At 46.9% G+C, this 142999-nt stretch overlaps 1 protein-coding gene, 1 non-coding gene and 1 pseudogene across 6 annotated transcripts; 2 read left to right on the plus strand and 1 right to left on the minus strand.

Annotated features, from left to right (window-relative positions):
* The first annotated feature begins 581 nt into the window (after nt 1-581).
* DOP1B (DOP1 leucine zipper like protein B) lies at nt 582-111971 on the plus strand. 5 transcript variants are annotated; one of them, XM_058296210.2, is made up of 37 exons: nt 582-740; nt 6253-6424; nt 30991-31172; nt 31496-31666; nt 39443-39632; nt 41995-42093; nt 42438-42561; nt 43898-44007; nt 44253-44367; nt 47510-47630; nt 49534-49653; nt 52841-52943; nt 53576-53767; nt 56264-56948; nt 57768-58039; nt 63225-63377; nt 64026-64126; nt 67118-67308; nt 69920-71543; nt 72010-72121; nt 72639-72827; nt 74865-74987; nt 76284-76418; nt 79353-79408; nt 80971-81075; nt 81174-81240; nt 84817-84961; nt 90867-90949; nt 91160-91269; nt 91390-91536; nt 92580-92641; nt 93537-93665; nt 108515-108651; nt 108978-109033; nt 109251-109412; nt 110836-110965; nt 111481-111971. In XM_058296210.2, exons 2-37 carry the CDS (start codon nt 6287-6289, stop codon nt 111730-111732), a joined length of 6891 nt encoding a protein of 2296 aa, XP_058152193.1. In that variant the 5' UTR covers nt 582-740; nt 6253-6286; the 3' UTR covers nt 111733-111971. The 5 variants fall into 5 exon arrangements, 3 of the variants coding, with proteins under 3 accessions (XP_058152193.1, XP_058152194.1, XP_058152195.1); XR_009185635.2 differs by having other exon boundaries at nt 600-740; nt 108585-108651; XR_011648718.1 differs by having other exon boundaries at nt 600-740; nt 90870-90949; nt 108585-108651.
* A 1923-nt stretch (nt 111972-113894) lies between these two features.
* Nucleotides 113895-113969, minus strand: TRNAG-CCC (transfer RNA glycine (anticodon CCC)). Its single transcript has one exon. It is a non-coding gene; the product is annotated as a tRNA-Gly (tRNA).
* Nucleotides 113970-119827: 5858 nt separating this feature from the next.
* On the plus strand, nt 119828-120381 carry LOC101422554 (NADH dehydrogenase [ubiquinone] 1 beta subcomplex subunit 8, mitochondrial pseudogene; annotated as a pseudogene).
* Nucleotides 120382-142999: the final 22618 nt, after the last annotated feature.

The raw sequence follows: 142999 nt of genomic DNA on the forward strand, positions 1-142999 counted from the left end.
GAGGGCACCTTGACCAGGGTCTCCGAGGCTTCTACGACCCGAGCGAGCACGGAAGGGTTCGTTCCGCCTCTTCCCCAAGGCCCAGCGTGGGCTAGGTGCTTTCTTGGGCCCCAAGACCCTCCTTATCTGTAATCCCAAAGCCCCTCCAGGGCCGAAGCAAGGGTGTACCACGTGGGCAGGCTGATTCACTGACCGAAGTCCTCTTCCTTTCAATGGCGTCGGGTGCCCCAGGAAAGGGGCGGTCATCACCCACCCACCTGCGCCGGGCTTTCCGGGGAGCAGCACCCACTGCGAAAGGGTCTGCAAGTTGCTCTGAAAGCGACGCGCAAGGCCGGGAAGCAGGCGGACCGCTGCGCCCCGCGACCTGAGGCCCCGCCCCAGACCCCGCCCCAGGCCCCGCCCCAGGCCCGCCCCAGGCCCCGCACGCCCCCATCTCCGCCCAGCACACAGAGGCCCCGCCTTCCTGTCCCGCCCCGCAAGTCCAGGACTCGCCCTCGGCCCCTCCCCGTACGTCTCAAGGACCGCCTCCCTGGCCCGCCCCCAGGCGCAGGGCCCGCCTCCGCGCCCCGCCCCTCAGCCGAGGGTCCGCCCCCGGCCCCGCCCCGCCCCTGGAGCTGCGGTCGCCTGGACCGAGGCCGGGCCCGGCGCTCCTAGGCTGTGCGGGCTTCCCGCCGCAGCACCACCAGCTCCTCCGCGCCGCACGTGGGCGCGCCCGCCGGGAAGGGCCGCCGCCGCCGCGGGTAGGTCGGGCCTGGGGGCGGCCGGGGTCTCCTCTCCGCCGGCCCACGGCGGCGCGAGGTGTTCGCCCCCGAGCGGAGGTTCCGGGCGGCGCCGCGGGGCGGTTCCGGGAGCAGGTGGCTCCCCAGCCCGGGCCAGGCGCCAGGCGCCAGGCTGCGGTGCGGGGGCGGCCGGGGCGGCGGCCGAGACCCGGGGGGCGCTCGGCGCGCGCCTGGGGGCCTCCCGGGTGACCCCGGGTCGCCGCGGCCCGAGCCCCGGCGGAGGCTGTGCGGCCTCCGAGGTCCGGCAGGTGGAGGGCGGGCGCGTCCCGGCGGCCACGGAGCTGCGCCTTTGTGTGCGGGTGCGGGCCGGGTCGCGGAGGAGGGCTGGGGAGCGGGCCTCTCCAGCCCGGGCGCTTTCCTGCCATCAGTGGAAGACCCCGAGTCTCCCCGGCGGCCCGCAGAGGGACCCGAGCCGCAGTGCGCGCCTCCGCCCGCCTGGCCCCCGCGTCTGTCCCGGCCGCTGCCAGCGTGGATGGTCTTCTGGCGTTTTCCAGGTGCGGCTCCTACCGAGACCGTTACCCTCGGGTGTTTCCCTAGCCTCGGACCTGCTTCCCCGGGCTTGGGGAAAACCTTTGTCGGATTTTTTTTCTGTGAGGTGATGGAGGACCCCCGCCACTCCCAATCCCTCGCACACACGTACACACAAAAGTCTGCTATCATTTGGTGCCTTAAAAATCACCCCCCCCAACACACACACACAATTTATTACCACTCTGAAAAACCAAATTCAAAATAATGAGCCTGGAGTTGATGAAACCAATTGGTGAGGAGTGTTTATGTGCTGTAGACTAAGGCCATTATCTTTTAGCAAATGTTCTTGGTTGTGGGAGGGAGCCTATGTGTCATTTTCCACTCTGTCCTCGTTCTTTTTGTTTTTTTCTTTTTGTATCTAACTCAAATGGTCCTTCATGTAAAGCAAATTTACAATGGATTTCTTTCAGATCTGGCAGTTGATTTTTCACTTGAACTTGAATTTCTAAGAAAGTAAGAATGGATAAGAGGAGAAATTTTGTGCTGACATCTTCAATTCTAAGGTCGACACATCTAGTCGGATTCATGTTTTAGTATGTTGGCTCCTGTTTTTATCTCATTGTTAGTAGGCTGTTTAACTGAGCTCTTGTAAAGATAGCCGCGGTAGCTTGCAAGCTCATTGCCAAGAAAGCTATTAAAAGACTGAACTGTTGATTTTACCAGTAGTACAGTGTACCAGAGACCCTGTGGCACTTCGCTGACCTAAGCTGGAATTCTGGCTCCAGGAGCCACTCTGAGTGTGACTTGGGCAACTTTCTGAGCAGCCTGATTCCCAATATCCTCCTCTTGGGGTTGATAATACCCATGTCACAGGACTCCTGTGCAATAGCTGAGATGATGGATTTACCCAGCAACCCAGAAGGATCGCTCAGTAGCATATTAAATGCCTCCTATTGGGGGGAGGGAAGCACATTAAATGCCTCCTGTTGGGGGGAGGGAAGGAAAGAGGTGCTTTCTTGAATGTTTCCAAACTTTTCACCTGTGCCTTCGGTTATACCTTCATATTTTCTTTACATCACATTGAACTGCTCTAGATAACTTGCTCTTACCTGGCTGATACCTTTCCTTCCAGTGATCAGTGGGACCCCACACACACATCTTGCTCCTGGTGACCAGCCACCCTTACTTGCAGACTTTGAGGTCTCTGTCGTGGTTGGGCGTCCTCCTTCCTTTCCTTTCCTCTTGCCACCGTCGCCCCTACCCCACCTTATCACTGTGGGGGCCCCAATAAATGGAGATGACATTAGACTGTGAGCTCCTTGAAAGCAAGAGTGTCCTGTCATGTTTCTGTCCCCAGAAAGTAGGCGCTAAATGAGCTACAGACTAAGTGGGACAGTGGTTCAGAGATCGGGGATTTCAGACCTGTACATTTCCTGGAAAAAATAAAGTGGGTTGTTTGGCTTTTCCAGCTTTTACTCATGTCTTTACTTAGCAAGATAAACAGTGCTATCATCATTACCATCCTTTTCTTAAGGGAAATATTTCCACAAAGTATGTGGAATATTAACTCAGAAAAAGGAACAGGCCTGCCCTGGCAGCCTTTTTCCACAGAGGGGCACAGTGCGTGCATGTGCATGAGTCTGAGGGCTCCGGACAGGCCGACTGCAGTGAGGAGAGAGGTCAGGGGAGCCTGATGGGCCACGGCAGGAGTTTGGATTGCTTGGAGGGAAGAGCTTTAATCATGGGAATGATGTGCTTTAGTTTGTGTCTTTAGAGGATTTCTTGGAGCAGTGTGTGAAACTAGACTGGAGAGAGGCAAGAGTGCAAGAGAGTGCCCTTGGGAGGCCTCCGCACACTTGCAGGAGAAAAGTGGCTTGCTCAGAGAGGTGGCCATAGGGAGGGACAGCAGCCCGGCAACAGGTGGTTTGAAGGAAGAGCCAGTAGGACTTGGGTTGAGCATTGTGGGTAAAAAGAAGGAAGAAGCCAAGACGTCAAAGAAAGTCTCTAATGGATGGTGGGGGCATTTTCTGAGAGGGGAAGGCTGGAGAAGGAGTGTGTGAAAAGGACGGAATTGAGAGTTTAATTTTTAGAACAGCTTTATTGAGATATCTATAACTTAATATTTTAAAATTCACTCATTTGCATATAAAATTCAATGATATTTAGTAAATGTATAGAGCTGAGCAACTATTAATATCACCACCATGCAATCTTAGCACATTTTTGTCACCCCAGAAAGATTCCTTGTGCCCATTTGCAGTCACTCCCCTTTTTCACCTGTAACTCAGATAACCACTAACCTCTGAATCGATAGAGTTGCCTCTTCTGGATATTTCATATAAATGGCATCTTGTCATTATGTGGTCTTTGTGACTGCCTTCTTTCAGTAAGCATAATATTTTCAAGGTGACCCATGTCATAACCTATATCAAAACTTAGTTCCTTTTAATTGCCAATTAGTATTCCATCATATGGCTAGATCACCTTGTGTGTGTATACATTTTTGCAGAGGTGCACAGCATGAAAATTATTTCAGAAAAGGATGGTAATGAATGATAGCAATTCGTCTACTGTGCCAAGTAAAGGCATACAGTCCACACTTACAAATCTCGTTTCGGATACACCAAGTTTGCAGCCATGCCACAGCCAGGTCGGGGGGTCAAGTTGGTATATTCACGAATCTAGACCTTTGTGGGCATTCAAAATGTGTACGTCGTTAGCGCCAAGTTATTTTTTAAGTTACAGCAGCGATCACTGAGGATAAAGAGAGAAAGGCCAACCCTTAGCAGTTGGCAATCGATAGAGGAAGATGAGCCCATCATTGGGAAGCTGTGGCCAAGGCGCAGGTGGGAAACCAGCTCAGGCTGCAGGGTCAGGGGAGCATGTGGGCTGAGAGGGGCTGCTTTGAGCAGAAGTGGTCACTGGTGGGTTCTTCATGCCCAGAGAAGGTTGGAATGGGTCAGGAGTACCTGGAAAGGAAGGAGAAGTTTTCACGGGATTCTGATAACTTCGTCCTGCCTGTGAACCAAAGGTTCGGGGTTAGAGAGCATGTTTTTGTACTTAAATCCACCCTATTCATTCAACCAAAGGCATCTTGGTTAGAAAAGTTAACTGCAGTGGGCTTGGCTGTTCTTTAATCCTCCCATGTGTCTCAGCCTTTTAGCAGTACTAGTGATGTGGGCTATGGGTGGGAGGCTCTTTGTCTCTTCAGAGATAACCTAAGCTGTCTGACTTGTAGGTGTGAAATGGTAAGAGGCTGCAGTCTTCCCCTTGTTGACAATGCAATGACTCCAGTTCCAGGAAACAGTTTAACAATGCAAGGTCAATAAATTTTAAATATTTAGGGGAAATGCAAACAAAATATGCTAAAAGCTTATCTGGAATGTATAAAGTCCATGCTAAAAGCTTACCTAAGATGTGGAAGATATATATGCAAATTCTACAACACTAGTGAAATACTCGGTTTAGCCTTTCATGTTCATCAGAAGGATTGTGCTTGGCTGTAACAGAAATCCTCGTTGAACCGTGGCTTAAACACGTTAGTTGGTGTGCGAGGAAAATCTACGAAGGCCAGGGCCTTTGTAATGCAGCCAGGCCCCCAGCCCAGCCGTCCTCAGCACGTGGGGCTTTTGGCCGGGTGCATGTGACCTGGTGGTGGCCAGAGAGGGTGCTTCATCTCCAGCATCGAAGCTTTGTTCCAGGCAGAAAGAAGGAAAGGGGACAGGCCAAAGGCTCAGCCCACCTTCAAACAGCTTTCCTAGAATCCCCACCCACCAGTTCTGCCCCACATGTCACTGTCCAGAGCTCACATGGCCCAGCTGCTAGGGGGGCCGGGGATTGAACACCAATATTAGGATGGAAAAGGGGCGTGGAATTCTGAGTAGGTGTCTACCACACTTTATATTAGAACTTAATCAGAAAGCCTAAAGGAGGGGAGCAAATCAGAACCCCAAAGCATTATTGAGAAGAATGGGATTTGGTGACAGTTCAAGAGAACAATTGGGCATTTTTGTATCTTGTGGAGTAATTTTTTAGAGTTGTAACTGGTGTGAATAGGCCAAGGGGTTGAACTTAGAATTTTTAAAAGGTAAGAATAAAAAAAGCTCAAAATAAGTGTGCATGTGTGTTTAATAATGTATAAATGATGGATGTTTTTTAAAAGTCGAACCAGTACAGCATTTCATGTCATTCTTTTTTGTGTGTGACATTGATGATAAAAATAAAAGGCAAGGCAGTGGTGCTTGTCCTAGGAGATGAGATGGCCTCTGCCCTGTTTATAGTGGCTGCAGTGGTTCATGTATAATGGTTTAGCCATAGAAAAAATAAAAGATCCACCAAAGAATATACAAGGGCAAAGAATATTCAGGACTGATGATTGCTTGGACCCTGGTACAACACTTCCTTAGCGAGACCATGCTCCCTGGTTGACATGTAAAGCTGCAAGGGCAGCGCCTAGCCTGGCTGATGGGTGACGGAGCTTGGACCCTGAGCAGGCTGGTGGCAGATTTCTGACAACACCACCATCTTATGATTCATTCTTGCATCCTTATTTTTTTAAACCTTTTATTTTTTTTTCCACCTGATTTTCCAATCCTTTTTCCCAGTCGGACTGTAGAGGATTGACCTACTAAATAGACGGTTCAAGTTAAGAGCAAGAGAGAGACTTTTCCTCCTGTTTTATAAATGCCCTAAGATGGGAGGGGCATTCAGAATCAGCGGCTGCTAGCGACCAGCACAGCAGCCGTGTGGGTTTTTTGTCTATTAAGTGGAGCCCCAGGCTTTTGCTTCTTTCTGTCCTGTCCTCTTATATCCCTGAGAATCAACGAGGGCAGGAACTGTTGTTTATCTCTTATCTCCCAGCCTGCCTGGCCCAGAGGCCTGGCCAAATATTTGAATTGGATTGTCAGGTGTGTGGACCGTAGTTTCGTGGACACAGACTTGCCCCTTGGACAGCTCTGTCTCCTTGAAGGAGGAGTTCATTCATCCGTTTATATTTGGTTAGCTTTTAGATACCACCTCTGCTTGGAGAATGTAAGATGGATCCAGAGGAGCAGGAACTCTGGAATGATTACAGATACCGAAATTACTCTTCAGTGATTGAAAAGGCTTTAAGAAATTTCGAGTCCTCAAGTGAATGGGCGGATCTCATCTCTTCACTTGGCAAGCTCAACAAGGTACGTGGGGTGTTCCTTATTTAGATTACTTGAAGGTGGGGACCTAGTTGTCTTTTTATTATACAAATAATTCATGCTGATTACAGCAGTTAGAAAATACAAAAATACAGATAAGAGGAAGTACCCATAATTGCGTCACCCAGAATTTCCCTTTATTAACTTAACCTCCCTATGAACATTTGTCCTTCCAGCCTTTGTGTGTATGTGTGTGAGGGTAGAATTACAATGGAGTGGTTGGGACTTGTGCAGTCTTTTTCTCAACATTTTTTGTAGCTCCAGAAGAAAAAGTTGAAAATGGTCAAATCAGTGGTTTGAAGGTTCATTGTTCTTTTATGTATTGCCTGGGATTTTTACTCCTTTTCCTCCTTTGTTCTCCTTTTGGATCATTTTACTGCTGATGGGTAACTTCTAGAAAAGAATAAAGGACGAGATAAATATTGAAATCTGCCAGCAGTTGTGTGTGGATCTGTGTCTGTAGGCTCTGGATGAGCGACAGAGGGTTAAGTCTTGGAAGACTGAAACCCTGGTTGAACGTGACCTGGCCTTGTAATTCTTGACTCTGGCTACAGAGTTACCTGGCGATGGGGTTGCTATATTCTCCCTTCCTGCCTAGAAGGCAGATGCCACGATTCTGAAGAGCTCAGATGAGCGGTGTGCCATGTGGTCGACGATATCTGGGCTCAGGAGTGGCTGTGCCCGCGGCCACTGCCTGGCCTGGACTCCCAGCTGGGGTCCCTGGCTTCCAGGCACAGGTGCCGGGCGGGGTTGGGATGCCCAGCTTGTAGCTCTCGACTGCCCAGGTTGGGGGCACCAGGGAACGCTCATCAGCCTCGCTGAAGAGCCGGCATTTCTCCATTTGCCCTCACGGAGCAGGGATGAGTGACAGATACCAGCAGTGGAGCAAAGGGCAGCGTCGGGCAGCAGCCCTGCGGGGCCGCCGGAAGGCGCCCCTCGGCGCCAGCAGATGGGAGTCGGGCAGGTGTTCAGGCAGGGGCTGGGCAACGCCTTGGTCGGCCGCCAGGAGTGTGCGCAGCTGCAGGCCAGGGGCTGTCTGGGGCGCACATGTGCCTGCCTCTGCGGACTGCCTCGAAAGCAGGAAGTCAGAGCTGGGGGCTCCCTCTGGAATCCAGTGCTAACTGGGGGGCTCTCAAGCCGAAGAGAGAACTGACGTGCATGAAGCAGGTTACTTTTGTAGGAGAAAGGAGACGGGGTGGAGTGGGATGGAGGCATGTTTGAGTCCCTGGTGCTTCGCTGTTTTTGTACTTGGCCTTCGAGAGGATAGAAAGGGCATGCGTTTTTGAGCTAGTTAAATTTTAAACTTGATAGGGAAGATTCTCGAGCAGTGAAGTGTTTGGTCACTCAGGCTTTGTTTTTCATAAGTCGGAAAAACTCAGGCTTTGTTTTCCATAAGTCGGAAAAACTCTCTTCAGCCCTTTTAAGCTGGCTTTTAAAACGCAGTCTGTTAGTTGCGTTGAACGTCTCTCTGAAGAGCATTTGAAGCGCTGGCCGCCTGCTCATTCACCAGCACCACCAGTTGAGGCCCACGGCACTGCAGGTGGCAGGGGACAGCAAGAACAAAACCCACGGGACCCTGCCCACGTGGAGGGGGTCTGGGGGGAGACGGGCGGTGAAGAGAATGTGCGGGAGGGGACAGTGAGAAGTTCCCTGGAGGACAGTCAAGAGCGGGGAGAGGTGATGGTGAGTGTCGGGGGACGCGAGGCACATAGGAAGTGGGGTCGTGCAGCACGAAGGCGCTGTCTGACGGAGCACAGGGCCTCTGTCTGTCTGTTCATGGAGATGGTTTACAGCTGGGGCCTCCCGTGGTCGCCGAGTCAGTGGGGACACCTGGGGGGAGCCGACCAGAGCAGCGGTGTGGCCGGGCTTCCTCTAGCTCACCAGAGCCACTTCTGGGTGCTCCACTGGTGAAGGAATCAGCGATGGGGACGGCAAGGCAGGAGCGGGCAGGCCGGGTAGGGGGCTGTTGGCATCATCGGATGGGCCCCAGGAAGGGTAAGAAGTGGTGGAATTCTGAGTCCGTTTTCAAGGTGAAACTAATGGGATTTGCTCACAGAGATGAGAAAAAGGGATGTCAAGCATGACTCCCTATTTTTGGGACCTTGGAAACAGGGAGGATGAGCTGGGGAGAGGGTAGCGGAGGTGGTGCCACAGGGTGGCAGGAAGGCCAGGGGTCTCATTCGAGTGGTACATTCCCCCTGGGACACCCCTGGGCAGTTGGGTAAGAGTCTGGAGTTGCGCGTCCAGGCGGGAGCTGGACCTGGTGGCATTGCCAGTGAGAGATGGCCTTGAGACACCAGGGAGAGAGGGCCAAGGGCTGAGGCCTGGGGCTCCAGCCGTATAGGGGTCAAGAGAAGGTGGGAACTAGCGCAAGAATCCAGGAAGGGTGGCGGTGAGAACAGGGGAGCAGAGGGGTGGGGGTCCTGAGGTTGGGAGGAGGGTGTTTCAGGGAGGGCTTGTGCCAGCCTGTGCCGGTACAGCAGAGGGGCCAGAGAAGGGCCCTGGCTCAGCATGGCTGGGGTCCTGGGAGGGGGCGGATCCAAGCCGAGCGCCGACCTGGGCTGTTCTGAGCAGCGCCCTTCCTTGCCCAGGATGGAATTTGGAGAAAGACTAGCTCAGGGCGAATGTCACTGACTCCGTGGTGTACTCAAGAAGCTGTGTTTTGGACGACACATCCCTGGCTTGTCACTGTCCTTTTCTACAAGAGGAGTACGAATCGCTAAGGAAGAGTCTGCTGTGCGGATCCATCTGTCCCGGACTTTATGATATGAGATAAGAAACCTCGGGGACAGTGGTGGAGCTTGGGGTGCTTCCGAATGCCTGGGCGGAAACCCCAGGCAGCCGCCGCCACCTTAGGCTGCTCCGAAACCTCTCTGTGCGCTTGTTTTCCCCGTGGTTGAAAATGGAACAATAGTGCAGCCTCAGCCGTTCAATCCACACGTTTATTCTAGCTCACACGTGCATGCTGGCACAGTTTCGTGCATTTTATGTATACTAGCTGACTTCAGTCTCAAAGCACCCCAGGACAGGTGCCACTGTCATCCCTGGTTTTCAGACGAGGAAACCAAAACAAAAGAAGTTAATCCATAAACTCGGGCACAGGCAGTATTCTCCAGGAGCAACTCTACTGGCCCTGTCCGCCGTACCCCAGGAGCCCAGGAAGAGCCTGTATGTCATCGTAGCTGCTGGATACAGGTGTGGGGGATGGATGGACAGCGAATTAGCTGCTTCCCACATGGGTGTTTCAAAGGGCCGGACCCCAAGGACAGCCTATTGCTGGCACCATTTTTGTTTCTTACCATAATAATGGAGGAAACACAAGGATTGACCCCGCTAAGCATGAGCAAGGCCGGTAACAAAAGACCACTGTGATGAACAGCTTCCGAGCCCACGAAAGCACTGTCCCACGTCCTGGGAATTTGACTCGGGCACCCAAGTTTCACCAGCCCTTCAGGAGTTATACTGCTTTCCGCAAACACCAATCGGCTGATCCATCACCGGGTCCGGTTTTTCATGGGGACAAAAGATACCACGTGGTTCTTTCTTTTTCATTCTTTCCCTTTCAGCTCCCAGGAATGTATCAACATTTAGTGCCAGACACCTGTCCTTTTCTCCTAAAGATTTGCTCACTGATAGAAACCCTTCATGCAGTATTGGATTCGATAGAAGTTTAAAAAGACGACCTTTTGACACGGCTGTTACTCAATTCCTTGTAATCCCACCACCTTGAGGAATTTGCAGGGTCAGTCGGGCAAGGGCAACCCTTCATTCCCTGCCTCCTGTTCTCAACCACAGCTGACGCTCACAGAGAGCTTACCCAGCGCCGAGGACCTGGCCTGCATTATCGTGTCGCACTTACAGCATCTCTTGAGACCCGTCTCTGCCTGAGCAACTCATCCAAAGTCACAGCCAACAAGCGGAAGAGGGAAGGCTCAGACCAGGAGCTGCCTGGCTCCAAAGCTGAGCTCCTGTGCAGGGCTTCCAGCCTCGGTCGTGTCACTGTGTGTGCACACGCAAAGGGAGAGGGCCCAGGGGCTCCGTCTTCGTTACCTAATGACACACCTAGGTTGGCCATTTTTACAAGAGTCTCAGTTGATTAAGTTGTGGACAGATTTATTGGTGTCAGTTTTAAAATTTGCTCAATGTTTAGTGTCAGTTTTAGAACTTTTCTGTACTAGAGAGTGTTTTAGTTTCTGAGCCTAATCAAGCAAATACCAACAGAATGGTTCAGCTTAAACAATGGGAATTTATTAGCTTATGGTCTTGAGCCTAGAAGAATGTCCAAGTCAAGGTGTCATCCAGGCCAAGACCGGCACCCCGGGGCTGGCTGCTGGTGCCTTGGGCTCCTCATTAGGGCAGGCCGCCTGGCGGTGTCTCCTGGCCCTCCCTTCTCTTCCAGGCTCCATCAGTGTCAGCCTCCTGCTTCCTGTGGCTTTCTGTCTGTCTGTCTGAATTTCATTCTGCTTATACAGGACTCCAGCAGTAGGATTAAGACCCATCCTGACTGAGGTGCACCCACCTCCTTAACGAAAATAACCTCATCCAAAGGTCCTGCTTACGGTGTGTTCACACCCACAGGAAGGGATTAGATTTAAAAACGTGTTTTTCTGGGGTATATGCAACTTCAAACCACCACAGGGAAAATGCCATCTTTTATAGTTTTTAGGTATGTCAACGTGAATATGATATTTTTTTGCTTAATAGTTTATCAAACCATCATCTTTCATTGACTTTTTTTTTCAAAAGATATATTTTCATCAACAAGTACTTTTTGAGCCCTTTGGAACCCAACCACCTTTCCAAGCATGGTTTACAATTTTGATAATGGAAATGAAGGATGGTAGAAAAGAATAAACTCTATAGTCTTAAAAATCTATCACTAAAGCTTCTTTCTTTTTCTTTTTTTATTGCGGTAAAGTGCACAGAACATAAAGTTTACCATTAGTGACATTTAGCGCTTTCCCAGGGTTACCGACCATCACCAGTAGTTCAGGAACATTTCATCACCCAAAAGGAAAGCCCGTCCAGTGATACAGTCTCACCCCACCCCACCCCGTCTGCTCAGCCCTTGCCAACCACAAATCCGCTTTTTGTCTCATGGATTTACCTATTCTGGATATTTCATAGGAATGGAACCATGCAATATTTGTCCTTTTGTTCCTGGCTTCTTTTATTCTCAACACAGTGGCTTCAGGATTATCCACGTTGTTGCATGTATCAGAACTTGGCTCCTTTTTACGGCAGAACAATATTCCATTGTGTATGTATACCACATTTGTTTATTCATCAGTAACTTGGGTTACTTTCACCTTTTGGCTATTGTGAATTAAGGCCTCTTTTAAAAAACATCTTAATGGTCCTAAATGAAGCCCCTATTTTTGCTGCTTTTATCGATACCCTACTGTTTCACAAAACGGCCAGTTGTCTGGCCTCGGTGGTCACTGACAGAGAGCCAGGGAAACACGCGGTCTCGGGTGGTGGTACGTGGTTCAGCGTCCCCAGCGTGAAGCGGGGCTTTCCTGTGGTGTATTCCAGAATTGGTGTTGGGGTATGTGGGAGGCGCGTGGGCTGGGAGCTCAGAGACCTGGTAAACAATTCTGGGCTTTCACAAATCAGCCCCAAGACCTCCTCTATTTCTAAATCTCCCTGAGTCTAAGCAGGATCCTCATTTTTACCCACGCTCCTTTTTTTCTGTTAAATATTAGCAGTTTGGATAAAGCCTCTTTGGTTGGAGGTCTGACCACAAAGTAGACATTCTCTCCATACACTAACTTTTTTAAAAACTCTAATTCTGATGGTAGCCCACCTGGTCTTTGTCATGGGCCTTGTGGAAAAGTAGATAAAAGTAAGTGAAAAGGCCCGGCTTAATCTCTTCTTTCCCGCCCAGGAGCACAGCGGAGAGCTTCAATTCTCCTGGGTTGTAATATGCTGCTGTGCCCGGAACGTGCCACCACTCAGGGCGGACTTCCAGGAGATATTTGCCTCATGTATTTCACTAGCGCTGGACCATCTCCTTTGTTGGGAGGAGTCGTTGGGGGGTGGCTTTCGGGGGATTTCATCCCTCCAGGGATGAGTCTCCTCAGGATTTTCTAAGTGCTTTTCCTACACGCCTGCTTGCAGGGGCCCTCTCTGCCTTCCGCCCTCCCTCTCCTTCGACTGAGACTCGCCACCACTGCCCCAGTTTAAATCACCTCCTCTGATCCCTCCCTGGCCAGACCAATTGGCCGAATGACCTTAAGTAGGTCCAGGGACCTCTCTCCCTCAGTCTCCTAATTTATGAAATGCGACTCTCTGGCTGCCAGTTTTCACCTTGTCATCTGCCTTTTAGAGCCCTGTCTTTTAGAGCATGGTACCTTGGTTTGGGCCAGTTATAACAGTTGCCCCAAAATCTTTTGATGACATCGATGGCTGCAATCTTGAGGAAGGAAGTTGTCACACTGGCCAGACAGGGACCTAATTGCCTCCTGAGAAGAAACCAACTGAGAAGGATGGTGTTGGCAGTTACTGACTCTCTTCCGTTTTAAATATAGCAGATCCTGTACCTTTGCCATAGAGCAGCAAGAGCAGGAGCCATTTGTTGCTGGCAGCGTTCGCATTTTCCTTGGCAGCAGAATTTGGAAGATGCAGCTAATAGGTAGAACACCCATTCCCGGGTGGCATGGCAAAGGCTGCCGAACTCTCTGTCCCTGTTCTCTCTTTGTTCTTTGGGAAGGCGGTGTCTTGGCACCCAGATGACATCATTGCCTCATTGGCTCCCTCAGGTTTTCTGGAAGGTGCTTAGACGCACGGGCATCGCTGACTCAGGCGCATTAAAGCAGCTCCAGTGGCAGCTCCAGTGGGAGCCATTCGGTTACCACAAGGTCTGGACCTTTTGAAAAGAACATTTCTCCTGGTCGAAAGGAGTCCAATATATTTTTCATTAACTTATAACTGAGATGGTCTATTTTGAGTTTGGGTAAAAGAATAGTTTGCCTTATTTTCCTTCAGATTTGGACAGATGAATTTTTCCTCAAGTAATCTGAGGACAAAGCTTATCCAGCAGCATTGAGTTTATAATAAAAAGGAAAAAGCTTGCGATTCACTTCCATTTTATAACAAGTATGAAACTAGAAAGTTCACGTTGGGCTTCGGTAAAGGAAGGAAGTTAAACTTGGCTGTTTTTCAAAAAGGACAATTGTTTGCGTAGACACACTAGCATTCACGCTCCTAGGTGAGCCCAAAACAGCCATTCCCATTTATCTTTTCAAATAGTCTTTTCCTTTTTTAAAAAATAGCCTGTTGACCTACAATAAGCTGCACGTATTTAAAGTGCACAGTTTGATGAGTTTTGACAAATGTCTGCAACCATGGACTAGCACCACCATCAAGATAACAAACATATGTTCGTCAAGCCCAGAAGTTTCCTTGTGCCCTTTTGTAATGCCTCACTCCCTTCCCTCACTACACCCATCTCTGACAAAAACTCATCTACTTCCTATCACTGTACATTACTTTGCATTACCTAGACTTTCATTAATTAGAGTCATATACTGTGGACATTTGGCGGGGCCGGGGGGGGCGGAGTGTGGATCTGGCTTCTTTCACTAAGCAAATCTATTTTGAGAGTCATCGAGGTCGTGTGTACCGATAGTTTGTTCCTTTTTCACTGCTGAGTAGGATTCAGTATTGTCTGGGTCTCCCACTATTTTGTCTATTTCCCTGTTGATGAGTTTTTGTGTTGCTTCTGGTAGGTTTATGTCTGACCTTGGAAGAAACTGCCAAACTGTTTCCCAAAGTAGCCATGTCATTTTGCATTCCCACCAGCAGGTATGAGAATTCTAGTTCCTCCGTGTCTTCACCAACCCTGGGTGTGATCAGTCTTTTTAATTTCAGCAGCTTTAGTGGGAAGGTTAAGTAGTATTCTCTCATTGGGACTTTAATTTGCATATTCCATCTGACTAATGTTTAGAGAGTCAGCACACAATAGTTGTAAATTTGTTTGAACCCTGTAGAAACATGACCCCAAGATAACTATAAGAATCTTCACTTTTTTCTTACATACAATAACAAATAATTGGAAGTGGCCACCATCAACAGGGGAGTTTTGTCATAAGTCATGATAGAACAGTGCACTGGCAAATGCAGTCTTTAATATGACGTAGACTTATAGTTATTAATACAAAAAAATTCATGACAAAATAAAGGGGCAAAAAAGGCAAGAGGAATAGTTTATATGTGGCCCCCCCATCTCTGTGTGTGCGTGTATGTAAAGAGAAAACTAGGGAAGGGAAGATTGTATGAGTAGAAAATAGAAGCCCTTTATTATCGGACTAGTTTTTTCCTAGTTTTTCACAATTCTAAATAACACTGTAATGAACTTCTTTGTGGCAGAGGTGCCCTTGCTCTGTCAGTGGGCTTAGAGTTAAACCTTTTGACACAGGGGTCTGTATCTAGATTTTATTTTGTTCCACTCATCTGTCTGTGAGGGTTCCAGAGCCCCAGCCTTTTGACGACTGTCTTAGTGAGTTTATTTTTTTCCAGTGGATTTTTTTTTTTTTAGTTTTTCAGGTAGGCAGGCTGAATTTGTGTTTTCTCCCTGTGTTTTGCTACCATTTATTAGAATAGTATTTAATAATGGTGACACTGTCGTGTATCAGTGGTAGTGTAAGCTGCTATAACAAAAAAGATTCGAACATCAAGTGCCTCCAGTAAGAGTAGAGTTGATTTCTCAGTTCCAGGTGTGTGTCCTGACTGGTGTGCAGCTCTCTGCCCCCTGCTTTTTCCAGAGGCTCAGGCCAGGGGCTCTGCCTTCTTTACTAGTTATTCTGGTTATTGCTACTCCGTCCTACAAGAAGGGGGAGAGCACAGAAGAGCATCCATGGGGAGGTTTTGCGGCCCACACCTAAATAGCATTTTCTGTTTCCACTTACATCTTCAAGGGAAACTGAGAAAAATAACCCCTGGCTGGGCAGCCGTGACTCAGCCACAGCCGTTACTGCCAAAGGGGAGCATGACTGCGTGGCGGGTTCCAGTTGCTGCTGCCACATGGCACACATGATTTCAGTGGGAATGCTTTTCGTGTTTCACCATTATTTCAGCCCTGCAGCCACCAATGTGTTGCTTGTCTTGTTAAGGATCAGTTTACCCTTGATTTACTAACTCCAATAACTGTGTGTCTTCATTTAGCAAGAAACAAATGTTGAGCGATTGGAGCATTGCTTCTTTGCAAGCCCTATCCCTTTTGCCTGCATGCTTTTGGTGATTCCTGTACGTAAGTCAGAATTTTCTAGCACCTGAGCTACGGTTTGGAAGCAGATATATTGGAAGATGTGCTGATACGGATGTTGTGAAATGTCGACACCCCGAGCTTGGAGCACAGGGGCTCCTGCTCAGGTTTGCACGAGGTTGGAGCAGACATGGTGGTCGCCCACCCAGCAGCCGTTCACTCTCTTCTTTCGTGTCAAGAGAACCCCGGTTATGTCTAGGGCAGCCCCTACCCCCGACTCCCAGGCCCAGCGGTAGATGATACTGGTTTAGGACTCGATCCCGGTAATTCTGTTTCCCTTGGCACATGGACCAGCTCTGACCAATGAGACGTGGCGGGAAGGCTGCCGGCCAGCTTCCGGAAGGGGTTCCCTTTAATGCAGAGTGGCCCGAAAGGAACAAACACTTTGATTTCCTCTGCTCCTCCATGTAGCTGTGCGAGGCTTTAGTGCCTGAATCTGGGGCAGCCACCTGACACCAGGAGAGGCCGAGGATGGACGTCACCTCACCATGGGTAAATCAAAAACCCAAAAAAGCTTGAGTCCCCATAGGACTGGCATTAGCCAAAAGTGGGAATGTCCTTTAGACGCAGTCACTGGCCTCGGCACTGTCCACGCTCCGAGTCCTGGCAACCTCTTGCGCAGCCAAGGACATTGAGCAGCCCCCCTGGCCTCTGCCCATTCGATGTCAGGACACACCCCCTTCTCCAGATGTGAACAGACTCACATCCGCAGGCACTGCCCAGTGTCCCCGGGGCAGAATCGCCCTTGTTGAGAACCACCGCTCTAGAGCTGTGGTTTCGTGACGTAATTGTCATTTCATTTGGTCAGACGCTTTACTCTTGCCTTTTAACTGCACCTGCCACGCTGGCCCACCCTTAGGTGATCGGCGCTGTTCCCTCTGCCAGATGATGTCCTTGGTGGGTGCATCTGCTTGTCCGTCAAAGACGCAGTTGGCCTGTGCCCATCCGAGGGGCTGCTGGCCGGTATCAAGGCTCTGACAAGGTCATCGCAGAGGATTTTCTGGCTACCAAGTTTTCACTCAAAGTGCAGAATCTTCACTGTATTTCTGAGGGCTTCCAGCACCCCCTTCGTGCCCACCAGAGCACTCTGCCTCTTTGCTGAGCCTTCCTGGCCAGAGTTTTGTAGCTTTGGGCCCTCTGGAGACAAGGGCGCACCTCAGGGTGAATTCACCTGGGAAAGGCAGGCCTTGGCCAACTTCCTGTGTGTGCTGTTAGCCAGCCCCCTCCCCCGGCCACCGAGAGCTGGTTGCCCAACTGTTGCCCACTTCTGTGCAGACAACTTGCTCCAGGGATAGGGCAGCAAAGAGAAAGGGTAGACGAAAAACAGGAACCAGCTTCACAGGGGACTGCGAGGGCCATGCAGGGTTAGAGTCGTGCAGCGTTGGAGAGGTGAAGCCACAGAGAAGTGGAGTGGTGGAGAGGTGCAGCTGTGGAGAGGTACGTGGTGGAGAAGTGCAGCCATGGAGAGGTGCAGTGGTGCAGAGGTGCAGCTGTGGACAGGTGCAGCCATGGACAGGTACAGGGTGGAGAGGTGCAGTCATGGAGAAGTACAGCCATGGAGAGGTACAGTGATGGAGAGGTATAGCAGTGGACAGGTGCAGCAGTGCAGAGGTGCAGCCATGGACAGGTGCAGCAATGGAGAAGTGCAGCCATGGACAGGTACAGCAGTGGAGAGGTGCAGCCATGAAGAGGTACAGTGATGGAGAGGTGCAGCAGTGGACAGGTGCAGCCATGGACAGGTGCAGCGGTGGAGAAGTACAGCTGTGGACAGGTGCAGTGGTGGAGAGGTGCAGTCATGGAGAAGTGCAGCCATGGAGAGGTACAGTGATGGAGAGGTACAGCAGTGGACAGGTGCAGAGGTGCAGCCATGGACAGATGCAGCAGTGGAGAAGTACAGCCGTGCACAGGTGCAGCTGTGGACAGGTGTGTTCCTTACCTCCCAGCCTGAGGCCTTGAGTCACATTCCTTGGTCCTCCTGCTACACATGCCACCAGGTCTGAGTTCTGGCAGCCACAGTGTGTAGCCAGGTGTGTTCCAGCTGCAGAAAGACCTTGGGACTGTGGGGGCCGTAGCACCGGTGGGAGGATGTGCCCCAGGGTCTGAGGACCATTTGGAGACTGTCTTGAGGGAGCGTGGAGGATTGGCTCTACTGCCCGGGGGACCTAAGAGAACAGTTGCTCTCACGAAACACAGAACACACCAGTGCTCTTTGGGGAGTGATTTTTGAAGAATATCGAGTTCTACCACCAGAGCTTCAGGGACTGAGCCTGTTTGGAATCTGCAATGAAATTCTGTCCCCAGGGTGTACTTTCCTGCTAGTTCTGACTTGAACAAAATGCTTTTTATTTTCCATCTTTGTTTGTCAAATGTTTCATCTGTATGTAGATTAGAATTTTTTTTTTGAGGGGCTGGGGCCAGGGATTGAGCCGGGACCTCGTATGCATGAAGCCGGCACTCAGGCACTGAGCTACATGGGCTCCCCTGAGTTAGTTTTCTCGTTTGTTTGCTTGTTGTTGTTTTTAGGAGGCACTGGGAACCGAATTGGGACCTCCCATGTGGGAAGCAGGAACTAAACCACTTCAGCCTTATCAGCTCCCTAGAATTTTTTTTTTAAGTAGAAAAATAGCCTGTTTGCAGAGAGCTGTGTCATTTAGTATTTTTAATGGTGCCATTACTTTTATTAGATCTTCCAGTTTGGGATATAAATTCTTCGGTATTGCAGTAGTCTCTGCATTGTGTGTGTTTCAGAGTTTAGAGTATGTTCTGAAGAGTGTGTTTTCCCGCTTTATCTTTTCATGGGGTTTACTACAGAACTCATCTGCCTTGACATACACCCCCTGCCCCACTCCCATTTTTTTCGTCATTTCTGAGCCGATCAGCTCTTAGCTCTCCCACCCCCTAAATACAGTAGTGCCCTTTTTTAAAAAAAGATTTGTTTTCTTCCTCTCCTTCCCCTCCCCCCCACCCTGCTGTTTTTGCTGTCTGTATCCATTTGCTGTGTGATCTTCTGTATCTGTTTCTCTGTGGTCTTCTCTTCTCATTTTTTCTTCTCTAGGATTCACTGGGATTCGATCCTAGGGACCTCTGATGTGGAGAGCGGTTCCCTGTTAGCTGCGCCACCTCGGTTCCTGGTTTCTGCTGTGCTTTCCTTTGACTCTCCCCTTCGTCTCTCTTCTGTTGCGTCATCATCTTGCTGTGTGACTCACTTGCATGGGCACTGGCTCACCGTGTGGGCACTCTCACTGCGTGGGCGCTCAGCTCGCCATGCAGGCACCGGCTTGCCACACGGGCACGCTTTCTCTTCTTTTTCACCGGGAGGCCCCAGGGATCGAAGCCGGGTCCTCCCATATGGTAGGCGGAAGCCCTGTCCCTTGAGCCACATCCGCTTCCCAGCAGTGCCCTCTAGTGAGCCCTGATTTGGGCTCCTCGTCCATCATGTTTGGACCCTGGCCCTGCCAAGTTGGTGCCGTCCAGCACCGTTTACTGAGACCTGCCGTGGCGTCCCGGTTCTGCGCGGTCTCTCGGTCCGGGCCAGCCCGCCCCCTCCGCCTCGTCTGCAGTCTCCAGCTGGGTCGTGTCTTGTGAGCTCTGTGCCTCCGGCACGTTTCCTCTGGAACACTGCTGCGGATGTAGCAGCTGCCCACCACACACGTCAGTGGCTCCCGCCGGCGAGGCCTGGGGACCTCTGCTAGACCGCGTTCCGGGTGGTCAGAGCGCCGGGCTTTCCCCCCACACCTCCCTGAGCCCTCCCTTAGAGCCTGCTCGGCCTCTTCCCCAGGGTGCCTACGCCCGGCAGGGGCCGGCAGCTTGAGGGCAGGGGTGACCTGGGCGTGGGGGCCGGGGCATCTGCACACGTGAGTCCAAGGCCCTTTGCGTGGCCGGTGGGGCTGCAGGGCCGGGGACAAGCCCTCCCCGCACGCCGCGCTTCCGTCCGGAGCTCCGGAGAGCCTGAGAATTCTGTCCTGGTATGGAAGGCACGAGGGTAGAACGCACCGGTTCAGCTTTACGACTTTGGGGCCTCCTGGCGGGGCGGCCCAGCCCTGTAAGTGGGGGCAGGCCTGGCAGAGGGCTCTACCGCAGGGTGACCCCTGCTCGATGAAGGGGTGACTTTTTAATCAGGCTCTGGCTCTCCCCAGCTCAGGGATGAACTATCCCAGAGCAGGACTTGGGCCTGGCGTTCGTTCCTTCCTCACTGCTGTCTGTCCGTGGGGCCTGGGCCAGGGGCCGCAGTCCAGCGATCTTTCATTTAGTGACCGTGTGGAGACGGAAGCGCCTCTGTTTATGATGGCATCGCGCCAGCGTCCCTCCCCTGACTAAACAGAAGCTGACATCACTGGTTCCCGTGAAAGCCCAGCTCCCTGAAACGATGTACGAGGCCTCGATGAGGCGCCGTTCTCCGGCCTTGCTTCCCGCCCCACCCCAGCCCCCTGGTTTGCGTGGTGACCAAGTCACTTGCGTTTTAAGTGAGGGATGACTCTCCCTGCCATGGCTGTTTGGCACTTGAGCACACGGAGCTCCTGGCCAGTTTGCCATTGCCCAGTGTCTGCTTTCCCTGCCTGAGGGCACTGTTGGTGTCCCATGGCCAGCGTTTAAATAACCATTCAAATCTGTGCCTCTTAGACGTCTCACACACTGCATTGTTCTATATCCTCGTTTTTCTGGCATGAAGCAAACATCCTTCCATGGATGACCAGACCTCCAGAAGGAAGGCATGCCAGTACTTTATTCTATCTATCTATCTATCTATCTATCTATCTATCTATCTATCTATCTATCTATCTATCTATCTATCTATCTAATCTATCTATCTCCCCTTCCCCCCTCCCACCCCGGTTGTCTGTTCTCTGTGTCTATTTGCTGCGCGTCGTCTTTGTCCGCTTCTGTTGTTGTCGCGGCACAGGAATCTGTGTCTCTTTTTGTTGCGTCATCTTGTTGTGTCAGCTCTCCGTGTATGTGGCACCATTCCTGGGCAGGCTGCACTTTCTTTCGCGCTGGGCTGCTCTCCTTACGGGGCGCACTCCTTGCACGCAGGGCTCCCCTACGCGGGGGACACCCCTGCATGAGCATGCCAGTACTTTACCACCATCAGTGCAGCTCCTCGTTTTCCTGATGAGAGAGAAGCTTTTCAATTGGCCTATGTATCTTTGTAGGCGACCAGCAGTGTTAACGCTGCGGGAGCAGGTTTGGACTCATCTCTTCTAGGAACCTTTGATTTTTTTTTTTTAAACCTTTATTTTATTTTATTTTTTTAAGATTTATTTTATCTCTCTCCCCTTTTTCCCCGTCGCCTACTCTCTGCGTCCATTTGCTATGTGTTCTTCTGCATCCGCTTGTATTATCCAGTGGTACTGGGAAGCTGCGTCTCTTTTTTGTTGCGTCATCTTGCTGCATCAGCTCTCTGTGTGTGCAGCGCCACTCCTGGGCAGGCTGTGCTTTTTTCATGCGGGGCAGCTCTCCTTATGAGGCACACTTAGGCATGGGGCTCCCCTACGTGGGAGCGCCCCTGCGTGGCACGGCACTCTTTGCATGCGGCAGCTCTGCGCGTCGGCCAGCTCATCATATGGGTCAGGAGGCCCTGGGTATAGAACCCTGGACCCTCCATATGGTAGGTGGATGCTCTCAGTTGAGCTACATCAGCTTCCCTTAGGAACCTTTTAGAGAAGCAAAATTTTAAATATCTTTTACAAGCTAAATCAACCTCCCCTCCCCCTTATGGAACATAAAATCCCCATATTGTTTGATTACCCTCTGAGTTTTTATCATGTTTTCTGTGTAGAACCATTCTAAATCATACTAAGACTCCTGGAGAATATCGTACTGTCAGACTGTGGAATGCAGCATACAACAAAATGAAACATGGAAGGGTTCCTGCGTGTAGCAAAGTGAGACATTTCCTGGTCTCTATTAATGAAGCTGGGATATGGATCAGACTTTTTTCCAAACGTATTTTATACCTGTATTTCATTGTTTTGTTTTAATGTCAACCTACCGAACCTATGTATACAATGGTTAAAAGTATTGCAATTATATTTTAATTATAGTTCCAGGAATGCTTTTAAAATATTATAGTTCCTGAGTGAAATAAATAAGGAGGTTTAAGTTCCTGTTTAATCATTCTTTCTCCTTTCACTTTAAAAGTGATTTTTAAAACATGACCATTTTTTTCATTCCCAGTTCATCTGCTTCTCTGAGATGTTTATCCTATAGTTTATTCCGTTTATCTTTCTGAAAATATATATTGTTTAACTTAGAATTTTATATATATGTGTGTATGTGTGTGTGTGTGTGTGTGTATATAAAGCTTAAGAGCCAGATCTAAGGTTGTTGGTTTCCAGAAAAACCTAATGCAAACAATTAAACTGCCCTGGAAAGATTGATTGATTGGGTTTTTGTGTTTGTTTGTTTGTTTTTGAGGTACCGGAGCCAGGATAAGTGGGAATCCAGTGCTCAGCAACAGAGCCACATCTGCTCCCCTGAGTAGTTGTTTTCGTTTCTTTGTCTTTGCTTTTTTGGTGTTAGGAGGCACTGAGAACCGAACCCAGGACTCCTATGTAGGAAACAGGCTCTCAGCTGCTTGAGCCACATCCACTCCTCCACCGAGTTTTTCTCAGGGGGGGGAGGCGGGGGGGGTCGTATCTTGCCAAAAGCGGGCCACCCTCATAGAACCGTGGGCAGTCAAGGTCAGACGAAGGCAGCCCTCCCTGACCTGGCCGTGGCCCCAGTCCTGGAAGCTCCCAGGCTGCTGGGAGAGGGCGAGAAAGAGGGCGATTTGGGGAAAAGAGAGGAGGGGTTTCTGATTTGCCTCCACGGGCATGACCTGGGAAGACAACGTGAGTTGGCCTGGCGAGCTGGGAGCTTCCTCGTTGGCACCCAGAGCCCTCTCCTGGTATTTTCAGCCAGGCTTAGTCTGTCACGGTGCCAGCCACGTTGCCAGATGGGAGCTGGGTGTGCTGTTGGGCAAGGGGTGAAGACAGTCTTGTTGAACAGAACCAAGACCGCCAGGGCTTTGAAACAGCCGCTGACTTACTGGACGAGGGACCACGTGCTGAAGGGCAGTCAGGAGTTCCCAGGCCCAGGTGGGAGGAGGTGCCAGGTGGTCCGTATGCGACAGAAGGGCTGAAACGGCAGTCGGTTAGGGGGGAACAAGTGCGCGGATCTCCCCGGGTATTGTTCAAATGAGCCCATTGTTCACTGGTCACTTAGGTCCATGGAGGGTCTGGCAGGGAGGGACCCCTAGAGAGTAGGTGGCACTTCCAGCCTTTACTGGCTCGGCTACTGCGGACACAGATTTTGTGGGGTTTTTTGTTTGAAATACTTTCAAGCTTATAGGACAAAAAAATAATACAAACCCAATTCAGAAAACTTTCCCATACCCTAATCCCCCGATTCTGAGATCCACCCCTTTTAACATTGCCATGAACGCCTTCCACAGCAGGGCAGTTCCAGGACAGGAGGTCCCTCAGGCTACCACTAGACAGCTGGGGCCAGGGACATGCTCCCGGGGTGTGCAGGAGGGCTCCTTTGCTCCCTGTGGACCCAGGGTGAGAGGTCCACGCTGGGTGCACGGACAGGCTTGGCGCTGAGCTGGTAGGGGTGGAGGAGGGACCAGCCAGGGTGCCGGGCCCTCCTGCTGCTTTTAAGTAGCCTCCTCTTGACCTGGCGCTCACCCTGTTACTGAAGTCCTTTAACTGTTCTCTGAGCTTTGAGAAAGATGCTTCTGCCAGCTCCTGCTGGTTGTTCAAAGCTTCTATGGGAAGCGGACTTGGCCCAGTGGTTAGGGCGTCCGTCTACCACATGGGAGGTCCGTGGTTCAAACCCCGGGCCTCCTTGACCCGTGTGCAGCTGGCCCACGTGCAGCACTGATGCACGCAAGGAGTGCCCTGCCACGCAGGGGTGTCCCCCGCGTAGGGGAGCCCCACGCGCAAGGAGTGCGCCCTGTAAGGAGAGCTGCCCAGCGTGAAAGAAAGTGCAACCTGCCCAGGAATGGCGCCGCACACACGGAGAGCTGACACAACAAGATGACGCAACAAAAAGAAACACAGACTCCCGGTGTGGCTGATAAGGATAGAAGCGGTCACAGAAGAACGCACAGCGAATGGACACAGAGAGCAGACAACTGCCGGGGGGGTGGGATAAATAAAAAAATCTTTTTTTTTTTTTTTAAAAAAGCTGCTGTGAAGGGACTGAACCCTGAACTGTCTCACTCTGCAGGGTGTGGATCGGTATTTGGTTTTGAAATCTCTTAGCGTGGGCTGCTTTGTAGATTTTTTTTTTTTAACAAAAGCGGTGGCAAAATCCCCTGAGAGAGGATTCAGCACAGCCTCCTGGAGGTGGTTTCCTTGGAGCCTAAGAGCGGGGGCAGCAGCAGTGACCCCTAACTCACACCCAGGGCATTCGAGTTGGCAGCTCAGAAGGGAAGAGCTTCCGAAGCAAGGCCGTCGGCTGGAGGCAGCCGTGGCACCCGAACACTGCACTGAGCTCGGGGTCGCGGGCACCACAGGGAGGCAAGAAATCTCTAGATAATTCCCACTGCTGCAGAGTGAGAAAGCTCACGGCCTTCCCTCTTAAGTGACCATCCTTCCTGGCCTGCGTATGGGGAGGGAACGGGGGTCTTTGTACACAGGGTATTAAGCAGTGTAACAAATAGCGTCACCAGCGACCATCTCCCCAAAACTGCGGAGCTGTCCCCTTGTGGGTTGCATGAGCCCCAGCAAGACTAAAGGGCATCGTGGAGAGGCTCGTACGGGCAGAACCACCAGGTGTCCGCAACCCACACGGTGGCTTTTACTGCAAACGAGAGGTGACCGGTTCTTCTCCACTGGGTCCTGTCCCCAAAGCTTCTGTGCAGAGGGTGAGGGGTGATGGTGGGAGAGCCCTGTCTTCTTAACGGCATCGAGAGCTGCGTGATTATTTCCCGTCACACGCTACCAGCTGATTTTTGACATGCTACTTTAAGTACCGCTAACCCGGAACTGTTTTATTTTATTTATTTATTTATTTTTAAAGATTTATTTATTTATTTATTTAATTTCCCCCCCTCCCCTGGTTGTCTGTTCTTGGTGTCTATTTGCTGCGTCTTGTTTCTTTGTCTGCTTTTGTTTCTTTTGTCCGCTTCTGTTGTCGTCAGCGGCACAGGCAGTGTGGGCGGCGCCATTCCTGGGCAGGCTGCACTTTCTTTTTCACGCTGGGCGGCTTTCCTCACGGGTGCACTCCGTGCGCGTGGGGCTCCCCTACGCGGGGGACACCCCTGTGTAGCAGGGCACTCCTTGCGCGCATCAGCACTGCGCATGGCCAGCTCCACACGGGTCAAGGAGGCCCGGGGTTTGAACCGCGGACCTCCCATATGGTAGACGGACGCCCTAACCACTGGGCCAAAGTCCGTTTCCCGGGAACTGTTTTAAAATCAGATCTTCAGTCCCATTTCCTGCATGGATTCAGTCCACACTGCGGGGACAAGGAGCTCAAAGGCACTAACTGTGTAAGACTTTTATTTCCCTAAGTGCTTTGAATCCACTTGATGAAATCGTATTTTCACCCTGCAAATCAAATCTCCAGTCTCATGGCTCTGATTTTGCAAAGCGTTTTTTTAGAAATGTTAATTTAGTATCATTTAAGAAACAATAATTTCCCTTTCCTTTAATCTTAAATATTAATTACAAAGTATTTCGTTGTTTTCTTAAAAGGAAATTTCAGGTTCTTCAGCCCCACTTCTTGTCATGTGCACATTTCCTCCTTGACTTCAGTAATCACATGAAATTCTCCCCATATTTTAGGTCTGCAGTTGCTCTCAACTCCAAAACTGTAACTGTGTGAGGCTTTCCTTTCCAATACAATGTGTTTCTCTGTCTTTCTAATTGGTGAAGAGAGGGTCTTCTCTAGGGTCCTTGCTTGCATTTGTGACAATAAAGGACATTATTAGGAAGTGACTGGATTGAGTGGATTCTTTTAAAATGCAGTGCATTTTGTCTCCACCTTCAAAGCTTGTGCTTATTTTGAATTTGTTATTCTAAGTGCTAGCATTTATTGATTGCTGACCCTGTGCCAGGCACTATCCAAATTCTTTCTGTTGACATCTCATCTGAGCTTGTGACTTTAAGTAGTACCATTATCCCCATTCCTACAGATGAACCTGCAGCCCAGAAAACTTAAGAAATTGGCTCAAGTAGCAAATGGTGGAACCGGAATTCAAGGCTCTGCCCCCTAAGCTCATGTACTTAAAGCAGGCACTAGTTAGAGGCTCGGCTTGGAAGCCCTTGTTACGTGTAGGCAAGTGTGTTAACAGGCACAGTCACCGTGACACAGATGCTCATTTAGCCACCTTCATTCAAGAATGGAGGTGGTCCCCAGGGCTTCAGTGTCACAGCAGCTGAGGAAATGGTCCAGCATGTTCGGTCTGGCCCCGTCCTGAGCTTTGGGTCTGGTCGTCTTCGTCCCCTGTCTCAGTGGCTCTGTCCACCCCTGAACATGTCTGTCCAGGGTGAATGTACCACTGCAGCCACAGGCCCTCCTGCACCCCCAGGAGCTCCGTGTCACTGGCATGCACTTCAGCAGATAGTTTCCAGGATGTTTGGCATGGCTCAGGCCTCACATATTAAATTAGGGGAAAAGGTCAAATGTCATCTTCTTGACCTTTTTCCCAGTGTCTCAGTTCCCTTCCGGAGAAGCACCTTTGTTAAGTCTCTCTCTTTTTTCCTTCTTATTGAGGTGCTGGGGATTGAATCCTGGACCTGGTATGTGGGAAGCCAGCGTTCAACCACAGAGTCACCTCCACTCCCAGTCTCTTATAATTAATAAGAGTCTATAATTATGTAAGCAAATATAGATACTTTTCTTTTAATTTAAATCAGCTCATTGTACACGCTGCTTAGCATCTTACTTTTTTAGAACTACACACACACATACACACAGAATCCCCATAGAGTTGCTCCATTCTTTTTAATGGCCACATAGTATTCAGTTGCATGGAACAACCATGCATTATTAATTTATTAAAGTATTAGTCTGTTGTTAACAACCCTTAAAGTTGTTATTTTGTCGTAATAGCGTCTGTACATCCATTCTTTCATACATGTGGAGGCTCAATTCCTAGAAATAGAATTGCCGGGTCAAAAGGCAAGTGCGATTTTTATTTTGATAGTTATTGCCAAATTTTTTTCCACAGGAATTGTGACAGTTGGCTTCAAGCTTTTAGACACTTGCCAATCTGATAGATGAAAAATATGGTATTTTTAAGAGGTACCGGGGATTGAACCCAGGACCTTGTATGTGGGAAGCAGGTGCCCAGCCACTGAGCTTCAAAAGCTCCCTAATTTGTAGTTTTAACTTGCAGTTTTCTCATCAGGAAGGATGAGCATCTGTCTGCTCATTTTCCTAAGCACTGTCTTTATTTCCTTTGTTCTTGCTTCATTTTGAAAGGAGAAGTCTAAAGCTTGCCTAATTAGGTAAACAGGGTGACAGTCTTTGGTGTGTCTTTCCAGTGGACACAGGTTCCCTGACTCAGGCTCGCTTGATCATGTGGATGAAGCACATGGTCAGCATGTGATGAGCCAGTACATTCCACAAGGACTGGTCATAGCTTCACTTCTTGGTTATGTTCTTTTCCCTATGTCTTTTTCAAGTTGAAGTAAGTGGGTTAACATATTTAAATGAGGAAGAAGTAGCAGTCGGCTCCATTCCTTCGAAACAAATGCATATAGCTCCTTTTTTTTAAAAAAAAAGATTTATTTATTTAATTCCCCCCCCTCCCCAGTTGTCTGTTCTCTGTGTCTGTTTGCTGCATCTTGTTGTCTTGTTTCTTTGTCCGCTTCTGTTGTCGTCAGCGGCACGGGAAGTGTGGGCGGCGCCATCCTGGGCAGGCTGCACTTTCTTCGCGCTGGGCAGCTCTCCCTACGGGCGCACTCCTTGCGCGTGGGGCTCCCCTACGCGGGGGACACCCCTGCGCGGCACATCACTCCCTGCGCGCATCAGCACTGCGCGTGGGCCAGCTGCACACGGGTTAAGGAGGCCCGGGGTTTGAACCGCGGACCTCCCATGTGGTAGATGGACGCTCTAACCACTGGGCCAAGTCCGCTTCCCTATAGTTACTTGTAATGGTATTTATATGAGGCAAAATGTATCAGGATAGGGAAGGTTATGCCCTGGGAACAAACAATCCTCACATCTCAGGGGCTTTTACAGCGTGGTGTATTTCTGGCTCGCTGGGCCAGTGAGGGGTTTTTGCCCTCACTAGTTCCTCCGGGACCTGGGGTGGGAAGGCCTTCTTCTCAGCCTGTATTTCTCTGGTCTCAGAGGTGGAGAGATCCGAACCCACTGGGCCTTGAGTTGTCTTTTAAAAAGCCCATGCCTGGAAGTAACATACATCACTCCACTCATCTCATTGGCCAAGGTGAGTCATAGCTTGTTTGAACCTCAAGTTAGCCTCAGTTCACATGGGCAGAGAAATGGGTTTGTCCTCTGTGCACAGGCTGAGGGACTGGGACGTTTTGAACATCCCCGATGAGCTCCAAAGGTGGTAGAGTGCATGCCAAACAGCAGAAGTCTTCAACGCCTGGAGCAAACATGAGTGGACAGTGCCTTCAAAAGAGAAAACTGGGAGAAGCCGACTTGGCTCAATGGGTAGGGCGTCCGCCTACCACATGGGAGGTCTGTAGTTCAAACCCCGGGCCTCCGGACCCGTGTGGAGCTGGCCCATGCGCAGTGCCAACGTGCACAAGGAGTACCGTGCCACACAGGGGTGTCCCCCACGTAGGGGAGCCCCACACGCAATGAGTGCGCCCCGTAAGGAGAGCTGCCCAGCGTGAAAGAAAGTGCAGCCTGCCCAGGAATGGCACTGCACACATGGAGAGCTGACACAGCAAGATGATGCAACAAAAGAGACACAGATTCCCAGTGCTGCTGATAAGAACAGAAGTGGACACAGAAGAACCCACAGCAAATGGACACAGAGAGCAGACAACTGGGGCGGGGGGCTGAGGGGGAGAGGAGAGAAATCAATTTTAAAAAGAGAGAAAACTGGGTCTTCCAAAAGTAATTGTTCCAGGGGAAGAGAGCTTTCAGCTCTCCTGGTCTTGAATCCATGGGGAAAGGCCAGCCCACGTTAGTAACGAGCCAGTGGAGTCGTGGAAGCTGAGTGTGAAAGCCCTGCGGTGCCTTCAGGGGCGCCGGGATGTGATGATGCTGAGCCTGGGCTAAATTGCCATTCTTCCTGCTTTTGTGTAAGTTTGAAATTTTCTCTACTAAAACGTGCGTTCTGTGCACTTCCCACATTCTCTCTCTCCTGCTGCTGTCAGTTTGTTCTTCTCCTGCTACATTACTTGGTTTAATCACCTCCTCAATCCTTTTTATTTTTGGATGTAAGCACATTTTCCATATTGTTTTGTTGGCTTTCCCTTTGTTTTAAGGTATCTGACTCTTCACAGATAAAATGTTAGGTATTTCTTGACAACCTTCAGGTGTATCTGATTTTTTAAAAGACTTCGTTCTGTCAAGTTTGAGAGTTCATTTAGACCACAGGCTCTTCATGAAAGGGACCCATGGGGCCCTTCTCTTCCTTCCGTGTACCCTCCGTGTGCTGGAGGTGTGGCCGTGTTCTTGGTTTATGAAAATGAAGGTGACATGGCCCTCAGGCCGGATGGCCCGGACCCAGCGCATCCCCGGCGCCCATGGTGGTTTCCAGACCGTCTGTGTTCAGGTGTGTTCAGGTGCCATGTGTGAAAAGAGCGGGGGTGAGCGGGAGGCCCCCCTCAGGCCGCTCCCACCCGTGAGCAGCAGGCGAGGAGTAGAGCTGTGCGGTGCGCGAGCAGGCGTGCGTTCGTGTGGGCGTGGGGAGCTCGCTGTGGGGAACTTGCTCCCCCAAGAGAGGGGCTGCCTGAGCTGCGTCACACGGGAGGAAAAGCTAGCAAGGTGGGTAGGGAGGGTTTCCAGGTGGCGGGACAGGGGACATTGGTGGGAGCCCCAAGCCCATCCAGGAACCCTTCTGTGAGTCTGAAGCCGGGGTGTTAGGAGGTGAGGCGGGCAAAGCAGGCAGCGGTGGGACCCAGACGCCGCTGCATGCCCTTCAGGAGGCGTGGACTTGGCCCCGGAGGCTTTCAGTCAGTATTTGCAGAACAGATCAGCTGGGCTCTGCCATGTCAAGGCTCGGTATGACAAGACTGGTGGCTGGACGCAGCCTGGCCCTGCGCTCTGCTCGGGGTCCTGGGGTGCTCTACAGACAAGTCCCGGGGGCCACCGCAGGAGAACTGTGTCAGGGCAGCCTCCGCTCGGTCCCAGGGCCGTGGTGGTTCCCCCCGCACGTCACTGCCCGGCTGAGCTGCCTGAAGTCCCAGCCAGCAGGGCCCCGGCCCCTTGGGGGTGACCCCGCTCTGAAGCCAGGCTGGGAGAGAGCTGAGACCTGCAGAGCCTTTCCTCTCCCTGGGTTTCCCCTGACCTGGAGGCCACACGCACCAGGGTCTTCTTTAGGGGCGGAAGGTCGTGACCCCAACACGCCCGTTCTGGTTAGCCAGGGTGCAGGTGAGCAGCTTCCAGAGGTGGAGAGAGCACAGTCCACACTGCACACAGCCAACGTGTGGCCAAGAGGCTGACCTGAGCATGACACTGTTGCCTTGAGGGACAGTCTCCCTGGCACTCCACCTGTATGGGACCCTCCTGGGCACCAGGGCTCTAGAGCCTGCTTGAGGACCCTCCCCGGGGCCTCCCAGCACCAGGGCTCTAGAGACTGCTCGAGGACCCTCCCCGGGGCCTCCCGGCACCAGGGCTCTAGAGCCTGCTCGAGGACCCTCCCTGAGGCCTCCCAGCACCAGGGCTCTAGAGCCTGCTCAACGGACTCTCCAGGACCTCTAGGCATCTGGTCTGTAGAGCCTGCTTGAGGACATCCCTAGGGCCTCTGGGCACCAGGACTCTAGATTCTGCTAGAGGACTTCTCTGGGACCTCCGGGCCCCTGGCCTCCAGCTGGTGTGGGAGCCTCCTGGGCACCAGGGCTCTAGATCTGCTCAAGGACTTTCCTGGAGCCTCCTGGCACCAGGGCTCTAGATCCCGCTCAAGAACCTCCCCAGGGCCTCCAAGACCAGGGTTCTAGAGCACGCTCGAGGACTTTCCTGGAGCCTCCCAGCACCAGGGCTCTAGAGCCTGCTCAAGGACTTTCCCGGGGCCTCCAGGACCAGGGCGCTAGAGCCCGCTCGAGGACTCCCTGCACAGCCTGGCCTCCTCTTCCTCCCAGCCTTGTGCCGTTGGCATTGTCATAAGCCTCACCTGCCTCTTTCTTGGGCACTTTCCCCTCTTGTTTCACAGGCCCTGCAGAGTAACCTGAGGTACTCCTTGCTGCCTCGGCGGCTGACGATCAGCAAGAGGCTAGCCCAGTGTCTGCATCCCGCTCTGCCCAGCGGCGTGCACCTGAAGGCCCTGGAAACCTATGAGATCATCTTTAAAATCGTGGGGACCAAATGGCTGGCCAAGGATTTGTTTCTGTACAGGTATGATCACATCTCCACCTTTTATTATCCGAGCAATCCACAGGCCCTTTCACAAGATGAAAGATTACTGCAGGCAGAGCTGGTGGGTCCGGTGTATGCGGCGCATCCTTCCCAGCCTTCCTCTCAGCGTTCGCAGCAGGCGCGCGCCCTGCAGGCTGTCGGGCTGCCCGCTGTCGCCTCGCGGTGTGCTGGGTCCCCCTCACGGCAGGCACCGCTCATCACTGGCGGAAGGGCTGTGCTGGTTTCTGGAGTGCCCTCGGCCGGGTTGTCCTGGAAGCAGCAGGTCAGGGCTGCTCCCCACTGCCCTGGTCTTCTCTCCGCAGCTGTGGGCTCTTCCCGCTGCTGGCGAACGCGGCCATGTCGGTGCGGCCCGTGCTCCTGGGCCTGTACGAGAAGTACTTCCTGCCGCTGCAGAAGCTGCTGCTGCCCAGCCTCCAGGCATTCGTCATCGGCCTGCTGCCCGGCCTCGAGGAGGGCTCCGAGATCTACGACAGGTGGGGCCCGCCGCCCTGCCGGGCAGAGGGTGGGCGTCCCGTGTCCACATCGCGGCCTTCCGAGGCGCAGGAAGAGAAGTGCAGGGGCAGGGACACGGGGGCAGGGGAGGGCCCAGGCTTGGGGCCGAGGCTTCGTAGTCCCCTGGTGCCCTCCCCTTGGCAGGACGCACGTGTTCTCTGAGAGCCTCACCGCACCTCTTCTCCCCACGGGGCGCCCCAAGTCCAGGGAGATTAGCTCCTGTGTCCCGAGGACACAGCTCATCAGCAAGGGAGGCCCAGCTCAGGGTTCGGTCTCCCACGTCCTAGCCCCTTTCGGAGGTACCCCCAAGGGCACGTTTTGTGGAAGAACAGAGAGGAAGATGTGGACTCTCAGGACAGCTTGGGTGGAGGAAACGAACGCCTGCTCCGGGGCACCTGCAGGGCGCCACGGACGGGGCTGTGCGAGGCTTTCTGTGCACGGTGCGTGGCTCCTGTGCTCTGGGAATCAGCCCCACTTCCAGGGACATCAGGGGTAGGGGGTTTCAGGGTCACACGCCCAGCAAGCCGCCGAGCTGAGGCTCTGACCCACCTGTGCCGAGTCCCCAAGTCCTCGCTCTTCCCATCGCACCAGGCTGATTCTCAGTTAACAAAATAAACAAAAAGCAAAGCCAGGTTTCATTGTTGGGCAGAGCTGGAGAAGCTTTCTCAGTATGATGCTAGGCAGAAGTCTTGACAAATTCTAGCGGTACCTGGGAGAAGCCTATAAAGCTCCTATATACAAAAATACACACAAGCTTTTTTTTTTTGGTCACTGCTTAGGAATGGGAGAAAATGTATACCCTTTTAAACGGCTGACTATGCACAATATCCTGTGTTTCTGGAGAATTATAATGTAAGAACTCACTTCCAGTGTGTTAATGATTTTGAGAGATAGTACAATGACTATCCTCTGTTAATAGGACCCGTTGGTAAGAGCTGACGTGTGCCTGACGGGGTGCGTTTAGAGGCCCTTGTGCTTCCGTTTGGCTCCACGGCGCTCTGCTCCCCTCTGCCCACGCCCAGCGCCCGCTGCCCCGTGCCTGCCGGTCGTGTCTGCTGTGGCTGGTGGCATGCCGGGGTAGAACCGTATACCAAGAGGCCTGTGTGGAGCACCTCCATCGTGACCTGCAGGAACCCAAACCATCACCCTGGTTTGAAGGACGGGGCTGGTGAGCCAGGGTGATTTCATAAGCACCTCCTGGACCTTGAGAAACCTATCCAGAAATGTGTGCCAAGACCCTGTCAACTTTCACAACGATGAGAAGTGTTTTTCGTTTCCTAGTGGGGAACCCACCTTGACAGCTGCTTCCTTAGAGGCTGTTTTAGTTTCTCAGCTGCTAAAAGAGATACCTCACAAGGAATTGGCTGAACAATAGGAATTTTTTGACTCTCTGTCTCAAAGACTAGAAGGTTTGCTTGCTCCAGGAGGCAGTATCTTCTGGCTGGCTGGCAATCTTTGGGGCTCCTTGGCTTTTCTGATACATGGAAATGAACAAGATGCGTGCATTTCCTTTCTCTTCTGGGTTCCCTTCGCTTCCAGCTTCTGGCTGTTCCAGCGGCTTCTCTCTCTGTGACCAGTTTCCTTTCCTTATAGAGACTTCCCCATATTGGACAAAGGCCCACCCTTATTCAGTCTGGGCACATCTTAACTACCAACAGGTTGAAAGGTCCTATTGACAAATGGTTCACACCCCAGCACCAGGGGTGCCTTTTGTGGGAGACGTGATTCCATCCCCAGCAGAGGAGGAGTCTGTCTCATCATTTTTTTTTAACAAATCAATTTTATTGATACATATTAATAAAGCATATACTTCATTCAAATCAGTGATATTTGGTATAATCACATAGTTGTGCGTTCCTTCCTTTAATCATTATTAGAGCATTTTCATTATTTCAATAATAATAACAAGAGAACTCCTCACCTCACAATCTCTCTCTCCTTCCCATATTGTACGTAGCTGCTATTTCTGGCTAACCTGTCCGCAGTGTCCTTGTTGTCATTTTAACCTCAGTACTGTGCACTCAGTGAGGCTCAGGAAGCTTGTCTTGAGTTAAGGAATGCTCAAGGTCACACAGGGGTCATGTCCCTGTCCCTTGACTCCTAGCCCCGGGCTCTTTCTAGAACTTCTGCTACATTCATGTTTTGATAACAGATATGTGTGTGTGTGTCTGCGCCTGTATTTATAACTGGTTTCTATCATCTAACAGACGAGCACAGTTCCCATAAATTATTGTAATTTTTAAAAATCTGTTGGCATAATTCTCACTAGAAGTATGTAAATAGTTTCAGTATTTCTGTTTGTTGTCATGGTTGGCAAATGAGAGTTCACTGGAACAGTTGCTAATGTTGCCTAACACTCATCTGTTTTCCTTAACATTGTGATTTCTTGACATTGAACCAAGAGCTGAGTAAAGCCACATGAATCACTGGGTAGATTTAGCTGTGACAGAAAACTGAGGCCAGTGTCTGCAGCACCCGCAAATCATTAGTTATCAGCTTACCAAGCAGATAGTGTCAAAGGTTATGTGTCCTCCAAGGTGGTGTGCACATGCACAGAAACGGAGGTGGCTATACAAGATACTTTGTTGCTGTATCCAGATTGGTTTGATAACATTAGTACTGTTTTTTTCCATAAGTGCTCAGGAATTGAGTCAAACACCCCAGCAGATAATGTACTCCAATGGGAAAGTGTGTGTCTTCCCCCGGGACGCACTGCAGTTTGGTAACAATTGCAGAGCGGGGAGTTCGATCAGGGCTCACGGAAGCTGGGGTGACGCACGCAGCTTTATCAGGGCAGGCTGTTCCTGCTTAGGGCTTTTTAGGGAACCGTAAGGAATGGAAATTTTGGCCAGCATTAAGACTTTTATTCACCCTGGCCTCCTAACCCCCGAAGCCTGCATACTATCGCCTACTGGCCAGAAGCCCTTTTTTTAAAAGTGCCCGTGAAACAGGCTCTATAGCTCGATATTTCCGCATTAAGTAAGCACGATTGGAGAGGGGGAAACACTGAGCTCCTTTTCTAAGGAGATGGGAGAGAGGAGAATGTTTTAAAATGGTGTATAAGAAAGGAAAAATGACCCACTAGAGATTTCCATTTAAATCTGTGGTTCTCAGCCTGGAACAGGTTTGCCCCCAGGGAACACGTGGCCCTAGCTGGAGGCATTTTTGGTTGTCACAGCTGGGGGCAGGGTGCTCCTGGGCATGTAGTAGGTAGAGGCAGGGGTGCTGCTCCACATCCTGCAGAGCACAAGACGGTCCATAGCGGGGAATTTTCTAGCCACAAATACCATAGTGCTAAGGTTAAGAAGTCCTGATGTGAAGAATTAAAAGGTATTTTTATTGACATCGACTTTGGATGGTCCCGGCACAATGATGATGAGCTTTGCTAGCCTACACTGCTTTACGCCTCTTTGGAACTGTACTTGACCTGTGATTTCCTATGAGTAGCCCTATCGTCACTGCCCAGCTCGTTCACATGCTGAGACTGAAAGCTGCCAGGGCTCACGGAAGTTCCAGCTTTCCGTGCTTGTCTGTTTGGCAGGTTTTGGAGCCAAGGTTGTGCAATTCCTGAGGTTTAGCACACACGGCCCCGTGTCTCTCACTTGCTTTCAGTTGAGCAGCCGGGGAGAGTGTGGGTATTGTGTGAATGAGCTGATGTTTGCAGGACGCATGAGAGAGCAGCAGCCAGGGGGAAAGGGGAAGGGATGGAGCTGGTAGGTTTTTGTTGGATTTTGTGTTTTTTGGTTGTCAGTTGGTATTGAAACAGAAAAGTTTAGAGTTCTGGAGTTTAAACCGTGCGCACTAATCTTGGAATTTAACAACTGAGATATTAGGAATGATTCTTATTTAGTAGAAAGCTGTTGGTCCTAGCGTTAGCTATTTTGCTGTCTCATAGTGACAGCGTGATGTAACTGTTGTTTTCTCCATATGATGTCATCTAAGGTTTTAGTATCTTTTTTTTTTTTCTTTAGAATAAAATGATTTCCTTTAGTTCTTTGTCCATGTTTTCTTTTAGCTCTCTGAGCATATTTAGTATCTTTCTTTTTTTTTAAGTCTTGGTATGTCCCAGGTCTGGTGTTCCCATTGATGGTTTTAATTCCTTATCCTTTTCCTTTGCATGGACCATTTCTGGTTTCCTTGTATGTTTGGCGATCTTTTATGATACAGCCTGAACATTTTGATATTTTCGTGTCTTATCTATGAAATTTAGATAGCGAGATGTCTGTTCCTTAAGCGTGTATTCAGCTAGTGTCTTGGCAGAGCTTTCCGTGAATGCCAGGAGCTAAGAGAAAGAGGAAGGAAGGAGGGAGGGAAAGAAAGAAACACCTTTCCCAGTCTTGGCAGATTGGCCCGTGCCAGTGCTCTCCTTCAAACCCTAGCAATCCCAATAATGAGCTTAGAGAACAGCCCGAGGCAAAAGCACAGGGTCTGCTGCAGTCTTTTCCGGGCCTGCACATGGCCCTAGGACAGCCCCCGTTTGCACAGGTACGAATGATCCCATCCTCCCAGGAAACTGTTTCCTCATGTTCCTGGCCACTACCTGTATGTCCCAAGCAGTGCTTTGCCCCAGGCAGTTGCAATTTGACTGTCCTCCTGCAGCGTACCGTATAGGAGCGCTGTGAGCTGCCTCTGCACACGGGGCAAGTTCTGGGGCATGACCCGTGACGAGCGTCCCAGCTCCATCTTTCACGTCATCACCAGGCAGGTGACACAGGCATTCCCAGGATGCGCACGAGGGAGTCTCTGCTCCCTCCAGAGCGAGGAGGTTTTCCTACTGCGTCAAGCTGCCTTTTCCTTGATTTGTTGGTCACCCCATCACCACCACCCTTTGACTGTGTTCCAGAGCTTTGAGAATTACGTTTCTGCCAGTTTTGTTTGTTGCTTTAGGGCTTCTCTAGGGGGAACGGAGCCCTGGCCATCTCACTCTGCCATCCTGACTGGGGCAGAGCCTTGGAGTATCGTGAGACGTCAAGGGTAAAGCCACATCTCTAGTAAAGCAGCTCAGCCCCTGCGCTCTGCCTGCTGCAGACGGGCCACCCACGCAGTGGTGCCCAGGCCCGTGGACTGCGGCACCCCTCTCCATGGGGCACTCAGGTGCCAGCGCTCCAGGGAACACACTTGGAGCACATGTTGTGCTCATCCCAGAGGATTGCGATGGCCGCGAGTGCACCGCAGTACCTGAGGCGGGCTTTATCCATACACCAGCCCTGTCGTGAGAGGGGCCCTGGGAGAGAGAAGAGCACCCCAGGAGCTTCCTGAGCCCATTGACTGCTTTTTAGAGTCTGTGCCCAGCTCAGCACCCCAGTCTCCCTGCCCGGGGAAGGACGAGGAGCCTGGGGGACGCACCTGGGGCTCCACGGACTGTAACAAAACTGCAGAGTGGAGCCACTGCCTAAGCCAGGGCGCTGGCTGCCCTGTCCCCAGAGCTGGGCAGAGACGGGCCGTGTTGGCTTGCTCAGCCTTACTAGAAGGCTGGTCAGCACGGGCAGCCCCTGGAAGCGTTCTCCACACTGGGCCCGAGCGTTTGGCTCTTCCTCGCGCTGCTTCGTTTCTTTTTCTTCTAAAAAGATGATCCTGTGCATCACGGACTACCATCATCTCCTATTTAGAATAAAATTAAATCTTGCTGTAAGAAGGTAGATGTTTTTTGCATGAAATATTCTCCTACACACTGAACTGATGATTGAGAAATCAGCCAAAGAAGACAGGCCGAGGGAAGTGGATTTGGCTCAACGTATAGAGTATCCGTCTACCACATGGGAGGTCCACGGTTCAAACCCAGGACCTCCTGACCCGTGTGGAGCTGGCCCACACGCAGTGCTGATGTGTGCAAGGAGTGCCACGCAGGGGTGTCTCCCGTGTAGGGGCGCCCCACACACAAGGAGTGCGCCCCGTAAGGAGAGCCGCCCAGCGCAAAAAAGTGCAGCCTGCAGGAGTGGTGCCGCACACACAGAGAGCTGACACAACAAGGTGATGCAACAAAAAAGAAACACAGATTCCCAGTGCTGCTGATAAGAATGCAGGTGGACACAGAAGAACACACGGTGAATGGACACAGAAAGCAGACAAATGGGGTGGGGAGCGGGGAAGGGGAGAGAAATAAATTTAAAAAAAAAAACAAAAAACAGGCCGAGGTGTCACCCGGCAGCTCTTCCAGCTCCGTGTGTCATGCGTGCGTCTGGGCACTGGGGAGGCACCAGCGAGCAGGAGGGAGCTCTGGGCATGGCTGTGCAGCTTGTGCACTGACGTCCCCATCTCGCTCTCACAGCTTCTCTGAGATGGAGACTCTCTGCCCCAGGCTGAGTGCGGCTGCGCCCAGGATGGAGACCCACCCAGCTCCCGCAGCCTGCCAGCGTCGGACACGGGAACTCGGGCACAGGAGGGCTGACTCCAGAAAGCTGGGCTGAGGCCCACTTGACCCCTGCCTAGTCCTTTTGCAACTTCCTTTTTTTTTTTTTTGCTGTCGTTTTTGCAAACAGGAAACAATTGAGCGCTGGAATGCTCGCAGGTTTTGAGTCAGGTCATTCCCTCAGTGAGATCCCTCCGCGGGAATCTGCCTTCGCTGTCTCCCTGGCAGGTGCTGTCACCCAGCCGGCAGGCTTTGTTGGCGGTGCCCACGGAGACCGTTCTTCCGGTGGCCACAGGTCCACGCACCTGGCAGAGAAGGGCTGGCCCTCTGCTGGGGTCAGCGGGACACAGGCCCCGACCGCCTGCTGCTGATGCTGGACCTTGGTGGACCTAGCTCAGGATAAGATATGACGAGATGCCAGGCCCCAGCATGCGTGCCCACAGCGTGGAGGTGCTAGGGGAAGGTGGAAGAAAACACATTCCTGGCTCGTGGAACTCGCAGGGTGGTGGGAGGGGAGTAGGTTTTCTCCCCACTTTTTTTTTTAAGATTTATTTTACTTATTTCTCTTTCCCACCCACTCCCCAGTTGTCTGCTCTCTCTCCATTCGCTGTGTGTTCTTCTGTGTACACTTGCATTCTCGGTGGCACCCAGAATCCGTGTCTCTTTTTGGTTGCGTCATCTTGCTGCGTCAGCTCTCCATGTGCGCGGAGCCACTCCTGGGCGGGCTGCGCTTTTTTCACGTGTGGCGGCTCAGTGCAGGGCACACTCTTTGCGCGTGGGGCTCCCCTACGCGGGGACACCCCTGCGTGGCAGGGCACTCCTTGCGCGCATCAGCACTGCGCATGGGCCAGCTCCACACAGGTCGAGGAGGCCCGGGGTTTGAACCGCGAACCTCCCATATGGTAGGTGGACGCCCTATCCGTTGAGCCACGTCCACTTCCCCTACTGTTTCTAAACTCAGGTGTCACTTGGCTCAGGTAGGGGATATCTTTAGAAACAACTGAAGTTCTTTAATTTTTATTTTTTGACAAGCCTTTGGCTCCTTACGGTTTTTATGGTGTGACCCACCTTCTTGTCCACATTCAGACAACAGAGACTCCCTGGTGAGGCCAGAAGTGGGCTGGCTCTCCGCCTGGCAGGGACATAGCTGCACAGACCTTCCTGTTGGCACAGCAGCCACTCCCCTCCGTGACATTTGTTCTAGCAAGTCCAGTTTCATACAACAGCCGGCAGGTGGGCAGGGCAGCAGGGCGGGAGCTGGCAGCAGCTCTGAATGGGGAGGCAGGCGGTGTTCTCCCTGGCCGGGGAAGAATGAGCTGGAAACACGGGTCAGGCGCTCGTGGGGCAGTGTGCCGGCGGGTCGTGGCACGTGCCCCTAAATCCCTAAATCCTTGCGTCGCCCCAACAGGACGGACGCCTTGCTGCTGCGGCTGTCCCTGGTGGTCGGCCGGGAGGTGTTCTATGCTGCCCTGTGGGGGAGCGCGCTGGTGAGCCCCTCCGTCCGCCTCCCCGCCTCGCTCTTCGTCGTGGGCCACATCGCCAGGGACGCGCCCGGCAAGGAGCAGAAGTACATGCTGGGGACGGACCTCCAGCTCACGGTGGGTGCTCGGCTGCCCCGGAGAGGCGGTGGGGACCCCGGGAGCAGGTGCAAGACCCTGCGTGCGTCCCGAGGACTGAGCAAGACAGGAAGGGGCGTCACTTTGCGTGATGGGCTCGGATGGGTTTGGGTTTGGGTTTTCTAACCCCAGCACTGGAACTGAAATGGCCAAGTGTGCGCCCCACCCAGGCACGGCCCCTTCTAGACTCCGCGACTCTCCAGCGGTGCGGTTAGCTGTAAACACACTCGGAGAAGCCTCTTGGAGTAAGGATCCTGCCCGAGAGGGCCCCCACATTAGCCAGAAGCCTTTCTTTTTTTATCTTTTTTTTTTTTTAAAGATGCCTCACACAAAATCTTACGTTAAAAAATAGAAGTGGTTCCCATATACCCCCACCCCACCTCGCCCCGTTCCTCCCACAACAACAACCTCTTTCATCATTGTGGCATATTCATTGCATTTAGTGAATACTTAAAGCACTGCTGCATTGCATGGATTATAGTTTACATTGTAGTACACACTCTCCCCCAGTCCTTTCAGTGGGATATGGCAGATATATGATGTCCTGCATCTGTCCCTGTAATATTCAGGACAACTCCAAGTCCTGAAGATGCCCCCACATCACACCTCTTCTTCCCTCTCCCTGCCCTCAGCAACTCCCAATCACTGTCTCCACGTCAATGATACAATTTCTTCCATTGCTAGAGTCCCCATGATTCCATAGTACTGTACCAGTAAGTCCACTCTAGTCCATATTTTATTTCCACCTCTGTTTCTCCACTTCTGTCCACACGAGCAAGTGGCTGCCATCCTCTGCCCCTTCGGCTTCTCTCAAGCCTGGCAGGAAGGCACCCATCTCGAGACCTTTCCCGGGAAGCTCTCTTTCCTGGCAATGACATCCCTTCCCGTGACCTTAAAGAATGGAACTTCCCCAGACAGTTGTTTCTTCCCCACAACCTCCCGCCCATTTGAAATGGCTTCTCGTCTGTCGCCACCTAGTGACAAACCACCCACACATCAGCCAAGATGTAGAAAGTTGCATTCACTGGTGAGAACGTCCCGGTTTTGAGTTCCAGTCCTACAGCTTGGTCTAAATTACTTACCCCTCTGAGATGATTCCTCTTGGTAAAGAGGGGATCATCAGTCTGCCTCACGTGGCCTCTCTGAGGCATAAATGAAAATCCGTTTGATGGAAAGCACCTCCCACCAGGCGCGGGAGGTAGGAGCCCCTCGTGTTTCCAGTCCTGCCCTGTCAGTACCTCTTTTGTCTCTCTCTGTTCTCACCGCCCTGCTTCAGTCCTTATCTCTTGCTTCAGACCATAAATCTGTTTCGTAACTAGTTTCTCCACCATTCCACCCTCTATCCATCCAGTCCTTATCCATTGCAAAAAAAATAACTTTCCTAAAGCATAGCTTTGCCTCTCTCTCTCCTGTGCTTTAAAAATATCTGGCTCCCTGTTGACTAAAGATGAAAGGCCAAGCTTAAGAGGATTCTAACAGTTTGTTCCCCCTGAATCCTTTCCTCGCCCCTGCGGGCCCCCTGCGGGCCCCTGCACTCACACAGAATTGGCCACCAGGCCTGACTTCCCTTGCGTGTGATGCTGCCTCTTTGCTAGAGCCATCGCCTCCTCCTGCACTCACTGCTCCTTCCCACTTCTCCACCAGCCCAGCTGCTCCTCCCTGCTCATCCACGTTTCCCACAAAGCTGCACTCATTCTCCCCAATTGAGAGGTCTCTCCCTCCCCTCCTGATTTTTTATACCCTTTTATCCTAGGGTTTTTATCAGCTATTAGTCGTCTGTATCATACCTGTCTGCATTCAGAAAAGACACTCAAAATACATATTGAATTGATTGGAAATCCATCTGACTGAGCACCTTTGGAGCTGTAGCTTAACCTAAGGTTCCTATTGCAACCTCAGGACATTCCTTTTTTTCTCTCTCTTTTTTTTTTAAATGTTACATTAAAAACTATAAGAGGTCCCCATATACCCCCCACCTCCCTCACCCCACTCCTCCCACATCAACAATCTCTTCCATTGTGGTGAGGACATTGCTTTTTTTTTTTCCTCTCTCCCCCTTCCCCCCTCCCCCCCAGGGGACATTCCTTTTTGAGATCATAGAATTTGAGATCTTAGAGACTGACCTGGTCCAAACTCCCCCTCCAAGTGTCATGTGGAACAGGTGAGGTCTGTAGCTCCCTGGCATTTGGAGCTGAGACCCAAGAGTTCCACCTTATTCTTCTGTTCCAAATGCTTTAACCTGGATGATGTCAAGACTCCCAGGGAAAAATTACATACGCTTTTTGACTGTAGACAGTAGCCTGCCGATGATACTTAAATGCGAATGCAACTCTACCATTTACAGGTAAAGTCTTTATGTGCATCACTGTTGGACTCAAATGTTCTGGTGCAAAGAAACAATCTGGAAATCGTCCTGTTCTTCTTCCCATTTTACACCTGTCTGGTAAGTCTTCTGGGCTCTTCCTGGCAAGCCTCTGGCATTTGCTGCTTCCTGAGGATGCAGGGCAGGGGTGAGACCTCCCACGCAATCCCGTTGGGAACAGAGAGCCCGGCTTTTCCATGATCCCCATCGGCCTCTGGCCATTTAAAGGTCCTTGTCCATTTAGGTGAGGATGATGTTTGCATAGTGAGTAGTGTCCATGGACAGCATGGAAAGGACCCACTCCTTTTGAGAACTGCCTTTTTGAGATCAAGCTTTGTAGACTGGTACGGAAGGACAACATATCAAAACGCCAACCACCGACATTCCAATCCCACACAGTAAAGTTTTCTCTGCCCTTTTCTTAGGATTCCAATGAGAGGGCCATCCCCCTGCTCAGATCTGACATCGTCCATATTCTCTCGGCCGCCACCCAGACCCTGCTGAGAAGAGATATGTCTCTAAACAGAAGACTTTATGCCTGGCTGCTAGGTACGGAGCGGTGTGCAGAGTCAAAGGGAACGTGAAACCATTTTGCGTCGCTTCATAGAATGAGTTCCTCTCTTGTCGATAGATTTCCAAATCTCGAAGTGTGGGAAGATAATGTGCAGGCTAGATACAGCACCTGCCAGCTGGGTTCTCTGACACACTCCATAGTTGGGGTTGTTTTGCACTTATAAAAAAGAACAAGAGAAATAATGAGATTTTTAGAATGCCAGGTGAAATCCATTTGAAGACGCTGGAGCCCCATTCACACAGACGCCTGTGTGGGAGGAGTTTCTGGGGACAAGCGGGTGGGAGAAAACCCACCATCACGGGGAGCCTGTGCACATAGAGGGCAAGGAGCTGTGGACATGGGAATGTTTGTGCCGTGGGCATGGCCTGGGAATCGTGCGGGAAGCCCTGGGCTTGTGCATGTGAGCATGTGCTTTTGGGGACCCCCTGTAAGCTTGCAGGGAGGGTCGTGACTGCAGCTCGAAGGCTCCACAGAGAAGGGGTCCTGGATCGCAGGGCTGAAAGGGTAGCAAAGGGCACTTGAGGCATTTTCTCAGTTCCCATACTCACACACCTAAGAAAAGGTGGTTCCCAGCTTTTTAAACCCTCAATGCATAGGTGCCAGGAAGTCCTTGGAGCCCTCTCTTCCCTCCCTCCCCTACTTCCAGAAATCAGTATGTGAAGCTCACTTAGAATTTAAGAAGCATGTTGATAAGCTCCTTAAGCATCTTCATTAAATGCTGCTAAATGCATAGCTCCATCCTGTGGGACTGAACGTGATGTGTACAGAAAATATGCCGGACCTAGTTCAGTTCTGGGTCTGACTCACTTAGCTATGGCCCCAGGGGCCTGAGTTTCCTGCCTGTGCCTGTAGATGCTGTTCCTTGTGCCCGAGGATGCTGGTCCTTGTGCCTGAGGATGCCATTCCTTTCCCTCAGGACCTCACTGCCTTACCTGAAGCTCAGATGAAGGCTTTCCTCTATGAATGCCTTGATTTCACATGCTGGTGTGCACATCAACACTGGTTTTTAAAAATTACCCTCACTCAGCTATATGCTCATGATCATGTCAACTAAAAGACAGTTTGGGTGGACTCTTGGGACAAACTAAATTGGTGCCCATTGAGGTGGACTTCTGCTTATATACTCAGCACCCCATGGTGAGAATTCCTTTTGGTGAAGAAGGAAAACGTGCCTTGGTCTTTAGGATCCGATTTTGGCTTTCTTTTGGAGGAGTTATATTTTTTAAAAACCCAGAGCATGAGATTTTTGCAGTGTGATATATTTTAGAATTACGGCTCTTGCTGCAGATCACGGTGTTTGTTCTCTCATAGGTTCAGATATTAAAGGAAATACCATCATGTCGGACTCTGAAATCTCGAATTCTTACGAAGACCAGTCCTCTTATTTTTTTGAAAAATACTCCAAGGACCTTTTAGTCGAGGTAAAGGAGCATCCCTGGGAACCCACCCCCGCCAGGCTGCTCTGGATCACGATTCTCCAGCAGACCCCTTGCTAGACCTCCGCGCAGACGTGCGTGGTTCCTGGTGGAGCAGCGCCACGTGCCTGCTGCGTGCCGCGTGGCTGCTTTTTCTCTTTATCCCAGAGCATTTCCCCGCCAGAAGAGCAAGCTCTGAGGTCATGCTTCCCTGCCTCCTAATATCCTGACCCACGACTTTTTAAAAATAGGGCTTGATCGAAATACTGCACCAGGAGTTCTCAGACACGGACATAGAGGACCGCCATCACGCGTACCTGAAGCCCTTCCGCATCCTCATCAGTCTGCTCGACAAGCCCGAAATAGGTAAGGCCAGAAATGGGTCTGCCGGCGGCAGGGGAAGCGTCGCCCCCGTGCGCCAAATATGGGCCACCAGCTCTCAGAGCGCAGAGACACCGTGAGATGCACCTGACGCCTTCTTTTATGTATAATTTCATCTTTGGAATTTTCGAATCTTGAAGCACTTTAATCATGTCGTGTCATCCACTTTTTGTGGTTTTTTTTTTTAAAGATTTATTTATTTCTCCCCACCCCCCTCGTTGTTCGCATTTGCCGTGTCCGTTTGTTGTGTGCTGGTCTTCTCTTTCTAGGAGACACCAGGAACCGAACCTGGGACCTCCCGTGTGGGAGGTCCTAATCTCCTGAGCCACCTCTGCTCCCTGCTTTGTTGCATCTCTCATTGTGTGTCCTTGCTCTTTGTTGCCTCACCTTGTTGTCTCTTGGTTGCGTCATCTTGTTGCGCCAGCTTCCCTCGGCAGTTTGTCCCGCCAGCTCACTGTCTTGCTTGTCTTTTCCATGTGGTAGGCGGGACCTCAGCTGCCTGAGCCACATCTGCTTCCATGGTCCAATTATTCTGTCACAGGCCACTGAGAGGTTTTGATCCAATAATTTGAATCTTTTTGTTGGGGGAATTCTTTTGCACCTTCCGTGCATGCTGTTTGTGAACTTAGAGAGCACATGCTGTATGTTCTAAGAATGTTTCTTCAATCCTTGAATTTTTATTTTATTTTCAAGTAAGTCTTTTCACCTGGTGGCAGAAGGGGCTTGCCCAGGGTCATTTCTTTTGTGACGTTCTAGTTCGTGATGAATTCCAAATAGGGAAGTTGCCCTACCAGCAGTTTGTGTGCACGTTAAACATTGAGCACCTGCCCTGCCTGCCCAGCTTCCTGCTGCTTGGCTCCAAGGTGACCTGCCTGGGTTGGAACCAGGCTTGGGCAAGTTCCTTAACCTGTGTGTGCTGCAGTTGCCTTCTCTGTAAACAGGATGGCGGCATAGCACCTGCTCACGTGCCTGCCCTGAGGATTAAATGGTTAATGGATGTGCGATGCGTACAGCAATGTCTAGCAGATACAGAGCTCTACCAAAATGTTGGCTCTTTTCATGATTTCTGTTCCCCCAGTTACAGCCATACTTGCCACAACTAAAGTTCTTAGGTTTCTATACATGTTAGACCATATCAATTGTCTCTATATACAGGAATATTCTTTTTTTTTTAATCTTAAAAATTTTTTTACTTTATTTTGTACATATAATTGAAAATATAAACAATTGAAAAAGAAAACACAGTTGGGGGAATAAATAAAATCTTTTAAAAAGACAGTTGAATAAAAGCATCCATTTCTCAATTAAATGTACTGGATACATACAATTTTTTAAAATCATACAGTATGTTACGCAATATACTTGTTTCATAGTAATGCAATCGTATAGTATTTGTCCTTTTGCATGTGGCTTGTTTCACTCAACATAATGTCCTCCAGGTTCATCTATGTTGTCATGCTTTACAGTTTCGATTCTTACAGCTGCATAGTATTCCATCGGGTAAATAAAACACAGTTTGTTTATCCATTCATCAGTTGATGGACGCCTGAGTTGTTTCCAACTTTTATCAATTGTGAATAACAGCACTGTGAATATCAGTGTGCAGATCTCTGTTCGTGTCACTGCTCTCAGTTCTTCTGGGTATATACCTAGTAGTGGTATTGCAGGGTCACATGGCAAGTCTAATTCAACTTCTTTAGGAACTGCCAAACAGCCCTCCACAGTGGCTGTACCATTCTGCATTCCCAGCAACAGTGGATAAGCGTTCCTATCTCTCCACATCCTCTCCAACACTTGTAGTTCTCTATCTTTTTAATAGTGGCCATTTGGATAGGTGTGAAATGATATCTCATTATAGTTTTGATTTGCATCTCCCTAATCATTAGTGATGTTGAGCATTTCTTCATGTGTGTTTTGTTTTTTTTTTTGCCATTGTTATTTCTTCTTTGAACAAATGTCTGTTCAAGTCTTTTGTCCATTTTTTAATTGGGTCATTTGTCTTTTTATTGTTGAGTTGTATCCTAGATATTAAACCCTTATCAGATAAGTGATTTCCAAATATTTCCTCCCATTGAGTGGGCTGCCTGTTCACCCTTTTGACAAAGTCCTGTGAGGAGCTGAAGTGTTTAATTTTGAGGAGGTCCCATTTTCTCTATTTTTTCTTTTGTTGCATGTGCTTTGGGTTTACGGTAAAAGAAACCACCCCCTGCTACAAGGTCTTGAAGATGTTTCCCTACATTTTATTCTAGTAGTTTTATGGTCCTGGCTTTTATATTTAGATCTTTGATCCTTTTTGAGTTGGTTATATTATATAGGGAGTGAGATACGGGTCCTTTTTCATTCTTTTTGGCGGTAGATATCCAGTTGTCCCAGCACCATTTGGTGAAGAGACTGTTTTGTCCTCTTCACATTAACTTGGTAGGTTTGTGAAAACCTTGAGGGTTTATTTCTGGGTTCTTAATTCTCTTCCACTGATGGATATGTCTATTTATGCCAGTACCATGCTGTTTGACCACTGCAGCTTTGTAATACGTTTCAAGGTCAAGCAGTGAAATTCTCCCACATCACTCTTCTTTTTTGGAATGCTTTTGGCTATTCGGGTGCACTTCCCTTCCAAATGAATTTGGTAATTTCCTTTTCTAATTCTGTAAAGTAAGCTGTTGGGATTTTGACTGGTATTGCATTGAATCTATAAATCAGCTTGGGTAAGATTGGCATCTTCACGATATTTATTCTTCCACGAACATGGAATGTCTTTCCATTTGTTTGGGTATTTTAAAATTTCTTTTAGCATTTTTTTGTAGTTTTCTGCATATAGGTCCTGTACTTCTTTGGTTAAATTAGGTATTTGAGTCCTTTTGTTGCTATTGAAAATGGAATTTCCCCTCTGATTTCTTCCTCGGCTTGTTCAGTACTAATGTATAAAAACATTACTGATTTTTGCATGTCGATCCTACCACTTTGCTGAACTTATTTGCTCAAGTAGCTTTGTTGTGGATACTTCAGAATTTTCTAAGTACAGAATCATGTCATACCGGGATATTCTGTATGGTTTTTTGCGATTGTCAGTTTTCTATTTAAAAATGGATTCATTGTCTTTCTCTGACCATTTTCTCCTTAATTGCAGGGCCTCAGGTGGTTGGGGACCTGTTTCTCGAAGTGATCAGGGCCTTTTATTCTTACTGCAGAGATGCTCTTGGCTCTGATCTCAAACTTAGCTACACTCAGAGTGGAAATTCGCTGATAAGGTAAGGGTTTGGCCTCCTACTTCACACACAGAAGCTCTTCTCCCTCCCTCCTTCTACCATGATTTTTTTTTACTGTTATTTACTATAAATTGTGACATGCTAAAGAAAGTGAGCAGGTCAGAGAGCTTGTGAAGCTAATGAGCCAAAAAGTGCCAGTAAGTCAATCAGCTGCAGTGGCTCTCCTCTCCTGAGTTCCCTGAGGACTTTGAAAAGAGTTTGACGCAGTCCCTGAGATGTACAAACAGTATTTATTTGTCAAGTAAGATCAGTGTTCAACCAAAGCACCCAGTCTAGTCTACCCACGTGGTGAATTCCAGGGAGGCAGGAACAGGGAACAGCTGAAAGAACTTAAGTTTAGGAAACGGAGACCTTCTGCAATGCCAGGCCCTTTGGCCTGAAGGATTAAGTTACCTGTAAGCCCTAGTGTTTTGGTTTTTTGGGTTTTTTTTTTAAACCTCTTCTGTTTTTCTTTACCCTTGATAATTTCCTTTTACTTGAACCAACATTCAATATATTGAAAATGTAATCATTTCTGAGGCTTTTCGTGTTTCCAGAGTTCTTAGATTTACTGTGTTTTTCCTCCAAGAGTGCAACTAATTTATTGTTTTTCTGAATATGAAGTAACTATATCCTTACTGTAGAACATATTGATATCTGAAGGTATCGAGAAAAAGATAGCACTCATTATCCAACAGCCTCCAGAGAAAACCATAAAAATAATTTCCTTCCAGACTGTTTCCTATGCATATATAAATACATAGATGCCTGTCTTTTATTGTTAAAATGGAATTATACTAGCTATTTAGTTCCTGTTTTTTAAAGATTTATTTTTTATTTATTTCTTCTCCCCTTCCCCACCCACACCCCCCATTGTCTGCTCTCTCTGTCCATTCGCTGTGTGTTCTTCTGTGTCTGCTTGCACCTTTGGCGGCACTGGGAAATTGCGTCTCTTTTTTTGTTGCATCATCTTGTTGTTAGCTCTCCATTTGTACAGCACCATTCCTGGGCAAGCTGCACTTTCTTTCACGCTGGGCGGCTCTCCTTAAGGGTGCAGTCCTTGTGCGTGGGGCTCCCCTACGCGGGGGACACCCCTGCGTGGCAGGGCACTCCTTGCGCGCATCAGCACTGCGCATGGGCCAGCTCCACACGGGTCAAGGAGGCCCGGGGTTTGAACCGTGGAGAGGCCCGGGGTTTGAACTGTGGACCTCCCATGTGGTAGGCGGATGCCCTATCCATCGGGCCAAGTCTGTTTCCCATAAATGTGCATTGTTTTTTTAAATGTGATGTTGTGAGTCTCTCCACCCTCTTTTCCTCTGGAGAATAATGATTGTCTTAGAATTTATCATTTATTTAATAAATCCTTGTTGCCTGACCAATTTATTTTTTTTTAACCTGTCTCTTATTGATTGACTTTTATGTGGTTTTCACTTTTTCAATTTATTTAATGGCCTACAAAGTTAGCCTTATGTGTACATCTTCGTATGCCTGTGCAAGTATTTTTGTAAGATAAATTTCTAGAATAAATTTCCCAAATCATAGAAGATGCACATTGAAAATTTTAGCCAGATTTCCCCATTGAATGGTTGTGCCATGTTTTTCCACTGAAGGACTACCTAATTACCTATGATTGGAATAAAACCTATTTTCTAAGTTACATTCTTTTATCAATAGCTCTTAAGCTTATTTCTTAGAGAATACCTTAATACAGATATCGTCTAGGATGGCATTACACAAACCCTTTCCTACCTAAGAAGAGTAATATTTTTTTACCCTTATCAAGGTTTGCCAGCCGCTTTAGAAATGCTTTGTAAACAGCAAGTAGAGTGATAATTTTTCAGCCACAGTGTTCTCATCGTGCAGCCTTTTTCACAGGCATATTTATCCCCCACCCCTTCTCTTACAGTGCCATAAAAGAAAACAGAAATGCCTCTGAGATTGTGAAGACAGTAAACCTGCTGATCACTTCCCTCAGCACAGACTTTCTCTGGGATTACCTGACGAGGTGTTTTGAAGATTGCTTTAGGTAAGTGTGGCGTTGGGTAGACGGACTCTTCAGGGTAGATGAGAGGGTTTACCGCTGTTCCCTTGCTGCTTCCCGGGCCAGGTTATGTGGAACCGGCTGAAGCTGTGTGGTCTCTACTGAGTTTTAAAGTTGAGCTAAAACAGGTTTAGTAAAAATTTGCTTAAAATGATCAGATAAAAACATCGCCATCAAGAAGGTTCGCATCACCTTGGGCCATATGATCCTGAAACTGCTTTATTTATAAAAACCGACCTTTAGAAAATCCTCTGTCCATTTTCTTAGTGGCGCTAATTGGTTCACCTTTCTTCACGCAATTCTCTTAGAGGCCTGACCTGTTTAAAGAAGCCGAGTTTTGTGGCTCTGTGACTGGAGTGTTTCCGAAATCTTCAGTCTTCTTAAAATCCTGCCAAAATTAGTATGTGCTGGCCGGATTAAAGCGCAACTGTTTGAAGCCTTGTAATCCGCTTTACTGTCTCTTTTGAATGGTACCGCCTGCAAGTGACGGGTGGCAGCAGACTGTGGGGCACAGCGTGCCTTCATCAGCCCTCGCTCCCTTGTCACTTTCTCCGCACAGGGAAGACCGTAGACTCTCGAGCCCAGTTTTGTCCCGCGTGAGTCATGCTGTGAAACTGTTCTCATTCGTCTCCATTGCAACGCTCAGTGGGCCCAGCAGCCCTAACAGAAGCTGCTGGCCATCTGTGTTGGCTGAACACCGTCCTCTGGCCTCACAGCCTCACAGGCATACTCACGAATGCTTCAGGACAACCCCCATAAGTAGGCACTTCATTATCATGCTTTCGAGCCCAGAGACGTGATGTACCTTGTCTGCTATCACACAGCAAATTAGCAGCAGCCGAGTCTAGAACGCAGGCACGGCTGGCTCCAGCGTCTGACTTCTCAGCTGCTCTGCTGTTCTGCTTCCTCCAGCACTGGCCCAAGTAGGCTCTCAAACAGCTTCCCATGCATGTGGTATATCAGTTGTAATTGGATCCATGGGCTAACCTGGACCTGCTTGCTGAGGGACGAGTAATGAGATGTGCTTCCCCCCCAAAAATCAAATGTTCATAATGTAGAATTAAAAACAAAAAAAAAACAGAAAATGGTATCAGACACACAGGCACTCATTGCTGAAATTATGAACAACACTTTGCTAATTTCTTTAGAAATAATAAATTTTTTTTAAGGAATAAAATGTCACCCCTCAAATAGAGCCAAATGCTTGCCTTTCCAGCACTTTTTCTTCCCTTCCATCCCAGAGTTAATCACTATGCCAATATCAGCATCTGCCCTCCCTGTGTTGTTTTGTGCCTTTATAACGTGCTCCCGTAGATAATGTAGACTATCTTGTTGTGAAAGTTTGGCATAAGTGATATCAAATTGTATACAGTTTTTTTTCCCTTTATTAGAGAAGTTGTGGGTTTATAAACAAAGCATAAAATACTGGATTCCCATATACCACCCGCACCACCAGCATCCTGCGTTGGTGTGGCACATTTGTTAGAATTAATGATAGCACATTGTTAAAATTGTACAATTAATGAAAGTCCATGGTTTAATTTAGGGTTCACTATTTGTGTGTATAGTGTATAGTGAAGTTTGGTGGGTTTTTAAAAATGTTTATTGTTACTGTATATATACTCTAACATTTCCCTTTTAGTCATCGCCAGATATGTATTTCAGTGCTGTTAACTGCATTCACAATGTTGTGCTACCATCACCACCATTGGTTACCTAAACGTGTCCATCATTCCAAATAGGAACCTATACATTCTAAGCCTTCACTTGTCATTCCCTGTCCCCACCCCATCTCCTGGTCACCTTATTCTAGATTCTGACTCTGAATTTGCTTATTCTAATTTTTTAGAATCAGTGAGATCATACAATATTTGTCCTTTTGTGCCTGGCCTATAACAAAAGTTATATATAACTTTTGCGATTTGCTTTTTTGAAGGAGGGCTTAGCAGACCAGAGATTGATTTGCATTGCAACAATAGGTTTAATTCATTCATCTTAACTGTAATAGTTTATTGTGCAAATAAAACACAGTTTCCATTCTTTCCATTGTTGCAAATAGCGCTGTGACCATCTTGTGCCGTGCCTTTCTGCACATAAGCAGGCCAGGATGCGGTGCCTGCTGGTCTTCAAAGGCATTCCTCTCCTAAGTGACCTGGAAGAGAACTAAGTGCTCATTTACAGGGAAGAAAGGTAACCCAGGTCGGGTTGCACCATGGTAGCTACATGAATCCAAAGTTACTCTTCTGAGTTCCAATATATACTAACAATAGACTTGGTCAGTGGAGCTAGACTTCTCTACAGAAGCTGAAGAACTCTAAGCAACTCGAGTGTCGATGAGCTCGTGGGTGCTGGGGGTGGGAGCGTCGTCTCTGGTTGCGCCCACAGCAGGTTGCACGGCTGCTTGGCCTGCCGTGCGCTCCAGCCCGGGCTGGCTCACTGCAAACGTGCCTTTGGTTTGGGGCTCAGGACCCAGGGTTGCTCCCGTTGACGGAGCTCCACAACATGGGGATGGAATTCCGCAGGGTATGGGACCACCCTTGTCTGGTTTCTGAGGGCCGCGGTCACAGACTTGTCCAGCTGGTGGGCTTAAAGCACAGGAATTTATTGGCTCACAGCTCCGGAGACCAGAAGTCCAAAACGATGGTGTCGGCAGGGCCTGTTTTCTCAGAAGGCCGTGGTGCCCTGACGGTCGCTTGCCGGCCACCCGCAGCTCCGCCTGTCTCCAGCACATGGTCCTCTCTCTCCCCATCTTGTTTCCACCCACATTTCCCTGCTTACAAGGAGTCCAGTCTTACTGGACTAAGGCCCACCTTGATTGGTTTGGGTCCCCTTGACTACTAACAGCTTCAAAGATTCCGTTAACAAATGGCTTCACGTCCACAGGACGGGAGTTGGGACCCGAAATATGCCTTTGTGGGGGACCCTGTCCAGTGCACAGTGACCTCACCTGTAGCGTGACTTTCAAGTCAGAGCGGACCCATTTGGGAGACAAGCAGATTCAAGGGGCTTATGGCACTTTCTGTATTCAGTGGTTTTAGTCACCAAAGCTTTATTCTTTGTCTTTCATTGTGTTTGAAATCCAGCAAGTAACTCCACTGAAAAACATAAGCAATCCTTGGATTTCCTGTAGGAGAAAGACTTAATTTGCTTTTCTCTCCCGCGGCCGGCCCAGCGCAACGAAGCCGAGGTACGGCGTGGGACACGGCGCCAGCCCCGCGCCCACGGCCTCGGAGCTCTGCAGCCTGCTCGTATTCCTGCTGGACGTCATTCCCTTGGTGAGGCAGCCGGCCCCGAAGGGCCCGCTCAGTGCTTGCTGCTCTCTGTGTCCCTGGTACTATCGGAGGCCTGTTGTAAAAACTTCAGTTTACCAGAAAGTCGTTTCACGTAAATGTACAGCTCAGTTTTCATGTCGGTTTCAACACGGAAGACTAACAGGGTGTAATCCACTTTCACATCTTTCACATCTTATTTAAAACGGGTCACAGATCTCCAATCAGTTGTCAGGGGGCTGAGCCAAAGTTATGGCCACCAGATGATAAACTGGGTGCCATCCCCGTACTGCAGGTGCCCGGGAGCAAGAGTGACAACCCTGCCTAGGCACAAGTATGCAGTTAGCTCATTTCCTCAAAGGAACCTCATTTCCTTGAGGCAGAAATATATGTGGCAATTTTACTATTTCCTGTTAGAAAAGATAGAAGCCATTGACAGGAAAGGGAGAATGTTCCTTGATTTGTTTGAAATACAAGGAAATAGTATCTTGTTTTCTGATTTGGGAATTCACATGAAACCGACTTGTAGCCAGGGGGGAAAAAAAAGGAATTTTCTGATTTACCGTTTTGATGTGCTTTTTTCTCTCCTGACCCCGAAGTGAGAGCGTGTGAACCAAACCCGTGTTTTTATTCCACAGGAACTGTACTCGGAAGTGCAGACCCAGTACCTTCCGCAGGTGCTCAGCTGTATGCTGCAGTCGCTCGCTGGGGAAACAGAGTCTCTGAGTTTACCGGAGCTCACGCACGCCTTCAGGACGTGCTTCAAAGTGCTCAGCAAAGTGCAGATGCCGCCTTCCTACCTGGACGCGGACATGGCGGGCGAGATCTCAGTACGTGCTCCGAGGGCAGAGAGGGTTTTCTGAGGTCAAAGAAGGTTATGCCTCTGTGGGTGTAGGAAGCGGTTAAAATTGGCAAGGGCGCAAGGGCGGGGATGAAGATTAGATAATGTCCAGGGCATATCAAATGCACTTCTAAGACCCTCCAGCATTTCTGAAGTTGTCGGTGAAATTTCGCCGATTCCCAGACCCCACTTCTCTCCACAGGTATACCCACAGGTAGTGGCTGGCTGCGCCTGGGCTTCCAAACCCCCTTAGGTGTACACGTGCAATTTTGGTTGTTTAAAACAGGGTTGAGATTATACTCTATTCTCTGCCTTGGATTGATTTCCACGTAACCAATATTTGGAGACATGGGTCCCTATCAGTTAACATAGAGCTGCCTTATTCTTCTCTACCTTCTGCGTGATGGCCTGGGTGTAGATTTGCAGTGTCTTCAACTCTTCCCCTATTGATGTTGTTTACCTTATCCTCAATATCCCAGCATTACAAAGGGCGTTGCAGGCAGATGTATGCACCTTTCTGAAGGATAAATTCCTAGATAGAGGATGCAGTCAAAAAGCACACGTGCTTCTTTCAAACTTGAAGAGCTGCTGCCAGTTGGCCTCCAAAAAGCCTGTAGCAATGAGAGTCCCACTAACAGTTTGAGGCTTTGAATTACTTTTTATTTTCTATTTTGTGAAGGGATGTGAACATCGTGCCATTGATATGTTTGGTGCAATGGCGGACAGGTGTGTGAACGGACCAAAAAGCGAGGCGTTCGCGGGAAAGGGTAGTATATATTGGTTAGTGTTTGGAGCCCAGGGAGCTACCCAAGAAAACTTAAATCTCAAATTGCAGGCTTATAATGGGTTGTTATTTTGATTTAGAAATCAAGTTGTTTTTGTTTTTGTTTTTTAGATATTTTAACTGTCAGAGAAAGATATCTGGCGAGAATTTAAGATACGAAGTTTTAAGCGTTAGGTAGTTTATGAACAGACTAATATACTTCAAAAATCACACAGTATTTTCTTACTTTTCCCCAGAGAGTACAGTGGGATCAATACTTATCATCTAAGTAACAGCATAAGAAAAGAGAAAAAGGGCTGATTCATTGAAGGTTAAGGTGTCCTCACTGAAAAAGCCCGTATATATGTTTATGTGGTTTTTTTTATTTAAATTTGTACTTTTTTTAAAGATACCTAGATTACATAAATGTTACATAAAAAAATATTGTGTATTTTTAAAAATAATTTTTATTGAAGTGTATCACTCATACATGAACATGCATAAACAATTAGTGTATAGTAAAAGTTGTGAACTTACAAAACAAATATGCATATCATCATACAGGTCTCCCATACATCACCCCACCATCAACACCTTGCATGGTTGTGAAACATTTGTTACAAACTATGCAAAAGCATCATCAAAATCTTACTACGAACTATAGTCCCTATCTTAATATCTTTGGTGTGTTCTCCCCAACCCTATTATTTTTTAACGTATACATATATTTTTTATAATTATCTTTTTTCTTTAGGTTTATTTACCCCCCACTGCTCTGTGCTTATTGCTGTGTGTTCTTCTGTGTCTGCTTGTCTTCTCTTTGGGCAGCACTGGGAACCCATCCTGGGACCTTCTGGAGTGAGAGAGAGGCGCTCAATCTCTTACGCCACCTCAGCTCCCTGGTCTCCTGTGTCTCCCACTGTCTCTCCTCTGTGTCTCTTTTTGTTGCATCATCTTGCTGTGCCAGCTCTTCACGCGGGCCAGCACTCCATGTGAACCTGCCCTCTACATGGGCCAGTTCTCTGCGCAGGCACATTTCTCCCTCAGACCAGCTCGCTGCTTGGTCCAGCTTGCCTTCACCAGGAGGCCCCAGGAATCGAATCTTGGACCTCCCATATGGTAGATGGGAAGCCCAATTGCTTGAGCCACATCACTTCCCTAAAATGTATTTTTATTACAGAAGTTGTGAACTTATACAACAATCATGCACGTGTGCAGAATTCCCATACAACACCCCTTCACCAACACACCATACCATGGTGGAATATTTATTACAGATTATGAAGTAATATCATCAGCCCATTAACTCTAACCCGTAGTATACGTTTGGCACACTTTTTCCATGCCCCACCCATTATCAACACAGTACATCTTTGGCATAGATGCATGAATATTAAATTATTGCTCTTAACCACAGTCCATAGGTCACTCCAGTTGTGTTTTTTCCATGCTTCTCCACATTCCTCAAGAGGCAGCATCTCTAAAGAGCACTGTGGTTTGGCACCCTATGCTTTGAGGCACAGCACCCTGTAGCACCCTGTTCTCCCCGCTTATCCACATGCCTTCTTAAAGTTATCATGTACTTTGACTCAGGATCGTCTCACCTGGAGAGCTAGAAATTTGAAAAACAGGAACTGTACTTTCCTTGGGCTGCTCAGAATAGCGGATATTTAAATCCCTTGGTCTTAGGAGACACACATGACAGATTTTCATTTTTTGCAGAGTCCAGGCAAAGGCGAACCCGCTGAAATCATTTTAGGAACCGAGGCAGTGGTTCCGGGTGATGACGACCCCGCGTTTCCTCCCCTGAAATCAGAGGACAGCGGGATCGGGCTGAGCGCTTCGTCGCCGGAGCTCTGCGAGCACCTGCGGGTCCCTCGAGTGTCTCCGGGGAGAGATGACGTGTGGAAGAGGGGCGGGAGCATGCAGACGGCCTTCCGCTGCACCCAAGAGCTGATCGCAAACTTCGCCAGCAAGAACATTCTCGGGGCGCACCTCGCAGCGCCTGGAGAGCACAAGGCAGAAGAAGAGCCTGGAGGCCGGCGGGGCCAGGGGGAGGCCCAGGGCCCGGCGGGGGCAGACCCCGGCAGGAGGAACTCGTGGGAGCCCAGACCCATCACCGTGCCCCAGTTTAAGCAGATGCTGTCAGACTTGTTCACCGTCCGGGGGTCCCCGTTCAAGACGAAGCGCCCCGAGTCGCCCCTGCCCGTGCCCAGCAGCCCCTGCAGGAAGAAGGAGGAGGAGTGGGATGTCGCGCCGGTGGCCGTGGACCTGGGGAGCTCGAGGGAGGACTGCAGGGAGGCCTTCGCGGCCGCCTGCCACCTGCTGCTGGACTGCGCCACCTTCCCCGTGTACCTGTCGGAGGAGGAGACCGAGGAGCTCTGCGAGGCGCTCTTCCAGCTCCCTGGTGAGAGCGCAGCCCCACCCAGCTCTATCGGCCACATGGCACGACTGGCGGCGACAGCCGCGCTGGGCTCCGGCTTGCAACAAGCGCAGCACTCGCCACATTTGTTTAGTTGTGTGGGTTTTTCTTGTGTCTTCCACTAGATTGCACAATGGTGGAGGCTGGGCCTGTGCTTTTAAATCTTGAGTGCCCAATATAGCCTATTAAAATGGCTAGAACACACAGAAAAAAGGGGGAAAAATGGCTAGAACATACGGAAAAAAGGGAGGGGGGGATGGCTAGAACATACAGAAGAAAAAAAAAGGAAAAAACATAAACAGTGCTTAGTAATAGGCTGTAAGGAGACTATTTCGTGATACCTATTATTAAAGATTTGTGTAAGGCAGTGAGCCCTTTAAAGAAAAACAGGAAGGTAGAAAAACAAGGAAAGATAATTAAATTGCTGGGAACACAGGGCAAAAAATTATCCTTCTGTCCACATGACGTTAACTTTAACTTTGTCTCTTTGCTCAGTGACAGAACTTGGAAGGCTTGCATTTAGGGTTGATAGCCTCAGTATATTTTTAAACTCTTTTAAGCCCATAGTGTGTCCCCTACTCCAAAGAGAGCCTTCAAAATACATTTTGAACTCAACCCCAGCAAAAAATGGAACTTCTAAAAAATTTAAAAAATAAAAGCAAAACGAAACAAAAAGTTCTACATACCCTGAAAGCCCTAGACTAAGACGTGGGGAATTTGAGTATCCTGACGGGCACGGGGTGCTGCGGAGCCCGGCCGTGGGGGCGCCATCTCACGCGTCCTCTCTGGCCCGCTTCCTCTCAGGGGCTTGCGACCCCAGCTTCCCGTCGTGGCTGAAGTCCCTCATGACCATTTGCTGCTGCGTGACCGACTGCTACCTCCAGAACGTGGCCATCTCCACCCTGCTGGAAGTGATCAACCACTCACAGTCGCTGGCCCTGGTCATCGAGGACAAGATGAAACGCTACAAAAGCTCCGGGCACAACCCGTTTCTTGGCAAGCTGCAGATGGTCACTGTCCCCCCCATCGCTCCAGGGATACTGAAGGTCATGGCAGAGAAAACAGATTTCTATCAGGTACCTCCCACCAGGAGCGAGGCGGGTGGGACACTGATTTCACGTCCCCCGTGACGGTGGCGTGGGCGACTGGGATAAGGAACGTGGCGGCTCTGGTGGCAGCTGGAGAGGGCTGTCTGAGACCTGAGCCTGCCCCGCCTGTGTCGGTACCCCCGGCTGCTGGCACGATTTCTGGCCCTGCAGGGAATCCTCAAACTTTCATGTTCAGTTTTAGGCCGACTGGCCTTCACATGTGAGGATTTAAAAACTTACCTAAATAGATGGTGGAAAGAAAGCGTGCCCTGATTTGTAAGGGTAAAAGCTTTGAGGTTCTTTAGCCTTAAGGAAAGAAGCTAAGGGGTGACTTAGGACTCTGTCAAGTTTAAGAATAATGATTGAAGATGACGGGCAGGCCTTGTCCATGTTTCCTTGGGAACAAACTTAAAAAAGAAAAGTTTAAAGTTAAATATTGTAAGATTCAGTTGATTGCAAGGAGCCGACAGCTCCTCCAGCTAGTTCATGAAATAGTTAAAACTTTTTACGAAGATAGAGAAGCCCATGGCAGTAAAAGGGCAGCTGGGTCTTACGGGGTGCACACTGGGCTGCTGTTAGCCCCCAGAGCTGCTCTCCCTGCCTGGGCTCTTGCTCTGTCCGTCCTCTCTCTCCTCCCCAGGCTTCGCCCAAGTTTTGTTGGCCACTGTGGGCCTCAGGTCTGTGTTATGACCCTCAAACTTGGTTCCCATTCCCAGTGGCTCTTCCTCTCCTTATAATTCTGAACTAATCAGTCGAGCATATTAGCCTGTTGCTGAGGCCCCCCAGGTCGGTGCCTTCTGCTTGCCCAGCCCACCGCAGCCGTGAAGGGGGCTGGGGAGGTAGGAGGTCACGTGGGCCAGGCAGGCCCCGGCCCACTCGGCGGATCGTTGCCCTGCAGGTGGGTGGTGGGTGGCGTCCCGAAAATGTCTCAACTGAGGAACCCTTGAACATCTTCAGAGTGTGTGTGTGATTGAGATAGTGGGACCAAACCATCCTTTTAGGTCTGGACAGCCTCTCCTCTGAAAGACTTTCAAAACAGGTGGAGTCTTAACCTGTCTGGGATAAGCTCTTCTACGAGTTGTTTAACTGGGGCCGCCTTGCAGCTGCGTTTCTTTAAAAACAGCTTTATTAAGGTATTGCACATACCGTGTAATTTGCCCATTTGAAGTGCACCATGCCATGGTTTTTAGTACAGAGTTGTGCCACTTTATTGTTTCCTGTATGTCTCATCCTTTTTTGCTTCTCTTTTCCTCCTTTACTGTTTTCGTTTTCATTAGGTGAATATTTTGTAGGATAGTATTTTAAACCATTTAGCAATTTTTCACTGCATTTCTTAAGGTATTTTTTTTTCCAGTGGTTTCTTTAGCACTTACCATAGACATTTTAACTTATCAGAACCTACTTCAGATTTATGATAAATTAACTCCAGTGAGATCTAGAAACATCCCCCTTATTCTATTCCTTCTCCCTACTTTTGGTGTTACAGTTAAGCATATCACATCTACATATCATACAAATCTAACGATGCATAGTTTGCTTATTATTTCATGTGATTGTGTGTCTTTTAAAGAAGCTGAGAGACGGAAGGAGAGCAAGTATAGAGTTTGTTATAGAGTTTATCACATTAACCTTAATATTTACTTTTTTTTCATTTGTTCCTGTGAATTCAGGTTACCTCTGATGTCCTTAAACCAATACCACCTTGCTCCCACCTGCTTCCTTTATACTGTTATTATAAAATATATTACATATAATAAATTATATTACATGTTACAGACCCAGTAAAACAATTATACACATATTGCTTTGTATAATTGCATTGTAAATCAGTTAGGAAAAGCAGAAGATATAAGCCTTTATACTGTATTTTATAACTACACGATTACCTTTCCAGCGCTCTCTTTTTGTGTGGATTTGACTTACCGAGTGGAGTTAACTTGTAGTCTGAAGTTTTGTTAAATCCAGTATCTAGTCATTCTCACAGACATTTTCTGTTATCTCCTTTGTGTGTGTGTGTGTATGGATCAAACTTCTCTGTTTCTTTGCATGTCCTATAATTTTTGTTTTAAGCTGAACATTTCCGATGCTTGCCGATCCCCCTCCCCTGCCTTGGGATTGTGGATGTGGTTATTTGCTCATTTGTTTAATGACTTGGCTGGAATATTTTAGCAAAGCCTGTTTCCCCCACCTTGTGAGGCCTTTGGTATCCTTCTGGGAGGGTGCAGCCTTGTGGGTGCCCACAGGCCCCTGGGATGGCAGTACTTAAACGGGGCTCCCTTTGTCTGAGGCTTTCCCTGATCTTTCTCTAAACTCAACTAATTATCAGCTGATTGCCCCATTATTTCCAATAATGCCTTGGGTCAGAAATTATTCCATGGCGTAATCCAATTAAATTCAGACAGACCCCTTTGCAAAGGTAGTTTTTGAGGCCAGTCTTTGAGATTTGTTCTGGCCCAGGAGGTCTCTAGGCCAGGGAAAGATCTCTCTCTGGTAAACCAGCTGGCCTACAGTTTAGCTTGTGGCTCTCATTGAGATACCATCTCCCTTTGATTGCTTACCACCAAATCTCCATTGTTTTCAAGAGCCATTGTAGGCTTAGCCTTCCTCATGCTCTGTTCCAGATAAAATCAGTACCCTTGGGAAGGGCTACAGACGATGGTTCTTTTAGCCTGCCTCTCTCCCTGGACAAAATCTCTGAGCCACCACTCTGGAACTGGGGGTGGGAACAATAGCAAGCTTCTCGAATGATATTTCTGCAGGGCACTGGGTGGGGGGCAAAAGCCTCTGGTGTCTGGGCTTGCCTCTCGCACTGGGGAACGTTTCACCCCATAAACCAGGGCAAGGGGTACTGGGCCCCATATTCTTGGCTGCTGGAGCCTCCATCTAAAAGTGGGGGCAGGGTAGAGGAAGGGAGTTGTTGCTTCTTGGCTGCACTTGCCTGGAACTTAGCTGTGGCAATGTGGAACTGGGGGGTCGGAATGAGAAAGGCTGGCAGTCTGCCCCTTCCAGAGAGATACAGAAGCCTTGGAGTGGGAGCTAGGGGGGCGGGGCCGTCATCGTGGCCACACCCAGTGGAGTGGTGCTTCCATCACACTGAGTGGGCGGGCAGGGGGGAGGGCGGTTGGATAGGGAGCAGCCAGGCTCCCACTCTTCTTACTGAGAGTTAGTGGATTTAAAATTTTTTTTTTCTAATTTGAGAAGTTGTGAGTTAAAACAATCATGCATACCATACAGGATTTCCCGTACACCCTCCCACCGCCAGCACCTTACATTGGTGTGACACATTTGATACATATGATAGAATGTCGTCCTACTACTACCGCTTTCTGTAGTCCATAGCTTGTATTTGGTGTGTTTTTCCCACAGACCATCCTGTTATTAACACCATGTGTTAGCATTGTATATTTGTTATAGTTCATGAGAGAACTTGTTCTTATTTGTCCTGTTAACCACAGCCCATCATTCACCACGGGCTTCTTGAATCCATAGGATTTGAAACCAGGAATCACATCACTGGAAGCAGCAGTGATTGGGCAAGTCTTTCCTTGGTCCCATATAGACCAGGAATTTTGGCATATTTGCACTGCAGACACGGAGGAGAAAAGAAGAAAGAATTTAGTCCGCATAATGGGGGAAAGCTGTTAATAGAATAAAAACAAGAGCTTAAACACTTTCCTCTTGTTTTGGTATGCTCTTTCTGAAGCCTTGATCTTTATTTTGGCTCAGGTAGTAAACCCCTGAGTACCTTCCACAGTGCACTTTTATAAATGGTACAATTCTCAGGAGCCGGGCAGTGGCGGCCGCACCCGCCCATGCTGCAGATGCAGCAACGAGAGAAGATGAAGTGGCCTCCCCAATAGGCAGGAAGTGCTGCAGGTCCTCGGACTACAGTTACAAGGCTGTTTCCAGATTCCAACCTGGACCTTTAGCCTTTCTCTCATTCCTGTAGCTAGCTCAGGTACTAGATCCTACTGCCGAAAATGCAAAAAGAGAACAAAGTTGGCCCTCCCGAGAGTAGCCTAACCTTTGTCATCAGATGGTAATGGCAGATTTCAAAGCACCAAAGGAAATACCCAAAGCACAGGGACACAGTCAGGCAAAATCAGATGAGGGGGCAGACGTGGTGTGTTTTTTTGGTGTGTGATCAACACCAATGCTCAAACAACCCTCCCAAATTTTATTAAACCTTCCAGGAGTCTCTTAACACACAGACTCACCATAGAGACTGTTAAGTGAGGGGACTACTTCACTTAGAAAAAAGCTTCTGTATTATAAGTTTAATTGTAACTTGATAGTTGGAAATCACTTTCCCTTAGATTAAAAATATTAAAATTAGGTACTCGAGCCAGTTAATGTTTAATTTTGATATGGGCCAAGAAGACAGTTTTGGCATTAGAAAGAAATGGACCCAAAAAATGTGAATTTATTTTCTCTAAAATGTGCCTAAATATTAGTCAATGAGACTCTGCTCCTCCTGCCCCATGGAAGGATGCTGCACAGATCCCCCCGGAGGGACCAAGCCCGCCTAAGCCTTGTCCCTGCTGGGCCAGGGGCCCTGCCAATGGCCTTAGGAGGGGCAGCAGCAAGTTGCTGACCCCCAGAGGTTAAAGAGCAGAGATGGGAGCGGGGCGGGAGCAGGACTCAATGTCCTGCAGGTAGGCCGGGCAGCTGGCACAGCTCGGCTCCCAGAAAGGTAATGGATAGTTTGCACAAGGGAAGCCGCGTGCCCCCACTTCCTTGTCAGCGCTGCACAGCCACCAATTTCAGCAAAGCGGAGAGTTGTGAAGCACTGCGGTGTTTCACGCGAGGCTGGGAGACCCCCCTGAACCTCCTGGAGGCCGCCTCTCCGGAACCCCCAGTGCCGAGCACAGCGCGAGGCTTGGTAGGTGTTTGCTGAAAGAACGCTGAGCTCAGGGCGAGAGCCGCCGTGGTCTGAGCTGGTGAGAAACCGCCCTGTGCACCCTGTAAAGTTGCCCATTGCCTGTGTCACCCTGTGGGTTGCTTTGTTTCATTCGGGCTTGGTTTGGTTGCTTCTGGTCCTCCCTATCAAGGTTTCCCACATAACAGAGATCGGTAAAAGCCAGGACACCGGCACTGGGTCCGGCCTACTAGCAGGAGGGAAGTATCGGTCGCCTGTGTTCACGGCCTTGCACCTGCCTTCTCCGTGTCCCAGAGGGTGGCTCGCGTGCTGTGGAACCAGCTGAACAAGGAGACCCGGGAGCACCACATCACCTGCGTGGAATTGTTCTACCGGCTGCACTGCCTGGCCCCGACAGCCAGCATCTGCGAGGACATCATCTGCCACGCCCTCCTGGACCCCGACAAGGTGTGGCTCTGCGGCCGGGAACCTCCGTCCCACAGTGGCTCCAGCAGTCAGCCGGCCTGTCGCCTGCCGTGCCCAGAGCCGACTTGTGTGTTCTGGTGACATCCTTCTGGGGCTCAGTGGACATCGTGACAAGTGACCAGAGGGGCTAGAGAACTCCAGGAAGCTCAAGCCCGTAGTATTTTGGTCATTTTTAAGGCTCCCCAGGGAAATCTGCCCCATGTCCCATGATATTCCCAGGACCCACCACTGCTCACAGGCTTTCTGGCCATGGATGAGATAAGCAGCTGTAAAGAATTCATTGTCCCTTTCAACCCTGGCTCTCTTGAAAACACTTTGAACTTGCCCTTCCAAGGCAAGGTACCCAAGGATGCACCTGCTCTTTTGATTTACGTAGACCACAGGGCTCAGGCGTGTCCTTGGACACTGACCCCTCTTTCTTAGAGTAAGTGGGAAAAGAGCAGGTGCAGCGCCTCCTCGTCCTTCTAGCCCAGTCCCGTGGCAAGCACAAACCCAAGTCCAGCACCCCTACTGGGGCTGCCTTCCATACTGCTGAGCTCTCTTGTTTTATTTCATTGGGGTTTGTTGCGACTGAAAACAGCGTCCTCTTGGAGAGCCACGTTCCTCACTCCCGCTTATTCCCCAATCAAGGGCACAAGGCTGGAAGCTCTATTCCGATTCTCCGTAATCTGGCACCTGACGAGAGAGATCCAGGGCAGTCGAGTGACGTCGCACAGCCGCTCCTTCGACAGGTGAGGCGTCTCTCTCGTTTATCCGTGAAGCAAAAGGAAACCCTGCAGGTTCTTGACCTGTCTGCTCGACCGGGGCTGGGGAGATAGGGAATGTGTGACATCGGAAACATGACCCTGTTTTCTTGGTGCACAGCAAATGGTTACCACGACCCCCAAGTGAATTTAGGCCTAACCTGTGTGAATGCAAGCCTGGGATTTTAATTCTGTAGCAAAGGGGCTTTTGCAAAGTTCTCCCACTAGGGAGCCCCCATCGCACTGGTGTCACCCTGGGGGTAGGCGCTTGTCAAGACATCAGCTGTAGGTTCGTTCCATCCAGGCTTTTTTTTTTTTAACAAATCAATTTTATTGCTACATATTAATAAAGCATAAATCCATCCAAAATGTACAATCCATGGTATTCGGTGTAATCACATATTTGTGCATTCATCACTTCAGTCGTCCTTAGAGCACTTCCATTATTCTAATAATGATAATAATAATCAAACAAACAAAACTCACCAGCCCCTAAGCACTCTCTATGTTTCCCCTGCCTTACAGAGCTGCTGCTCTGTCCTTCTCGCCAGTATACTTACATTGTGTAAAATCAGTCTTACGTGTGCAATATCACCCATATTCATGTTTTACGTGAAGTTTTACTCTCTTATACAGTCCCATGTTACATTTTTTAACTTTCCTTTTAGTAACGTACATGACTTTAGAGTGTCCCTTTCACCCACTGTCATGTCCATACAATAGCACTGCTAGTTAGAAACACCATGATGTGCTTTAACCATTTCTATTCATTTCCAAAGATTTACAAACAGCATTTTTACTGATTCTGCACAGAATAACCCTCAGCTTTCCATTCTCTAACCTCATTCTACTTTCTGGTGACCTGTATTCTAATTATTAACTCCAGGAGTTTACACAGTATGTTTAATTCATAATAGCTCAGTCATGCAGTATCTGTGCTTTTGTGTCTGGCTTGCTTCAGTCAACCTACTGTCCTCCAGGCTTATCCACGTTGTCATATGCTTCACTGCTTCATTTCTTCTTGCAGCTGCATAATATTCCATCATGTGTATACACCACAACTTGTTTATCCATTCATCAGTTGATGGACACCCGGGTTGTTTCCAACTTTCAGCAATTGTGAATAACACCACTATGAACATCAGTGTGAGGGTGTCTGTTCTTGTCACTGCTCTCAGTTCTTCTGGGTATATACCTAGGAATGGTATTGCCAGGTTGCACAGCAAGTCTGTATTCAACTTCCACAGTAACTGCCAAACAGTCCTCCACAGTGACTGTACCATTCCACATTCCCAGCAACAGCAGATAAGTGTTCCTGTCTTTCCATGTCCTCTCCAACACTTTAGTTTTCTGACTTTTTATTAGTGGCCAGTCTTATAGGTGTGAAATGATACCTCACTGTAGCATTGATTTGCATTTCCCTAATCACTAGTGATGTTGAACATTTTTTCATGTGTTTCTTTGCCGTTTTTTTTTTTCTTTAGACAATTAGTCTTTTCAAGTCTCTTTTTCACCATTTTTCCATCAGGTAGTTTGTCTTTTTATTGCTGAGTTGTATGATCTCTTTGTGTATCATGGATATTAAACCCTTATCAGATATGTGATTACCAAAATATATATATTAGGCCCTTGATCCATTTTCAGTTAATTTTTCTGTAAGGTGTGAGTTAGGGGTCCTCTTTCTTTCTTTTGAGTATGGCTATCCAGTTCTCCCAGCACCATTTGTTGAATAGACTGTTCTGGCCCAGCTGGAAGGGCTTGACAGCCTTGTCAAAAATCACTTGACTGTAGATGTGAGAATCAATTTTTGAGATCTTGATTTGGGTCATTGGTCAATCTGTCTTTATGCCAGTACCCTACTGTTTTTACCACTATAGCTAGGTAATATGGTTTGACATGCAGAAATGAGAGTTCTCCAATTTCGTTCTTTTTAAAGACATTTTTTTTGCTATTCAGGGCCCCTTACCCTTCCAAATAAATTTGATAATTGGTTTTTCCTCTTCTTCAAAAAAGGCTTTTGGGAGTTTAATTGGGATTGTGTAAATCAGTTTGGTAGAATTGACGTCTTAATAATATTTAGTCTTCCAGTCCTTGAACACAGAATGTCCTTCCATTTATTTAAGTTTTTTTCAGTTTCATTTAGCAATGTTTCGTAGTTTTCTGAATACAGGTCCTCCGGGTCCTTGGTTAAGTTTATTCTTAAATATTTGTTTTAGTTCCTCCTCAATTTTCTATACTTCAGTAGTGTATAGAAACACTCTTGGTTTTTGTGTATTTTTTTTTATTTCTCCCCCTCCCCCCCCCCCGCAGTTGTCTGTCTGTTTCTATTCGCTGTGTGTTCTTCTGTGTCCACTTGTATTCTTGTTAGCGGCACCGGGAATCTGTGTCTCTTTTGGTTGCATCAGCTCTCCATGTGTGGGGCACCACTCCTGGACAGGCTGCACTTTTTTCGCGCTGGGCGGCTCTCCTTACGGGGCGCACTTCTTGCATGTGGGGCTCCCCTACATAGTGGACACCCCTGCGTGGCACAGCACTCCTTGTGCGCATCAGCACTGCACCATGGGCCAGCTCCACACAGGTCAACGAGGCTCTGGGCTTGAACCCTGGACCTCCCATGTGGTAGGTGGACGCTCTCTCAGTTGAGCCAATTCCCCTTCCTGGTTTTTGCATATTAACCTTGGTTCCGCCCAGGCGGTTTTTAAAAGTGACCCAGCAGGCTCTGAAACCCTAGGTGTGGGCACAGACACGCGGCCCTTGAGAGGTTGGGCTGGTTCTGAGGCCCGGGTTTTGGCATCTTAAAGCACCACTGGTGATCCTCAGGTCAGGCCCAGGCCGAGGGCCAGTCACCTGCCGGACTCTGCCCAGCATGGTGTGAGCTCCCCAGGGCCATTGTCGCAGTCAGAGCCACGTGCCCGGAGTCTGCCGGGGTGGCTGGATGTCCGGCCCGACAGACGAATCGATGTGCTGTTCCACTTGCAGGTCCCTGTTCGTGGTGCTGGACAGCCTGACCTGCTCGGACGGCGCCATCGGCGCCGCAGCCCAGGGCTGGCTGGTGCGGGCGCTCTCCCTCGGCGACGTGGCCCGCATCCTCGAGCCGGTGCTCCTGCTGCTGCTGCAGCCCAAGACTCAGAGGACCTCCATCCACTGCCTCAAGCAGGAGCAGGCGGCCGGTGAGCCCAGGCCGGGCCCTGGGGTGGGAGCGGGAGGAGGGTGGCCGCCCGCTGGGCCCCCATAAGGCACGTAAGCCCACCTGGCGTTCTTGCTAGATTCCAACGCTGTGAAATCCTTGGTAAACTCGCGGGGACTGCTAAAACCTAAGTGTCAGCTGAACCAGCACTTAGAAATGCCTGTTTTCAAAGAAAAACCAGATTGTCTTGTTATAAGAAATGAAAATTTTAGGAACCCATGTTCCAGTAAAAATGGCTCATTCTTGATTGTTTCAATCGAGAAAGCCATGCAGATGCATCTAAGGTGGGAGGAGAGGCTAACGAAGCATCGGTCCAAATGTCCGTGAAGCCAGTACCTTCCCTGAGGACAGAAGTCATCGCCGTGTGGCGTTGGCATGAAGTTGTTGAATCGGGTTTGCTAGGCCAGTGCATCTTCGCAGGCCCCCTGCCTAGATATGGGAGCATGGGGTCCCTCTAGCGAGGGCTGCCCCCAGGTGACTGGGGATGTCGAAATGTGTATGTTGACCAGTGTGTTCTACCTGATCTATAAAAAGAGCCTCTTCCTCATGTCACTTCTATCTGCTTTCTGAAGTTCTCCCCACCTCTAAAACCCTGTTAACATATAATCATAAAGGCTGAAGAAATAAACCTTTGGGATTCAGAGAACTCCCAGAGGCATCTTTAACAAATACTTAAAAGAATATAAGTTAGAGGAAAAAAGAAAAGAAAAACAAAAATAAATTCAATGAGTTCATTAAACTTTGGTAGTTAAACCTTGCACAGTTTCTGAACCAACATTACTTCCTAACATAAAGTTATTTTTATGATTTCATGCAATTTTGTAAGCCATGGTTAGAAGCTGTGAGTTACTTTGTTCAGCTCATTGGGTTGTAAATATTCTACTTATGTCACAAGAAGCAGTTCACAGCCTAGCACCTAAATAAGCAAATGTATGCACGAGCCGCCTTCCCCTCTTTGCAAGGTGTGGCCTAAAAGTGCTCCCCCAGTTTTCCTTGAGAGGGCTAGCTACCTTCTCAGAACTGGAGGGATTTCATCATTGCACAATGTATATAAGAAAGCAAGATTCAAAGTTCGGACACTTAGGTATAAATTAACTACCCTCTTAAAAGTTTGCCTGTCATTTATGGCACCTAAAATTTGTAGCATTTCACTGTCTGTCATAAGAAGAAAAGGTGAACTCCACAGCTCATTGGGGTTGAAAGTCTCGTAGCACTGCCCTGCCACAGCCTCAGGCCCCAGAGTCTTCTGTCTGCCCTTTTCTCTGGACCACTCACCTCCGCCCTTCCTCTGTAATCCTGTAGAAATCTGTTTCTAAAACATGACTGTGGATTGCATGCAGCTGCTCTGGCTGAGTGCTTCCTCTTCCTTCTTGCCTAATGTGCTTATTGTTCATGAAATAGAAGTATGAAAGCTGAATAGTCAAACTGTTTGGCAATGCCAAAGCCTTCTGGCTTTCACTTCTTTTTCAAAGAGCCCTGAGTATTTAAAAGCATTGTATATTTTCCGACTACGGAAATATTAGCATGCTTATTTTTTTCATTGAAATAATAAGGTAGTAAACGCATAGGTCAAAGTCCCTTGTAATGCCAGCTGATGGAGCTAATTACTGCTTATGGTTTGGCAGTTATACTTGTAGGCCTTTTCATGGCTGCATTTTTTTTTTAACCTTTGTAAGATTTTATTTATTTGTTTATTTCTCCCCTCCCCCTCATTGTTTGTACTTGCTGTGTGCTGTGTCTGTAGGAGGCACCGGGAACTGAACCTGGGACTGCCAATGTGAGAGAGGCTTGCTTGCACCACCTCCGGTCCCTGATTATTTGTGTCTCCCATTATCATTTTCTTCTTGAATCTCTTGTTGCATCATCTTATGTCAGCTTGCCGCACCTGCCTGTCATGCCAGCTTGCTGTCTTCTTCAGAAGGCACCGGGAACCGAACCACAGACCTCCTGTGTGTTAGGCGGGAGCTCAGTCACCTGAGCCACACCTGCTTCCCCATGGCTGCATATTGTAAACACTTTCCCCACAGCGGGCTCCACCCACTGTTCTGCAGCTTGATTTTTTCTCTAATATATGCATATTGCTCCATCTCAACACTTATTGCCATATCATTTGAAAACCTGAACAGTAGCAGGGTACTGCCTGTGTGGACCATGGCTTTTTCAGCCAGCCCTTGACTATGGACATTTTGTAGTTTTCCAATTTTTTACACCTGGTGTTTCAATGAATACTTTTATCCTCATAGCTTTGAAAACCTTCTGCTGAGGTTTCTGTAATTTTCAAGTAGTTCCATTTCTTGAAAGGGAACTCCTGGGCCAAAGTAATACGCATCTTCCAAATTGCCCTCCCCCCTAAATTATGATAGTAATATTTCCTACGACAGCGCAAGTAAACTACCCTGTTCCTTGGACATTTGAAAAGACCTGTTCTCGTTACTCTCCTACCTTTTGCCCACTAATAGCGTGGTAGGTTCACATGGAAATTCCCCTTTTAATATTGCTCCTTCCACCCGGCTTCAAGACCAAGGTCACGCCAAGGCGGATGGGCCCTAGCGCCCCTCCTCGTCTGAAGTCCTTGGCCCTCGTTTAATTTCCAGAAGGCTTGCACCGCTGGTTCGGCCGGAGGAAAACCTCCTTCAGGGAGGCGTGGGGGGCGCCCGAGCCCCGCGGAGGCAGCCCCGAGGAGAGCCTGCAGCTCGGCCAGTTCACCACCGTGGACCGCGAGGCCCTCTGGGCCGAGGTGGAGAAGGAGCCCGAGAAGGGCCTGCCGGGGCACGAACCGAGCGAGGAGGACCTCGCCCATCCCACGGAGCCCCTGGCGCCGGCGGCCTGCGGCGACCCGGACAGCAGCGGGCACACCGAGTCGGCCGACGCCAGCCCCCGGCTCACAGACAGCGAGAACTCGTCTTCCTTCTCCTCCCCTTCCCGTGACCCACAGGAGCCGAGCAGCGGGAAGAACTGCTGCATCCCCCTCCCCGTCGGGGCGCACCCCAAGCCCCCCACCCCGCTGGCCGTCCGCCCCGCGGAGGGCACCGGGGCCCCCGCCGGGCTGAGCCTGCTGCGCGCGGACTCGGACAGGACGCAGGCCTCGGAGTCACTGGACAGCGACTCTGAGGCCGACCTGGAGCTGCAGTCCCTCACCTCGTCCAGGCTGCAGAAGCAGCAGAGGGAGAGGCAGGAGACCGTGGAGGCCCTGTTCAAGCACATCCTGCTCTACCTGCAGCCCTACGACTCGCGGCGCGCCCTCTACGCCTTCTCGGTCCTGGAGGCCGTGCTCAAGACCAACCCCCGAGAGTTTGTCGAGGCCGTGTCCAGTGCCAGCACCGACACCAGCTCCACCGCCCACCTCAACCTCATCTCCAACCTTCTCGCCCGCCACCAGGAGGCCCTGGTGGGCCAGAGTTTCTACGGAAAGCTCCAGAGCCCGTCCCCCAATGCGTGCCCACACTCCCTGCTGATCGAGCTCCTCACCTACCTCTGCCTGAGCTTCCTGCGTTCGTACTACCCTTGCCATTTAAAGGTCTCCCACCGAGACATACTCGGCAACCGAGACGTGCAGGTCAAGAGCGTCGAGGTTCTAATCCGAGTGATGACCCAGCTGGTGTCCGTGGCCAAGGCTTCTGAAAGGAAGAACGTGGAGTTCATCTGCAGCCTCCTGGAGAGGTGCAGGGTGCAGGAGTTTGTCCTGCTGTCCCTGTCGGCCTCCATGTACACGAGCCAGGAGCGCTACGGCCTGGCCACCTGGGACGGGGCCGCGGCCCTGCGCGACGACAGCCTCTTCGAGGAGAGTCTCATCAATCTGGGGCAGGGCCAGATCTGGAGCGAACACCCGCTGCAGATCGAGCTGCTGAAGCTCCTGCAGGTGCTGATCGTCCTGGAGCACCACCTGGGCCAGGCGCAGGAGGAGGCCGACCCCCAGCCGGAGCTGTCCCGGGAGTGGCAGCGGGCCCTGAACTTCCAGCAGGCCATCGGCGCTGCACAGTACGTGCAGCCCCACCCCCTCACCTCCCAGGGGCTGCTGGTCTCCGCCGTGGCGAGGGCCCTGCAGCCCGCCTACGGCTACGGGATGCACCCCGCCTGGGTGGGCCTGGTCACGCAGTCGCTGCCGTTCTTCGGCAAGTCCCTGGGCTGGACGGTGGCCCCGTTCATCGTGCAGATCTGCAAAAACCTGGATGAGCTGGTCAAGCAGTACGAGAGCGAGTCTGCGCGGCTCTCCACCAGGTAGGCGGACGCCTTCAACGCACGCTGCTTGTTTCACCTGACGGTTTTTGTAACCCACGGCCAATTTGCGTAGACCCGGGTTGGAGGGTGATTGCGGTCTGATCAGGGGCCAGTTTAGCCTTGTCGAGAGAGGGCCTACGAACACCTTGATGTTGAATTCCGTGCAGCTCCCCACACTGTTCAGTGTCGAGGGGCAGGTCGGGCACGCGCCCTTGTTTTTACAAAACAGAAATAAAAATGTGGATCACCTTCACAGGAATCCTAAAACATTTTAAGACATCTTTCCAAGGTGACCGTGTGAATATAAAGTAACACAAAAGGTGTTATTATAATAATATCTCCCTATGAAACCCCCACTTCATTTAAGTAGTGACACCTCTCTGGTTGACATGTGTATAGAGACAAAAGCCTTATTGCCCAATTCTTAAAAATTCTCACAACCCATTTTCTCATTTCTCCCCCAAAGCATCACCTCCAAGAGGGAAAACATTTCTCCAGATTATCCGCTCACTCTTCTGGAAGGTCTCACAACCATCAGTCATTTTTGTCTTTTGGAACAACCCAACCAAAACAAAAAGGTAATTTTCCCCCTGAGCTCGAGGCAGCTCTGCTCTCCTGTCTCGTCTGCAGTGGGTCTTGACTGCTGCGGTGGGTCCTGCGCACGTGGATAACGTCCGCTGCCCTTGGCGGGGGAGCCAGCCTTGCCCTCTGTTTCATCAGTGACTTGCTGATAAGACGTAAAGGCATTTGTTTGATGTTAGGTTCCTCGTCCCCTTTTCTTCCTGCGTATTTGTTATTTGCTCTCCTGGTGCTCATGAATTCTGAGATGGAAACATTATCGTTGTTGGCTGAGCTACCCCAGGCTAGATTTTAGAATGTACCTAATGCTTTGGTTGGATATTTGAAAAATTGTGTGATCTGGAGCCTCCGATTCAGAGTGGTCGATGTTGCTAGAAAGCCCTGGATCTAAGTAACGTCCAGGCAAGCAGAGGGCTTCTGGCTCACTGTGCATGGGGCTCGCCCAGATTTAACCCCGTGAGCCCCGCTCACAGGAGGAGAAGCTGCCCGGCCTCCTGTGTTCACTGCGTTTCGTAGACAGCCGTGGGCGGGGACCCCGCCAGCCTGAGAAACGCCAAGCACACCATCCTGGAAGAGCTGCCCCGCGTCGTGAACACCATGGCGCTGCTCTGGAGCGTGCTCCGCAGGGAGGAGGCACAGCGCAGGCCCCTGGACCTCCTGGGAGCCACTCAGGGGTCCTCCTCGGTTTACTTTAAAACCAGCAAGGTAAGAGCCCTTCCCCTGCGGTGGCGTCTTTCCCCTGTCTTGTGTCGGCCCACCAAAAATAGATACTCGCAGACGTGAAAACACGGGCAAATAATCCAGCAAGGCCCAAACTAGAAGCCCAAGTGTCCGGGTTGTTCCTCATGAACGTTTCCTCTTTGTGGAACGGAAGGCGTTGCGAGTGCTTCCCAGCCTACTTTCTTACTTTTTTTCCTTTGCCTTCGTAAAAAAAAATAAATTTAGCTGAAAATAAGGCCCCTGGGGGCCGGAGCGGGTACCTAAAGTATCGCCTGTCTCTCGGAAGCTCCTAAGACTTGTCTTTGCAGCACAGCACGCCAGGGCGGGGTGCCGGGGCGCCTTTGAGTTTCTTTATTAATCCAAAGATGCACGATTCAGGGTGTATTTAGCTCCTCCTCTCAGGTTTAACAGCGTCTGCCTGGGAAAGCTCTGGGGCATCAGGGCCCGAGCCGCAGGCCCCAGCGGTCTGCGTTCCCCGCTCAGTGACCCGGCCCTGTCTGGTGTCAGTTCAGTGTGGCCTCGGAGCCCGCAGGCAAGGCCTGTGGCCCTGCCGGGGCGGCTCAGCGGGCAGGGAGCTGGGCTCCCTCCGTCCCCAGGGCCCTCGGGCTGCCTCCGTGCCGCCGTGTCCTCAGCTGGCAGCGCGACACCAGGCACCACCCAAGGTGCCGCGGGTCTGTCGGTGCACTCAGCCCTCATGCCAGCCCAGGTGGCGGCACGGTTATCCCTCCCAACTCACAGAGGCGGCGGTCGGGGGCTAGGGGGTGCGGCTGCCTGAGCCCGCACAGCTGGAGCACAGCCCAAGCCCCCCGCCTGTGGCCCTGTCTGCGTGCTTTCAGGTACAGCGCTGCACGGGTGGCCCCCAGAAGTCTCTCTCGGTTCCAAGGGTACCCTGGGAGTCTGCTGTGTCTCAAGCTCCCACAGGCACCTCCTAAGCCCCCGTCTGCCCTCAGAAAGGTCCAGCAAACTCTTAGCCTGTCCGCCTGTCGGTGAAGGCCGTCATTAGTCCCCTACCTCCCTGGGCCCGTGGAACGATTAATGACAGCAGGGGCTAACGTTTATTGAGCTCGTGGCCTCGGGCTGGGACCCCTGTCACCTCTGGTGCAGAAGCCGTGGTGGCATAGCTGGGACATCGCCATCCCAGGGCTGTCGGCACTGAGCAAGACCCTAAACACAGACAGTGAGGGGCAGGGGGCTCGGGGCCAGTTCTTTTGGGGTCCCTGCTGTGCTTGTCCACTCGCGGGCGAGGCAGGTGGAGCCCCAGCAATTTATCAGCGATGGGGAGAACTTCCGGGAAACTCGGGCTGCCCAATGTGTACCCCAGGGCGGGAGGCAGGAGGGAAGTGTTCCTGAGGCCGAGGGGCTTTGCCCAGAGCCCCGGTTGAGTGGGCTTGACCAGGGCAGGGGGTTTAGGCTGGGAGGCCCACAGGGCTCACACAGGAAGGAGTGCGGCCAGCTCAGGAGCCGAGAAGGACCCCAAGGGTGGCGTGTGGCGTCCAGGGCACGCCATGGGTTTCTTTTAAATCAGTTCAACAGTGAAATCAGTTAAATAGTATTGCAGGACATTACAAAACAACTTTCCTAATGAACACAAGCCCTTCTTCAGCTAAGCAGGACAAGCTGATCTGCGGGATTTCAGGATAGAAATGGCGGGGGCGCAGCTGCGGAGCTGCCCCTTTCTCGGCGCCTCCGTGAAGTGTTGCAGGCTTTCTGCACAACGCTGGCCTGCACGGCGGCTCACGGGGTCTTCACTGCCACCCACCACTCTCCTGCTCAGCAGGCCGGCCTGTGCCTTCGCCCTCTGCCTGCTCCCTGCACCTGCCCTCTGGCCCCTGCGCCTCCGTCCCTTACCCAGCACCCTCCAGGAGGAGCTGGGGCCGCCTCTGACAGTGCTTCCCTGGGCAGCTGAGCGCCTCCGCTCGGGGTCGGGAGTAGGCAGGAGACACATGAGTGATGGCTAAATGTATATGACACAGCAGCCCTGTATCCCGTGCCAGTAACTCTCCTTTTCTCCCCATTTTCTAGACCATAAGACAAAAAATCTTAGATTTCTTGAACCCCTTGGCCGCCCATCTTGGGGTTCCGTTCACAGCAGCGGTAGCAGCAGTTTGGAGCAGGAAGAAAGTTAAACGTCACAGTAAAACGAAGGTAAAGTGAAAGACTGCAGTAGTAATGAATCTCACCCTGACAAGGAACACACAGAGTCACACGCAGTCAGAGCTGATGCTGGAGGCCGTCGTGGGAAGCCGTGGGCATTGTTTCACCGGGTTAAGTGGCAGACCCCAGAGCTGCGCCTGAACCCCACCTGGAGTCGCGCCTTAGGTGGAAAGGGAGTGGAGCCCCACTCTGACCTCCGTTTTCTGGTTTTTCTATGATGAATAAATACGTGATCATTCCAGTTAACCTTCTGACCTGATAGCGTCGAGCACCCCCACGAGCCTGCCGCCTGGCCTGAGAACATCCGTGAAGGCCCCGCTGCGCTCTTCCCGGCCGTGGGACCGTGTTACAGCTGCTCAATCCATCATAGTCAGGGACGTTAAAGTCCTCATATTTCTGCACCCAGAGATAACTTCAGTTTACATTTCGTCCTTTTCTTCTTTCCCGCAGGCTGAGCCTTCTGAAATCCTCCAGGGACCTGGGTTTACATACTTCTGCAAAACCCATGTTTTTCTTCTTCCTCAGCTCCCTCTTTTCTCTCCATCAGGGGTCCCTCCTGGGACCTCCCTCCGAGAGTCTGACCCACCTCCTGGCCTCTCCCCCGAGCCCCCCACTCGACGTGGGCTCTGATATCTGGGGGCAGGGAGGGCGTTGGGGCCCCAGGCCACGCTGCCGATACCCGCGGGGCCGCCTCAGTGAGGAAGCCAGTGCTGCCAGGTTTCCTTCCAAGCGCGTGTCACCGCGTTCATCAAGGCTGTACCCGGGGGTGGGTGTAGCTCGGTGGCTGAGTGCTTCCCATGTACGAGGTCCCGGGTTCAAACCCCAGTACCTCCTGAAAAAATGAAAAGCCTACCTCCCACCGGAGGTGCCCCTGCCTGGGCCAGCTAGTGTCAACCTGATTTTCCTGTTTTTCCTGCTGTCCTGTCCCTTTGGGTTACTCTCCTGATGCCAGCCCCCCTCTCTTACATTAAGTATATCAATGTCTAAAATACATCCCTAACTTGAACATACCAGCGTTACTGCCCCATCATCAAGTCCACCTTTTATTCCTAGCTTGCATCAGATACTTACTACATCATTAGAACTAAATACTTACCTAATTTTCTACTCTTACCAGTGGAATGCTTTGCCCAATCCAATGGGAAACCTTGATTTAAAAGATGAAAACAAGTTTCTACTCCCAGGCCAACTGTGATAGAATATATTTTTTGTGTATATAAAAATGTATTTTTATCTTCACCCTGTCCTTTTTAAATGAATCCCGCCCCCCCCCTTTTTTTTTGGCAGATTGTTCCTGTGGCAAGCGCATCCCAGCTAACCCTCGTCGACTTGATTTGTGCACTCAGCACGCTCAAGACGGACACGGTGCTGCACCTGGTGAAGGAGGTGGTAAAGAAGCCTCCACAAATTAAAGGGGACGAGGTGAGGACCCGCCGAGCCAGCAGGTCGGGGCTAGGGAATTGCGAGGTGAACGTTCGGCATTCTCTGCTATTCTGTTTCTCCTAAGTGTGTTCGGGGGAGGGATATAGGTATCGAGAGTGGCTAGGAATTCCTGGTCTGGTAGCATGGAAGCTGCTGTTAGTGGGTTTGCGGGGAGACCCTGTGAAATGGGTTTGACGACAGGGACTGTGATCTCTTTATGGCTGGGTGGAGCATACCGCCCAGTGCTGGTCCTTAGCAAGAACCTGTCTGCACCAGATTCAGCGAAATCTTTAGAAAGAGGAAATGATGCTTGGCCTCCAGGAACTTGCAGCCCAAAAGGGCGAGTTAAAATTTGCATAATTTTTATAAAGGAGAAAATAAATACCGTAGGGCATAACTAATGCCAGCAATTCTGAGAAAAAAGAAATTGCCTCTGACTGCAAGAAAGTGGCGCCCAGGATGCAGGTGGCATTTGTAGGGTGACGTGAGTGGGCCCGAAGCTCAGGCCCTGCGTCGCAGCTGAGGGGCACCTGTGTGTACGGACCTTTTCTGGTTATAAACGGGATTTGAAAACAGAACAGACTTTTAACATTCATATGCCCTTAGAAGTATTTGTTTTTTGTCTCTACCAAAGCAGACCTCTTTGCTAAATGAATACGAGCAGCTTTGCTCTTCATTAATTTGAGAGACACTTTGATTTATTTTTTTACTTAGAAATAGTTGCCTTCTGTCACATGTTTTAAAATTATACAATTAGGAAAAACTTAAGAATAATCCCCTTACGTGAAAATTAACGAAATGGAAAAAGTGATTAGTAAGAAATACGTTTTCAGATACCAAGGGCAGCATGCTTGGGATGGTTCGCAAAAGCTGAACCTTGGGGTGGAGTTTTTTGTTGTGTTTTTTTTAAAATCAGAGACTTTTTTTATCCCATAGTGGGGACACTGACCCCAGGATATCTTATCAATTTTTCTACCTAATATGCTGACATTGGAGTAGGAGCTCTCCATTTGCCCTTTGTATTAGTCAGCCAAAGGGGTACTGATGCAAAATACCCCAGAAATCTGTTGTCTTTTATAAAGAGTATTTATTTGGGGTAGGAGCTTACAGATACCAGACCATAAAGCATAAGTTACTTCCCTCACCAAAGTCTATTTGGAGCAAGATGGCTGCCGATATCTGCGAGGGTTCAGGCTTCCTGGATTGCTCTCTTCCTGGGTCTTGCTTCTCTCCGGTCTCAGGTCCTCTGTTTTCTCCACAAGGGCAGCTGTAGACTATGAAACTCTCTAGACTTTGCCTCTCTCCCCAAGGTCATCTCTAGACTATCAGGTGAACAGCTCTCTCTCTCCTGGGGTTTCTGCCATGTCTAAGAGCCGTCTCTATTCCTCTTTGTTCTTCTCCTGGCTCAGGTCCTTCTTCCCAGGGCTTGCTTCTCTTTCCTCTGTGTGCTAACTTCCTGGGGTTCCAGCTCAAGACTCCAGATCAAACTCCAAAGCAAAACTCCAACATCAAAATCTCTAACTCTGTCCTTTGCCGTGTCTTTTATCTGTGAGTCTCCACCCACCAAGGGGACTCAATACCCTACAGCTGTGGCCCAGTGAAAGCCCTAATCATAATTTAATCACGCAAGTACAGACCAGTTTATAAATATAATCCAATATCTATTTTTTGGAATTCATAACTATATCAAACTGCTATCCCCCTCATCTGGAAGGGCCTCTTGCACCTGGTACAGGGTAGCATTCTACAGAAATAAATGGCTGTGCCTGAGAGTGGGCCATGTGCCTCATGTAGTGGGGATCTTAAATACTAAAGCAGCTTAGCCCTTACTCAGCTGATACCCAAGTTGGGAAAAGAAGGTATGCTCCCCTAAAAATGAACACCGTGAGGGTGTCTGGAACTGTCAGTGCTTGTGGAGCTAGAGGCACGTGCGTGGACTAGGTGCTTCCAGAGCCTTTGTTGGAGGCTGCCCCCAGCTCCGGAGACTGCCGGGTGGTCCTGTGTCCCCTCACTCGCATGTGTACATATTCAAGTAATTTAGGTCTGCAGGACAGGGCCCAGAAGAGAGGAACAGGGACGGAGGGGCCCGAGGTCGCAGCCTGGACCCTTGGTAGGTTTGCATTTACAACTCTGAGCCCGTCTCCAGTCACACGCTGGTGGTTAATCCCTCCCACGGCCTTCGAGCTGTAGGGCCGCAGGTGATCTGTCCTCCTGCTGGAGGCTCTGAAACAGCTGCTCGAAGCAGACAGAGCAGGCACCTCCAGGCTTGTTACATCACATACTTGGATTTCTACAAACACCTGCCACTTACCGTCTTGTCTCAGGCTAAAAAGAAACTAGATCATGCTTGGTTGCTGGGTTTTGGTGGTTCTTCAAACGTTTTGTGGTTCGTTTAATTAATTAGCTTAACTTCTGTAACTTCTAGAAACAGGAGGGAGCACAGTGTGTGTTTTGAAACCAGTTTCCAGGGAGGCCAGACAGTTGGGGTTTAGAGAAGTTGGCTGGGCTGGGTTGGAGGGACTTCCTTCAGCTGAGAAGTGGAGTTTCCTACTGTCTTCCGTCAGTGGCAAAGTGCAGATCATCAGCTCCACGCTGGCCCCTGACTCTTTGTCTTGGGGGGTTCCGTTCTAATTCCCCGTTTTCCCCAGGAACAGCTTAACCCCTGTGAGGAGCCTGGAAAGGAAAGTGGCAAACTGCATGGCATCCCGTGGCCAAAGTCTGCTGCAGGGTGCTGATGCCTTGGGACCTCATAAGACACGTTCGTTTTCGTTACACTGCAAGATATTTTCACGACTATTTTTATATTTGAAAGCCTCTTTGCCTAAAAATTCTTTTCTTTGTCAGGACATATAATCTGTTTCATTTTGTAGTTGGATTCTGTTCTTGCCTTATTTCCTACCAACTTGGAGTAATCGGTTTTGCTTGAATTTTCAGAAATCGCCCCTCGTGGATATTCCTGTGCTGCAGTTCAGCTATGCCTTTCTCCAAAGGTAAGGCAGCCCCTCAGAAACACACCTGAGTTACAGATGACACCGCAGTAACCATAAGTAGGAATTCTGGTTGTTGATTGGATTTCTTAACCTCTTTAGAACCTTTCTTCAGGAAATACTTGAACATTGTCTTAGTTCTTTCCCAAGGCATGGGAATGTGCTGGTGATTTTATTTTTCCTTCTCCAGAGACCTAATCTGACATTTTAAAATCCGTGTGCTGGCCATTCAAACACTTTTTGTCAGCAAAGCTTTATTTAAGGCCTATTAAACTTTAAAAGCATCAGGTTTGAATTAAATTGATACCAAAAGTAAAAATTAAGGAAGTGCAAAAAGTGTCTTTTAGGAAAAGGAGAAATGCTTATTTTTGGTGCTACCCTCGGTGCCATCCCGTGTCGTCTGCGGGATGGTTCTGGGGTTTACTGAGCATAACATCTGCCTGAAGCAGTCTCAGCTATCGGGGTACTGGGAGCAGACGTCTCAGGGTTTTCTCAGGTGTGGAAAGGACACTTTACGGGGCCCTGATCTCATGAGAACAACATCCCAGCCACAGCTTCCAGACACCTTCGCTTCAGGGGGCACTTCCTGTTACAGGAAATGCAGGTGAAGGGGGTACAGACCACTTCTCAGGAGGCCACCCTCTTGTGCTCACGTGTCTGTCAGGAGTTTCACAATATGTAACTCTGACCGCCAGGCTGTCTCCTTGGTTCACACACTCAGCATTCCATAGGGAGCCGGACTCACCGTGTTCTGGAGTCCAGGGTTACAAGAAGGTGGGCCAGGTTTGTGATCCCAGGTATCCCGGGGTCCGTGCATAAGTTCAGACCAGCTGTTAACCCTTCACCCTCCAGGATGATGGTAGTTCTTTCCTCCGGGATTTAAAGATGAGCTGGGCAATTCTACTACCAGTGGTAGCTAATACTGTAATACGAGCTGACCTTTGCTGTAGCAGCAGAAGTCGTACCTGAGCTTCACAGCAGCTGCAGGTTAGATTTTTATCATCCTCCTCTTGCAGAGGATAAACCCCATGGCCACGTGGCAAGTGGTGAGTCGGGGAACCAGGCCTTGGCCCGGGCCCCCCAACTGCGGTCCAAGTCCTCCCCTGCTGTGCCAGGGGGACAGTCTCCTTGGAGTGGTCTTCGCCGAACCCCCCTTATTCCCGAGAACTGCCAACCACAGTCTCCTGACGGGGGACCCCTGCCCGAACGCTGTCGACCTTCTGATGGGTGACGTCATGTTACCAGCCACATTCTGGAGGCCGACATTAGAGCTGGGAAGGCCCGAGCTCCAGGATGGGCATCTGGTTTAAGGCCTTCATTTTACAGGCGAGGAAGCCAGGAGTACATGGTCTGTTAACAGCAGGGCTCTGGGTCCCCCGCTCCCAGTTCTTAGCAGAATACCAAAATTTAACTTAACGTCTGTTTTAATGCAAAGAGCATGAACAGACCAGTCAGCTATGCCTCCTTCTCTTCTGCTCTTCAACTGCCTGGATCTAAGATGTGCATGTGAGTAAATGTTTATTGAAACTCCTCGTGGTTGGATTTTGTCCTCTGTTCTCAACTAGGCTGCCGGTACCGGCCTTGCAAGAGAACTTTCCTTCGCTGCTGGGAGTACTGAAGGAGTCCGTACAGATGAACCTGGCTCCGCCTGGATATTTTCTGCTTCTCAGGTATCATGTCACAGCATTAGCATCACCACGGCATTTTCTCTTAGATCCCATTTCAGCTCTGCAGCCTTCTCAGTCTGAAGTCGACTCTCTCTCCACAGCATGCTGAACGACTTTGTAACAAGAACTCCCAACCTGGAAAACAAGAAGGATCAAAAAGACCTGCAGGTGTGTATGCGAGAAGGTTTATTTAGCAAACTGTTACTGTCCCAACAATGTTGTCCATCTCTAGCAACATCATGACAGCTGATAAACTTTGGGCATCATTTGATCTTAAATATTTGTATTTGATCTCAATTCTAATTCTGTCGGTTGCCATCTTTAAAGCACTCAGGTATGCTGGTGTCAAGGCATGCCACCACAGGCTTGGGTTATGCTTGGGCAGGCTCGCGTGGAATTTACACGACATCCCCTCCCTCCTCACTGTGCTCAGATGTGTGTGAAACTTGCTCATAAGCATAACTGGAAGTATAATAGGAATAAGAAATCTCCGTCTAGACACAGATTCCTTAAACCTTTTATTTTTTCCCCTTTTAAAAGCAATACGTAATCATTGAAAAATTTGAAAATACCAAAAAAAGTGAAGCTGCTTACCCATAGAAGGAAAAACTCCTTACAGTCAAATGCCAACTAATAAACTTAAGAGTTAGAAAAATCATCATTTTGCAGCCATTATAAGAGCCGAGATGAGAATAATCAATGGATGGTAAAACTAATGAGTCTCAGTGTGATGAAGAACAGGGGTGTTTATGTAGTCTCAAAGTACCTCCCCACTGATTGCCTACTAATTACAAAGAGGGAAATAGTAACTTGACAGCGTGGCACCGTGAAGATACCACCAGCTTACCACCTTCCAGTAGCACGTGCGCCTCGCTGGGGATGCGATAAGCCTGTGTCATTTCCCTGATGGAACCCAGTGTAAGGGATGCAGCAACTGCAGTGCTCCTGGCAAAAAAAAAAACCTCCGGCTGCCTCGAGTCATGAGCAAACATCCGGCAGACTCAGGTTGAGGGGCTTCTGCAAAGGAGCTGCCCATCAGTTTAAAAATGGCCATGTCTCTCCATGAACGGCAAAGAGAGGCTGTTCCAGAAGAAAGAAAACCCCACCGATACCAGCCAATTTCAGTGCCTGATCCTGGATTGGTCCTGAATCAGGGAAGAAATTGCTCTGAAGGACATTTCTGGGACCTTTGGCAAAATTGTCTGAGGACTGTAGATTAGATAAGGGCATTCTATCCACGTTAAAATTTCCTGATTTTGTGGCTCTGTAAGAGAATGCCCTTGTCCTCAGAAAACACACACTCAAGTGTTCAGGCACAAAGGGCCGTGATACGTGCAGCTTACTCTTGCGTGGTTCAGGAATGAACGTGTGCATTTGTAGAAGGGCAAGCAAATGACACCAGATGTTAACCAGACAGTGTGTAAGAGCTTGTGCTCTTCTTGCCCCTTTTCTGGAAGTTGACATGATTTAAAATAAAAAGTTAACATCATGAGAAGCGGTTGTGGCTCAAGTGATAGGGCTTCCACCTACCATATGGGAGGACCCAGGTTCCATCCCTGGGGCCTCCTGGTGAAAAAGAAGAAGAGAAAGTGTACCTGCACAGCGAGCCAGTGCCCACACAGCGGGCTGAGTGCCCACGCAGTGAGCTGAGTACCCACGCGAGGGCCTGCATGGCGAGCCAAGTGCCCGTGCAAGTGCCTGTGCAAGTGCCCACGCAGTGAGCTGAGAGCCACGCGAGTGTCCATGTGTCGAGCCAGTGCCCGTGCAGCAAGCCGAGTGCCCGCATGTTGAGCCAGTGCCTGTGCAAGTGAGTCATGCAGCAAAATGATGACACAACAAAAGAGAGACAAAGGGGAGAGTCCAGGTGAAGCACAGCAGAGACCAGGAACTGAGGTGGTGCAATTGACAGTGCACCTCTCTTCATATCAGAGGTCCCCAGGATCGAATCCCGGTGAATCCTAGAGGGAAAAAAATGACAAGAGAAGACAAAAGGAGAAATAGATATAGAAGATCACACAGCAAATGGACACAGACAGCAAAAAACAGCAGGGTGGGGGAGGGAGAAGGGGAGGAGGGAGGGGGAAGGAATAAATCCTTTAAAAACAAAAGTTAACATCACTCATAATTCTACTGGCCAAAGACAGCTGCTATTGTTTTATTATAATGTATTAAAGATAAATCTCCACATTATTAAAAACTTTAACATTTATCATACCCTAATTAAGTAAACTATAAACAAAGTGGGACTACTGTGTATAATTTATTAGTCCTACCACTGTTATATTTTTGAGAACAAAGTAAGTAGAAAACCAGGAACTCTTCCTTTAGGGAAGAGTTTTCATTGTTAGTTTAGAGAGAAATGCTCCGTCAAGGCTTCTATTTAAACTGCAAGTGTTAAGTTTTATAGCTTCGGCAATATTGCTGCAAATCTTTATGCTCCCTGGCATCTGTGAAAACCAAATCCTGAGGTAGCCTCGGTTCCCCAGTTCTTAACCACTGTAGTAGTACAGTCAAGCTTAACTAGAAAACGTGGTAATCCTTCAGCCCTGACTTGGAGAAGAGCGCACCTTTAAAATGCAGCCGGCGCACCCCAGGTACCCGCACAGCACTCACCTGAGCCAGCCTGGCAAATCCCCCGTGCGGCCTTTGCCTCCACCAGGCCCCGCCCTTCAGTACCGGCCCTGCCCTTCACTGCGCCCTCGGCTTAGCTTCGGCCGCAGGCAGTGCCTCAGCCGTGGCAACTGGAGCTCCTCCTCTTTGTTCCCCTTGGCTAGTGGGGTGGGTGGGGTGCCTGCTTCCATCCCATAATGCCTCGCCCACACACTAGCTCCTTCCTACTGTCTTAGCCTCACCCTGTCCTCCTTCCCATCCACTCACGGCGCCCAGGCCTTACTGCATGGGAACAGGAGCCCTCCAACCCCTCGGCCCCTTCCCTCCATCTCCCATTCCGCAGTTCACACTGCCCACCACCCCTGCCTTGGTTTACCAGCAGGCGATTCCCTGAGGTGCCTCCCCTTGCTACCTGGTAGGTAAGCATGCTCCTCCTGCACACCTAAACACAACTGCTGAGCTGGTGGACCTGGTGGACCAGGTGAAGCTGTGAGCATTCAATTTGCAAATGTCAAGGGTGTACAGCTACTCCCAGCTAGTGATACTTCGTGATTACTACGTGGTATTTTTGTCTCTTTATCCCAGCTACCCGGCCAGATTCCTGACTGGATGCACTTTACCCCAGTCTAGTCAATTTAACTTACATGATTTTGTTTCTTTTTATATTAATGAATGAGGCATTTCTAGTAGGAACCCCTGGTCCTAAAGAAACCAAAAAGCTAACCCACTAAGTGCATCTTATCATCAGGGTCTTGCTAGGACTTCATATTGTTGTGTGTTTTACCCACGCTGCCCAGTACAGCAGCCACTAACCACAGGGGAAATGTGGCCAGTCCAGATCGAATGTGCTGCAAGTGTGAATGCACACTGGGTTTCAAAGGGTAAGAACAAAAAAAAATGTAAAATAATTCTTATCTTGATTCCATGATATTTTGAGTATAACAAAATATATATTTAAAGTTAATCTCACCTGTTTCCTTTAACCTTTTAACATGGCTCCTAGAAAATGTAATGTTATTTATGTGACTCGCATTCAGGGCTCACCTTCTATTTCTGTTGGCCAGTGCTGTTTTAGACACTTAAGATTCTCATCCTCAACAAAATTCCCTTCTTCTTTCTCCTGATTAATCTCAGGAAGTCACTCAAAAAATCCTAGAAGCTGTGGGGAACATTGCTGGCTCTTCCTTGGAACAAACTAGCTGGTTAAGCCGAAATCTGGAAGTGAAGGCCCAGCCTCAGATCTCTCTAGAAGAATCCGACGCAGAGGAAGACTTGTACGGTAGGGGGACAGGGAGCAGAAACCTGCTGCCCGCTGGTGGTTTTAGATATTCCTTTTTTTTTCTTTTTTTTAACTGTTTTCCCTTCCTACAACCTATAAGTTGTGTGTATGGCAAACAGCAAGATTTCCTACTGGGTAGTAACCCCAGTGATATCCGCTGCCATGTCAAACCTTCGCTGAGCCTAGAAAAGGGTCAATGAAGTAACATCCCATGGATGTTTATATGGACTTGGTGACAGAAATTAGCATGGGGGAAAGAAGACAAAGTTGCATATTTTTATCTTTGTGGAACTGTAGAAAGGAAATTAAGCAAACCAACGAATGGCCATCAGGCTTTTTACATGGTGTCTTTCATTTCTGACATCCTTGCCATGGACACCCGGTTCCTGGGGATACCTTGTGCATCGCTCAGTACCAATTGGTATTTTTTTTTTTTAAGATTTATTTATTTATTTATTTCTCTCCCCTTCCCCCCCCCCCCCCCGCCCCAGTTGTCTGCTCTCTGTGTCCATTCACTGTGTGTTCTTCCGTGACCGCTTCTATCCTTATCAGTGGTACAGGGAATCTGTGTTTCTTTTTGTTGTATCATCTTGTTGTGTCAGCTCTCCGTGTGTGTGGCGCCATTCCTGGGCGGGCTGCACTTTCTTTCGTGCTGGGCGGCTCTCCTTACGAGGCGCACTCCTTGTGCGTGGGGCTCCCCTACACGGGGGTCACCCCTGCATGGCAGGGCACTCCTTGCGCGCATCAGCACTGCGCATGGGCCAGGTCCACATGGGTTAAGGAGGCCTAGAGTTTGAACCTTGGACCTCCCATGTGGTAGGCAGATGCCCTATCCATTGGGCCAAGTCTGCTTCTCATGTAATTTTTAATATACAACGGAAGAAGAGTCAACTAGTCGGTGCTCTTTTGGTAGTAGGTAACAAAAATCCATTTCAGACTAAGAAAAAACAAAACCTCTTTGGTTCATGTAGGTGAAAAGCCCAAGGGTCAATAGCTGGCTTCAGGCATAGCCAGGTAGGAACCAGGTGCAGAAATGAAATTAACCAAGTGTAGTGCTAAGATGCCAGTTGGGACGGTTGCCTGGCCCAAAGCAGGGGGTGCGGGCTGTTTCTCTAGAGCCCCATGAAATGGGCTGTCCTCCCAAAAGAAAGCTCTCTTCCCAAAAGGGGGAAGAAATGGTATGCTAGATAGAAAAACTGTAACACCATTGTCCATTCCTTCTGCCCTTTTTGTTTGCTAACCAGTTTTGTTTGTTTGTTTTGGGGTTTCTGTTGTTGTTTTGAAGTACCAGGGCTGGGATTAAACCCAGGACCTCATTTGTGGGAAGCCAGCGCTCAACTACTGAGCTACATTGGCTCCCCTACTAGCCAGTTTTGGGGTTTGTATAAAGGAAATAATTACACTTTATTCTATAATGCAGATACTGTGGCTGACTTACGATCATGCCCCAGCAGGACCCGCCAATTATGCCTCCTACAGCTGTGGTTGTGGTTCAGGTTGTGGCTCCAGGGAAGGAGAGCTCTGCTTGGCTAATTTGCCTTCAGTTATTTCTGTCGTATGTACTGATTAAACCGCTTCTTCACCACCAGGGCAGCTGGGTCGACCCTATAAATCATGCTACTTGATCTGGCTTTTGTGCAATAATTAAATTTAACCTCAAAGTCTATACTGTAGTAAAATTTTTCCTTGAGGTTTTTTTTTAATGCTCCTATTTAGAAATCATAGAATTCCAAAGCTGGAAGTGATTTTTGAGCTTCTCAGTAAGACAAACTGGCAAATTATGGAGTACCAAAAGGGCTGTTTGGGTCATAACTGTATTTCATTTTGGTCTTGAACAAAGGAAGAGTCCACATATTAGCCACAGAGAGCATGATAGAGAGTGAGGCTGCAAAGTGAGGGCTTTTCCTCTGCTTGAGATTTTTGTATACGCAGTGGACATGCAGGTTCTTGGGTGTAGGTTTGGAAGAAAAGAAGTCTTCTGCCCATCTGGTCTGTGCCACACTATGGGTCCCAGGTTCCAGTGCTCCAGCAACAAACAAAACTAGCCTGTCTCTCATGGAACATGGGCAAGATGATCACCAAAAAGTAAAGTGTCAGGGGGCACTTAGTACAGGGAGGGAAGAAAAGTGATGGGTATTGAGTGACCACTAGTGGGGTGAAGCCTCTTCAGATGTTTCAGAACTTGTCCCCAAAGAGTGGACTCTTGTGCGAGAGCTGAGAGGTGAGGAGGGCTATGTGTCGGGGCAAGGGAGGGCCCTGGAGGTAGGAACAGGCTTAGGAAACCTGAAGGCCAGGGTACCTGCAGGAGGAGGTCCGAGGAGGTCGGGGCTGGAAGGCTGTGGGGTTTTGCGGAGCATAGGAGGCACTTGGCTTGGATTCTCCTCGCTGTGGAAGTCATTAAGGGGTTTGGAGTAGCACCATGATCTTATTCCACCTTTGGAAAACACCACTTTGGCTGCCAGCAGCAGTATGAGCTGTATCGAATCAGAGTGGAAATAGATCCGGTTAAAAGGATTTTGCAGGGGTTCAGGCAAGAGATGCTATGAGCCAGGGGCAGTGGAGAGATGAACTGATTTAAAGACAAAGTCAGCAGGACTTGCCGATGGTTTGGTGGTGGTGGTAAAAAAAAGAAGCAATCAAGGATGGCTTTTTAGGCTTTGGCTTAAACTGTTATTGAGGTGGAGAAGACTAAAGGAAGAGTATTTTTGAGGAGGAAAATGAATTAGATTTTGTACATGTTAAATCTGAGATGTCTGGTGTTGGAGATTTGGACCCAAAGGGTATCAGGAATGAAAGAAAGAGAAAAGGGAGAAGGAAACAGAGAAAAAACGAGAGAGCTGGGATGGGGGTCTGCGAGTAATGACTCCTCAGACAACTTTATTGTTTACAAGGGGCTCTCTATAACCCCAGTGTACCTGACAAAAAGCAGGAACACGTAGCCTATGTGCCTTCAAGCAGTAACACGTAGCCTACGTGACATCAAGCAGCATTACCCATAGTCTAAGGAATTTTAAAAAATCTTATCTCAAGGTACAAAGCCTAAGTGTTCTATTCACTACTAAAGGTATGTGCTCATCTTTTCTTTCAGCCTTTAACAGCTTCATCCCATTTGCCTGGAACTTTTTTTTTTTTTTTTTTTTTTTAAAGATTTATTTATTTATTTAATTTCCCCCCTTCCCCTGGTTGTCTGTTCTTGGTGTCTATTTGCTGCGTCTTGTTTCTTTGTCCGCTTCTGTTGTCGTCAGCGGCACGGGAAGTGTGGGCGGCGCCATTCCTGGGCAGGCTGCTCTTTCTTTTCACGCTGGGCGGCTCTCCTCACGGGCGCACTCCTTGCGCGTGGGGCTCCCCCACGCGGGGGACACCCTTGCGTGGCACGGCACTCCTTGCGTGCATCAGCGCTGCACATGGCCAGCTCCACACGGGTCAAGGAGGCCTGGGGTTTGAACCGCGGACCTCCCATATGGTAGACGGACGCCCTAACCACTGGGCCAAAGTCCGTTTCCCTGCCTGGAACTCTTAATTACCATATTCCTTAGGGTGCAAGCGTAGCCAAGGAGACATGCACTAGCATGGAGACAGCACGTCTCTCCTTGAGAGGCCACTGTGCCTCAGTTTCCAACAGTCTGGAAAAGAGAAAGAGCCAGTTAAGCAGTCACTAGGGCAGGAGAAAAGCCGAGAGAGCGTGGAATCCTGGACCCTGCCAGACGGAAGTCTTTCAAGAGGGCAGGCACGTGGAGTGAAGTGGAAGGCTGCAGAAGCAGAGGGAGACTGGGACAGAGACCTCTGGATTCAGCAATGTGGAAGTCGCTGGGGGTGGGCGGTTTGGAAAATGGGGGGAAGCTTGAATGCAGGAAGCGGAGAAGAGGATGGTGGGTGAGACAGTGAGACAGTGGGTACTGAGGGTGTTTGAAGCTTCCTTGTGAATAAGGTATTAGGCAAGTAGTATTAAAAATCAAGGAATGGTGTGTGTTTGTTTAGGGTAGGCGAGAGAGTAGAGTTTATTAAGGAACAAGAAAACTAGAAATGAGACAAGTACACAACCATGGGTGCGGGTATGCTACAGAGTGAGATGGGCCAAGGGATGTTTTTTATTGTTTCAATTTGTTTCCAAATTGGAGTATATCAGAGCCTGTTGGTACATTGACAGGAACAATTCAGCAGAGAGGAAGGAATTAATCCAACAGAGAAAGGATAATTAGAAAGCCAGTCCTCAAAGGCCGTAGGGCCAGATTAATATCGTAAATGGAGTTGATAGTGATCCTTGCAGGATCCTATGCCTGATGGGCACAGAAAGGCTACACATGTGATGCCAGGGTTTCAAAGAGAGGAAGAGTTCATTGCCAAGTGCAGAGCTAGGAGATCAGAAGGCCTATGGGCCGTGAGGACTACAGAGGCAGATCCTTGGGTGTAGCCAGGGTTGTAATCTCCTAGGTGAGTACTTCAAAGGGAGAGCGAAGCAGAGGAGTTGAGGGTGTTTGCAAAGCAGATGTAAACCCTGGCGTGCAGGTGGTGGGAGCACAGGCTCGGGGCACAGCAGGGGCTTTCATCAGGAGGGCACATCATCTTTGTCACTTGGAAGCACAAAGAGTCCAAAAGAGCCGGAGAAGGAGTCCCACAGCTGGTCTCCAGGAGTGGCCAAAACCTCTCTGAGTCAGGAGGTGTCTGCTCTACACACCGTTCTCTGCACCTGAGAAGAGACCAGTCTACACTGGTTGCATGTGGTTTTTATCCCTGGGGGAGGGGGCTCACCACTGCAAATTCCTGTGCTGGGAAGCATCTGGGGCTACAGATTCCTGGACCTTCCATCTCCCCAGCTGTGGAAAGGCACAGGGGAGAAAAGGGGGGAGGGGAGCTGAAGGTGGGGTGGAGGAGGGTCACTTGGCAGGTGTCTGTGACTTCCCTGGAGAAGGGGGTGGTGGTAGGTGAGGTCTGGACCAGGGGTCTGTGATTTCCTTAAAAGGTGGGAAGGGGAGTAAATGAAGACCTGGAGGGGCTTAAGGTGGTAGTTAAGCAGTTACAGGAGTGGGCTCAAGGGATTGGAGGCCCTGTCAAAGGATTTGGGAACTTGCTGGTGTGGTCACAGGAGGATGATGGAGGTGGAGATTTTGTATGTGGCGATTTTGGAAATTGGTGAGGTTAAGGACATGGTAGTGGCTGTGTATGGCTGAACTGGAGCAGAATACAAGATCGTTGGCACGGGGGAGGTCAAGAGGCTTAGAGGCAAGGGGGTGGATCACACAAGGGGATGTCAAAGTTCCAAGAATGGCGATGAGACCAGAAATGGGGAGGAAGACAGGGAGTTGGTCAAAAGATCCAGATTCTTCATTCCCATATTAATCATATGTGTTAATAGAATACTTTGGGAAGCGGACTTGACCCAATGGATAGGGTGTTCACCCAGCACATGGGAGGTCCGCGATTCAAACCCCAGGCCTCCTTGACCCTTGTGGAGCTGAACCGTGCACAGTGCTGATGCGCGCAAGGAGTGCCATCCCACGCAGGGGTGTCCCACGCGTAAGGGAGCCCCATACGCAAGGAGTGCACCCCGTAAGGAGAGCCGCCCAGCGTGAAAGAAAGTGCAGCCTGCCCAGGAATGGCGCCGCACACATGGAGAGCTGACACAGCAAGATGACGCAACAAAAAGAAACGCAGACTCCTGGTGCCGCTGATAAGGATAGAAGCGGTCACAGAAGAACACACAGCAAATGGACACAGAGAGGAGACAACTTGGGAGGGGGGGAGAGAAATAAAAAATAAATCTTAAAAAAAAAATACTTTGTTTTATTTACATTCGCAGTCAGTATGAAAGGTGGGAACTCATGAATCAAGTTCACATGGTGCTTTCGGGGCAGTGAATGGAGACCCGTGCATCATAACTGAAACCACACATGCCTTTTGCTTTTAGCAGATGCTGCTGCAGCTTCTTCGATGGTGTCTGCATCCGTCCCCTCGGTGTACAGCGTGCAGGCCCTCTCCCTCCTGGCAGAGGTACACACACACCTGATTTGCTGGCCCTTATCTAAATGGTGGCCATTCGAGTCTTTACAAAGGCTGCACCCTCCTGGGCAAGCTTAGAAGTCAGCCTTGACCTAAAGCTGCACCCTGGAGTTCTCTTGCCACGCTATTATGCTTTCAGAACTGTATTTCTTGTCACTGGCTTCAGGAGCTTTCCGGTTTGCTACGGCTTTGTCCTTTTAGGTTCTGGCATCTCTCCTGGACATGGTTTATCGAAGCGATGAGAAGGAGAAAGCCGTGCCATTGATCTCCCGTTTGCTCTATTACGTCTTTCCTTACTTACGCAATCACAGGTAATGGAGTCTTCTCCAGTTACCCTACGCCTGTGTAGAAAAAATATGTTTTGGGGAATGAATCAAGTGGTTTTCCTTGGACACTCTTTGCCCATGACCTTTTCACACCTCCCTCCCCAGTGCCTACAACACTCCTAGCTTCCGAGCCGGTGCCCAGCTGCTGAGCTCTCTGAGCGGTTATGCCTACACAAAACGAGCCTGGAAAAAAGAAGTCCTGGAATTATTTTTGGACCCAGCTTTCTTTCAGATGGATACTTCTTGTGTTCAGTAAGAAATGCTTTCCTGGCAAAAATGTGCTCTGAATCTCAAGTGGAAACAGCGTTTGGCTTTAAATAATTTAGTCTCATCCCTGAAATGGGAGCAAATATTTAGCATTAACCCAAATAACAGACATCACCATCACAACTTACATGCCAACTGTGTATTCCTGGGAAAGGAATTCGCTCTTTTAAAATGCAGAGGTGCCATATAAAAAGGTACTTTTTTTTTTTATCAGAAGAGGACTTTCACTTAAGAGAGCAGATCGTTCCTCAAGAACATAATGGCCAAAGCAGAACATGACATGCAGACCTGCAACCCTTAGTCTAGTACTGCTTTGTATTGGGATCACAAGCTATTGGGCCAACATCGAGAACACTGAGTCCAGCAGGGACACTGGTAGAATCGTCACTGTCCTTGCTCCACTGACCCTCCACTCTGCTGAGCCCCTTGCCACGGGCCACGGGGTCAGTTAGATGTCACTGTTGATGTACTCCCTGTCGCTTTCCCAGGAGAGCAACAAACCCCCTGGCGACAGGGTGGTGGGGAAGGACCAGGGATAAAGGGTGGGGATGGGTCCTTTCTGTATGGCCTGAAGTCCCCCTGCCACCACCAATGGGCAGCTTGGAAGAAGCCTGTGCCTTCTCTGCACAATGTCCCATTTCTCTGCTGGGGTGCCCTTTTGACAATTATCCTTCTGGAAAGTAAGCGGTAAGCAGCCATTTTTGTCTTCACTGACCCCCACTTCCTGCCATCAACACAGGTGTATAAATACCATCCTGGGTGAAAATATTTTGGGACAATCCTTGAAAAGGCCAAAGTACTTCACAGTTTATATTTTCTTTTACAGTAATCTGGAGAAAGGTCATTTTTCATTCCCGATATTTAGGATTATAAATGAGAAGCTTTTGGTTAACTTTCCCTTAAACACTAACCTCTTTTCAGAAGGCAATGTTAAATAGATCTTAAAAGGAGCATGCTATTTTCTTTATGCTTTCATTAGATGACCATCCACTGTATATCTAATTAATTTTGCTTTTTTTAATATCCAGTTGGAAGTCCATTATTGACCATCTTCTGACTCATGAGAAAACAATGTTTAAAGATTTAATGAGTAAGTTCTATGTTACTTATTCATAAGTCACAGTATAAAGGAGTAAAGTCATCATAATAAGGTTTCAATGAACCTTACATGCCATCTAAACCTCAAACCGTACTCTGATCAGCGTAGTATGTCAGGACTGCGTGAATGCGCCTCTCTAGTTCTAGTCTATTGTCAAGAACATCTTTTTTTTTTTTTTAAAGATTTATTTTTATTTATTTAATTCCCCTCCCCTCCCCCAGTTGTTTGTTTTCTGTGTCTTTTTGCTGCGTCTTGTTTCTTTGTCCGCTTCTGTTGTTGTCAGCGGCACGGGAAGTGTGGGCGGCGCCATTCCTCGGCAGGCTGCTCCCTCCTTCGCGCTGGGCGGCTCTCCTTATGGGCGCACTCCTTGCGCGTGGGGCTCCCCTACGCGGGGGACACCCCTGTGTGGCAGGGCACTCCTTGCACGCATCAGCACTGCGCATGGGCCAGCTCCACACGGGTCAAGGAGGCCCGGGGCTTGAACCGCGGGCCTCCCATGTGGTAGACGGACGCCCTAACCACTGGGCCAAAGTCCGTTTCCCAAGAACATTTTGACAACCTTCTCTGCAGCTTTATGATGGAAAAATTATAAAGTAACCATGTTCACATCTTGACATTTGTGTTGAAAGAAATACGTTTACCGTAACGTATTAGGAGGACTCCTCTATACCTACTGTCCTCCTCTAAAACCCTATCATTAAATATCACTAAAAAAATAAGTTTTTAAAAAATTAAGTATGGGAATAATAATCACATACCTTTAAGTAAGCAAGATGATGATTTTTCATCAGGGAAGACAGAAATTACTCTAATAGGAATTTCCTGTAACTTTGCTGTAATTGTACTTCTCGCATTAAGTGTAACTTCTTTGCGCTGTCTCTTGTAGACATGCAGAGCAGTTCCCTGAAACTGTTCTCAAGTTTGGAGCAGAAAGCCATGCTGTTAAAGCGCCAGGCTTTCGCTGTCTTCAGTGGAGAGCTCGACCAGTACCACCTTTACCTTCCACTGATACAAGGTAAGCTGGGGAGCCCACTCATCCCAGTACACACACACACCTCCCATGGCTGCAGCCGCTGGCTCTCGGGAACCACAGCGCCTTCCGGCAGGCTGGTTGAGTTAATGTCAGTCCTTGGCTGAGGTCAGAAACCATCAGCCTCACGGGAGAACCCCCGAAAGCGTTCAGTGTATCGGCACCTTTATTTTAAATCTTATTTAAATTACTGATTTTTACTAGGGAGACTTTTAAATTGATGGATTTTTACTGGGAAGATTTTAAAAGTCCGATAGTACAGAGCAGGAAGAGTGCTTGCCCCACACTCTCCCGCTGGAGCCCTCCTCTAGTGGAGGTATCTCCCGTTTACCACGCTCAAGAGCAAGCTTTCAGCTTGCCCGTGGAGGAGCGAGATGCGGGCCAGGACATTTTCCCTTAACAATTTTTTATTTTCTTCATACTTACTCTATTCTTTGTGTTAAAAATGAATGATTGTGGGTATTGTACATGATTTTGACATTTTTTTCCCTCAAATCGTTGAAGGGTCAAAGTTGGTATTCTGTCTTTAATTCACCCTCCTCCTCCAAGGTATGAAAAAATTCTGAAATAGGGCTTTGGTTTCTTGAGACACTAGCCTAAAAGGAATTAAATAAAATTAATATAATTCTGGAAGGATATTTTGGTTACTTTTATGAAGGCTAGTGTAACAGTTCTACAAATTTTGGAATTTTGGTTTAAATCTTTTTTGGCCAGATGTATTGAAGTATAATTATAGACAGTACCCTTTTCAGTGAACAATTCTCTGAATTTTGATGAAGGCATCGGTCATGTAACAACCACCTCGGTTGAGACGTGGAACATTTGCGTCACCCCGGAAATTCCCCCTGGCCCTCTGTAGTTAACCTCTTCCCTCACCCCAGCCCCTGGCGACAGCTCATCTGCTTTCTGCTCCTGTGGTTTCACGAATGTCAAGTAAATGTAATCACATAGCGTGAAGGCTTTTGAGTCTGGCATCTTTCCCTTAGCATCGTGTATCTCAGTCACCATTTTGTTGCATCTCTCAGTAGCTACTTTCTTTTTATTGCTGCATGGTGTTCCATTCCCCACCTGAAGGACGTTTGGGTTGTTTCCAAGGAGAATCACAATATAAATCTCTTACTCTGCCCTTTAAAAAAAAAAAACCATCTTAAACATTTGTCGCCTCTCAAAGCCTGTGGTCTTCCCAAAATTACCTTGCTAATGTGCTCTTAATAAGGAAGCTGACTGTCAGCCCACTTCCGTACTTGGTGAACTGTGTGAAAGGCCTTGATCGCGTTAGCTTGAATCAGTAACAGCTTTCATAATTTTTCATCATGCCAGTATTTTATGTTTGCAACAGTATTTTATGTTTGCAGAGATGAGGTTTTTGCTTTATCGTATCTCAGACACTTAGCCATATGAAAGCAAATATCTGGGTATTGACAAATCTGAGTGGCAGGCTGTGCTTGAATTACCGATAGGCTAGTTTGACCAGACGGTCTCCGAGGATGCCATGTGGCAGCCCTCCAAGGACTTTATCCATAGGCAGGGCCAGAGCTGAACTTGGCTGCATCCTACAAAATATGGGAGGAGCGATCCTGGGACTCCCACTTCCTTTAGTTTCCTTGCCACCTCTCTGATGGTGCTGTAGGCACCTGGCTCCTCGACCTCTTGATGGCACTGATAGGTCTTAACACTAGACGTTAGGGTGAGGAAAGAGGAGGGAAATCGAAGGGAGAATGCACTGGGCAACGTCCTTTGCCAGGGCTGCTATATCAAAACACTACAGCCTGGTTGCCTCACAGTATGGAGGCCAGAAGTCCAAAGTCAAGGTGTCCGCAGGCTCTTGCTTTCTTTGCAGTCTGAAGGGATGTGCTGGAGGCTGGCCAGCGGCCATCCCTCCTCTCTGCCTCCGGCTTATGGCCAGCTCATCCCCGTCTGTCTCCTGCTGTGCCTACATTTCCTTTGCTTACAAGGACTCAAGTCACGTTGGATTGGGGCCCACCCTCATTCAGTTTGGCCTCTTCTCTTCAACTGTCCTCTTTAAAATGGGTGCAGAGGAGTGGGTATAGCTCAATGGTTTGAGCACCTGCGTCTCATGTATGAGGTCCCAGGTTCAATCCCCGGTACCCGCAATCAACCACTCAATCAGTTAAAAATGTGCACACCCAGAGGATGGGGGCAAGGTCTTGAACATGTCCTTGTGGGTGACACGATTCAGTCTGTCACAGGCAGTTCCGCCAGGATCCTTTTAAGGCCTTCTCCATCTGAGCGCAAACCCTGTACCTTCTCCTCTTGCCTCGGGAGAATCTACCCCCCTCTCTCCCTCTCCCAGCACACAGTCCCCTAAGTTTGGGCTTGAGGCCCAGAGGACTAAAGAGATGGTACTAGGTGTGTGGAAGGTAGAACCCGAGAAAGAATCAACAACAGCCGTTTCCAAACAGTGGTGTTGGAGAATTTGACCTGGCAGTCTTTAAACACCCAACAGTGCTGAGAAATCCCACCTCTGCAGGGGCGCAAGAAGCAGGGGCCATCGTGCTTCCTTAAAGGGGCTTCTGGGCCCCTTAGGGAAAGCAGTTTCTCTAAATAAGTATCCTCCACTTTGGTTAGCTCAAGTGCTGTATTTTGACAAATTTAAAAAAAGAAAAAGGCACTGAACCCCTTCCATTTTTGATTACCAAACAGCATACAGAGCACTTCCTTTACATTGTCATCGTCCCCAGGTCTGTCCCTCAGTGGGCCCAGCCTCCGTGAGGTCCTGGGGTGATAGAGCGTTCCCTGGCACAGAGTCTTGGGACCCTTGACTGGTCTCACGGTGCCCCGTGGAGCAGTGATGCCCAAGGTCCCCCTGAGGCAGTGGAGGCGTCCAGAAACGCCAACTACATCCCAGAGTGAGGCTCCTGGGCCGGATTGAAAAAGCAGGGGTAGGGATTTCTAAGACTTCTCTTCTGGGCTGCCCCGTGGGGCCCTTCCCCCAGAAGCGCAGCACCATCAAACACGAAAAGAAGTCAGCGTGCACAGCGGGGGAGCTCAGGAGCTCCATCCGTCTTGGCTCACTGATCACAAAAGAAGCCGTGATAAATCCAAAGCAGTTTCTTTTCTAAAAGGACACTGGTTTTTCTGAAATGGCCAAAAACAGGCATCACCCAGCACAACAGCAGAAAGAACTAGAGGAAAGGCTCCCTTCACCCTAGCGTGCATGAGTATGGTTCATCCCAAGTCCACTGGAGCATTTCCAGATTTTACGCATTAGCTCTATTTTTGACTTCAAGAAACTGATGATCAGAGAGATTAGCACCAGCCTAAAGTTTTGTTTCAACCAACCAGCAGAACGTGGACTGAAATCTAAGCCCTCTGGCAACAGTGTCTGGTCATCAGTAGGATGCTGCCCCCTTAAAGGCAGGCAGGGTGGGGGGTCTGGTTTCACAGATGAGATGAAGCTGCGAGCCTGCACGAGGCCCCACAGCTGCAGGTGCTGGTGCAGGGCACCTGGTGTGGACATTCCTCCAGCTTTCTGCTGCTGAGAACTGATTAAGCTCGTCAGGTTTGTCAGTCCGCTAAGAAAGGAATATTAGAGACGAAGAAAAGTAGAGATTCTAAAATACATCCTCCTCACTGAAAAATTATCTCGTGGGTAATTGGAGCACCAATACAAAATGTGTTCTTGTGTACAAATCACTTTTTAAAACCACTTTCTATTTTGAAATAGTTTAAGACACACAAACTCGAAAAAACAGTACCAAGGGTTCCCGAGTACTCTTTATCCAGCTTCCCCCCATGATAACATCTTATGTAACCGCAATCCAGTATCAAAGCCATGACCATGGCTTTGACCATGAACTCAACTATAAACTTATTCAGGTCTCACCAGCTTTTACATGCACTCTTTCTGGGTTATGTTTGTTTGTCTGAAATTGTCACATGCGCATAGTTTTGCAACAAGCGCAACAACCGGGATTCAGAGCTCCTGTGTCACCACGGGGCACATCCTCTAAGCCCTGGAGACCACTCATCTGTCCTCCGTCTTGGTAATTTTGTCAGTTTGAGAATGTTTTATTAATAGAATTATACTGTATGTAACCTTTGGAGATTGGCTTTCTTCAGTCAGTCTGAAGCCTTGGGGATCCATCCGAAGGCAAGTGGAGTACATCCTTTTGTGTAGCAAAAGTTTCATCCTTTTTATTGAGTGTTCCACTGTATGGATACACCACAATTTCTTTATCCATTCACCTGATGGATGTTTGGGCTCTGGCCAGTTTTTTGCTTATTATAAGAAAAGCCTGATCCAGTCATGAAGTCTCGGTAGGGGCTTCTCCTTCAGCCCGGCGGCCGGTGAGCGAGGGCTTCTAGATTGCAGGTTGGGATGGAAGTCTGCTAGGGCCGTATACCACGCCCTTGCCCTTTGAAAAGTCAGCGGTTAAGGCTCTGCCAGCACGCTTATTGAGCTGACCAGCAATGATGAAAGGACAGTGGGCAGACACTGAAGCCAAGAGGTCGTGTCCCAGAAGCACAAACGAAACTTTGGTGGCAGCCACTGAGTGTTCTCTGCTAGCTTTTGCTATATGAACTGGACCATTGAAAGTGGAACTGGAACACTAAAGCATTTGATCTCTAAGAGAAGTCGATGTAGCTCTAACCACCTGTTTCCCACATATGAGGTCCTGGGTTTGATCCCTGGGCCTCCTAAAAACAACAACAACAACAACAACGAAACAAACAACAAACAAAAAATCCAACTGAGAGGAGCGGATGTAGTTCAGTGATTGAGGCCAGCTTCACACATACGAGGTCCTGGGTTCAATCCCCAGTCCCAGTACTTTAAAAAACAAAAAAAAGAACAAAAAAAAACTTAAAAAGAACACCGAAGGTTGATAATTAAAAAAAAAAAAAAAAAAAAAAGAAGAAAGTTGGCATTACTATCGGGGGAACAAAAGAATTTGATCTCTATGATGTATTATTATCCTAAATATGAACAGATATTGGGTATCCTTCTAGCATACTGTTGAATGATTATCTGACTTAACTACACTTGTACTGTTGTATTCTTGCTACATACATTACATATACTTGCCCATTATAAAAGAAGATAGAACATTCCATTTTCCTTTAAACTTGGAGAAAGGAGCCAATGCATAATTCGTTTTAAAAAGTATTTTTTGTGTGTGTGTGACTTAATTTGGATGTTAAGCCTCATGGATATGCCATATATCTAAGTCTCAGTTTAGTTATCTTTATGTGAAGATATTGGAATCTACCTGTTTCCTAGGGCTATTGTAACAAGTTACTGTGCACAGTGTAGCTTGAAACAACAGAAATTTATTTTCTTATAGTTCTGGAGGCTAGAATTCTGAAATCTAGATGTTGACAGGCCCATGTTCCCTTTGAAGGCTTTAGGGATTCTTCCTTGCCTCTTCCTAGCTTCTGGTGTTGGCTGGCAAACCTCGGTGTTCCTTGGCTTGCAGCACTATCACTTCAGTCTCTGCCTCTGTCTTCACATGACCTTTTTCCTTCCCTGGGTCTTGGTGTCTCTAGATCTCTCTCTCTTTAATATATCCTAAGAAAATAGAAATGTAGAAAAAGATTTATATTTATCAAAGAATTATTTATAATTGCAAAAAATTGGATTCAGCTAAAATACCAACCAGGAAGGGAATAAAGTAATAATTTATCCATGTAATGCTATACTAGGCAGCTATTAACATAATGTTTATGAAAAGTTTAAATAACGAGGGAATGTTTCATACAATTTTAAGTGAAAAAACATACAAATTATAATACAGTATGATAAAAGTGATATAAAGTATGCATGGTAAAAAGACTGTCAGACAGGGTTGGATCAGAAGCAGAACCATGATAGACCTTACAAAGTTGTAGTAGATAGTTAAGAAATGTATACAAGACTGTTGCCTTTGTGCCTGGCGTGTTGAGTAGGCTGTGCTATTATAGCTTGACTGGTCTGGCAGTCAGGAAGTAGAGGTGAAAGTGCATTTGGGAGAGCAGGGACATACTGGAACCTGTAAGAAGGAAACTGCAACACGTGAGGGCAAACATTTATGTTATCTACGAATGCTAAAATTATAAGTAATTACTAATTTCTTTATATTTTCCAATGAGCATTATTTTTAGTATTAGAAAAATTATGAAACTCTTATTAGATAGCAACATAATGAATCATGTATGAAGATTCAAGGCTAATTAAAATTGCATTAACTTAATTCAGTAAATGATGAAATCAGGATAGGACTCTGGTCTGTATACTATAGCTCTTCATCGTCTTTACAATTAAAACTTTGAACCTTGAGATGGGGAGATTATTCTGGATTATCCAGGCAGGTCCCAAAGAGCCTTAAAAGTAAAAGAGATAGAGTCAGAAACTAGAGTATAAGATGCCAGGGGCTGGGATGGGGGTAAGAATGGGGAATTGATCCCTAAATTGTCCTGAGATTCTATTTGGGGTGATAGAAAGGTTTTTTTTTTTTTTAGTTTCATTTTATTTTATTTTATTTTTTAAATATTTATTTATTATTATTATTTTTTAATTACATTAAAAAAATATATGAGGTCCCATTCAACCCCACCGCCCCCGCCCCCCCACTCCCCCCACAGCAACACTCTCTCCCATCATCGTGATACATCCATTGCACCTGGTGGGTTCATCTCTGAGCATCACTGCACCCCATAGTCAATGGTCCACATCATAGCCCAGACCCTCTCACGTTCCATCCAGTGGGCCCTGGGGAGATCTACAGTGTCCCGTAATTGTCCGTGAAGCACTATCCAGGACAACTCCACGTCCCGAAAACGCCTCCACATCTCATCTCTTCCTCCCGTTCCCCACACCCAGCAGCCCCCATGGCTACCGTTCCCACACCCATTTCACATTTCCTCTGTGGACATTGGATTGGTTGTGTCCATTGCACACCTATGTCAAGTGAGGGCTTAGATTCCACATGGGTACTGGATGCACTCTTCCCGCTTCTAGTTGTAGACACTCTAGGCTCCATGTTGTGGTGGTTGACCTTCTTCAACTCCATGTTAGCTGAGTGGAGTAAGTCCAATAAGTCAAAGTGTAGGAGCTGAAGTCTGTTGAGGCTCTGGGCCTGGGTGTCATATTATCAGTCCAGAGATTCAAATCCCCTACATATATCTTAAACTCAGCACCAACTACAATTCCAATAAAGTAGCATGCAAGTCTTGTGAAAAGAGATCCCCTCTGAGTCCATTTCCATCACGCAGAAACACCAGCTCCAAGGAAGGGCCATCTGTCATGGCAGTGAACCCCTTCTGCCATGACCATAGAACCCGTAAAAGGTTTTGATAACTGATGGTAGTGAGGTAGTACAACAATGTGAATGTAATTAACACTACTGAATTAGATATTTGAATGTGGTTAAAAGGGGAAATTTTAGGTTGTATGTACGTTACTGAATAAAAACTTAAAAGTAAACAACAATGTAGGACTAGACAACCTAAGTGGTGAATCCTAATATAAACAATTGATTAGTTAATAGTGCAATAATAGTAATATTCTTCCATCAGTTGTAACAAATGTACCACACCAATGCAAGGTGTTAATAATGGGGCTTATATGGGAACTCAGTATTTTCTGCAGGATTTTTTTCTGTAAACAACTTCTCTAATTTAAAAAAAATGAGTAGAAAAAGGGGGAAGACAAGGATGTTGGAATGATGTGATATGAAAGGGATCAACCTGCAATTACTGGTTTTGGAGATGGAGGAAGAGGGCCAGGAGCCAATGAATGTGGGCAGCCTCTAGAAGATGGAAAAGGAAAGGAAATGGATTCTTCTATAGTGCCTCTAGAAAGGAACACAGCTCTACTAACACCTTGATTTTAGCCAAGTGAATCTGTGTCAGGCTTGAACTAAAGATAATTTGTGTTATTAGGCCACTCAGTTTGTGGTAATTTGTTATAGCAGCAATAGAAAAGTAATATTTACATAGTTTTAAAGTACTTCGCCAACAAAATTGTTTATTTTTATTTTTTATTTTTTTGCATATTATCTCATCTTTATTATTTCAATTTACTAGTTTCAGATACATCAAATTTTGATCCAACAGTTCTCATTATTCACTAGGACTAAAATCTCTGATGGCAGATCTTCATTCACAATACTTTTAAAAATAATATTTTAAATGGTATTTATCACAAAACACATTTGAATTTTTATTAAGTCAATACTTTACATTCTCTAGGTACCAGAAGTAGAGAAAAAGAAAATGCCTTCTCTTTGAAAAGAATTTCTTAGTATTTGGTTTTATATTGCTAAAAGCAGTATAACCTGTTGCTTTACCAGAGTATTAGATGATGGTCATAGAAATATTTTTGAGATAAGAAGTTGTTGCTAATATGAAAAACCGTGTGTCAGTTTTCATCTGTGATAAGCTTATGTTCTAGAAGAGATGGTTATGGATAATTGAAGAGAGTTTCATTCCTTCTCATACTAGAGACATTTCCTTCAAGTACTAAATAGAAAATTATATGGCACATATATCAGATATCCTTCAAATTAGTGAATAGTGTTTCCTAAATAATATAATTAATCTCACAGTTGACGATAAAAGTTATTTTTAAATGCTAGGAACTTTCGCTATAAAAAGGAACAATGAAATGAGTAATTTAATAAACTATTAATCCTTCTATAATCTAGTAAACACAACTTTTATCTTTTTGGTAAATTATATATATAAAGTTTATCTGATTTTTAAAAAATTTATATGTTTATTTTTATGTGAGTTTCTTAAGGTGAACTCTTAAATATGTGGTGGCAATAATACATTTATTTTAAATGTAAAGAAGCTGATAAAAGTTGATAAAAGTGATATGGAACAGAAGTAATATGGTAGATGTTTGTTTTTAAAAGATTGATTTGTGATTAAACAATACACTGTGCAATAGCAAAAAAAAAAAAAAAAAAAGAAAAGCCTGTGAATATTCATGCAGAAGTGTTTTTGTGGATATGTTTCCATTTCTCTAGGAGAAATGAATACACAAGAGTAAAATTAGTGGGTCATATGTAAATGTATGTTTAGCTTTATAAGAAACTGCAAACTCTTTCCCAGAGCACCTGTACTATTTTGCATTCCCACTAGCAGTGTATGAGAATCCACTTGCTCTTCATCCTTGATGACACTTGGAATTGTCAGTTTTATTTTAGCCATTCTGAATGGTGTGAAGCAGTATTTTATTATGGCTTTAATTCACATTTCCCTGAGAGCTAGAGGTGCTGAACATCTTCTTTCCATGTTATTTACTGTCCAGTTGTTATTTTGATGAAGTGTAGTTCAAGTCTTTTGTTGTGCTTACATTTTTAAAGTTCTTTATATATTCTGGATACAATTTTTTTTGTCAGGTATGTAAACTGAAATATGTTCTTCCATTTAGTGGCTCATATTTTTATCTTCTTAACAGGGCTTTTTGCAGAGCAAAAGTTTTTAATGTTGGTGGCATCCAGTTTATCAGTTCTTTTTTTTTATGGATTCTTTTGCGGAACTCTTTACCTAATTCCAGATCATGAAGGTTTTCTCCTATGTTTTCTTCTAAAAAGTTTTATGTCTTACATTTAGATGTATGATCCATTTAGAGTTAATTTTGTATAAGGTGTGTTTAGTTCAAGGTTCTTTTTATTTTTTGCCTATGAATGTTCCAACACCATTTGTTGAAACTATCCTTCCTGTATCCATTTGTTTTGTACTTTTGTCAAAATATAGTTGACCATCCTTGTATGTGTTTACTTCTGGATTCTCTATGCTGTTCCACTGATCTCTTTATCTATATTTCAACCAGTCCCACACTGTCTTAAAGTACTGTAGTTTTACAGTAAGTCTTTAAGTCAGCTAGTGCTAGTCCTCCAATTGTATTCTTCTTTTTGAAAATTGTTAGGTTTTCCATAAGAGTTCGAGAATCAACTTGTCTATATCCACAAAAAAATCCTTGCTGGGATTTTGGTAGGTATTAAACCTGCATTTAATTCAGGAAGAATTTACATTTTTATTTTGTTGAGTCTTCCAATTCATAGATAATAAGCCTTTCCAAGTATTTAAGTCTTTGATTTCTTTCGTCAACATTTTGTAGTTGGCAGCATGTAGATTCTATACATGTTTTATTAGGTCTATTCGTAAGTATTTCATTTTGTGGGAAACAGTTGTAAATGGTATTGTATTTTGATTTTTGGTTTATGATTTTCTATTGCTAGTATAAATAGAAGTATGATTTATTTTTGTGTGTTGACTTTGTATCCTGCTACCTTGCTTAACTAACTTATTTTTAAGAGTTTTCTGGTAGATTCCTGGAGATTTTCTACATAGACAGTCATGTTGTCTGCAAATAGAGACAGCTTTATTTCCAATTCCTTTCCAATCTGTATGCCTTTTATTTCCTTCTCTTGCCTTATTGCAGTGGCTCAAACTTCCAGTACTATGTTCAATAGGAGTGGTGGGAACAGACATCCTTGCTTTGTTCCCAACATTAAGCAGAAGATTTTCAGGCATTCATCAGTAATTATGATAACTGTAGGCTTTTCTGTAGATGCTTTTTATCAGGTTAATGAAGTTTGTTTCCTTATATTCCTGGTGTGTTGCCATTTTTGCCACAAATGGGTGTTAAATTTTGTTGCATGTTTTTCCTGCACCAATTGATATTATGTAATTTTTCCATTAGAACTATTAATATGTTAGATTACATTGATTGATTGAGCCTTGCATTCCTGGGATAAACTTCACTTGTAGGAGGCATATTTATTCATTTTATATTACTGGATTCAAGTTGTGAATATTTTGTTGAGAAGTTTTAGATCTATGTTCACACGCATTTTTTCGCAGTCATTTTTTTTCTTGTACCATCTTTTTCCTGTTTAGTATCAAGGTATTTCTGGCTTCATAAAAAGAGTTGGGAAGTGTACCCTCCTTTGTTTTCTGGAAGTGATTGTGTGGAATTGGTGTTATTTCTTCACTAAAATTTTATATTTTTCCAGTGAAGTCATCTGAGTCTGGAGATTTCTCTTTTGGAAGATTTTAATTTTGAATTCAATTTTTTTAAATAATTATGACCTAGATAGATTATCTATTTCATCTTGGGTAAACTTTGGTACTTTGTGCTTTTCTAGGAATTAATCCATTTAATCTGATTTGTTGAATTTATGTACTTAGAGTTGTTTGTAGTATCCCCTTAACATTGTGGTTTGCAAGCTCTGTAGTGATATCCCCCCTTTCATTCCCGATGTTGGTAATTAGTGTCTTCTCCCTTTTTATGTCTGCTAATCTTGCTAGAGGTTTATCAATTTTATTGGTCTTTTCAAATAGCTAGTATTTGGTTTGATAGATTTCTCTTTATTCTTTATTGTTTGTTTTCAGTTTCATTTATTTACACTCTTATTTGCTTTGGGTTTTTTTTTTTTTGTTCTTTTTCTCTTCTCTTCAGGAGTGGGAGGTTATTGTTTTGAGACCTTTCTTCTTGTATAATGTTAGCATTTTAGTGCTATTAATTTCCCTCTCACTAGTACTTTAGCTGCATCTCACAGATTTTGATATGTTGTATTTTTTTTTAATTCTATGTATTTGTTTTTAATTTTCTTTGAGACTTCCTCTTTGACCTATGTATTAATATCTGAATATTTAGGAATTTTCCTATTATCTTTCTATTATTGATTTCTAGTTTGATTCCATTATGATCAGACAACATACTTCATATGGTTTAAATTTGTTGCAATATGTTTTATGGCCCAGGATATAATTTATCTTGATAAATGATCCATCAGCACTTAAAGAATTCATCTGTTCCTGAGTGGAGTATTCTATAAAGGGTGGTGAAATACCAGCCATAAATGTAGGTTTGTCTATTCTCCTTTCAGTTGTCAGTTTTTGCTCCATATATTTTGCACCTCTGTTGTTCGGTATGTATGCATTTAAGCTTGTTATGTCTTCTTATTGAATTAAACTTTTTATCATTATGTAATATCCTTCTTTAACCCAGAACTTTTTTTTTGCTCTATTTTGTCTAGTAGAGCCATTCCACCCTTTCTTTTGACAAATGTTTGCATAGTGTTTCTTTTTCCATCCTTTTATCTGGAACCTACTTAGGTCATTATATTTTAAGTGACCTTTGTATAAGAAAACATATAATTGGGTCGTTTTTAATCCATTCTACCAGTCTGTCTCTTTAAATTGGAACATTTAGATGATTTATATTTACTGTAATTGTTAACATGTTAGGATTTATAATGTCATTTTATTATTTTTAATAATAAAAATCTGTTTATTTCCTGTTTTCATTCCTTTGTTTCCCCATTCCTGTCTTTCCATGGTTACTTGAACAATTTTTAGTATTGCATTTGGTTTATTTAAAGTATTTTTGAGTGTATCTCTGTATTAGCCAAAGGGGTGCTTATGCAAAATACCAGAAGTCTGTTGTCTTTTATAAAGGATATTTATTTTGGGTAGGAGCTTACAATTACCAGGCTATAAAGCATAAGTTACTTCCCTCATCAAAGTCTGTTGCCACATATTGGAGCAAGATGGTTGCCAATGTCTGCAAGGGTTCAAGCTTCCTGGGTTCCTCTCTTCCCAGGTTTTGCTTCTCTCTGGGTTCAGGTCCTCTGTTTTCTCCATAAGGTCAGCTGTAGACCACCAGGCGAATGGCTCTGTCTTTCTCCCCAGGGTTTCTGCTGTGCCTAAGGAGCTATCTCCATTCCTCTGTGTTCTTCTCCTGGCTCAGGTCCTCTCTTCCTGGGGCTTGCTTCTCTTTCCTGTGTCCTTACTTCCTGGGGCTCTAGTTCAAGGCTTCAGCATCAAACTCCAAATCAAAACTCCAACATCAAAATCTCCAGCAGCAAAACTCCAGCATGAAGGCTCCAACTGTCCTTTGCCATGCCTTTTATCTGTGATTCCCTACCCACCAAGGATCAGGGACTCAACATAATACTGATGTGTCCCAATCAAAGACCTAATTATAATTTAATCATGCCCAGGTACAGACCAGTTTACAAACAGAATCCAGTATCTGTTTTGGGAATTCATAACTATATCAAAGTGCTACAATCTCTTTTTTATTAGTTACTCGAGGGATTGCAGTACAGTATACATATGCAACTTATCCCAGTCTACTGTACCATCACATAACACTTCAGGTAGAATGTAGATGCTTTACCACCATTTAGTATCCTTTACTCTTTCCCCTTTTTGATATGATTATCTTAAATATTCCCTCTATATACATTGAGGTCCACATCAGACAGTAGAAAGACAGTAGAAAGAATATTCTATATTTACTCATGTATTTTTCCTTTTTGTTGCTCTTTCATTACTTTTGATGATCCATGTTTCCTTCCGTTACCATTTCTTTTCTGTCTTCATTTAGCCATTCCTGGAGGAGATCTGCTGGTGACAAATTGTAGTTTTCCTTTATCCACGAATATTTTAATTTCACCTTCATTATTTTCTTTTTTTTTTTTTTTTTTTTTTAGTGGTTGCTCTTTTTCTACCTTCATTCTTGAAAGATATTCACACTAGAAATAGAATTCACAGTTGTGGCAGTTCTTTCCACACTGGAGAAAGGTGACACTTCTTTCTGGCTCCATGGTCTCTGAGGAGACTCTGCTGTCATTCGAATTATTATTCTCTTATAGGTAATGTACCATTTCTCTCTGACTAGCAATCAGGATTTTTTTTCTTTGTCTTTAGTGTTTAGAAGTTCAGTTATGATGTATCTGGGCATAGGTTTCTTTGGGTTTATTCTTTTTAGGGTTTGCTGAACTTCTTGTACTTTTATTTATGTCTTTCAACAAATTTGGGAAGGTTTCAGTAATGAACTATTTCTTCCAATATCTTTACACCCCTACTCTTTTTCCTCTCCTTCTGAGACTCCAGTGACACAAAGATGAGATCTTTTGTTACTGCCCCACAGGACACTACTCTTTTTCTCTCTCCCTCAGTCTTTATTCCTCTTCTTGGTTTAGTGTGAATAATTTCTCTTGATTACGTTTTCACTTTCACTGGCTCTCTCCTCTTTCATCTCCATTCTGTTATTAAGCCCATCTTGTAAGGTTTTGATTTTGGTTATTGTATTTTTTTCATCTGTTTCAAGAGGGTCCATAATTGGTTGTTGGTGCATTTTTAGACAACTGCTTTCAAAACCATTTCCAGTAATTCCAGCATCCTATTTATCAATGTGTTGGTTGGTTGCCATTGATTGTCTTTTCTCATTCAAGTTGAGAAAATTTGGCATTCTGGGCTACAGGCTTCTCAGATGTTCACACTGGAATAAAAATTACCCTAGAGAACTCACTCCTGGGTTATTCCTCAAGTCTGTAAGTCCTGCTTTCTTTTCTCCACTTTTCAGAGCTTTCTAATAGTTGATTTGTGTATTTCGTTCAAGGTTTCCGCAAAGCGCTTTTCCTAAATGCACACTTGTTAATCCATTGTCTGAACTTTGCCTGATCCTTTTGGTAAGAGTACTTTGAGAGGCAAGAAATAAAAATCCACTTATGCTAGCACAAATAGAGTTTATTATAATGGAACGCAGGGAATCTTGAGTCTTAGTTATCTCTGTTCATCCAGTGGGTTTCTGGCCTCAGATCAGACGTTCACTCCATTCTTCTCAACTGTGCAGGGTGACAGTGTCCTGTGATCCACCCCCATCAGCAAGGGCCGTGAATGGCTGAACTTTCCAAGAAGAGGGCTAAAAGTAGACTGGGGCCACAGACACATTTTCCTCAAGCCCATTTCTTATAGTGGTTGTCACCAAAACGTCAAAACAATGACAATTTTATTTTGCTTCTTTGTCTAATGAGAAACCCCAAACTGCATATTTGTATGACATCTTTAAAATCTTCTTTCCTTAGAACGCCTGACAGACAATCTCAGAGTTGGACAGACACCCATAGTTGCTGCTCAGATGTTTCTTTTTTTCAGAGTTTTGCTGCTAAGAATATCTCCTCAACATTTGACTTCATTGTGGCCAATAATGGTCTCTGAATTGGTAAGTGCAACTGTTTTACTCTTCAAAGCAAGGTGGGAGCTCTTAATGTGCCTTTCCAGAAACAATGTAGTATACTATCTCATATGTATCAAATTGTATCTACAAAATCATTTTTCAGTCAAGTTGACAGGCACATTGTAAACTCTTGATTAAATGGAGGATATTTTTATCTTATAATGATACTTGGTTCCTCAACTATCATTTATTCTAACTAATTTGTAGTGTTTGATACTAATTTTCTAGTTTTTGTAGACATGTAAATTTGAAACATTAAGCTAGGGTTAATCTCTCAAGTCATAACTTGAAGGCATGTTTTTGTTTTTAAGATTCAGACATTTATGCAGCTGGAAGAAGATCTGAAAGAGGAAGATGAAGCTCTGAGGTCAGTAGCACAAGCATCTGCACACACCTAGAGAATAAGTCAAGGTTAATGTAGTTATCTAGCACTATAGACATCTTCTTGAAGTGCTTGTGAAAGAAGCATCTATTTTAAAATGTTCTTAAAACAAAAGCCTTCTCGCAGACATTTCCTCAGTCATTGGACTACAGCAGATGTGAATGAATTTGTAATGAGAGTTTCTTTCTTTGCACATTTTTAGAAATAACAACAAAATAAGCAGAATGAAAGTTTCAGTCCCTGATGGAAATGGGCCGTTGATGGGGGAGATACCCCAGTGCGAACTCATCTTATATTTATCAGCTTGCAAATTCTTGGACACAGCACTTTCTTTTCCACCTGACAAGATGCCGTTATTTCAAATGTAAGTCCGATAAGATCATGTGTCCTTGGAAGTGACTTTTCTTTCATTTTAAGCACTTTCACTTGTTCTTTCATGGACAGTATTTGAGAAACCTCAGCCTGGGTTACTAGTGGCCAGTGAGCCAGCTTGCAGTACCAAGTTTCAGATTACGTGCAACGTCTGCGGTTTTCTTAATTTGGCTCATATTCATGGATGGGTTTCTAGGGTGGGAAGGCTGGTGGTTTTTGTTATTGAATACTTATAAAAGACAGTGCATGTAGATTTTTGTGTGTGTCTGCTAGTTTTTAATTAAATATGAATGCCTTTAAATGGAGCATGCCATCCCCAATTCACTTGATCCTGCGGGTTTACATTTCCCATAGGCTTAACACAGCTGCTCATTGTTTAATTCCATGCCTGGCCCCAGATGCTGCTTCTCTCTCTGTCCTGTTCCCCCAAACAGACTAATCATGTAGAAATGTCTGTGATTAAAAAGTGAGTCCTGATGTACACCATTGTTCATGGCAGCATTATTCAAGATAGCCAGAGTAGAAACAACCCAAATGCCCATCAACTGATGAATGGATGAATGAAATGTGGTATAGACATGCAGTGGAATATTAGCAACAAAAAGCAGTGAAGTACTGACCCATAATGCTACAACATGGGAGAAGCTTGAAAACATAATGCTGAGTGAAGGAATCTGGTCTCAGAGGACCACACATTGTATGATTCCATTTGTATGAAATGTTCCAGCAAATCTGTAGAGAAAGGGCTGGAGGGATGAGGAAATTAGGGGTGACATCAAAGGGGAATGGGGGGAAACGGACTTGGCCCAGTGGTTAGGGCGTCCATCTACCACATGGGAGGTCCACAGTTCAAACCCCGGGCCTCCTTGACCCGTGTGCAGCTGGCCCATGCGCAGTGCTGATGCGCGCAAGGAGTGCCCTGCCACGCAGGGGTGTCCCCCGCGTAGGGGAGCCCCACGCGCAAGGAGTGCGCCCCGTAAGGAGAGCCACCCAGCGTGAAAGAAAGTGCAGCCTGCCCAGGAATGGTGCCGCACACACGGAGAGCTGACACAACAAGATGACGCAACCAAAAGAAACACAGATTCCCATGCTGCTGACAACAACAGAAGCAGACAAAGTAGACGCAGCAAATAGACACAGAGAACAGACAACCGGGGTAGGGGGTGGAGAGAGAAATAAATAAATAAATCTTTAAAAAAAAAAAAAGGGAATGGGGATTCTACTGAGGGTAAAGAAAATGTTCTAAATTTGATTGTAGTGATGGACACACAACTCTAAATATAACGAAACTATTGAATTAAATACTTTAAATGGGTGAATTGTATGGTATGTGAATTATGTGCCAATAAAGCTGTTAAAATGTTTTTAAGTGGGCTCTGAGCCATCATGCCTGACCTCAGATTTTTCTCCTGCAGTTATAGGTGGGCATTTGTTCCAGAAGTGGACACAGAGGGTCCTGCCTTCCCCTCAGATCTAGAGGAGAATCACCAAGAATGCAGACCGCACACTGTTAGGATTCTGGAACTTCTAAAATTAAAATATGGGGTAAATGTTTTCCCTTTTTAAAAAAAATATGTTCATGGCAGAGAGGACAAGGGCTAAGCAGTGAGCAAAAACACTTCCTAGTGAATAAAACATTTGATTTTAAGAGCTTTGAATAATTTTCAAAATTCCTCTTATCCAAGTTTTAAAATGTGCCGATGGCTATAAAGGCCATCATCGTTTCCTCGTTTATGTATCAGCCAAGCACTGCTTGGTCATCCCAGCTGCTCAGCAGGGAAGCTTGCTGGGTAACATAGTCGCACAGAAGCAGATTTTACCCCCCAAGTTCCCTTATTGCTGATAGTCCAAGAGGAGGAAGAGGCAGCCTGGAGGAGGGGCAGGGCCCGGGCGGGGCTGGGCTCAGGTTGAAACCCTGCCGGAAAAACTTCCACGGAAGACCTAATTTGAGTTTATGCCCCCATCATTAGTGCTGGTCATGAGTGTGTGTGTGTGTCCTGCACGTGCTTCTCTAACCCTTAGCACAGCCTGATCACGCTTACTGTGTCCGTCATTTGCAGGATATCAGCGGCTCCGACGAGAACAACGCGCAGAGTGAATTTCCTCTTCTGCGCCAACGTTCTATTTCCAGCGTCAGGCAACTGCTGCCATTCTTCACGACTCTAAACTGTGCTTTCAAAACCCAGAGCGCACCGCCTGCCGACACCCCAGGACCGTCATGCTTAGAGTATCTTGTCGCAGATAGCCCGCAAATCCTCAAACAGCTGGAAGAAAGTGTCGAATGTGATTTTTTGGAACATCTGGAATGTTAACAGAATTTGTTTAATCCACTTATTGATACTGAATGAAAACCAGGCTATATTCTAAAGAAGAAAGGATCCAAGCTAGTGCTTTGAAATCAGCCTCTTTCAACTTTGGAAGTAGATTTCAGATAATTTTCTGTTTGGCCAACAAAACATAACCTTCCCAATGCCTTGTAATATATTTGGATCTGATCATATGTTTCTTCCTCAATTTATGTAATTAAAATAAAATTAATATATCATCTAAACTGTAGCACACCAGTTGTAATATAAAGTCAAGTATGAAGCAAATGAAGACATCGATTTCTTTGTTGAAGGAGGTACATGGGTCTTTCCCTAAAAATTTACATTCGTGAAAAGAAAAGTTTTTAACCTATCATGCATATGTCATTTGAAGTGTTTATTTAGGTACTGCACTCTAAAACTAAAACGTATTATTTTCTGCCAATAATACTTGCCCTCTGTGGTACTATAGACTGTCCAACAGAGATGAACACTAGGAGATACCTCAGTGTATATAAAACTCTTGCCCATTAAAATCACATCTGCACTGGTAGCTAGGTGAGAAGGAAAGTTTCAAAAATCCTAACAGGTCAGGAGCAGAGCTGGCTCGAGCAGTTGAACACCTGCTTCCCACACACGAGGTCCTCGGTTCGGTCCCCCGAGCCTCCTAAAAACAAAAAGAAAACAAGCAACAAACGAAAAAAGAATAACTCAGGGGAGCCGACGTGGCTCTGTGGTTGAGCTCTGGCTTCCCACATATGAGGTCCCGGGTTCAATCCCCGGCCCCAGGACCTTAAGAAAAAAAAATGCTGACCTCAGTCACATACCCCAGTGTCCCCCATGAGCTCTTTCACCCACGTCGCCCCAGAGTCGTTAATTCCTAAAACCACCTTCCGGGCTCGAGCGATCCTTTCTGGGACCTCTTCACCACTTCCCAGACATCCCCGCACACGCGCGTCACCCCTTCCTAGCACTGAATTCCCTGGCCTCACTCTGGCCCAGGCCTCCTCGCCATCCCCCAGCTCACCCGTTTAGAAGCCTGGCTGGGGGCCACGTCCCGCCACAGCCTCTTCCACTCCCGGCCGCTGAGCACGGTTGACACCCCTGGCCTCTCACATCCCCTTTCGGGCACCTGAAGGCTGTTTCACTTCCCAGGCCAGGTGACGCATGCACGCACGGCACAGCGCCAGCCCCTCTGCAGACGTGGCTTCCTGCAGGGGGGCTGGCTGGTGGTCCAGTTTGTCCTCACGTCCTGCTGAAGTCGTGGCACAGTCAGGGACAGTGTGTGCCATCAGCCCCACCCGAGGCTTCGGGGATCCTGGCACCACTTGTTCCCTAAATGAGGCCTAAAAATCACAAGCAGAATGTGCCACCAGATAGGTGAGTCATGACGCAGATACTTGTTTTTAAAATCACATGGTAATTAGGTTGTTTTTGTATGTTGGGGGGATGGAGTCCTCCCCCCCGGGGGCTGCTGGAACAAAGTACCACAAATTGGGTGGCTTGAAAGAGAGTTGTTCTCTCTCAGTTCTGGAGGCTCAACATCCAAATTCAAGTCGGGGAAACGGATGTGGCTCAACTGATAGGGCATCTGCCTACCACATGGGAGGTCCAGGGTTCAAACCCAGGGCCTTCTGACCTGTGTGGTGAGCTGGCCCACGCACAGTGCTGCCGTGTGCAAGGAGTGCCGTGCCTCACGGGTGTCCCCCGCGTAGGGGAGCGCTGCATGCAAGGAGTGCGCCCCTCAAGGAGAGCCACCCTGTGTGAAAAAAGCGAAGCCCACCCAGGAGAGGCGCCGCACACACGGAGAGCTGACGCAGCAAGATGACACAACAAAGAGAGACACAGATTCCCAGTGCTGCTGAGAATGCAAGCAGACAAGAACACACAGCGAATGGACACCAGAGCAGACAGCCTGGGGCTGGGGGAGAAGGGGAGAGAAAATAAATACAATAAATCTTTAAAAAAACATAACAAATTCAAGCCGGCAGGGCAGAGCTGCCTCAGAAGCCCCAAGGAGGAGCGCTTCCCTGCCTCTTCCAGCTTCTGCTGGTGGACAGCCGTCCTTGGCACGCCTTAGCCTACAGACCACTGCTTCAGTCTCTGCCCCCTTGTCCCATGGCCTCCCCATCTCTGTCCAGACACCCCCCTTCCTTTTTTTTTTTTTTAGGAGGTGCTGGGGATTGAACCCAGGACCTCATACATGGGAAGCAGGCGCTCAACCACTGAGCTACATCTGCTCCCCAGTGAGAGTTGGTTTTCTCATTTTTTTGTTTGTTTTTAGGAGGCACCAGAGATCGAACCCGGACCTTGTGCATGGGAATGTAAGAAAGAAATCTGGAAGAAAATCAGGCTCACCTGATTGTGAAGAAGAAAAGAATATATTCTCAATCTTGCAAGAAGGGGCACACAACCAGAAAACGTGGCTGGCACCCCGAACAAAGAAAAATGACACAATTTATACCCCTAAGCCTAGCACGCAAACCCTTCCTCTGTTTCTCCATGGATGGGATACTTCAGACGTTACAGCCTATCTGAGACGTCTAACTTTCCCACGCAAGTTCCCCAGTTTTTTATTAACGGCTTCCGCCATCGCGTTCCAACTGCTTTGGCTTTTACCTGCTCCTTTTGCCAAGAAAGGTGTGCAATTTCATGCTGGATTGGTATTGACTTGGCTCTTTCTTATGTTTCCTTCTTACTGGCTATAGGACTGGTTTCAGCTGGTTTCCTTTGTTCTTGCTTAACCCGGGAGTGGGTGAGGTAGTAGGCTGCCAGGTTACATTAATATTTTCTTCCTTTGTGTGAAAACTAAACTGATCCCCATCTCTTACAATCACTCCTCTTTCTTTTAAACTCTCTTTAGTTTTCACTCTTCCATTTTTCAAATTTTCTAAGCGTTCTCTCTCTTCATCATAGGCATCTCCTTCTTTAAGGGGGTACGGATTGATTTGTCTGTACTGTATGGGCATTTGTTTGGTTAGGGAGTTTTCAATGTGTCTTTGAAGTAGCCCTCAGGCACATGGAAAGATACAACATCTGACTGTGCTAAGCACCTCAGCTGAGATGAGGGAAGTTAAGATGGACAGTGCAACCCCTTTCCCTTTTCCAAATCAATTTTCAAGACATCCTGTGAGTGAATGTGAATGCCAAAATTCTCTGCTAATTCCTCAGATAGGGCTGTTAGGCCTTGTAAAGCTTTAGTGATAGTTCCGTCAGGGCAGTGTTATTGGGGATGAATGTACAGCAACCACCTCCAATCATAACACAGACTCCCCGTTTCTCACCTAGCATCATATCTAAGGCCATTCTGTTTTCCCATGCCATTCTGCTAGTAGCATCTAATTGTCCTGCAGTTTTCTTAACTGCATCTCTGGTGTAATTAATATATCTCTGTTGGTTACAATAAATGTAATTAATCCAATCTACATTTTATTAATGGTGACCCCTCAGAACAAGAATGACTCAAAGCCAGTTGCTACTTGATTTCTAGCCTTAAATTCATCTGGGACTCCTCGGGGAACTCCTGTATAGTTTAGATAGATCCGCTCATCAAAAGAACCAAGTAGACGTCTCGTCTGTCTCCCTCCCTGGGATGTTATTTTTGCTTCTTTTTCAAATGCCAAGGTGAATGGGGTAGCCAATTGGACCAGAGCACAGGTTCCGCCCCACCTCTCAGGCAGTAATGGTCGGAGAACACCCTTTCCACAGTACCACCACATTCTGCTCGAGGTCTGACCAAACTGGAGAAATGTCAGTACTGTCACTGCTCACATTCCACACTTGTGTACACAAGGCCATGGTTCTCAGGTCCCAGAGTCCTTCCGCCTGTCTAGAGAGTCAAGCAGATTGATTCCCTGGGCCCAGATGGTAGGCGGGTATGACCTTAGAGTTTCCGTTTTTGACCGGTGGGAAGAAAGAGGACAATGTACTACAATTTTCAACAGGAGGGAAGCGGACTTGGCCCAGTGGTTAGGGCATCCGCCTACCACATGGGAGGTCCGCGGTTCAAACCCCGGGCCTCCTTGACCCCTGTGGAGCTGGCCCATGTGCAGTGCTGATGTGCGCAAGGAGTGCCCTGCCACGCAGGGATGCCCCCCGCATAAGGGAGCCCCATGCGCAAGGAGTGTGCCCCGTAAGGAGAGCTGCCCAGTGCGAAAGAAAGTGCAGCCTGTCCAGGAATGGCACCGCACACACTGAGAGCCAATGCAACAAGATGATGCAACAAAAAGAGACACAGATTCCCATGCCACTGACAACAACAGAAGTGGACAAAGAAGAACACACAGCAAATGGACACAGAGAGCAGACAACTGGGGCCAGGGTTGGGAAAGTGAGAGAAAGAAATAAAATAAATGTTTAAAAAAAATTTTTTTTCACCAGGAGTAGCATTCTGAAAGAGGAGTGTCATGCACTTAAACTCCATTTCATGCTTTTCCATACCTAGCGGAATGGGTACAATATGAGCTGAGGGCCAACCTGTTGCACAAGCACAATAGTTGCTTTTGTTCAGACTCTGGACGGTATATTTGATCCATTCTACCCAGGCATTTGTGTCCCCATATCCTGTCTCTATTTCTGTGGTCTGCTTTAAATCTTCTGCCTTAAGTATCCTGACTTCTTTGGGGTCATTTTGAATTGGGGAACTGGCCTTTGGTGGGTTTTCCTGTGTTATTTCTGAAGGGTTAGCTGGAGAGGGCATTACTGATATCATATCTACGGGGGAAGGAAGGAGTTGGATACGGAATCTCCCCAGAGGATCTTTACCTGTAACATCTGCTCCCATTCCATATACTCTATCAACTACTTGGTCCCTAGTGCTGCTCCCAGTTTCTAATTTGTCTTTTCTTAATAGTTATTACTACTGGATTGCACTAGAGACTTTTGCAGTCTGGTGGGGTATTACCTTAATAAAAGATTATTTTACCCTTTAATGGCCTCAAACGTGGTGAGACCCATCCCATATTTACGGTCCATCCCTTATACTGGGTAGCCCACCATCCATTATCCCAGGAGGGGCAAGGGGGGGCTCCACTGTAACCATTCCCCACTGGCTCTGGGCATAGGTATTTATTTTCCCACTCAGCCATCTCTCGTGCTTCAAATTCCCACAGTCTATTACTTGGCAGGCATCAAACTGCACCGTTGGGGACTCCAGACTTTGGATCACATTTATAACCAATTTGATGGGGCTAGTTGCTTCTCAGGTTTGAAATATCATGGCTAGTAAGATTATTTTCACCTGTAACTTAAGGTCTGAATTCCTCCTTTGGCATTTCAATAGGACTAGGGCCATTGTTGACTAGGACAATACACAGCTCAAACCGCCCCCCCCCCCCCCCCATTATTGTCTTTTCAGTATGATCTTTAAGGGATCTGGGACTGAAATTATTTTTCAAGACTTGGATGAACTTGCTGGGTACTTATCTTCTGGTTCAGGGACTGTTCCTTTACTTGAGTGTAGTGAGTCCAGCCTTTTTCTGCCATTTGGACTACCATTTCAGTTGTCAGCAAGACTTGATAAGGTCCCTCCTAGGTCAGTTGAGTTTGGATTCTCCACAACTTGATTAGGACCCAGCTGCCAGGTCAGTGTTGGTGGACTGCAAATTCAAGGGGCAGACTCTGAGCCAGCAAACCCCAATGTCTGAGGGATGACAAAGTAGAAGACAGGGCCAGTATATAATTTTGAAGAAAGAGATCCTTCCACTCAAAGGAGGGGAGTTCTCTGGGCTTCCCAGGGAAGGGCAGGCCAAAGATCGTTATGTAAGGAGAAATTCCCAGTTCCCTCCTAGGGGCAGTCAGATTCTTAACAGAGCTATAGGTAAACATTTAACCCCTGGTAATTTGGTTTCTAAGACCAACTTAGATGTTTCTTTAAGTTTTGGCTCATTCTTTCCACTTTCCCTGAGGATGACGGGTGCCATGTATGGAAGTTCCATGTGACACCTAGACCGTGCATAGTATTTTGCAACACTCTGGGTGTAAAGTGACTACCATTGTCTGAATCTATATTTTCTACTAACCCATATCAGGGAATGATTTGTTCAAGGATCATTTTTTAATTCCCTGATGCTGTAGCTGAAGCTAGAGGGTATGGTTCCACCCACCCTGTCAGGTGATCCACAATAAAAACATACTTTAATGACCTACAGGGGGCATTTCAGTATAATCAACCTGAATGCTCTGGAATGGTCTGAGGCCGGGCTCCCTCCCCCCTGGCACTTGCTTTCCTAAAACTTTTTCTATTAACTCTCTGACAGATTATTCACTGTTCACTTATTTGTTTGGCTATAGTATAAAGGCCCACACACCTGAAATGCTTGAGGAACAGGTCATGTATGACCTGTACTCCCCAATGACTCCCTTGGTGCAAAATTGCTCGCACTTCCCTCATTATGTTTTTATTCAACATCTAACTGGCTGCTTGGGAGGAGGCACTTCCTTTGGCTATCTAAGGTTACCCGCAATTGTTCTAGTTTTTTAACTTTTCAGAGAATAGAGAGATTCCAACTTCTTTGGGGATGGAGGATATCAGGACCATCAATTCCAGAGGGAAACAGAGGGAAGCTTCTTTGGCCTTTTCATCAACCAATCTGTTGTCTTTTGCTTTGAAAGTGTGACATTTCTGATGCCGTTATATGTACCATGGATATTTCTCTTAGTGAGAGCAGACTGGCTAACACTTGTTTTACCAGTTCCATATGGACTAATTCCTTCCCTCTGCTATTGATCAATCCCCTTTCTTCCCAAATTTTTCCAAAGATGTGGACCACACCAAAGGCATATTTAGAATCTGTGTAGATGTGGGAAGCTGCCTTTGGCACTGATATTGTATCGGCCATCTTGTTACCAAACGCCATCTTAAATACTAACCCAGTTAAGTTTCTATTTCCCCATCCTCGCTGAAGTAGTTAAGTTTCTATTTCCCCATCCTCACTGAAGTAGTTAAGTTTCTATTTCTCCATCCTCACGCCACTTCCCCGGGCCCCGATTGGACACTCCTTAAAGCGCGCGAAAGTCTTTCCGCAGACGTTGACAAACAACCATCTGCGCATGCGTGTGGCGCGAATATCGAAAACCCAGTTACCCAATCGTGTACCGATACATGCGCTGTCGTCAGTACGTACCACCTCCTCCATTCCTGGCTATATATACCCCTGTTTGACCCTCAATAAACGAGACTTGATCAGAATCCTGTCTTGTCTCCATTCTTCGTGTCTCTTGTCCCTGTCTCTGCATCATTTGCTTTGTTTCAGGTCCGCGTGTTGCCTCAACCTGCTGGCAGGATTGGGGCATGTAGACTGTAACATCTTTTTCCTCTAACAATTTAAGGGCTTGATTTAACACCTACAGCTCTCAAGTCTGAGCTGACCAATCACTGAGCAGTCAGCCAGCTTCTTTCACCTCACAAGTTAACCCATCAACAACAGCATAGCCATTGTGCCTTTTTCCTTCCCGGACCCTAGAAGACCCATCTATGAACAACATCTCCCCCGAATGTAAGGGAAGTTTCTGTAGGTTGGGCTGGACTCAGGTTTGGTATTCAATTAAGTCTAAACATTCATGTTCAGGAGTTTTTACCTGATGGGACCCTTTCCAAAGGAAAGAGGCTGGGTTCAGACTATGATCAGTTGTCAGTATTAAATCATCTTTTTCCATTAGAATGGCCTCATATTCCAGAATTTGGGAATCGTTAACCACCTTCCTGCTTTTTGAGACAAAATAGTCCTGACCTGATGAGGGGTGCTAACAAGTAGGGTTCCTCCAAAGGTCAGGTTCCTGCTTCCTGCTACTAAGAGAGCAGTTGCTGCCATGGCCTGAACACACCCCGGCCATCCCCTGGAGACAGGGTCCAGGATTCTGGAAAGGAAGTCCATGGCTTAGGACTCCCAAGGCTGCCCCTCATCTACTGTAACAAACAGATAGAAAGGTTTTTCGAGGGAGGGGAGGGCTGGAACAGGGGCTTGCACCAATGCCTGTTTGAGCCCCTCTAAGGTCTTTACATCCCCCTCCTTCCACTCTACTTTGTCAGGCTCCTCCTCCAACAGTCTTTGGTATAACCCCTTGGTTTGGGATGCATAAGAATCTATCCACACAGGTGAAGATGGCGGCAGCCAGCATGGGGATCTTGGGAGTCCGATGGCTGCAAAGGGCAGCCCTGGGCGTGGTGCCATTGGGTGCATGGACAGCTTCCCATATTACCAAGGACGTGCTCCCCAGGCCCTATCCCAAGACCCCAGAAGAACAGGCTGCCACCGCCAAGAAGTATAATACGCAAGTGGAAGACTACGAGCCGTACCTGGATAATGGCATGGGTTTGGCGACTACAAGAAACTCCCTGACCGCTCACAGCAGGAGAGGGATCCATGCTATGACTGGGACCACTCAGACCTGAGGCTGAACTGGGGTGAACACTGGGACCTAGACATGTATACCCGGAACCGTGTGGACTCATCCCCCACTTCTGCTTCTTGGAATGTCATATGTAAGCAGCTTTCTGGCTTCATGGCCTTCATGGTATTCATGTTCTGGTGGGGGGAGATTTACCCCACCTGACAGCCAGTGGGGCCAAAGCAGTATCTTTATAATAATCTGTACCTGGAACGAGGCGGCAATCCTACCAAAGAGCCTGAGCAGGTGCTTCACTATGAGATCTGAGGAGGCTCCCTGGGCTTTTGTGCCCCCCTAACTAGGAGTCCCTCATTCCTGGAGATTTAACTTGAATGAAATCCCTAATGAAACTTAGTGCTATAGGGGGAAAAAAGAATCTATCCATAATCTACAATATCCCATCAATCCCAAAAATCTTCTTAGTTCTCTTTTTGTCCAGGGAAGAGGTAATTCAGTAATGGCCTGAATTCTTTCTGGATTTATCTTCCTTCTTCCCTTGCTAATGAGATGACCCAGGTATTTGACTTTCTATTCTACAAATTGTAGCTTACTTTTTGACACTCTTAGTAGCCCTTGATCTCCCAGGAAATTCAATAAGCTCTTTGTAGTTCAGGCTACCATCTGCCTTTCTTTACTTGATACTAACAAATTATCTACATATTGTAAAAGGGAAATTTCAGATGGGATTGCAGATTTCTCCAATACTTTTTCTAGTTCCTGCCCAAAGAGGTTGGGGGATTCTGTGAAGCCTTGGGATGGAACTGTCCATCTATATTGCTGTTTTCTTCTGGTAGACAGATCCTCCCACTTAAAGGCAAACAAGTTCTTACTCTCTGGATCAAGGGGATAGGCCCAAAAGGCATCCTTTAGATCTACTACACTAAACCATTTTTGATGGTAGGGGATCTTACTAAGCAGAGCGTATGGGCTTGGGACTACTGGGTGTTGAACCTGAACAATTTGATTAATGGCCCTTAGATCTTGTACCATCCTCCAACTACCATCCTGTAGGGAGCCGTCTCTCTCTCACTCTCGACACAAAACGCCATGATTCATTTGTGTCGCGCTCTAAGGCTGCCATTCCTTGGTTTCCTACTTACTCTTTCTTCTTCCCCTTTGTTCTCCCTCTCCCGCCACTGTTTCTGGCGACATGCTCCGATTGGGCACTCCCTAAAGCGCGCGAAAGTTTTTCCGCGGACGTTGCCAAACAACCATCTGCCCATGCGTATGGCGCGAAAGCCAGACTCTAGTTACCCAATCATTTACTGACACATACGTTGTCGTCATTATGTGTCACTTCCTTCATCCCTGGCTATATCTACCCCTAACCAACCCTCAATAAACGAGACTTGATCAGAATCCTGTCTTGTCTTCATTCTTCGTGTCTCTTGTCCCCGTCTCTGTGTCATTTGCTTTGTTTCTAGATTCCCTGAACTCGGTTGGACAGGAGACGCCCTGTCGTGTTGGCCTGGCCGGGTCACCATCCCATTTCTGAATGAGCAAGATAGGAGAATTGAAGGGGGACATGCAGGGCCCCAGGAGCCCATCCTGAAGGAGGCCTTCGATGATGGGTTGCAGTCCCTGCCTCCCCTTAGGGAGAATGGGATGTTGTCTTCGGCAAATAACTTCCCCTTCCTTTTATAATTTGATCATAATAGGGGGTACCTGCAACTCCCCTCTATTCCCTTCTCTCACCCACACTTCTCTGATATCTTTTTCATCTTCTTCAGAAAGCATGGCTAAGACTACTTCTATCTGCCCATCCCTTACTTCCAAATCCAGACCTATGAATACTATTAAGTCCCTTCCCAACAAATTACTCCTGGCTTCTGGGATGTACAACAAAGGGCCTACAATTTGGTGGTCCTCCCAACAGATATTAGTGAGAGAAAGAATGGGGACCTCAAATTCTTCTCCTTTTACCCCTGAGACTTTAAGGGAACTGCCAGAAACTTTGGTCTATGTGGGGAGATGTGTCACACAGGATTGGACTGCCCCGGTGTCCACTAAAAATGTAATTTTTTTCTGATATGGGCCTGCCCTTAGATTTACTAAAGGCTCCCAGTGGGTTTTAGAAGTGAGGAGCCTCAGACTCCCCCTAATCTTCAAAATTCTTGAGGGGATTACCCGACTTTCTTTCTTTAAACTCTGGGCATTTCCTTTTGAAAAGACCACGACTCCCACAGTGATAGCACTCTGCCAAGCCTAGAGTTCTCCCAGCCCCCTTATCTAAATAAGCCCATTTTGCATCTTTATCTCCACTCTGCCTGTTTCCTCCCTGACTCATCTCTTATCTTTTTTTAACCATTTGGTAGACTGTGCCTCACAGAACCTTTGCTTTCTGTTTCTGCTTTTCCTCCTCTCTCCTTACAATCACTTCCTGGCACTCTCTCAAAAACTCTTTCAATTGCTTATCCATCCATCCTTCTATTTTCTGAATCTCCTTCTGAATATCAGGCCAAGACCCCTTCACATAGCTGACTTTTAACATTCCCTGAGCCACAGGATCATCGGGGTCCATCCCTGAATATTTCCTCACTTGGTCCCTCAATTGTTGCAGGTAAGCAGAGGGAGTTTCATCCTTCTCCTGGGCTACTTCAAAGACCTTATTCCAGTTTTGAGATTTGGGTACAGCCAAACTGATCCCCTGTATAATGAGGTCTCTTAAGATCTTTCATCTGTGCTCTGTCCCCCAGGTCATTATTATCCCAATTAGGGTCTGTGTTTGGGAACTTCTGCTGCTCTTACCCCCTGTCTGGGCAGATGCCGCCTTTCCCACTCCTTCATAGCTGCCCTCTGCACCACTCCTCTTCTCCCATAAACAGAATATTCAGTAGGGACATAAGTTCAGGCCAGGTATATAAACTAGGACCTGGGAATTGATCTGCTTGTTCAGCCAGCCCCATTGGATCTTCCTTTAGTGATTTCATCTCCTTTTTGAAGTTCCTTACTTCAGTACTCGTCAGTGGGGCATTTACATAGCCAGTCTCCCCTGGCCCCATGGGTACTTCTCTCAGTGGATACAAAGGCTCAGTGGAGTTTTGCTCTTTCACCCTCTTCTCCTCAGGTGTTCCGGGGAATGGAAAATTTTGTATATCTTTCTTACACTGTTCCAGTTCTTTCCTCAGCTGTTGGTGGATTGTAACTGGTAGGGCTGTTAGCCCTGCTAGATTCTCTGGTTCCCCAGGGTTTAGAATCCATTCTGTTGGGCCCTCCAAGTCTAATGACCCCTGTCCCAGGAGGGGAGAGGGAACGTAAGGAGGACGGAGATTTAACAGGGGGTCCCAGACTTTAGTTCCTGCAGTTTAGTTTCTGCAGCCTCAGTTTCTGCAGCCTTAGTTTCTGAGGGCTGTCTCAGGGTCTAGATTTTCCACTTTCATAGGACAGGCAGTGCCCCCTTTTCCTTTAACCAGCACACGGCATAGTTGGACTCTTCTTTGGAGAAGGGTGTTTTCCCATTAACATACAGTGCAAGGTCAGCACAAGGCCAATCCTCATCTGCCCTGCTATATTGGCTAGAATACATGGGGCTGTAAAATACTTTCCTGGTCCAGATACAACAGCAGTATTTAATCATTTTCTTCTTGTCCTTTCCCTTGGTCCAATCACTATCGGTCCAATGCCTTAACATCCTCCCTAATGGACTATCCAGAGGATATCTCCAGGGGATCCTACAGATACCCCCTGTCCTTTTTTCCCAGTTGACTGACTGCCTCTATTTCCCATCCCAAATCTTGTCTGGGTCTTTCTCTCAAATCTTCCGCTGTGTTCATCTCCAGCTCTTTCCCTCATGAGGGAAGGGAAACGTGAACTGGGACTCCACACTCACTTTGCACAGTATATGTCACCCGTCTCGTGCATGCACAGTCAACCTCAGACTCAACAGAAATTCCAACCACCAAGGTAATACTTAATAGCCCTTGTTCTTACCTTGGTCCATGCATGGAGTCACCTGGTCAATGAGAGGCAGATTTTCCCTTCCCTTTTCCTTGTCCACAATCAGCAGATCTAAGTGTCTGTTCTCGGGCCTCTTGGTTGCCAGAAGCGAGGCCCCCACCAGTGGAGTCTAAGATGCTTAAACAGCAGGGCACGCCTCCCTGTCGTCCACCCCAGCGGTCCACTCTCTGAAGCGTCAGAATCCTGGACGAGCCCCCAAAGTTATAAGAAAGAAATCTTCTGGAAGAAAATAAGGTTCATCCAATTTTGGAAAAGAAAAGAATTTATTCTCAATCTTGCAAGAAGGGGTGCACAACCAGAAAACATGGCTGGTGCCCTGCACAAAGAAAAATGACACAATTTATACCCCTACGCCTAGCACGCAAGCCCTTCCTCTGTTTTTCCATAGATTGGATACTTCAGCGGTTACAGCCTATCCAAGAAATCTAACTTTCCCATGCGAGTTCCTCAGTTTTTGATTATCAGCTTCCCCCATCACATTCCAACCATTTTGGCTTTTACCTGCTCCTTTTGCCAAATAAGGAATGGAATTTCATGCTGAATTGGTATTGACTTAGCTCTTTCTTGTGTATCCTTTTTACTGGCTTTAAGACTGGTTTCAGCTGGTTTCCTTTGTTCTTGCTTAACCCAGGAGTGGGAGACTGATGCCGCAGGCTGCCAGGTTACATTAATATTTTCTTCCTTGATGTGAAAACTAAACTGATCCCTGTCTCTTACAGGAATCAGGTGCTCAAACACTGAGCTACATCTGCTCCCTCTCTTTGTTGAGAGATGCAATTCAACCCACTACAGGGGGTATCCTTAAAAAAAAGCACAAATTTGGTCACTAGCATTTAAAATATTGAAGTGTAGAATTGTAACTTCTGAGTATTGTAATTGCTTATACTAAGAGTTTCAATTTGTGAGGAGATAATTATACACCAATTAATAGTTAACGTCAAGGTAGGCATGTATATCTGTTTATCAAAATTTACAAAAAAATTAGTGCCCTATTGTCAGTAGCTATTATACCATGAAAGGTAGTTTTGTCTGTGTCCTTAGATTTACAAATTTAGCTTTTCATTGTTTTCTCTCCATCTAAACCGACAGCTTACTGGTTTCTGCTGAAGCCATATATAATTTAATCCTTACTGAAGCAGGCTAGTAAGATAGAGAATTAATAGATGGATCTGGACCCTGGCAGAGAGTCCACGTGGACATCAGTAACCCTCAAGATGCAGGGACCTGACCTTTTCTACTTCTGTGGTCCTGTGTCCTCTTAGTAAGACCATATATTCTCAAAATTCTAATCAAGTCTGTTTCTTCCAGGATCAACACCTTGTTAGCCACATGGGGACTTGATCCAGCTTCACACAGGATGCCAGATCCATTCTCCTCCAAATGAGATAGAATAGTAAGAGAGTGCTACACCTTGTCATGTAGGGCCTATAGCCCCTAACCAGCAGGAAGTAGCTACAAAAGAAAGATCATCTCCCTTCAGCACCCCTGTAAGATTAAAGGTGTAAAACTCTTTGACAGGGGAATGAAGCAGGCTAGTAAGATAGGGAATTAATAGATGGATCTGGAACCTGGCAGAGAGTCCGCGTGGACATCAGCAACCCCCATGATGGCTGCTGGAAGACCCCCACCCCCAAGATTTTCCTATCCAGAACAAAGACTTCTTCTGGGAGCAAGAAAAAGCCCTGGATGTTCCCTAGGTACTTTATCGTTGGGTCCTCACTAGGGGATTGATGGGTGGGGTAATCAGTCAAAACAGCAAAGAGCTGGAGCCCCCACCCCTGCCATTAGCAAAGGGTGGAATAATTAATAGTTTATAAAGCAATCCGTGAGAGCTGAGCACGCTTTCTCATGCTCTCTTGCCTCTGCACCCAGGCTCCAGCTGCTTCTCCCCCACTTGGATCACCATGCAAGTAAAACCTGGGCATTTAATAACCTATAATGGGGATTTTAGCCTATAAATCAATCCCTTTAATCACTTTTCACCCCCTTCCTCTCTACCTGGGGCCCGTTCTTTGGTATTTTCTCCCATTTCTCATCCCTCCCTACCTGAATAAATTACTGGCCTAACTCACCCAACGTGCTCTTGAAATTAATTTCTCCAGCATAGTCAAAGAACCTAAATGAAATCCAGTAACAGTACTATTAAATGTAAAATTTAAAAGACAGGGATTCTACAGTGCTCATGCCTGTATGTTTTTCATAAAACACTCAAGAAGTCTTAATAAATGTGATGTACATCTAAATCTTTTCTTTTGTGAAGGTGTATGCCATAGTGGCTATGAATACAGGCTCTGAGGTCAACCTGCCTGGGTTTGAATCTCAGCTTGCTCATATACTGCCTGGGGTTAATACTTTTTGCCTCAGTTTTCTCATCTCTAAAATGAGAGTGAAGATGTTAACTACCTCTGAGCCAGCTCTGCACAGTCTCTGTGATCTCTAAACTGCTTTGATGATACACCCTTCAGTAAAAATTAAGTGTGTGCCCCCAGTATCTATAAGCTTATGTGGTCTATTCATGTACTTGCATACCAACATACATTTTGCATTTCGTGAAACAGAATATGGAGATTTGAAAAGTATGAGGAGAAAAGCAGTTCTAATATTTTCTTTTGACCCCCCAATGGAATCAGCTTCTGTACCCCACTTTAGCAATAGCTGCTCTAACCCAGTGCTCCAACTCAGGACAGAAAAGAGCTCCTGCACTGAGGACAGTGTGTTGGGAGAGGTGGGGCTTGCAATGAGTGGCCATAGCTAACCAAGAGGACAGAGGTGCTTTGGACTTCAGAGTCTCAGGGAGCGTTAGTGGGAATGTAGCCTATGTGTGGGCATGAAGTGATTTCTCCTACCATTGGGGGACTCACCATGAGCCAGGCAGGGCACTAAGTGCTTCCCATGCAGTTTTATTTCTTGCCCCCCTTAGAAAGTAGAACTCTGTGATGGTTAGGCTATTGTGTCAACTCGGCCAGGTAATTGTGCACAGTTGTTTGGTCAAGCAAGCACTGGGCTAACTTTAATACAAGGGCATTTATGGACTTTAGTCACCATTGACTTTACTGCAGTGGTAAATCATAGATGGCTGGTTATAATTACATCAGTCAGGGAGGTTGCCATCAGCAATGAGTGATGCTTAACCCAATCAGTTGAATCCCTTAAAAGGGGAAGTGATTCCAGCAATGAGAGTATGTCACAGCTCATCTTTGAAAAGCCAACATCTCCCAGAACTCAAGAAACTTCACTGGACTTTCATTGCCTATATGCAGAACCTGGACGTGTGCATCCCCACAGCTGCATGAGAGACTCTTATAGAATCGCATACTATTGACAGATATCCCTTGTTGATTCTGTTTCCCTAGAGAACCCTAACTAATACAGCTTGGTACCGGGAGTGGTTCTTGAGGCACAGAGTCTTAAACATGGGATGTCTGCAGTGATTCTTGAGTTTTGCAATTGTCTCTCTACTCTAATTGGACTCAAGGGCACTGACAACTCCCTTTCCAATAAAGAAGAGGCTGCTAACAGTCCATGGTGTGAGTTGGAAATCAAGATCTGCAAAATAGCATCACTGGATTCCCCTACTTCCATGCATGTAAGAAGCAAGGATCTGGGTGAGAGTGTTTTTAACACCTTAACAGAGTTTTGTAGAGTCAAATGGTATGGGGAAGTGGATTTGGCCCAACAGATAGGGCATCTGCCTACCACATGGGAGGTCCAAGTTTCAAACCTAGGGCCTCCTGACCCATGTGATGAGCTGGCCCACGCACAGTGCTGATGCACACAAGGAGTGCCGTGCCATGCAGGGGTGTCCCCTGTGTAGGGGAAACCCACGTAAGGAGAACCGCCCAGTGCAAAAAAAAAAAAAAAAAAAAAAATGTGCAACGCTCCCAGGAGTGGCACCACACACATGGAGAGCTGACATCAGCAAGATGACACAATAAAACGAGACACAGATTCTGGGTGCTGCTGACAAGAATACAAGCGGATACAGAAGAACACACAGCAAATGGACACAGAGAGCAGACAACTTGGGGGGCAGGGAAGGGAAGAGAAATAAATAAAAAATAAATATTAAAAAAAGTTATAATGATGTTGGATGGCTCCTCCTAGATACTCTGGATACTGTTACCAAAGAAAGAGATGAGTTAAAGGCTTCAGTTTTGAAACTTAAACACTGAATGGATGGCATGAAAGTTTCTATGTGGGCTCTGAAAGAAAATCTTGTCTCCTGTAGCCACAGGCTTGAAATATCTGAGAACCAAACTCAGACTCTCATTGTGCCAGTAGCGGAGTTACAGAGGAAACTAAAATCTCAACCCTGTAGGGTTTCTGCAGTTAAAGTGAAGGCATTGATTTGAAAAGAGTGGGAATCCAGAGAGTTGGGATGGAGACATATGGGATGATGATGATATTGATGGAGACATTGGAACCCTGAATTCTGCTGTCCAGGTCACACCTTGTCAACCCTGTATCATCCAGCCTCCAGCCTGCCCCAGAGAGTCTGAAACAACTTCCAGCCCTTAAGAGGGTACCTGCCAAACTGAAGTCTGCCCTGCCCTGCCCAGTCTCAGGCCTGCCCCAGGGAGTCAGGACTCCTCCCAGCCCTGAGGAACGTACCAGACAAAATCCAGCAGGCACTGCCGAGCCTAAAGTCTGCCCTGAGGAAACTGCCTTCCTACCCCTGCCTGAAGAGATTAATCCTGTCTCACCAGAAGAAAATGCAAGGGAATGCCCTGAGGTCAGTAGCTCGAAATACATTTCTAATCCTTTTCCTTACCTACCCAACCACCTCTCTTGTCTTCGAGATCTATCACTGGGCTAAAATCACAAGAAGCCCCACAGTGAAATACAATGACCCATGAGGAAGTAAATATACTCAGAAAGAACTGCATGAGTTTTCCAATTTATATAGACAGAAATCAGGGGAATAGGTGTGGGAATGGTTACTAAGGGTATGGGATAATAGTGGAAGGAATATAAAGTTGGATCAGACTGAGTTTATTGATATGGGTCCATACGCAGAAATTCTGGATTCAACGCTGTAGCTCAAGGGGTTAGAAAAGGCTCTAACAATTTGTTTGGGTGGCTGATTGAAACATGGGCCAAAAGATGGCCTACCATGTCTGAGGTTGAGATGCCAGATTTGCTGTGGTACACAGTAGAAGAGGGAATTCAAAGGCTTAGGGAGATTGGAATGCTAGAATGGATTTACCACTTGAGAACTGCCCACCCACCCCAGGAATGACCAGAGGACACACCTTTAACCAGGACTGTGAGAAATAAATTTGTAAGATTAACTCCATCTTCCCTGAAGAGCTCTAGACTTATTAGTAAGGCATTTGGGTGAGAGAGGATGGGAGATAAAGCCAACTAAAATACAAGGTCCTTCCACTTCAGTGAAATTTCTAGATGTCCAGTGGTGTGGGGCATGTTGAGATATCCCTTCTACAGTGAAGGATAAGCTGTTGCATCTGGCCCCTCCTACGGCCAAAAAAGAGACCAACACTTAGTTGGTCTCTTTGGATTTTGGAGACAACACATTCCTCATTTGGGTGTGCTACTCCAGCCCATTTACCTGGTGACCAGAAAGGTGCTAGTTTTGATTGGGAACTGGAACAAGAAGAGGCTCTGCATCCAGTCTAGGCTGCTTTTCAAGCTGCAGTACCACTCAGGCCATATGATCCAGCAGATCCAATGGTGCTGGAAGTTTCCATGGCAAATAGAGATGCTATCTGGTGCCTTTCGCAAGCCCCTATAAGAGAATCACAACACAGCCCTGCCATACTCTACAGATAATACTTCCCTTTTGAGAAACAGCTTTTGGCATGCTGCTGGGCCTTAGTAGAGACTGAACACTTAACCGTGGGCCATCAAGTTACCATGAGACCTGAGTTGCCTGTCATGAGCTGGGTGTTGTCTGACCCACCAAACCATAAGTTCTACTCCATAATAAAGTGGAAGTGGTATATACAAGATAGGGCTCAAGCGTTTCCTGAAGACACAAGTAAGTTACATGAGGAAGTAGCCCAAAAGCTCATGGTCACCACCTCTGCTGTGTTACCTTCTTTTTCCCAGCCCACAGCTTTGGCTTCTTGGGGAATCACTTAAAATCAGTTTACCGAGGAACAGAATACTCAGGCCTGGTTCACAGACAGTTTTGCACGATCTGCAGATAGCACCCAAAAGTGGACAGTTGCAGCACTGCAGCCCCTTTCTGGGACATCCCTGAAGGACAATGGTGAGGGCAAATCCTCCCAGTGGTTTGAACTTCGAGCAGTGCACCTGGTTGTTCATTTTGATTGGAAGAAGAAATGGGCAGAGGTGCATTTGTGCACTGATTCATGGGGTGTTGCCAATGGTTTGGCTGGATGGTCAGGAACTTGGAAGAAACATGATTGGAAAAATTGGTGACAAAGAGGTCTGGGGAAGAGGTATGTGAATTGACCTTTCTGAATGGGCAAAAAACATGAAAATTTTTGTGTCCCACGTGAATACTCACCAGAGGGTAACTTCAGCAGAGGAAGATTTTAATAATCAAGTGGATAAGATGACCCACTCTGTGACTTATGCTCAGCCTCTTTCCCCAGCCACTCCTGTCATTGCCCAATGGGCTCATGAACAAAGTGGCCATGGAGGTAGGGACGGAGGTCATGCATGGGCTCAGCAACACAGACTTCCCCTTACCAAGGCTGACTTGGCTACAGTCACTGCTGAGTGCCCAGTCTACAAACAGCAGAGACCCACACTCAGCCCCTGATGACACCATTCCTTGAGGTGACCAGCCTGCTACGTGGTGGCGGGTTGACTACATTGGACCACTTCCACCATGGAAGGGGCAATGATTTGTTTTAACTGGAATAGGCACACACTCTGGATATAGGTTTGCATTTCCTGCACGCAGTGCTTCTTCCAAAACTACCACCCGTGGACTTACTGAATGTCTTATCTACCGCCATGGCATTCCACACAGCATTGCTTCTGATCAAGGAACCCATTTCACAGCAAATGATGTGTGAGAATGGGCATGTGCCCAAGGAATTCACTGGTTTTACCATGTTCCCCATCACCCTGAAGCAGCTGGATTGATAGAACGGTGGAATGACCTTTTGAAGACTCAATTATAGTGCCAACTAGGTGGCAATACCTTGCAGGGCTAGGGCAATGTTCTCTGGGAGGCTGTGTATGCTCTAAATCAGCACCCACTCTATGGTGCTGTTTCTCCCATAACCAGGATCCATGGGTCTAGGAATCAAGGGGTAGAAATGGGAGTGGTACCACTCACTATTACCCCTAGTGACCCACTAAGAAAATTTTTGTTTCCTGTCCCTGCAACCTCAAACTCTGCTGGTCTACAGGTTTTAGTCCCCAAAGGAGAAGTGCTGTAACCAGGGAACACAACAATGATTCCATTGAACTGGAAGTTAAAACTGCCACCTGGCCACTTTGGGATCCTCTTACCTCTGAATCAATAGTCAAAGAAGGGAATTATTGTACTGTCTGGGGTGATTGATCCTGACCATCAAGGGGAAATAGGACTGCATCTACATAATGGGGGTAAAGAAGAATTTGCCTGGAATATAAGAGATCCCCTAGGGCATCTCCTAGTACTGCCTTGTCCTGTGTTTGAAGTCAATGGAAAATTGCATCAACCCAATCCAAGCAGGAGTAACAATGGCCCAGAATCTTCGGGAATGAAAGTTTGGGTCACCCCATCAGGCAAAGAACCATGGCCAGCTGAAGTGCTCGCTGAGGGTAATGGAAACATGGAATGGGTAGTGAAAGAAGGTAGTGATAAATATGAACTTCAACCACATGACCAGTTACCAAAATGAAGACTACAATGGTCGTGAATCTTTCTTCCTTGTTTTATTATGATGGTGATTGTATATGCACACAAAAAGAATTTCTTTTTTCTTCCCCAAACATTCCCCTTATCATTTAACAAGTTGTATCCATTTCATGTCATAATATTTGAGGATGTCAAGTTTAAGAGTGAATATTACCCAAGAACTTGCACCCTATTCTGTATGAAATTAGTGAGTTTCTGGTTGTACATAGTAAGTTGAATATTGTTAGGTGGAAATATATATATATATGTTATTGTTTTTACTTAGAGACTAACTATGGTTTAAAGTAATGTGTATGGTTGCCGAGTTGACAAGGGGTGGACTGTGATGATTAGGCTATTGCGTCAACTTGGCCAAGTAATTGTGCCCAGTTATTTGGTCAAGCAAGTACTGGGCTAACTGTAATACAAGGGAATTTATGGACTTTAGTCACCAGTGATTTTATTGCAGTGTTAAATCATAGATAGCTGGTTATAATTACATCAATCAGGGAGATTGCCATCAGCAATGAGTGACACTTTATCCAATTAGTTGAATCCCTTAAAAGGGGAAGTGATTCCAGCATAGAGAGAGATTTTCACAGCTCCTCTTTGGACATTCAACATCTCCCGGAACTCGTCAAGAACCTTCATTGGACTTTCTTCATTGGACTTTCATTGCCTACGTGTGGAACCTGGACTTGTGCATCCTGACAGCTGCGTGAGAAACTCTTATAGAATCACATACTATTGACAGATACCCCTTGTTGATTCTGTTTCCCTAGAGAACCCTGACTAATATAGACTCTTATCCTCCTTTGACAAAGCCAAAAGAGAGTGAGGCTCAGGAAGAGAGCCCACAATTGAAGCTACGTTGGTTTCACTCTAGAACCTTAGGTTTTTAACCTCAGTGCTGAGAAAGTTAAGCAGGAAACCACTAGACAGCTGCTGCTGCTTGGTAATGTATGGGAGTCTCTGAGACTACTCGACACATTTAAAACTTCCTGTGAAACCAGCTCAGAGAATGAGAAGAGAGGGGTGGTGCCCAGCTCTCCAGGTACGGTGAGTGTGCTTTAAAGTGAAGCAAGGCTGATTTTCCAGGATCTGTACATTATGTCCAGTGGAAAATTAGGAATAGAAGTAGCTAAAAATCATGGAAAGAGTGGATGAAGACTGAATTTAAGAGTGTTGACTACCCAGGGGAGCAGGCAGAATTCTGAGTCCTTGGTAGCAAATGTTCTGGCATGAAGAGAAAGTCTCCTATCAGGTACGACTGCAGTTGGGTGAGAGACACAGGCCAGGGGCGTGCAAAAACTGTACCACCAAAGAGGCAGCGAGCGTCAGGACCAGGACGAGAGCCAGCTAAGGAGCTCAGCCGGTCACTGAGATGCAACTGGACCTTATTAGGGTCACGACAAGAAATTAGTTCTTAAGTATATGATTGTTCTTAAATATGGTTAAACCGTATAATACTCATCCCATACGATGAGTTCAATCATCTTCCCTTAGGCTTCATGCTGTCTCTACGTTCCGAGTAAAGAAAGCTCTGTCAATTCTTGTTTAGGATGCTCCTGAGAACCCAGGCTTCCAGATCTGATCATTGCTGGTACAATCCAGCAAAGCAGTTCTGCTCGGCAGGGGTTCTCACACTCTTCTACCTGATAACATTCTGTCCTCCTTTACCACCTGGCAAATGCTGACTCAGTCCATTTTTTGGTTTATTTGGCAAATAGATGGGAGCCAGGCTGCAAGATCCAGCTTTAAAAAGCCAACTCCTCAGTCTTGCCTTTTTCTACACTGCATATTATGAAGCTAAAATAAGTCACCGGTACCAGTGCATAAATGGACAGGAGCTTAAAGGAACAAATAGAAAATCCAACAATGGACACAAATACATACAGAAATTTAGTATATAATTGTATTAGTGTTCTCCAAGAAAACAGAACTGACAGGATATACATGTGCGTATGTGTAAATATTATGAGATTTTTTAGTAGGAATCCGCTCATTCAACTGTGGGTATGAGCAAGTCTGAATTCTGTAAGGCAGGCCACAAGCTAGGAAATCTGATGAAGGTTTTTGATTAATTCCCCAGGAAAAGCTGGCTGACTTGATTTGAGATAGATGTTGAGTTGGCTAGATTTTTCCTTCTGACTGCTGAAATCATCAGGTCTCCTTTTAAGTCCTTCAACTGATTGGATGAGTCTTCTCTCATTTTTGAAGGCAATATTTCAGTTGATTGTGGTAGATAGTATCAGCTATAGATGGAATCATCTGACTGATTATTTAAATTCACAAAATGTCCTCATATAACAGTCAAGCCAGTGTTTGCTTGATCAAATAATTGGATACCATCACCTGGCCAAGTTGACACATGAAATTAACCACCACATTAAAAAAGGTGGCACTTCAAATCAATAGAAGGAAGGAAATATGGCTTTTTCAATCCATCATTGAACTAAAGGAGATTGTATAGCCAACAGGAAAAAATAAATTGGATTCATAACTAACATCTTTCACCAAAATAAATCCCAAATGATCAGATTTACACAAGAAAAGCAAAACCATGAAAACACTAGAAGAAAACAAGAAAATTATTCTATATAAGTTCAGCAAGAGGAAAATCTCTCTTAGATGAACATAAATTCTAGAAGCCACAAGAGAAAATTCAACAATTTTGACTATATACATTTTCTTTTAAAAATTTTTTGCATGGCAAAAATCATCATAAACAAAGTAAAAGACAAATGACAAACTGAGAAAAATATTTGAGATTCTTATCACAATGGGATAATTTCCCCAATACATAAAAAACTCCTACCCCTTAAAAAATAGAAAAAAATTGGTAAAGGCTTTGAAAAAGACATTTACAGGGGGAAAAATACAATAGGCTCTTATGCCTAATCTTACATTATGAAAAAAAATTAAGATTTCTCTGAGATATTATCATTACCATATGAGCCAAGATTAGTAATAGTGAAAAATGGATCCCTCATACATTGCTAGTGGGAATAAAAATTGTGGCAGAAATGTGGAAATTTCTATCCAAATTATGAATGCATGTATTCTTTGTCCCAGCAATTCCACTTCTAGGAATTTACCTGGCATATGTGGATATGTGCTAAATGACTTATGTACAAGTTATTTGTTGTAGTATTATTGATAATAGCAAAAGTTTGGAGACAACCTTGATGTCTAACAGTAGGAGGCTGGCTAGATAAATTATGACACATTGACATAATGGAATATTATGAAACTGAAAAAAAAACATAAGAAAGCTCTGTTTAGACAGATATATGGAAGGATTTCTGAAATATATTGTTCAATGTAAAAATCAAGATGCATAACCCTGTATAGTGTGGTGAGAGCAATCAGATTTCACATTGTGTCCTGATTTAGATCAGTTGGAGATGTTATATTATCTGACCAATATTCTAACCCTTGTTGGGAATAGTTTAAAATTTTCTCCCTCCTTAAAAATGACATAAATAGATTTTATAATGAAAAAAAATCACATCAAATTCTGCTTTGATAATTTTTAAAGAATAAATATTTCCAAGTAAGCTTGAATTCATCTGATACAAGCATCCGAGGTGTGTGGTTGAACATTTACTTTCCTGGTTATAAACCTAGTGCAAGCTTAGCCTGTACATGTTTGCCTCATAATTCTTCAATATAAGCAAGACTTAGGAATGTAGAATTCCATAGTATGCTACTATTGTGTGAAAAAATGGGAAGGGGAGGAGAGGTGGAAGGAGGGGAGAATAATGGATGTGTAGGTATGTATTTGCTTGTACACATATAGCCTATTGTCTATTCCTGTTGCCACTATAATAAATGATCACAAACCTCATGTAGTCTCTGGCACTTTTGGCCAGAAGCCAAAAAGAGTTTTACTGTGTCAAAACCAAGGTGTCAGCTGAACCACACATCCTCTGGAGGTTCTAGGGGGAAACCCAGCTTCCAGAGCTGCACTTCTTGCACTCCTTGGCTCATGTACCTTTCCTCCATCTTCAAAGCCAGCAGCATAGCGTCTTCAAATCTCTGCTTGCTTCTAGGAATTTATCCACTATGCCTCACCACTTATCATCTGTGATTGAATCTCTCTCTGTTTCACTCTTGTTAAGTACACTTGTGATTGCATTTGGGACCTATCCAGATAATCCAAGATAATCTCCTCAATTTATGGTCCTATACTTAATCCCCTCTGCAGAGTCCCTTTTGCCATATAAAGTAACAGTCACAGGTTTCAGGGATTCATATATGGATATCTTTGAGGATCACTATTCAGTTCACCATGAATATCTTTTCAAATTGACTCTCAATCCATTTGACTCAACTGCATGATCTTTGAAAGCCACTTTGCTATCTGGCATGACGGTCTTGTCCAGAAGTTCTTGTGCAGGCCTGGAATCAGCCATCTCATAAGTTTTATTTCTTCTACTGAAAATGGTGTTTCAAAACCATATGCAGAAGGGAGTTGAGATGGTGCAAGAGAGTAATCACCTCTCTCCCACTCTGGAAGATCTGGGGATCGGTTCCCGGAGCCACCTAATGAGAATACAAGCAGACACAGAAGAACACACAGTGCATGGACACAGAGAGCAGACAACCTGAACCTGGGGGATGGGGGAAATAAATAAATAAAATAAAATAAATAAATCTTTCAAAAAATTCTAATAACCATTTTAAAAAACAAAACAAAACCATATTCAGGATTCTAGGGATTCTCATTGCCACTTGGTTGGTCATTGTTTCTAGGCCCTTTCAGGGAACAGAGCTAGAAAATTCACATATTTTCTGAAGAACAAAATACCAAAAAAAAAAAATCCATGGAACTACACAATGCAAGCAGTGAACCCTAAGTTAAACCATGGACTATGGTTACTAGTACAATTATGAAAATGTGCTTTCATCAATTATAACAAATGTTCCACACCAAAGCAAGGTGTTAATAATAGGGTGGAGCATGGCATTTTAGTTTGCTAAAAGCTGCTGGGAGCAATATACCAGAAATGGGCTGGCTTTTACAATGGGGATTTATTAATTTATAAGCTTACAGTTCCAAGGCTAAGAAAAATGTCCAAATCAAGGCATTCCGTAAAGCTCTCTTGCTAAAGACAGAGCTGCCAGTGATCCTGGGCTCCTGTCATATAGCAGGACACAATGGTGGTGTCTACTGGTCTCTGCCTTATCCTCCAGGCTCTGTTGTTTCAGCTTTTGGCCATTTCTGTGGCTTTCTCTCTCCCAGGTTCTGTTGATTCTAGGTTCTTGCTCTTGTGGCTGTCTCTCTCAGCTTCTGTGGGTTCCTTTGTGTGTGTCTCTCTGTAAATCTATCCCATTTATAAAGGACTCCAGTAAGAGGATTAAGACCTACCCTGGGCTACACTTTATTGCCTTATTGAAGTAATCTAATCAAATGGTCCTTAACTGAATCTAATCAAAAGGTCCCATCCATAATAGCTTCACACTCATAGGAATGGATTAATATGAGAACATAATTTTCTGGAGTCCACAAAAGCCTAAAAATACTACACATGGGAGTACTATATTTTATGCATGATTGTTTTGTAAACCCACAACTGAAAAAAAAGCACATGAACTCATGATGATACTTCTAATTCACATCAAGACACATTTGCCATTTTTTCCTTTAGTAAAGAAACTTAAGTAAGCTTGAATTTGTCTGATATGAGCATCACAGATGTGGGACTAAAGAGCTATTTTCATCAGGAAGCCCCCAAAAGTCCTGATGCTTCCAGTTCACATTCACAACTGATAGACACTTACTTGACCTCCTGTATATTATATTTGTATGTCCCCACACACACTGAGAATCCTGGTTCTCAAGGACACAGGGTATGCTGGTTTGAGTCTTTTGTGGACCCCAGAAAGTTATGGTCTTAAGCTAACCTATTCCTGTGCATGTACACCTCTTTATGTGGGACCTTTTGGTTAGATTCAGTCAAGGGACCTTTTGATTAGATCATTTGATTGGATCATTTCAGTTAAGGTCTTTTGATTAGATTGTGGGACCCAGGGTAGATCTTAATCCTTTACTAGAGTACTATATAAATGGAGGAGAGAGAAGAGGAAGAGCTGCCATTTTACCCTGCCATGTGAGAGAGGACTCCAGGATTCCATGCAGCCATAGAAAGAGAAAACTTGAGAGGCTGACAGAGAGGCTGGAGGCTATAATCAGCGGAGCAGCCAAAGCAGAAGCCATGAAGCCCAGAGGAGAGGGAAGAGATGAGCCATATGCCTGATCACAACTGAACTTGGGGAGAAAGTGAGCCTGGAGGAGAAGGTAGAGACTGGCCACCATTTTGCCTTGCCACATGGCAGGAGTCCAGGATAGCCAGCAGCCAACCTTTGGTGAGACATCATCTCTGATGGTGCCTCGATTTGGACATTTGCACAGCCTCAGAACTGTAAGCTTGTACCCTAATACATTCCTATTATAAAAGCCAAGCCATTTCTGGTATTTTGCATTGGCAGCCTGTAGAAAACTAAGACACTGGGGAAGACAGATTAGATTATCACATAATTATTCATTTGTTTTATCCCAATTTATATACAAGACATTCTTAGAATGGCAGTAACAACACTACTACCAATAGGATTAATAGCAAATTTTTTCTACCTGCTCTTCCCTATCCCTCCCTACCCTGCTCTGTTTTTGACAGTTGTATTGTTTCAACATATAAAACATCCTTTATATTGCTCATCTATGTTAATGTCACCACCATCTATGTTAATGTCTCTTCAGACATTTTGTTTGTCTAGGTAGGTACCTAAGGAAGAAAGAATTTATGGGAACAAAAAATCCCCTGGTTATTGCTTTTTTTTTTATACCCCCCCCCCTCCCTTGTGGTTTTTTTTTTGTGCTGTCTGCTCTCTGTGTCCATTCACTGTGAGTTCTTCCATGTCTGTATTTATTTTTATTTTATTCCCCCTCCCCCCTTGCGGCTTGCTTGCTGTCTGCTCTCTGTGTCCATTCACTGTGCGCTCCTCTGTGTTCTTGCTTGTCTCCCTCCTTTTGTTGAGACAGCTTGCTAAGTGGGCTCTCCGCAGCATCTGTGGGCTGAGCGGCACTCCATGGAGTCTGCAGGCGAGCCTGCCTTTCACAAGGAGGCCCCTGGGACGTGAACCCAGGGCCTCCCATATGGTAGATGGGAATCCAACTGATTGAGCCACAACCGCTTCCCTGGTTATTGCATTTTGATGACAGTTTGTGGCCTTTATATTTGAATGTCTCTTTGGCTGATTATAAAATCCTTGGCTCACGTATTCTTACCTTGGTAGATATATTTTAAAGTTCTATGCAGTTTTCTTCTGGCTTAAAGCATTGCTGTCAAAGTTTGATGACAGTCTTGTTTTTTTGTTTTTCCTTTACAAATGATTTGATCATTTTGCCTGGATTTTTAAAAAACTTAAAGTCAAATCTTACTAGAATAGATCTTGGTGTTGGTTGTTCTGGGTCAGTTTATACAGGCATTTAGTGTATACCCTTTTACTATACAGTTTCAATTATTTTCACCTTTCAGGAAAGTTTTATTGAATCTTAGTTTTTAGTATTTGTTCTGTGTCCTTGCTTTGGTATCATTGTTAGAAACTCCTATTAAATACATGTTGGGTATCTTTTTCTGTTTTTCTATATTTATCATTTTCTCTCAAACTCTTTTCATCTCCTTCTCCTTCTCCTTCAGGCCAGGGAATGAACCTGGGACCTCATATGTGGGAAGCCAGAGCCACTGAGCCACATTGGCCCCCTGAGTTGGTTTTTTCATTTCTTTTGCTTGTTTGGTTTTTTAAAAAATTTTTATTATTATTTTTTTAGGAGGCACTTGGAACCAAACTGAGGATCTCCTATGTGGGAAGCAGGTATTCAACTGCTTGAGCCACATCTGCTTCCCTTCATTCTTTTTTAATTAAAACTATTTCCTCCTGTTCATCATCCCTTTTTCTGAAGGCATCATCTATTGTGTTTATTGGCTCTTGGGTTCCTTCTAGTTTAGTCTCCATTACTAGAATGGTTTTTCTTTTATTTCTTGTGTTTATTTCTTGTGTCTTCATGTCTTATATCATCTAATTTTTTAGTGCTTCTAATTCTGATTTATTCTTTCATAGTTTTCATCATTTTCTTGATGTCTTTAGCTTGTTTGCAATATTAAGTTACAGTTTTTATCTTTTTTTCTATGGGCATTTCTTTTTGGCATGCTTTTATTGTCTGTAGGTTATGTTATTCAACTACTTACTCTTGTTTCATATAATATCTTTTATCAAATTTGATCTTGATAATTTTTATAGTTCACTTTTATGTGAAATTAGTTTCCTGGCCTTTACATAGACTTCTTTTATCCTTTGTCCCCGTTAGTTCCCTGCTTGTCAGTTGGTTTTCTTCCAAGCAGTTTCTCTGCACTGTGGACTTTCCTGGAAATGCACTTTGGCTAATCCAGTTTTGAACATTTGAGAGAGCCAAATTGCTTTTGTCTCTTCAGACCTAATTACCTTTTGCATGTCTCATATGCTCTTGAAGGGTGCAGTCTCAGCTGCTCTTCTCCAATTGGCACTCTGCATACCTGTCATTTACGCTGTATGTCTCATTCATATATTCCATTTGCTTCTTCTGCTACCCACACAGATGCTGCACCACATAGGTCTTCTAGCCGTTGGTGACTAGTTCTACCTGCTCCTACTTTTGGGGTGAAGAGAATATCTTTTCCACTAGTTTTCTTAGATGTTGTTGGGGATTGAATCATGTACCCCACAAAAGACTTGTTCAAGTCCTAACTCCTGGTCCTGTAGGTGTGAAACCATTTGTAATGAGGGTCTTTGAAGATGCTATTAGTTAAAGGTGTGTCCATACTGAATGAAGGTAGACCTTAATCCAATATGGCTGAAGTCCTTATAAGCAAAAAGAAATTGAACATGGAAGTAGAAGCCAGGAGTCAGTAGACGCCAGAAGCCAGAGGAACAAACACAAGGAGAGACACTGCCAGGTGACGGAACACTGCTGGAATGCTACAGACTTCAGGAGAAAACAAGCTCTGCAAATACCCTGAGCCTCCAAAACTGTGAGACAATAAATTTCTGTTGTTTAAGCTTGCCCATTGTGTGGTATTTGTCATCTCAGCCCTGGTAAACTAAGACAAATGTCTATGAGATTTGATTTTGCTATTCTAATTACTCCTTCTCTTTTTATGGTGGGATTCATGTGGCATTATCATTTTGGGGAGATGCAAAAACTTGCCACTACACCTTTCTAGAATCCTCTCAACCTCAGGGAAATTTGAACACATACTCTATTAATCAACTGGTTGTACAACATATCATATCAAGTCAGCATTATTGTCCCATACTTTCTGCCTCGATTGCCATGGTCTGATCACACTCATCCTCTTTCACTTCCTCTTACATGACTAGCCCTTTACAACCTCTAGGCTTTTGTAGTTGTTCTTCTCTTTTCCTGGAAAGCTCTCCCCTGTACTCTTTTTATATACCTCTTTAGTTAGGCCACCTCTTACCACCCTATCTTAAATCAGACTCACCAAACTGGTAACTATCTTGTTCATTTATTTATTGTCTCCCTCTTCACACTTTTCGACCACAACTGATAAAAAGACATTTTACATCACCACCCAGCACACACATATATCTATGCACACAAAACAGTATTACCTCTATTCTGTATTTTATTCATTTATTTGAACACTTATATAACACTTTCTACATGCCAGGCACTGTTCAAAGCACAATTACAAATATTAACCCATTTAATCCTCATTTCAGTCCCACAAGGAAGGTACTACCATTGTTCCCATTTTACAAGTAAGGATACCAAGACACCAAGAGGTGAAATAACTTGTCAAGCATCACAGATAATAAGTGGAGAAGTTGGATTTAAGCCCAGACAGACACTACCCTATATATTTAAATTAAAATTCTATTTTTTTTCACTTTTTACCAAGTGCTAGTTGAGACTCACTAAATTGATTTCATAACTCACTAAGGGGTCATGGCTTGTTTAACAAACACAGTCCCAACATCATTTGCTGCAGGAGAGAAGGAACCACTGTATCCTTAGCACCCTCCACCTTGTTAGACATGAGATGAGTACTCAATAATCAGTTGATGAAAGAGTCTTGCACATAACAATGTAATCACATAACCGTACAATTGTAAAGCTGGAGGAAATATGAGGAATTACCTACTCCAGAGCATTACACGTGGCATTAGCTAGCACTTTTATTTAGGTAGGTTACATTAGGTCCTTTACCAAATGGTCAGTGGCAAAGGTGACAACAGACCACAGGTTTTCTTTTGCACTTCCTTATTCATTAATTTAAAAAGGTTTGCATCTCCTACGTGTTAGAAAGAAAGCTGCACCTGTAAGAGAACAAAATCTCACCTAATTGTGGAGGAGAAAATAATTTTATTAAAGATCTTGCAAGAATGGGCGCTTGACCTGGACAAAATGGCCAGCGGGCCAAACAACAAGAAACAGTGATATTTATAACCGAAACCTAGCAAGCAGGTCCCACCCCTGCTCCCCACTGATTGGGTACTTCAGGGGTTACAGCCTATCCCAGAGATCTAACTAACTTACCCATTTCCCGCACTCAATCATTGCTCCCCACCAACTCTACACTGCGGGGGGCTGGGCTGGCTCCACCCCTCTTTCACCCCTCTTTCACCCTTGTTTCAGCATCACTTTTCAAATTCTTGCCATGTCAAAGCTGCTAGTACCCCTTTTCCTCCCTCTTCCATCAGCAGAGCCGGCTCCAGCTTCCCCTTTTGTGAAAATGAAACAACCCTTTTCCTACAAATCCCCCCTCTTTCTTTTAGACTCTTTTAGTTTTCACAGTTTAGCTTCTCAAATCTGCTAAGAGCCGCCTCACATTCTTCATCATAGAAATCCTCCTCTTTAAGGGGATACAAGTTGTTTTGCCTGCAGTGTATGGGCATCTGTTTGGTTAGGGCTGCTTCAGTGAGTTTTTGAGCTAACCCTTGGGCAAAAAACATTTCATAAGATGATGCAACATCCAACTGCTGTGAGCACTGGGGTCATGATGATAAGGGAGGTCAGGACAGACAATGCCACTCCTT

Source organism: Dasypus novemcinctus, chromosome 4 (assembly GCF_030445035.2).
Source record: "Dasypus novemcinctus isolate mDasNov1 chromosome 4, mDasNov1.1.hap2, whole genome shotgun sequence".
Classification (NCBI taxonomy): Eukaryota; Metazoa; Chordata; class Mammalia; order Cingulata; family Dasypodidae; genus Dasypus; species Dasypus novemcinctus.

Coding starts and splice junctions, on each gene's coding strand:
- DOP1B (XM_058296210.2), top strand. CDS start 6,287: ATGGATCCAGAGGAGCAGGAACTCTGGAATGATTACAGATACCGAAAT. Junction 67,309..69,919: donor CAAGCAGGAGCAGGCGGCCG/GTGAGCCCAGGC, acceptor TTTAATTTCCAG/AAGGCTTGCACCGCTGGTTC. Junction 110,966..111,480: donor TTCTAAAATTAAAATATGGG/GTAAATGTTTTC, acceptor CGTCATTTGCAG/GATATCAGCGGCTCCGACGA.